The 144179-nt window shown below is 35.7% G+C and overlaps 3 protein-coding genes across 6 annotated transcripts in view; 1 reads left to right on the plus strand and 2 right to left on the minus strand.

Moving 5' to 3' along the window:
- Positions 1-15843, minus strand: part of LOC138702934 (RING finger protein 122-like) — a 17219-nt gene extending 1376 nt beyond the window's left edge. The window contains exons 1-4 of one of the 2 annotated variants that reach the window (XM_069830345.1): positions 15733-15843; positions 14884-15110; positions 7104-7227; positions 1-2929 (exon numbers count right to left, since the gene is read on the minus strand). The exon at positions 1-2929 is cut by the window's left edge and continues 1376 nt beyond it. In XM_069830345.1, coding sequence (XP_069686446.1) covers positions 2885-2929; positions 7104-7227; positions 14884-15056 — 342 coding nt within the window. In that variant the 5' untranslated portion in view covers positions 15057-15110; positions 15733-15843 and the 3' untranslated portion in view covers positions 1-2884. Of the gene's footprint in view, positions 2930-7103; positions 7228-14883; positions 15193-15732 lie in introns of those variants that run through there. The other variant, XM_069830344.1, reaches the window with a different exon arrangement.
- Positions 15844-30039: 14196 nt separating this feature from the next.
- LOC138702935 (prion-like-(Q/N-rich) domain-bearing protein 25) lies at positions 30040-89176 on the minus strand. The gene is made up of 7 exons (XM_069830346.1): positions 88988-89176; positions 57476-57649; positions 52323-52463; positions 42757-42882; positions 38869-39009; positions 35250-35366; positions 30040-30282 (listed from the first exon to the last, which is right to left on the minus strand). The coding sequence occupies exons 1-7, from the start codon at positions 89064-89066 to the stop codon at positions 30191-30193; spliced, it is 870 nt and encodes a 289-aa protein (XP_069686447.1). The 5' UTR covers positions 89067-89176; the 3' UTR covers positions 30040-30190.
- A 29552-nt stretch (positions 89177-118728) lies between these two features.
- On the plus strand, positions 118729-135818 carry LOC138702936 (uncharacterized). 3 transcript variants are annotated; one of them, XM_069830348.1, is made up of 6 exons: positions 118735-118985; positions 123649-123786; positions 128062-128202; positions 132595-132762; positions 135146-135255; positions 135335-135818. In XM_069830348.1, the coding sequence occupies exons 1-6, from the start codon at positions 118919-118921 to the stop codon at positions 135653-135655; spliced, it is 945 nt and encodes a 314-aa protein (XP_069686449.1). In that variant the 5' UTR covers positions 118735-118918; the 3' UTR covers positions 135656-135818. The 3 variants fall into 3 exon arrangements, with proteins under 3 accessions (XP_069686450.1, XP_069686449.1, XP_069686448.1); XM_069830347.1 differs by having other exon boundaries at positions 118739-118985; positions 135332-135818; XM_069830349.1 differs by lacking the exon at positions 128062-128202 and having other exon boundaries at positions 118729-118985; positions 135332-135818.
- Positions 135819-144179: the final 8361 nt, after the last annotated feature.

The raw sequence follows: 144179 nt of genomic DNA on the forward strand, positions 1-144179 counted from the left end.
GTCTCATGTTGTAGATTTACATACTTATTACACTTTATATTTGTTTTTAATTAAATCGTGCACAGTTGTAATGCGAGATAAACCACAGTTTCTCTTTTCTCACACCACTCTATCACTTACACTATATTTCATAGCACAACTCCTTTTCTTTGACACCTATGGAAGGCATTTTGCATAGAATTTAGACCCCTCGAAGAGTAGACCATACTGTATAAGAGTAAAACTTTATAAAAGACACTCAGTAGAAAAAATTCGTACTAATCAAATGCACAGTATTTCATAATTTTTCTGCAGAAAAAAAACAAGAAAAGAGTGCGAGAGAAAGACAGTCGGATAATCCACCAATCGGTTAATAGAGTGACGGAAAATCGGGGTTCTACTGTATATTGCATAAATCACATCTCATTAGCTGTTATCTTGCTTTCATACCTTCTTCTTATAGTCCATACTTTGCTACCATAGCTTAACACTGGCCTTACAAGAGTTTTATAGAAATGTATTCTTGTGTTCTTTTGTACTAATGATCGTTTCAAGATACTGTTAATTATTCCCATGGTTTTTGTAAATTTTGTTTGCTATATCTGCTTCTTCCTCAAATGTCGAAGTATAACCCAAATATGTGAACTCATTTACCCTTTTCAAAATTTCATTGTCCAAAACTATTTTGCTCGATCATGTAGTCCTAAGCCACAAAGACAAAATTTTACTGGAGAGTGTATTAAAGGTTTAGAGTCCAATGCTAATAGGTGCATTATCATAAGAGGCGTTCAGAAGTCAACATGATTAACTCCTTTTCCAAAGATTTTGAGATATTCAAGGTTAAAGTTAAATACACATAATTGATTCTGTGACGTAGTCAAGAAGAATATTGCATTTTGTGAGCTTTTTACTGAACTATGGAGCTAATCACATTCACAACTGAAAATATGGTCAATTTAATACATTGCCAACTTAGAATCTCTGAAATAACCAAAAATGGAGTTAATCATGTTGAAATCTAAACGCCTCATTAAATTCTTCGGCGAATACTTACATCATTTGTTGAGTAATTATTATAATAACTACAGTGGAACTTGGTTATAGTGACCTCGTTTTGTGCGACACCTCGCCTATAACGTCAAATATTCTGTGGTCCCAACAAATTCCCCATAAGACATATGCCTTTCTACCTTGCTTAATACGGCAAACGTATATGCGTCTACTTCGCATATAACGTCATTTTCAACCTCAGTTTGGAATACAATTTTCTAAGAACTAAAATATTTAGCTGAAATCTGGCAAATCCTTTACTGTTCCCTTCTATCATAGACCTCTGGAATGCAGGCAGATTCCTCATCCCATTGTAACCTGCTCGAATTCATGCGGTATTAATGGTACCTGCATGCGGTCAGTTTCGACAGGAAGATTTCACTAAGTGCACGCATTTTAACGCAGTGTGGTCGCTAAAAGAAGTGAGTGACACTTTAGAAGCCATTAGAATTGTGAACATTTCTATGAAGCTAGGAGAAGGAGCAGTGAAATTGCAACTGAAATAATGAACATAGAATGTAATTTAGAAAGTGTATATTGGGCAAGTAGGAGACAACAAAGTAAAATGATTATTTCACTCCTCAGTAAATAAGTTTGGTGAGTAATGAACAAACTGTTTTAATACAGAATACTGTATTTATAATTGTACTTGTATTTTATTGTGTTCATGTTCATGCTTAAAAGTGAATACATAAATCTAAAATAAGCCTAATTATGTTTATTATTTTCAATTTTCACCTCACTAGACTGATAATATGAATCTCGGTTACTACGACACTCGTTTATAACAACATTATTTTCAAGGTCCCTTGGATGTCGTTATAACCAAGTTCTACTGTAGTAGCTTCCTCTTAGTGTAAGAAATGAACTCGTAAAAAAAAATACGATTTTTCTTAAGTGTGACTTTAAACTATCTCATTCTCACCCCTTCAATTTATAAGACAGAAATACTACAAAAATACAAGTGATATCAAAATAAGATGATTGTTGTGTACCGTGTTCTGGAAAGAACATGTTTATTAAAATTTTAAATTTCTTCTACATTATTTGTAAATTAGCCTATAGAAAATTTTCAACGATTTGAATGTAAGTTCATGTTTTTTTTTTCTTTCTTGAAAAGTGTTAGGTAATAATCAGCATACGGACCCTATCTATAAAAATAATTTTATAGAGTGTCCATATTTTCGCATCATTTTCATACATCTAGCAGTTTCCAATTATAAACTCCTAACCACATTCATCCCTTTGATTATATTTTAATTTGGAACGTAACAAGAGATTGCATTCTTAAAGCAAATTTTTACTAAAATGGGGAAGCAGAAAAAGATGAAATGAACAACAGAGACAAAGAAATTCATACACACTTGAACAAAGACAGAGACGGAGAAATTTATACACAATCATTTTCTGAAGTTATTCCAATTCAGAACTTGATAATTTATTTCTTTTCATCTATTTCAATTTCTCTTTACTCAGTATATGACAAAGGTTTCCAAACTGGTTCACTGCAGCATCCCAGCAAACCCTCATTAATAGGCCTATTTTCCCTTTAAATGTCGTATGAGACATTTTTCTATAGCAGTAACATTATCACAACAAAAATATATTAAGTTGTTAGGGCTTAACTACATAATAAATAAAAACTGAAGTACTCCGGCCTATTTTTGAAAATATTGCTGAGGAATTAAGGGTACCATGAATCAAACAAAGTATGAGATTCTCTTGCTATATTCTACATTAATGTGTGGTATAATTAACAGTTATTTTGGACAGGCTTAACTATATCCCAATTCATCTTTCTGAAGACCATTACCAATATTACGCTGATATGGAAGCAGATGTTTAATATTACTTCTTAATCTTTGATGTTCTTACGGCATACTGGACATCTAGCACGTGCCTGAGAACAGAAACAAACATAGGTACATTACCCTATCACAAAGGATTATTTTTCAAACGTTCAGCACAATATTCAAAATGATAAGTTTCCAAAAAAAGGTTAGAGCAAAGCTTATTAATTGTGAAATAACAACCACTGTTATCAAGAAATGTTATCAAGCAGGGTTCTCTCAGCCTTTGTTTGATTTATGGAGGTTGACATTTGTGTTGGGATGTGAAAATATTCCAAGCGGGAATATTTCCACAAAAAGAATGTTCCCCAGACTGGAATTTTTTTTAAATTTTCTTTACTTTGACAAATGTTAACCCTCTGCGGTAGATGAATGGTCAGACCTTCAGACTGTCACGCAGGCGGCCCGAGTTCGATTCCCGGTCAGGTCTGGGATTTTTTCATAGGAAAAAATCCATAGTGACACTTGTGGTGGACAAGATCCCAGATAGAGTTTCTCCCATTTTTCCCCAAATTAGGCATTTACATCATTCCGTCACCATTTCTCCATTTCGTTATCATTCCGTAACATTCCCCAAACGCCACCTGGTGACTCACGGAGGGTGCTGGGCACAGAGAGAACCTTAGTATGGTCAGCCAGTGTGGGTTTGGGATTGCGTCACCAGAGTGTTAGCGCAATAGACCTTAACAGGTTGCAGTGCTGGACCATAGTGTCCCCTCCATTAAATTCAATTCAATTCAAAATTCAATTGGCAAATGTTACAAGTTACAACTCAAGAGAAACAAGAATGTGGCGAGAATTGACAATCACATTATTATTTCCGCAATCTAACAGGAGACTGTTGAATTAGGGCTGGGGACAGAGCGGTTCGGAGCAGTTGCTGTGATATCATTACTCGGTTGAACCTAGTACAGTACCGAGTACAAATTTGTGGCAGCAGATTTAAAATTTAGATAGATTGAGTCGATTTTAGAACGTACTTTGAAAGTGGAACCAAGCATGTTTTAAAAGCGTTTGTAGTAAAGCGCTTTCGCTTTGCCAATTGACGAGGAAAAAATGCTTCTCTTCATTGCAAAATGGCCGTTGCAAATTTCATTTGCGTGATTACAACTATTTGCAAAGTTATTTTGTATGAAAGGCCTATTTAACCTTCAGTGTTGTTATATATGACAGACGAAATAAAATTGATAAAATAATTTATAATACTAACAGCTAATAAATTAACATGTGAGGTAAACGTTAAACGCTGCAGCTAAGTAAAAAAGAAGATAGAAAGAAACTGGGTCCATGAAGCGCTGCTTAAAACACTTAAAAAATAACACACAGAATTATTTATTATTACGGAAAGTGGATAAAATAATCAATAAAACATGGAATCTTAAACTGAAGAACATAATGTTTATTTATTTTATAACATTACTAACCTTCAATACAACCATGTTCTCTTTGGTGAAGAGTAATATTATTGATAAATTAAAGTAATTAGGTAACATAATTCGTAGAAATAAATACAAATAAAATTATGACTGATGAAGTAACACAAATCCAATAAACACAAATAGAAGAAAAATATAATGCACTTATTTTTTTAACATATTTTAATATTAATCAAACACTCTAACATGATGATGATGATGATAATAATAATAATATTATTATTATATTATAATATATTATTATTATTGTTATTATTAGTAGTAGTATCTATAGTAATATGTTCAGACTGACAATGTTCATTAGGCCCACTTGACAGTCATATAATAGGATGAACTCCCCTTCAATACTAGAGGGCTTTCAGCCCGCCTTGGAGATAAGGAAATAATTTGTCCTGCAGCAGAAAATATTTAAATACAACAGTACCTACGCTGTTGTCTGGTAGAATTAAGTGAAACACGTGAACTCTGTTTGAATGTTTGAAGTGACCGGTAACGGCTACAGTTAACCGAGTAATTTTGGTGCTCCGCTGCCAAGCACATAAACCGATAGAACCGAGTAACTCAACAGTTCTACTCGCTCCGTCCCCAGCTCTATGTTGAATATTCAATGTTATATAAAAGCACATTTTTTTCGCTGTCAACTCCCTTCATTTATTAGAAATAACAAGCTGCATAAACAAATTTAAAGTTCAGCCTGTTCCTGAATGCATATTGTGGGCATATTGGAAAAAATTGGTAAGTTTAATTGTTTTCCTATGCAATTACGGACTTTTTCCAGTAAAAAAACTCTATAGATCTGTTCATAAAGTTCCTGCTGCCCAACATTATGATCTCCGTAAAAAAAATCTAGTTTTCTCCATCTTCGACAAACTACATCAAGATTTCCTTCTATAATGTAAACTATCCTCTACACCAGCATTTTTCAACATGTGGCACACTAAAGTTGTAATTTAAAATCCTGCAGCACACCCATATAATATAAACCAGTCATTCCTAACTGGAGGAGGAAATTTTTTTTCTCGTAAAAACAAGTACGACATTTTTTAAGGTTGGTCCATAGTGACACTTGTGGAGGAAAAGATCTTAGTTGGGTTTTTTCTCGGGGTTCTCCCATTTCCTTTTTACATTGTTTGAGTCCCTAAATGGTGCTAGTATTATTGTGCAGGTTCGGTGTAAATCTAAAGTAGTGTGTGTCCATCCAGCTAATAAAATGGTTCATTTAACACGAAAACTTTAGACGTAAATGTCCTGGCCGCTCAGTTCCATGCAGAAAAATATTAGAACTTGTGAATAGGTTTAATGAAACAGGTTCTGTAAATGATGTATCACACAAGATGGGCAATACTTCCAGCAACTACTGTGAAGAGGATGAATACCGAATGTTATTAATGTAACATAGTACGAAATAACGGATGTGGAGGAGAGCTGCCACTGGATTGCCAACAAAGAACATTTGCCGGGACTCAGTGTAGTATTCTGTCCTCCGTGTTATAGTAACAACTAAATAAATAGGCTAGTCTGTTGTCTGTGTAATTCTTCGTGGACTGCACGCATGTTATATTGGTAACAACGTTATTCTACAGGGTGCGTCAGAAACAACGGATGGATTTCAAACTATTGATACGCAGCGAGAGGAGGGATAGAGTGAGGGGGACCACGACTGTTGGGTCAGCAAGAGAATGCAATTTCAGTTGAGAACATGGTGTTGGTCTGGTATACAATGTGCTTTCATCGCAGAGACATTTTTGAAAAATGAAGAGTCTGTGATCGCCACTCAGGACTCATTTCGACATCGGACATCATGCTAGGATTCCAACTCGGAATACAATTTTGTGGTGGCTGGCTTCATTTCGTACCACAGGTTCAACATTAAAGAAGAAATCACCTAGACGAACACGGAGCGCATGTACACTTGCAAATGTGGAGACAGACAGTAGATTGTCTGGCCACCTGAACGATCAGCCCGCAAACATGCTATTGCACTCAAATTGTCCGAGGTTACGGTAAGATCTCGCGTCCTGTGAGTTCTTTCTTTAGGACCATTTGAAGGCGTAAGTAACCACATACACTGGACGAACTGAAGACGGTGATTCGTGAAGAAATCGTGGCAATCCCACCAAATATGACTGTTAAAGTGACGGCGAACTACAGAAAACGCCTCGATGCCTGTATCGAAAGCCAAGGACATCATATGGACGATGTTGTATACTGTAAATAAACTGCATGTATTGGTGAATCTGCTGATAACAATAAATTTTTTATTTGATGAATCCTTACAATTTTCTTGCACTGTGAAATCCATCCGTTCTTTCTGATACACCCTATATATGAGGAACATCTGGAATTTTATTCCACCAGAAGCACTGGTAACCAAGATGGCTAAAGCATCATCCACTCCACTACCTACAGATGTGATGAAGCATATTCAAATCCTCGTAAGATAAGTTCCAATTTCATTGCGATATATCATAAGTATGGCAACTAATGACCATGCAATAGTATGACAGTGAGATTTAAAGAAGAAAAAATAAAACGAACAAGTTTATGTGGATGAGATGTCGAGAAAAAGGAGCAAGCAAGAGTCAAAAGTCAACTAGTAGCTACAATGTTCAACATTCCACCGTCCCACCATCTACAATTATCTCTTCTTTTCTCCACACTTAAATCCCCTTTTTTTCCACAGCTCAATGCTTCTTGCGGTGTGTGCCTTCCACCAGTAGTTCTTAAGTTAATAAGTTACAGACTACAAATTCATTTCATTAAAAAGTAACCTTATACATCTACTTACATCCACATCTCTAAGTTGTTTTGTGCACGTAGCATGGTACTGATGGCCACAGGGGAGAACAGTCAGCTCATGCATTTCTTCCAAACAGATTGGGCACGATCCTTTGTTGTATACTTTGCCAGATCTAAAAAAGAACAGTAATTAATGTACCATACACTAAATCATGGTTGAGACATGAACCAATGCTATAGTCTTTCATGCAGTATTATTATTTTATACATTCACTAGCTACGGTAGGGTTCTTACAGTACCTTTGTGAAGTTTAAAATATATGTAAAATACTGTGCAATTATACAGACTATCCAAGAAAGGGTTACATACTTTGACGATAGACAGTATTCACCAAAAGTATGCATATGTATGGAAAGTATGTATGCAATATGTGTGTTTGTATGTATGTATGTATGTATGTGGGTCACTTGCAGAATTTGTATAACAAATGACGTCCATCAATTCTTACCCTTCCCATTATTGCATTTATAACGACAGAGTTAATTCATAACAGTGAGTAGTTTCAATACTAATGTAGTAAACGTCACAAAAATTCACGAGAATAAAATAAAATTCTGATAGTAACAGCTAAAATGCCGTGTCCATACTAGTTAAGTTTTTAAAATGGAGCATGATTATGTCCAGATAAAGGTTTGTTTAATAATGTAATTGAGAAAAAAATCAAAGAAACATTTGATATTATCAGTGGCGTCTTCTGGGGGTGTGCGGGTCGTGCGCCAACGCCCAAATAAAATTAGGAAATTATGGTATTATTCTTTTAATCCGTATAAAGTACATTACATGAGTGTTTTTCTTTAATAATGATTATTAACGCTTCAACTGAACTGCTACTGCTATCTATCGTCTAGCGGCCTAGCCTAGCAGTATGAAACGCGCTAAACTTTGCCATGGCGTTGCAACGAGTCACTGGCTAGTACCGGCATGAGCAGTTATCGCTGATGTTGCGTATCATTTTAAGATGGCTAGTGAAAGCGTACAAAAACTATTACATAGTCCTTTTTCATCGCTTCCTTACGCATACAAAAAAACAAGTTATTGACAGCGGCAGACCATGTCCTAATTTAATAATATCAACGTCTGTAAAGGGCAAATGTGGTGCTACTGAAACTGGAAGGGGGTTTGAGAGACATTTTCGGAAAGAGCTATATGAGATTTCAAGCTGGCTCTGCGGCTGTGATGTAGTGAACAGATTTTATTTTTGGACATGTTTGTTATTTTCAACAAAGAAAACTGTTTGGAATCAGCAAGGGTAAGGTGATTTAAATCACCTTAATACTGCTGTGAAGAAACATAGTGAGTCAGAAATTCATCTCTCTACTTTTTCAACGTTCAACAGATTTATTGCATCCCCTACTAGAATTGACGTTCTTCTGGATTCTCAACGAAAGGTTGAAATAGAACTGCATAACGAAAAAGTAAAAAAGAACAGGGAAATATTAAAGAGATTGATTAATGCTGTTTGCTATTTAGCGAATCAGGAACAGTCATTTCGAGGCCACGAGGAAAGTTCAGAATCTATAAACAAAGGAAATTACGTGGAATTTCTTCTTGCAAGTGCCGAGTTCGATTCACCATTGAAAGAACATTTACTAACGTCTACAGTTTTCCGCGGTACTTCTGCAAACATTCAAAATGATTTAATCAATTCAGTAGCCGATGTTCTGAGAGATGAAATCTACAACGAAATCCAGAATACAGATTTTGTGGCTATTATGCTTGATGAAACATCAGACGTAAGCAATAAGTCACAGTTATCAACTGTATATCGTTATTTTTCAGTTTCACAGAAGAAAATAGTAGAACGGTTTCTTGGGTTTCGTGACGTGAGCGCTGACAGAACTGCAGCAGCTCTTTTTGATCATGTGAATGAAGTAATGGAACAATATAACTGTGGAGATAAACTAGTCGCTCAAACATATGATGGTGCTGCCATGATGAGTAGTCACCTCAATGGACTTCAAAGCAAAGTTTTGGAAAAATATCCTAAAGCTCTCTTTATGCACTGCTATGCTCATGTTATGAACCTAGCACTTCAACAGTCATTAGAATGTAACAAGGACCTAAAAGTATTTTTTTCCGGTCTTAAATCACTGCCTACATTTTTTTCTCATTCTTCTAAGAGATTACATGAGCTTTCAGCATTCATGTCCCGAAAGTTACCATCATTGTCTAATACCCGATGGAATTTTACCTCTAGACTTATCCATACAGTCAGTGAGAATAGAGAAGCGTTGATAATGTTCTTTGAACATGTCAAGGAAAGTGGAAACTTTGATCATATAACTGCAATGACCGCAAATGGATTTTCTAGCTTCCTCAAGGATTTCCAGAACACATTTTTAATAAAGATTCTATCTAACCTACTTGCTTTTTCGGATGTTTTGTTCACTATACTCCAGTCTAAAAATGTTGATATTTTGTATACCAGTAGTAAAATAACATAATTTCAACAGCAGCCGCAAAAGGAAAGAGAGAATTTCGAAGCAGTGTGGTCTTCTATTCATGATACTGTGGAAGATGAAGAGGTGACTGAAGTAAAAACGAGGAGATTGAACACTGAGTCACAGCGAGATTATTTCAAGTGACTTTATTTCGAAATCATTGATAATGTTAGCAATCATTGATAATGTTAGCAACCAGTTAACAATTAGATTTGCATCATTTGAAAAGCTACAGTATTTTAATTTGATAAATCCAACAAAAATGGACCACTTCAATAAAAGAGAAAACTTCCCTAATGATTTATTAAATAGAGTGCAAAATATTTATGGCAGTGTTTTTAATGTAAGCAAACTCCAGAATGAACTTCACGTATGGTATGCTTCTAATGAAGGGACGGACAAAACGCCAATTCAAATTGTAAATTATCTATTGGACATGAATTTAATGAGTGGATTTACGGAAATATACAAATTAGCATTGCTGGTCTCAACAATTCCTTGCACTACGTCATCTGTGGAGAGGTCATTCTCATCATTGAAGAGGATCCACACCTACTGCCGCTCCACTCGAACACAGAACCGGATGTCTAACTTAAGCCTGATCTCTATCGAGAAGGAATTACTTGTCAGCATACGAGAGGACAAATCCAGGTTCTACGAAGCAGTAATCAAGAAATTCTTGCAGAAGGAAAGGAGAGTGGATTTCGAATTCAAATAACTGTGAGTAATGAGACAGCTTTAGTGTTTTTGGTTTTTAATTAATTATACTTATATGTTGTTTAGATTTATCTTAATCGATGTTTACTCTCTCAGCTTGATTCAATTTTACTGATGTTTCAAAATTAGACGAAAATTTACGCTAATTACCTTTATGAATGACTTTCCTATTATTTGTTCACAAAAAATGTGAGGGAATGTGTAAAGGTTAATAAAGTATGTTTTATTTAATTTTTTTCTTTGCCAACGCCTTAAGATCAAAGTCAGGAGACGCCACTGGATATTATCAAAACTTATTCATTTATGTCTGAGTTTATATTTCCTTAAATATTATTGCATAATTACTCTAGTCCAGTAAGTCAGTCAGGTCTGTTACACACCAATCTGTTCCTATGGAAAAAGAAATCCCACAGATGTCAGCACAAGCCAAGATGATGCACAAAGAGTCATTTTGATTGTACTACTATGTTCACCCATTTTGATTTGGCGAGATTGTGTGTCATACTCTTGCTTTATGTTTTAGTCTAAGCGTGCATTTTTACTCTGTCAGATCTGTTTGTGTTGTGTTTTCCACAAATAACAACATATAAAGTCAAGATCAAAAGGACATAATAGTGCACGTGTGCAGTAAGTTGCTATTTTGAAGATTTTTAAGCAAAAAAATTTTAGGTTAGCACATGCTTATGTTTGCTTTGTCATGTCTGTTACATAATTCGGTGAATGTAGAGTATCCAACGCCCACTGAACGAATATTTCACTTTTATCACTGCCAATGTTGCGCTATAATCGTATATGCAAGGTAGGCTATAACAAAAACCTAAACTAAGCAAACCTAACCTGTCAAAGAAGCAACAAGTTATACTAAATAATTATGTGTAAAATTGGCCTATGTTTCTATAGTGGGCGGGACATAAGTAACATTGACCCATAATTCAAAACAGTGCTGTAAAGCAAGGTGAGTGTACAGTGGCTGCACTACATTAATACATGCAGAATATGCACTAAATAGTACTTTAATTTTGACGTTCTCAATTGTCCAATCGTTATACAAATTTTGCAAATGACCCATGTATGTATGTACTTTGGGTCAAATAATTATGGCTGGTGGCAAACCACTTTGGCATTGCATTATTGGACCAGGTGAAAAACGCCAAAGTTATTTTCTAGTGGTCATAATTATTTATAGAAGCATTTGAAATGTGGATATGGAAAAAGGTGGAGCATGTGAAATGGAAAGAGTAAAAAATGAAGCTGTGTTGGAAAGAATGGATGAAGAAAGAATGATGCTGAAACTGATCAGAAAGAGGAAAAGGAATTAGCTGGGTCACTGGTTGGGAAAAAAGTGCCTACTGAAGGATGCACTGGAAGGAATGGTGAAGGGGAGAAGAGTTCGTGGCAGAAGATGACATCAGATGATAGACGACATTGTAAGATATATGGATCATATGCGGAGACAAAGAGGAAGGCAGAAAATAGGAAAGACTGGATAATGCTGCGTTTGCAGTGAAAGACCTGCCCTTGGGCAGAACACTATGAATGAATGAATAATTATTTGTTCTTAACCCAAAGTTTATCCAAATACATGGCATATCTGAAAGACTGGTCTACTCTCGTCACTTCTCCTCATCCTGCTGCTGCTACTGCTGCTGGTGTCCCACATCCCTCCAAAACGTAGTATAACATACAATCACTGGTCAAATACCACTGTTGTTCACTTACTAATATGCCTTATTCAACACCTCGCAAAATAATAACACTCACCTGGTAAAATGCTAACTTCACAAGAAAGTAGTAAATTTTCTTAAAATCTTTTGGCAGGCCTCCTGATATTTTGCAAAACGACAACATAACAACTTGACTGAACTAGCACATAGACTTCTTAATACCTACAAGCCTACTGGTTTCTTCCCAAAAAGCAAACATAATAGTTTTTATCACTTAAAAAATCTTGTAGGCTTACACACAGCGATCCGTATTTCGCATTAGGGAACACCACAATGTTACGGTTTCTTCAAAATTGAGTCGAAAATATTATCAACAATTTGGTACCATCAATTGCTCCAGGGAGCATTTCAATAATTAAAATATAACTTGTCTGTAGGAGAACATGCTATGAACTTGATGTGATCCAGTAGGCAATGACTTACAAGCAAGGAGAAATAAAATATATGTTAAGAACGAGGGATCAGAACCAGTGGCGATTTCTCTTAAGGAGCACAGGAGCAGTGCACCACCTCTTCAAATAACACACGTTTTTAAATTTATATCAATGAGCTGCAGTAGACTATGTGAGTGACATAATTCTTTATTATAATACGGTACTATGTAAAAATAACGCTGCACGTGTACTGTTCTTGTTGACGCCTGGGACTTAGGTTTACCACTCGACACTTGTGGCACACTGTTCCATTCGAGCATGCGCAGTAGTAGAGTTTCACTGGCAGGCTTTGGAGCATGGTAGGGAGCCAGTACAGTGTGCGTAAGAGGGGTTAGGAGCACTTTCAGATGTGTTCTGCAGTCGCTGTTGGCCCGTTCCATCATAAATATTGCAATGAATAGTGTGCAAAATCTTTTAAATATGTAATTTTCTGTAACAACTTTACCCGAAAAGATAAAAATAAAGAAGATGGGTAGACCTACACAGGAATTAAAATTATAAGTGACGAAGAACAGTAATAGAGAAGTGACAAGAAAATTCAACATTCGGACTTACAAAAAATACAATATGTGGCTGCAATATAAAAGACGCTGTAGTTTGTTTTCCTTGCCTATTGTTCGACGGCGAACATTCATTGACAAAAACAAGTAGGCTACGTGTTATGAATTGTATTTATTTTTCTGTTTGAATTTAGGGCTTGCGTAGTAACTAAATAATTTTGATTATCGTTCTGTAAGTATGATTGATTTGAAGCACATGAATGAAAGAAATAAAAACACGTTTCAGCTGCACATTCAACAATAATGTTAAATTAGCAGTGTTGGGACAAACAAACATACAGACAAAATTGGATTGTTGCACTTCACAATGATAAAGTTACAAAGAACAGATATGTGCGTGCGGTTTTGTTGCCTTTAAGAGGTCACGATGGCGGAAACTAATCTTTAAACGCTAGTATTTTTCTGGCGTTATCAATTTTAGTTCTGAATTAGACACACTCTTAAGGAACATTTGGAAAGAGCAACAGTGTTTAAGAGCACATCAGACACTATACAGAACAAAGTCCTTTAAGCCATTTTGATGTATGCCATGATGAGATTTCAAAGAAATAAAGAAAGCTGCTGACTTTTAGCAGTTAAGGCTGAGGAGATGACACACGTATCGAATGCTTGTGAACGTGTGAACTGTGTTATAAAACGCAATATAGCGAAAACAATATTATTTACGGTGTGCTGCAATAGAAATTGAACACTTTACTTTGCTATTACTGGACCTACATAGGAAACTGATTAACTGCAATTTCTTGACTGACAAAATTATGTAAATCTATATCTATATAACATATAATAGTATAGTTATGTCGTGGTTAGTACCTATAATAATAATAATAATAATAATAATAATAATAACATGATAATCATAATCATAATAAATATTTGTGCACCACCAGGATTATTTATCACCACACGCCACTGATCAGAACCCTTTACCATTATCCGAACCTGACTTGTCCCTCTATACTAATGAAACACGATTCGGTATTTCTTTACAATTGCGTTACCAAGAAAAGATAGAATGTATTTACTACTTGGCTTCTAGTCAAGTCATATGCACCGTAAACGAAAGACAAATTGAGCAGCAACGCCAATTTTACACCGAAATAAGAGTGGAAAGTCGCTGTGAGAGTGGTAGCTAGCGGAGCATGTAAGCTTTTTGGTATACACAAAAATAGACAGAAAGCGTGTTATCTATGGTAGAGTATCGGTGACAGGTTAAGTATAGTTAGTTCAGACTTTCAGTATGCCTTGCATATAGGCATTTTAATCGGTAGGTGGTGGGTATGCATAGATATCTGCTTTCCTTTGGTAACACAATTGTAAAGAATTCTGGTAATTAGCAAGGGAACCCCGATCTTTTATAAGGTATGTGACAAGATTAGTTAGACAAAGGAATATCTAAGTGACGTGAGGCCGAGGATCTTTAATCACTGAAATCTTTGCACATATTTCTCGGCTTCACGTCACTTAGGTATCACCTCAGCTAACCAAACTAACTCTGTCACATACTTTGTATAAGACCGGCGGTTCCTCGCTAATTACCAGAATTCTGAGATATTAATCTAAATCACTGCATACGAGTCAATAAAACTGGCAATAAATCATACACATACAAAGATATTATAAACTAAACATTCCAAACTTGATCAACATATGAAACATTTCCTACCTAAATCACAGACCAAGATTACTAGCGAAATTTACTCCACATAAGATTTCGGTAATTTCCGAGAAGACACCGGTCTTTTGCAAAGTATGTGACAACTGACAAGGTTAGTGGATTAGTTGAGGGGATGTGTAAGTGACATTAGGCCGAGGGATATGTGAAAAGATTTCAGTGATCTTAAATCACGCATGAAATATATACAGTAACTGTATACAAGAACCTAACCTACCCTGTATGGGAATGCATCTGCTTCTGCATTTCCTCTTCTTTCTTCCATAAATGATAACCAAATGCACCAAGAACTGCACCGACAACACCACACACAATTCCTGTTCCAACAATAACTGCTTTGGTAGTAGAGCTATCTGAACTCTGGCCTTCTTGATTTCTTTCTCTTTCCATAATTAATTATGAAAATTATTACACTATCACCTAATAGTATGCAAAGTAGGAACTCTGTAAAAAAAAAAAAATCGCGTTACAAATGAATCAGATGTATAGCACACAATTTCACGTCATGGTTATTTTCAGGTCACATCGAATCGAAATTGGCAGGGTTGCCAACATATCCAAACTAAACAATCCCTAGAATGTCTCCTACTTTTCTCTCCTAGATTCAAATAATAAATACCTCAGTGTTATCAAAATATAATTTCAGCTTAAGGTTCAACAGTAATCTTTATTAACATAACTTATAATTACAAATATAACACAATTAAGCAGTCAATATAAACATAATTTATTACATAATGTTTGCACTCATTAGCCCTCATAAAGAACTACGAACCAAGGGCGACTTGCAAGTTTTTATTTCACGAGTGCCCTCGATCTCCCTTCCCTCACCATACATTTTTTGAAATGATAAAAAATTAATATCTTCTCATACAAAGAAAACTTTTCACATGAAAGTTTATTTGCTTTAGGTTTAAAGAGAAGATTATAGTGTAATTGTTAGCAGATTCCCAGTAGGCTTACACACGCACGCACATGCACACATCCAACATTTTTCTTATTTGATCCGAAATATATTATTTGCTTGAGTCACAAGTCACTTCACCGTAATCTCAATCCGCCTTACCTGAATGTCTACGTAGTAGTGAACTCAAAAAATAATGTTTTTCCCCGAAGAAAGGCCAGCAGAGAAAATGGGAAGTCCCCACTTACAAATACATTCATCAGTGTCGCCAATGCTTGTTAATGAAATTACCCACTAATAAACCTGAAATTACCCATTTTTGCTCCAATATACCCACACATCATTCTGCAATTACCCGATTTTGCTCCAAAATACCACTCCGTTCCAAAAATAATTATAATTAAATATAAAAATCAGAAATATCAAATAGATGGGCACCGAATTACATATTAAATTAAAATTAAAAAACTATTAACTTACCTAAACACAAGTTCCTGGCATTGCACCGTAGCTATATATACAGCGTGTTGAGGGGGTTGCTTGCATCATGTGAATTCCGTTATCATCAAGCATTACTGCAAGGTATGCCGGGCTCAGCTGAGGATGCAGGGCTACTCAACCCATTCCCTGCGGCTTCTGTACGTAATTACAGCTTTTAACCCTTAAAATTCGCAAAGTATCCTATAGGATACAACAGGTTAATAGGAAATTTCACGATACTATAATATTGTACAACATATAAAATATGGACATTGTGATAGTTGTTTTCTTTACAGTCCGACACGGTTTAATAAACTAGTGTGAGAAATAAAGTTTTGCCAATCTAGATAGAGCATTTTTGAGCAATCCCAAAATGAGAAGTACTCAGAATAAAACGTCACAACACCATACGTTCTATGATCGCAGATGCACTTCGATCCAAAAAATCTAGACGTTCACGAGGAAGTTCATTGTATTCTGATGGTGGAAGCAATCGTAGGATCGATATCACAGCTATAAATAGGAATAAACAGACAGCCGAAATAATTGATCCTACCATCAGATTTGAAATCTCAGCCACTCAACCATCTGAAGTGAATGAAGAGAAAAAGAAAATCTACGAGCCCACGATTCAGTACCTATCGCCGAAATACAACAAAGAAAAAATCACAGTTACCGGTCTCTTCTTCGGAGCGAGAGGCACCATCCTGAAAGCCTTTGTAAAGTGGAGGGAAAAATACAAGCTGACGAGAGATCTTCAAGATGCCATCGTCACCACCATAATCAAATTTTCTGTAGCGATATTTCGTCAGCATCTTTATGGTGTACATTCAATTTAAATTACACTTGGTTGTTTTTTTTTTTCTTATGTCTTAGTCACTTTTGTCTGAAACCTGTTTATATAATTTTTCATTTTAAATTTTATTGTGAGCTATTCTGTGTCGCAGGGCAAACCCAAACTATTGGGTCAGACTACTAAATTAAAAATTAATTAATATTCTTACAGTTACTTTACAGCATACAATAATGAACATGTCCAATTCTTATGCTTAACATATAGAAATGTAAATATAACATAATATACAGAGTTACCATAATGTATTAAATATACACAGATTATTATATTAACATTCACAGAGTACTGTGAAATATTAAGAATTCATCTACAGAATAGGTGTGAGATTCATTCACAGTGTTCTACCCAAGGGCAGGTCTTTCACTGCAAAACCAGCTTTCTCCAGTCTTTCCTATTTTCTGCCTTCCTCTTAGTCTCCGCATATGATCCATATATCTTAATGTCGTCTATCATCTGATATCTTCTTCTGCTCCAAACTCTCCACATTCATCATTCCTTCCAGTGCATCCTTCAGAAGACAGTTTTTTCTCAGCCAGTGACGCAACCAATTTCTTTTTCTCTTCCTGATCAGTTTCAGCTCATTCTTTCTTCACACACTCTTTCCAACACTGGTTCATTTATTATTCTGTCTGTCCATTTCACACGCTCCATTCTTCTCTATATCCACATTTCAAATGCTTCTATTCGCTTCTCTTCAATTCGTCGTAATGTCCATTTTTATGCCTCATATGTCACACTCCACACAAAGCACTTCACTAGTCTCTTACTTAGTTCTTTTTCCAGAGGTCCGCAGAAGATGCTTCTTTTTCTATTACAAGCCTACTTTGCCATTGCTATCCTCCTTTTGACTTCGTGGTAGCAGCTCATGTTTTTTTTTTATTTTATTGGGTTATTTTACGACGCTGTATCAACATCTACGTTATTTAGCGTCTGAATGAAATAAAGGTGATAATGCCGGTGAAATGAGTCCGGGGTCCAGCACCGAAAGTTACCCAGCATTTACTCGTATTGGGTTGAGGGAAAACCCCTGAAAAAACCTCTACCAGGTAACTTGCCCCGGCCGAAATCGAACCTGGGCCACCTGGTTTCGTGGCCAGACGCGCTAACCGTTACTCCACAGGTGTGCACACTGACTCATTTAGAATTAACAAGTTTACCTTCTTTACTTTGCTTCCTATGACCATGGTCTTCGTCTTGTTTGAATTTATCTTCAACTCATACTGCTCACAGATGTCCTTTAGTTCCACTAGCATAACTTTTAGTACCATCTCCTCTTCTGCTAATAATGCCATATTAAATTTTTTTTAGTTTTACCTTAATAATGTAGGGTTTTGGCTATGATTCAAAATGTCATATTTTTAAATGTGAAATAATACCGAATTCAGGGTTTTTTTTTTTTTTTTTTGAGAAATAACACCAAATGTCTTATATCAAAATTTAAAATATTTCTTCACCGTAAAACAATATCCTTACTAGTAATGCCTTAAATATACTTATATGCTGAAAGAATGGTGTATTTTTTTTGTAGGTTATTTTACGACGCTTTGTGAACATCTTAGGGTCTTAGGTTATTTAGCGTCTGAATGATAAGAAGGTGATAATGCCGGTGAAATGAGTCCGGGGTCCAGCACCGAAAGTTACCCAGCATTTGCTCATATTGGGTTGAGGGAAAACTCCGGAAAAAACCTCAACTAGGTAACTTCCCTCGACCAGGAATCGAACTCGGGCCACCTGGTTTCGCGGCCAGATGCGCTAACCGTTACTCCACAGGTGTGGACAAATATGGGGAAGGAGTACATATATAGAAAATATGAATATGAAAGAAAGATTTGGACTAGCCTGGTTCAGACTGGGGATTTGGAAATTAAGAAGTAATAGAGGCAATATACCTCAAGGCACGTGCCCATTATGTGGATGGAGAGAAGATGATATTCACATTGTTCTTGAATGTGAAAATACAAAAGATATACGGATGAAATTTATAAATGAAAAGTTCCTACAAATAAATAAAGAAATAGCTATAAAAAACTGATGATTAATAATAGCATAAAATTGCAAAAGCAATTAGGTTTATATCTTTTTTTGACTAAAAAAAATTATAATGGAAAGAATAAATGAAATAGAATTGAATGAAAAAAAAGAAAATAAATAAATATATAAATAAATAAAGAAATAGGGAGGTGAACAAATACTGATTGTAACTGCATACTAGAATGAGTTGAGTCTTGCACAAAACTAAAAGCAAGTGCAAGATAAAACAAAAAAAAAATTGCTTATTAAATATGTAAATTGTAGAAATTGTATTTAAATAATACTATTTCTTTGTGTAAAAAATTATTATAAAGTGTGTAATGTAAGGGTTCAATTGATTACTTAATTGTATGTACTTTGTCTGTGATCTATAATAAATATCATATCAGGTGTGGACAAGAATGGTGTATATATTAAATTAATTCAATTTCTTTCTTTCTCTTTTGCTCTAAAAAAAACTGACGTTAGCTTGCATAACATAATGAAAAGGCGATAGTACATGTGTACTAGTTAAAGTGAAAAGGGGGCCCAAAAGTTGGCTTCAGATTGAGGAAAGGGGATGTACTAATTTTTCGATACAGTACTCGCTGCAAAGTTTTCTGTCTTTCTTTAAAAAATAATTTTTATGTAATCCTACTCAGCATTTATTTAACAATCCTATAAAATCCGGACACACACTTCTAGCTTTAAAAAATTCCGACTTCATTTCTATAAAGTCTACAAAGTGATTTAAGTGCTTAGGAGTGCCACAGACTGAATCCTGCAAATGGATTTTAGATGCAGAAAAAAAAAAAAGAGGTCGAAATTTAGATATGTCAGTGTGAAAATTTCGGATAAACATAACGTCATAACTTATGTAAATTTCGACCAGTGAACATCTGAAACATCAATAACTAGAACCACAACATTTTCGAAAAACTTAATTTAATTGATCTGGACTAGAATTACATTATAATTATACATCTCTAATGACAAAAGCTGATCCAAAAAGCAATATCAAAGATTATTTACAAAACACAAGATTCAAAGAAAACAAGAATGTAACAATAGACAAAAAAGAAATTCTGAAAATTATCCAACAAAACTAGAAAGAATAGTTAATGGTTGAATGGTAATATGTATTTTATTAATTCGTTATTAAATAGAATTTTAAGCCAACATGTTTAATTGTTGTATTAAAAAAGTAAGTGAGAATGCTTACCTATAGGAACAATACTACAGTGCTGGTGTGTCACACACACCATTAATTATTCGTATTCACTCATCTGAAAAACGCACCGTGTTCATAGAAAAATACATTGAAGTGGACTGAAACCATTTTCTGGAATGTAAAATTCGACCACAATCTATAAAAGGGCAAGGATTTTGATATATGATATCTATATTATAAAAGACTATTACACTCTACTCACAGTAACGTTTGAGAGGCGATAACCACAATCATCTTTAGAACTAAAACATAAATTCACATTGCTCCAAAATTAACACTCCGTATATGTGCTGAAATTCAAACAGACACATTATACATCTCGATTACACAACTTTTAACACTGTATCATTTCGGAATATGTATGATAAGAACTTTCTTGTGTTAAATATTAACGTACCTTGTTAACATGTTTCGACCTATTTTCGGTCATCTTCGGAACTGGTAGTTGTTGGTCTTGGCGCCTCTTGTTTCCTGTGTGGGTGTGCTCGTAAAGTAGAGTCAAAGAGTGTATGTGTTTTGAAATTGAGTTGTGTGTTGAGAATATCGTTGGGGTGTGTTTTTGTGTGTCTGTATATTTCATATTGTTCTAGTGTGTTGAGTTTCTGGCTTTTTGGTTGGAATGTGTAGTATTTCCATGTCTGTGTTGATGTCTCTGTAGGTGTGGTTGGCATTTGTGATGTGTTCTGCATATGTGGAGGTGTTTTGTAATTTTGTTATGGCTGTGATGTGTTCTTTGTAACGTTTTTGAAATGATCTGCCTGTCTGTCCTATGTAGAAGTTGTTGCAGGTGTTACATTTGAGTTTGTATACGCCTGTGAAATTAAACTACAACATGGCATACAGAACAAATAACACTCTACAAAGACATCTCAACACATAAACAACACAAACAAACAAATACAACCACAAAGGCGTATACAAACTCAAATGTAACACCTGCAACAACTTCTACATAGGACAGACAGGCAGATCATTTCAAACACGTTACAAAGAACACATCACAGCCATAACAAAATTACAAAACACCTCCACATATGCAGAACACATCACAAATGCCAACCACACCTACATAGACATCAACACAGACATGGAAATACTGCACATCCAACCAAAAAGCCAGAAACTAAACAAACACACTAGAACAATATGAAATATACAGACACACAAAAACACACCCCAACGGTATTCTCAACACACAACTCAATTTCAAAACACATACACTCTTTGACTCTACTTTACGAACGCACCCACACAGGAAACAAGAGGCGCCAAGACCAACAACGACCAGTTCTGAAGATGACCGAAAATAGGTCGAAACATGTTAACAAGGTACGTTAATATTTGACACACGAAAGTTCTTATACATATTCCGAAGACATGTTATGTGCCAAAACAAACAATACTGAAATTACTGCTCGACTACTGCGCATATTTGCCTAGCAACCATGTACTTATTTATTTGCCAGAATATTTAGATAATATATTGTAGATTCAGTGCTTGGCTTAGTGCTGCAATTATGGTTCTCACAACAGAGGAAAAAATCTTTATTCTGGAGTTCACATGGACTTTGACGTGCAGATGACCAAGTTTGTAACATATTTCAGATGACTTCGTGAAATCTTAGCATGTAGGCTTTCACGGCTGGGTGTCTAGTTGAAACGGAGCTTCTGGGCTAAGATGCCGTGGTCTACTGGTGTAGATATTCCCAGACGTTTCGTCTACTACTGCGGCAGACATCTTCAGTGGTTAGGTATCCTAGGTCGAAGTCTTCTGCTAGGGGTACCTGTGGCAACTGAACGTCTGGGAATATCTGCACCAGTAGACCTCGGCATCTTAGCCCGGAAGCTCCATTTTATCTTCGTGAAATGTTTCACAAGCTGCCAACAAGCAACAAGTTTTAGACACTTTGGGGAACACATAAATCCCCATGGAACACATTTTCCTTATCCGCATTCACCTGATTTTATGTCACCCGATGTCTATGAATGGAGTATGTTAAAGGAGTTCATCTTTATGAAAAATCTACCGACAACAATAATTGTGGAATTACGAGGAAATATAGTGGATCTCTTTGACCAACTGCAGCAACCTCTCTTTGCAAACAAGTTTGAAAATCTATCAGTATGATTGCTGTGTAAAAAATTATGGAAAGCAACAATATTAGAACAAATTATTCTTATTAAGGATTTGTGTATTTTAGATACCGGTAGTCATCTTTACTATGCCTAAATTACTGTAATACATTTAACACTTTTACGGAGTATGGTGTATGTTAAAGGAGTCCATCTTTATGAAAAATCTACCGACAACAATAATTGTGGAATTACGAGAAAATATAGTGGATCTCCTTGACCAACTGCAGCAACCTCTCTTTGCAAACAAGTTTGAAAATCTATCAGTATGATTGCTGTATAAAAAATGATGGAAAGCAACAATATTAGAACAAATTATTCTTATTAAGGATTTGTGGTATTTTAGATACCGGTAGTCATCTTTACTATGCCTAAATTATTGTTTAACACTTTTATGGGGTATAGTGTATGTTAAACGAGTCTATCTTTATGAAGAATCTACCGACAACAATAATTGTGGAATTACGGGCCATTGCTTTCTTTAAATTCGGTTAAGGGGTTAGGTACAGCTTACAGCAGTAAAATTTTGGAAATATTCAAATTTTTTTTTCCTCCATTTCTGTATCTTGTACAACAATGAAAATTAGTATGTATAAAACACTGCCCTTTTGCTATATGAATAAAATATTTTTACTTTAAAAAATTATTTGCAATTTTTTTTTTTTTTCAAAATTCAGTTCATTGTGCAGTGATGAAGCGTTTCCCACATAACTTAAACACTATCCAACATTCTGTGATTAAATTTTTTGTGTGTATTTATGCATGTCATATCTACAATATGATGCAAGATCACTTCTCTACCTTTGATAGATTGTCTGATGAAAAATAAATTCATTTTAAAAATGGTCAAATATCAGTATTTTCTTCTAACACAAAATAAAAATAATATTATTTATTAAGGATTGTAGTTGAAAGAGCATGATATTGTAAACATGAGTTTCAACAATAAAATAAAAGCGAGAGAATATGAAAAAGTTAACACGTTTATGAGTTATGAGAGGAACGCTTCATCACTGCACACTAAACTGCCACCAATTTCAATTTCGAGAGAAAAAAAAAATATATATATATATATATATATATATATATATATATATATATCTCTTTTTTTAAATCGTAAAAATATTTTTTTCATATAGCAGGAGGACAATGTTTTACACATACCAATTTTCATTATTGTAAAAGATGCAGTAATGGAGGAAAAAAATGTTGAATATTTCCAAAAATTTTACTGCTATAAGCTGTACCTAACCCCTTAAGTCAGACATGATTACTCCACTATCATGATCTAGCACGCTGCTACAATAGTGATGTAATTGAATGCTTCATTCTCTTCATTTACAATCAGAGTCAGCCCCTTGTACCGTGGATCCAATAAGTTTTCTGCAGCATGAATGGGCTTACATGTGAATTCCTTTCTGTTCTTAATTGCAGCCTTTATAATTAACCAATAGGATGGAGAGAACATTGAACTATCTCGTAGTACTAGATCAGTGTAATTTGAAATTTGAGTAAATCGCTCATGGATATCAGACAAAACAGCATTATCTGCCTTAACAGTGTTCATAGCTGCCGACATAGGTCCTCTGAGATAGGTTCTAGAGGCATCTTACTACGTGAAGCAAATGAGTACTTCTCAATCTGAGACAAGTCTCCTGATGTTTATGCACAAAGGAGAATATTGTGATAGTGAAGATTGCGTCGTTTTATACATAACTATTATACCATGATTAATGCAGTAGGCCTATTATACAATGCTTGTTGGTATTATACGGTATTTTTACATATATAGGTATGGATAGTCTTGGACAGAAAAGACTTTTCATATCATTTTAAAACAAAAAGAATCACTAAAATATTCAGAACTTTCTTGAGTTACTCACAGCTAATTTTTCTTTTTACTAGAATCGACGGCAATTCGGAAGGCAGTAGTCTGCTAGCGTTTGCGTCGAGAGAGACAGATAGAGAGAGCAAGGCAGCATACAACATTGCCACATCGTACTTCACGAGCACGTGCAATACAAATAGCGCAGGAGAGAATTTAAATTATCAAAAGATAATAATGACTTTAGCCGTTGATTACTCTAAGCATGACACCAAACAAACCCTCTTTCCTTCACTAACAATATTCTTTGCACGGTTCTCAATCCCACACCACACGCTTCTGCAGTCGTTTCTTGCACGTTGGCAACGTTGCAGCCAGCATCAGGATGCCCGGCAGCGTTCTGCTCGTCAACGTTTTTAAAATAATAATACACCTTAAAAACTATTTTCCGCGCCTACCTGTGCAATACTTGTCTTTTTACAGTCTCTTCTTCCATTTATTTATCTTACACACACACAGTAAATGTTAGTTTTACTTATTCAATGTATTGAAACAGTCACACGTGAACAAACGAACTAGGGAAGTACTTGTTATAGACTGATTCTGATTGGTTCTACTATACAAGCTTGTGACGTCACATACCAGAAATGCTACGGCGCATGTAGCAGCCGACTGCCTTCCGAACTGCCATCTAGTCTAGTCAAGAGATATTTTACTCAATTTTAAGATTATTACGGAAAAATATGAATTGTCGTCCACACCCACTTCTTTACCAGGTCTTTCTCTGTTTTTCGAGAAGTAATTAGTATTTACTTTTAATTTGCATTAGAGAGTTGTTTAATTAGCTTTACCTATTTCAATATCGAGTCTTTCATTATTTTTATTTTCAGTATTGTATTGGTAATTATTAATCTATTTATACACCACTGTATTCTTTTGTTTCTGGCTGGGTGGAAGAGAAGGCCTGATGATCTTAACTCTGCCAGAATAAATAAACAGATACTAAATACTGACACTCTGATTATTATGGAAAAATCTTAACTGTTGTCCACAAGCTCTTCTTTATCAAGTCTTTTTCTGTCAGTGTAACTAAACACTCAGATTATGAAATTGAAAAATCTGAATTGTTGTCCACAACCTCTTCTTATCAAATCTTTTTCTGTCAGTACAATACTTAGGTTATTATAATGAAAAATCTGAATTGTTGTCCACAGGAAAAATCTGATTTATTGTCCACAACCTTATTAAGTCTTCTTCTGTCAGTATAAAACTCAGGTTTGAAATATAGTGAACTATGGCAACGTAACTTTGGATTACAACAAATGGTTTAATTGATATGCTAAGATATTTTGAAGTGTGTTAAAAGGAGACTCCACAAAATCATGTACATTTTCCAAACAATTTTTATTGGCTATTTCACTTCTTTAGAATGTATATTTCCATACCCCAAATTGATTTAATTCAATTCTGATTATAAATATGTTTAATTTTTTTTTTAATTTTGGCTGTAAGGGGGCGTGGTATTTAAAGAGCTGCCAAAATTATTTTTTTCATCAAAATTCCTTTTCACAAATTTCTGATTACAAATCTAGTAACTTTTTGTTCTAAAGTTGGCTCACTGAAGTTACTAGATGAATGTAGCGTAGGAAAATTTTAATTTAGGGCCTACATAAATATTCATTTTATTTTCAAATCCATTTTTCCGTAAGTTTATTTTTCTTGATTCAAGACCAACTTTTTTATGCCAAATATTACCAGTAATCAATCTGGATGAAATTTTTACTGCAAATATTTGTGAGGTAGCTGCATGTTTCTATGCATTTATTTTGTAAAAAAATGCTGAGTTTATTTTATTAATTCTTTTCATGAATTATAGAAAAAACAACATTTTTAAAATTTCAAACAAACATTTTGAAGTGAGTAAATGACATATTTCATAAAATAAATACATATAAATATTTCTCTATGTCTTGTGAATGTAATCAAGGAAAAAAAAAAAAAAAAGCAGCTTAAAACTTGAGTTTGAAAATACTTCTAAAAAGAATAGAAAAAAAAAATCAAAAGCCCAAAACATTTGAGAGTTCAAAATTTGGACTTTGTTAGTTCTTTACATAGTGAACATGCTATCAAAATTTGGCTGAAAAAAAATGATTACAAAAAAAGTTCTGATTTTTAGTGGAATGTCCCCATGAAAGCTCTCAAACAGAATCTCATTAAAGGAAAAGGAAACAAAGCACAGCATTATAAGAGATAGGAGATAGCTTACAGTGTCTCTTTTCCTGTATAAATAATTTAAAATGCTTATTTTTAATTTTGCTTGCTAGTTGTATCCCAATTTTTTTTATTGGGTTATTTACGACGCTATATCAACATCTAGGTTATTTAGCGTCTGAATGAAATGAAGGTGATAATGCCGGTGAAATGAGTCCGGGGTCCAGCACCGAAAGTTACCCAGCATTTGCTCGTATTGGGTTGAGGGGAAAACCCCGGAGAAAACCTCAACCGAGTAACTTTGCCTCGACCAGGATTCGAACCCGGGTCACCTGATTTCGCGGCCAGACGTGCCGACCATTACTCCACAGGTGTGGACTTCTATCCCAAATAAGTAAAGCAAGTACATGTTTTCACTGTAATCATTTGTCATTCTGAAGTCAACATTTCTATTTTAAATTATAATTTTTCATACCTAAGCCCTTCCAAGACTGAACTCCATGAACATTAGGCCCTACCTCGAGATCTGCAGGGAAAATGAGTGTCTAAATCCTAAAAGAAAAAGGACAGAGAACAAGGACAAGATGAGGAGAAGAAGGATAAAGAAGATTATGGAGATGGGATGATTTAAAGAAATGAACAGTATTAAAAAATATATATATATAATAATGCAAACTACAGAGAATATTGAAAGAGAAACTTACGTATCTTCAATTTAAAGATGTAACCTAAGAAAAAAAGAATAAATAATTGGTGAACATAATATCTTGTACATCATATTCTGCTTTAGCTAGAGTTACCAGATGTCTCCGATATCCAGGGACAGTCACTGATATTTTTATAATATTCTTCAGGGACAGTCCCTGATATTTTTATGATGTTCCTAACTAAAGTTTGTCTCTAGATAGTCCCTGGTTTTAATTTTCTTCAATTCGTATATTTGTGAATTATCACTATGCCCAAGAATTCAAACTAACATGGAACTTATAGAAGGAAATTCCGTGTTGGATGTTGGCAATATAAGATGTCGATCAAATCGTTATTTGATATCGCCAATAGAAATGTTATTCATGGATACATCGAAACATATGTCTGGTTCCTGTTTAGGGATTTTGTTCTGATTATTTTGTACCAGACGGCACTGAAACATCGCACAGAGAGAATACAGAAATGGGACTTTAAGAAATATTCTAAATCGGAGAAGTGGACTGAAACATATTTCCATTTCTTAGAAAGTCGTTGTCCCTTTGTGGAGTTATAAAAACTATGAATTTGACTTTATGTATGTCTGGGAGTAATGCATCTGTGAAGCGAGTATTATCTTCTATGAATATGTTGTGGTCATCTCAAAGATCTAGTTTATCTACCAACAGAGTTGGTGAAGTCAATTGAGGGGTCAGAAGCAAAAGGGTACAACTGAAATTTCTAAAAAAAAAAAAATGAGTTAAGTGCATCTAGGGCAAGCTAAAGCATAAACCATTTTAGTGGCAAACGGATAGATCTTTTAACGACATCACACATTAAAATATAAAATCAAGACTTCACGGAATTTACAAGAGCTTAAGTATTTTCATTCACATTTTCTCAAGAGTAACTTAAGTGCACTTATACCCCTTTGCTTTTGACCCACTCAATTTTAAATGTGATTACGAACTTCGAAGAATTTTCAGGGAAATTTAAAAACAGAAATGATATCTTGTACAAGATTCATGGTGCAGAAATATTTATGTAAATACATCACGATATTGATAGGCCTATACTATGGTAATAAGTGCATATTATAATCAATCATGTAATGAAACAAAAATTCTTTTGAGTGTCCTCGGATTATGTCCAAAAAATCTGGTAATCTTAGCTAGCAAGTGCTTGGTGGTAACAATGCAATGGTGTAAATATTGTTACAGACATTATTTTATATTCGATAACCCTGTGAGATATAGGGAGGAACTATATTAAAATTCACCACAGAGAGAGTACTGAAGGGTACAGTTGACCCAAAATACTGATCATAAGTTTACTATACACATTGGTATCAATGTAGCAGTAACATCGTCTCTATATTAAGGTGAATATATGTCTTGAAATTCAATCACAGTTATAAATCCATTCTTCCCCATTTTTCCTTGTTACGTATGTTCTGAATTGAAGAGTCCACTGCAAGAATGATGGATGTCATTTGGAATACATTTTTCAGGAGAAGCAATTGAAAGTTTGAAATGCTTAGCGCTCAAAGCTTAACTGTGATTTTCCGATCATTACTGGACAATGACTATCAGCGTTAATGCCATATAACTCACTAAGTCAGTCTTGCGATGGTGACTAATATTTGCTGGCGAGAGCTATTTTCTGCCCGCAGCGCGTGCGCGGAGCTCTTTTACCTGTAAACATAGCTAAAGGATGTACAGATCTTAGAACACAGTGCATCATGACGGAACAAAAGCGCTCATACAATAAAGTTTCAAGGAAGAGTGGAAGATACAATATTTATGCTTCGAACATGGTGATGAAGTCCAGTGTTTGTTGCGTAAAAAAAAATATCATTTGCAAAAAAAAGCAACATAAAACGGCATTATGAGACCCAACATGAAAAGAAAAATCTAGGCATTATTCAGGAGAAGAGAGAAATAAATTGATTTCGGAATTGACGTCGAATATAAATTAATTTACATTTGGGTCAGTAGATTGTATCTAGATTCCTTTTATTTCTTTATTTTAAATATATTGTTGATGTTTTGTTTCTTGTTTGTGGATATTTACTTTTATTAGACTACGTGTTTCTTTAATTTAGAAATAATATTTTATCTTTGATTGCACTTTAACTTATACTATTACTAAGCTCAAAAAGCCAATTCACTTTTATTCCAATAACTATTTTCAAGATTTTGAGCAAATATGAACTAAACATTTTGAAAACTTTGATGCAAGAAGCTTTTTTTTAGTAACATCAATATAAAATATACTTAAAAATATAATTTCAAAACTATCAGACCTAATTGCACCAAATTTTGTACAGATATTATTATAGATCTGTTTATATAGTTTAAATTTCACAAATTTTGGGCTGAAAAGTGTGGAAGTTTTAAAAGTCATACATATCCCCTTAAACGATTGACCCCAAAAATTACGATGGCTCTCAATATCTTAATTTAATCAATTTGTTTTTTTGTGTTACGTGCATCTCACAAATCACTCTAAGAAAACTCATTACATAATCACGATTGGAGAGTAAGGACTACATTTTCACAATCAGTATACTCTATTTCAATCAATATTGCCATTATTATTTTTTCAACAAATACTCAAAAGTACTTAGAGATCACACACGTCGAGCAGGTAGACCCTATTAGTTTCTCCTAACCAATGAAGTGAAGTATTTACATAATAAATAATTGCTTTTAACAAGAAAATAGTTTACATACAATTAACTTTTCCTATTTCTCTTTTTGTTCCTAAAACACCCTTCCCATTGCGATTTGTTTATATATGTACATGTATATTAAATAACTGAATAATTAGCCCTATTACATAGCCAGAAATTTAGTAACGCAAGTTATTGTAATAATTGCTGCCTTTATTTGCTGCATGAGCATGTACATCCCTGTTGTCTATGTTACAGTGGATGCGCTATGCGCCCATGATCAAGGTCGAGCTCTTCTACCGTGATTGGGAGCTAATCTCGTCTCATCCCTGCTCTAAGTACATTCTATATGTCTTAAGCTATGCATTGACAGTCTTGGTTCACAAGAAAGTTACATCCATCATTCTTGCAGTGGACTCTTCAATTTCTTTCAGAGAGTACTGTAACAGATATCCAGCAATTCGCAGCAGGAGAAGGCACTTTTATTATCACTTAAAAAACTCTAAATGACGTCATCTACAAATACGTAGTATCAGGAACATATGCAGAGGTGACTATAGATGTTAGCACCACGATGACTAGTGGGAAATGCATTTTAGTTGCAACATCTGAAATAGAACAGAATGTAAGATAAATATGGTGGTTGTTTTTATTGTGCATTAAAGTTTAAATGTGCACGTCTTGGTATGTCTACAACCAATTTCTCACTTGCTTTCAATATTACCCTTTAACATCAGCTAAACAACACGTGTGATGCTGTAGTGTGCGCTAAAAATGTTGCGAGTTTGTGAATTTCCTTGTAATTGTTAATTTGTGCAATTATCCATCAATGAATGGAAGTGAAAATATATTTGGACAATTTAGGAAACTCAGTTTAACAAGAACAGATTATTGCTATACGAAAGAGAAGGCCAACCCTAACACTACCTGGTGTTACATGTATGCATGTAGGATAATTTGATGGTCTGCACAAGAGGGAAACAAATTACAAAATATAAAGAATACTGTTCGAGTTTGGGATTCGTCTACAAGAGCGTCGCGACACGAGGAGGTTTTACTCACCCGGTTGAGGATTGGCCATTGTCATCTGACACACGGCCATCTCCTACGTGGCGAACCTCAGTCGGAGTGTGATATGTGCCATGTTCCACTTACGGTGGAACACTTTTTATTGCGTTGCAGGAAATATGACCATGCACGGAGGCACTATGGAATTCGGCCGACATTACGTGACGCTCTTGGAAATGATTTTAATTGTACAAATGCAGTTCTGAGATTTTTATCAAATACAGGTTTGGATAAGGTGATTTAGTTTTTATTGATCCGTTTTACTTATCCTCCGGACCCTTTACATCCGGAGGTTACATTTGTTTTATATTTCATTTTACATTGTTGACATTTCGGACTTTATACATCCGAATATTTTATAAAATTTTATGGTTTTAAAATATGATTGACAAGTTATCTCTGGTGGCCTTAGTTTTATTGTTTTATTTGTTCGTCTCGAATACCACCTAGTGTGGTAGAATTGTTCACTTTTATGATTCTGTAGAAATCACCTTATGTATACTGCATTTGTGTGCCTCGTTTTATGGTGACAACGCTGTTTAGTTCTTTTAGCACTCTGATTATTATATTATTTATGTATTTGTTATATTAAGAATTTTAGATAAGGGCGCAAATAGCCATAGTAGTTGACGCGCCCTTCTTAAACCCTACTACTACTACTACTACTAGGTTAATTTGTAGCATGTTTCTCTCAAGGAGGTGTCATTTTGCGGTGTTAACTTCTTTCCTCCTCTTAAGAAATATGCAGGAGCCGCCACTGGTATTTCTCCCCAACTGTTAGACTTTGGACATAGGTATATCAAGTTAAATCGATATAGGTTAACTCAAACTACATTACTCTGAAGTATTTTACATTCCTCATAAGATACTTTGTATAAACGAGAGGGAAGTATCATCTTTGCTCAGATGCCTGGAGTAAAACCGCCAGACATAACGAGTCCAACAAAGTAGGCGACCCTCTGGTCTTGCCTATCTTCACTGATGATAGAACCTATATGTACCAGTATATCTAAAACATTGGAAATGTCAAGTTTGAGTACACGGTGCAATACCTGATTGTGTATTGTTTAGGAAATGTATAATCTGGGCTTCAACCTTTGTTAATGAATAAGAAATTCACAACATTTCGAAAATTAAATTCATCATCGTCTTCAGATGAAAAAAATGGGATTCTACACGTTGGGATCGTTACAACAGATAAATCTGCTTCACAGATCCTATTTTCCCAGACTGGGATGAGAAGTGAGGATGCTTAACTCGTAAATCCTTATAAATTATGTCATTGGATCTGTAAATAAGGTTTAACTTGTAAACCCTTATAAATTATTTCATTAGATCTGCAAATAATTAATTAGAAAGTTGATGTGGCAAGAAGTTTTTGTGAATGAAACACACAACTTTTTCAGCTTATGGAATTTGAGATAGATGTCAGATCTCCTCGTTTACAGCAATGGGAAAAAACCAATCTGAACAAAATTTTGTTTTCAGTGGAGGAAATTAAAGAGACAGGTTTCCTAAGAGCAACAGGACTACTACAACTATTACATAAAATAAGAAATTAACTTATTGGAAACCAGAAAATTCTTTCAATAATTTATTATCATAATACACTGCTCTCTTAAATTGACTGAGCATATTGGGAATTAAATCAATGGCTTTCCTAAAAGAACTATGAAATGTTTTATGTAAAACAATTTTTATCTCGAAAAGAAGTAAAAACGAGCAAAATTGTATTAAACTTGTTTTTGTTTGAAATATCTCAAATATAAGCCCTTGAAATTAATGATATTACTTATGGTTCACCCTGTATATGATGATGATGATGATGATAATTTTCTATACTATATATCAGTAGCGGCCCGCAGTTACAAAGGTTGGCAGTTCTGCATGAAAAATAGTGTATTTAGCAAACACATGCTGTTTATTGCATCTAAATCGGATAACACGTGTAATTACAGCCCCTTCTCGAAGTTGACTGTGCACCCAAAATTCTACTCCAACCATCCGTGCGCTACACCTCTCCCACCTGGAACAACTAGTCACGTAGTGGAGATGTGCCCCACATGCTTTTATAGTTTTTTTAAGTCAAATTAACTAAATCCTTCACTCTGGTATTTGTCATGCATTTTCTCCTCTAAACAGAATACACGGGTGATGGAGAAAGCGTTTCATGAGCACAGCAAAAAACCAATCGTTTCCATTACACATTTCGGTATTAAAATTACTAGTAGGCTACATGATTTCCTCGACTTTTTCCAGAAATTTCAATATTTAAATTTTGTGTAGGACGTCCTATTTTCTTAAGTTAACATGCAATTTCTCTTTTAATTTCGAAAAGGGTTGGTTGATTAGGTTTTCCTTTCATTCATTTTTAATATAAAATATTTCCTTAGAAACACTGACTAATCACACCACACCACCCACAGTACTATAACAATCTGAAACTGTAATGATATATAGTAGTCCAGAAGCCTGTGTGTTCTAACGCAGGTCATAAAGAGATGAGGGTGTTGGCGGTTCTTTTGTATATTCGGAGAGAGCTGCTTTGGTTGCAGCTCTAATGCAGTCTTATGGGACGGTGAAGAAAACCAATTTTCTGCTGCCGACTGCCCTACGTTGAGCATCAGTTACTGTCGATCACAGATCCGAAAAGTACACTACAGCTAAAATTTTCGAGCAGTTCAAGGCTCCTACAGACAGTAAAATCTAGAATCGAAGGAGAATGAATTGGAAAAATAAATGAAACAGTGAACTAGATCACATAAAAGCACGTTTTACATTTTTAATTTTTTCAGGTCCATTTAAATGGTGGTTCTGCAGCTCTGCAGTTCTTATTGTAGAGCCGCCCCTGCTACATATTACAGTAGTCTACTAGTAATTTATTTCAAATTTTACTAAATACTTAATTCTCGGTTCTTAGTGATTACAAGGAAGAGTGATTAAAATCTTCACAAAATGAAATGCACGTGGAAATAAGGATTTGAAGGTAAAGGAACACTGACAAACTCACAAAAATCTTATTTCTATAGTCGTGACGCTGTTATTCCTGGCGTGACTCCTCCTCTTTGCTTACGTCTTAGGAGGTGAAGGCTCTATAAAGTCTAGGTACGTAGTATCGTTCGCCATTTTTGTTCTTTCGTTGCCGAGCTACCAGACGAGGAATCTATTTGCTACACCATTAAACATTATCATGTTGTAGCCCCTATGATAATAAATCAAACGCACTGTAATTCAGCAAATAATTGAGTGGCAAATAACGTCAATGAAAGAGCCAAAATGGCGGGCGATTGTATTAAGTATTTATCCAGCCTTAGGAAATGCATAACGTCTTCATCAGCGAATCACAAGACGCACACATTTAAATGTATGTATATATGTATTTATTTACACTGCAAGTGGGCAAGCACCGGTGGCAGTGGTATATACAATATTAACAATACACAGTTAAAATGATAAGCTATACACAATAAAATTTACAATACATAATACAATTTACAACACATATACAATTTTATACACAATACAATAAGAATACACAATACAATTTAACACAATAATAATAAAACATAAAATAAAACACCTAATTTTACAACACAACCTACATAATTATGTATAGGTCCTACATAAGTTTCAATAGTCTTTCACTTTACTCTCATCTCATTCCCTGTAGTGGCACTATGACGCATTTCACTGACACTTTAGCACACATTTCACTGACACTCTGTAACACATTTCACTGACACTATAGAACACATTTCATTGACGCTATAAATTATCACTGATCGGAACTGTTCACTGCACTGTAAAACCATAACTTCACTGACTCACCTCGCTTCACTGATACAACAGTTCAAATAAGTCAAATAATTGCATTCTTATGCATACTTATAAAAAGAACTACATTTAAACTAAACATTTCTAGTCTAAGGCCCTCTTACACGCTATTTTTAAATAATTTACAATTCAAACCAAGGAAGTAAACTCGTCAGGCTAGATAAATACATGTCACCTTAAAAAATTAAATGTTGAATGTCACCTTAATTTTAATTTTCACTTTATACACAACTCTTTAAATTATTCTTGAATCTCCTTAAGGAAGGACAGCCCTCAAAGACCGCTGCAGGTAGGTCATTCCAATCATTTATAGTTCTATTTAAAAATGAGAATTTACCTACATCCGTTTTCTGTTTCCTACATTTGATTTTAAAATCATGATCGTTCCTACCATAGTACGTTGGCTTTTCTAACCGAGCCGTTATGTCTACCCATGCTTTCTGACCTACATGTGCTCTATACAATGATGTTATTCTAGTTTTCCTACGTCTGTTTTCCAAAGTTTCCCATTTAAGTTCTTTTATCGTATCGTTCCCATCTTCTCTTTTACCTTTAACAAATTTAGCTGCCCTATACTGGATTCTTTCTAAGGAATTTATCTGATATAGTCGACCTGCAACGTGATTGGCTGCCAGAAATTAGAGCGACGGGACTATAGTAATGCTGAACTTACTCGTTTTGGTGCCAGCATTAGGATCGACACAGCGGTCATTGATGCAGGACATCTTGATGATATTGACATCTGTGTCAACATAGCACTCCGAATCTTCAGAACATCGTTCACCTGCCGCTGCAAAAAAGTAACAAGTGAATTTAGTATGGGATACGCTTTACCTGTGCAATTCTTTACTAAAATGACCATAGTATAAGCCAGTGAGCATTGCCATTTTGACATGTTAAGTTCCTGAATCAGATAGTTGATGGCTTTCTTTCAAGAAAACTGTTTGAAAAGTCTCCTGCAACTTTTTACTCTTCAAATGATGAAGACGTTCCTGACATTATCTTGTATTCTAGACAACCAATGGCTTGTAGTTAAAGACTGCCACTAACCCTAAAAATATACTTTTTAATAATGAAATTTACAATTTATATTCAAAGATAAACCACACATGTTGGGCCAATTATACAGTGTTCATAGATTTGATAAGAAACGTAAAAAATATATATTACAGTTATATGAACACTAATAAATATAATATAATTATTAAAAAATTAGTAAAAGTCAGACATGTTTCGGAGATGCTTCTCCATCCTCAGTGACTTTACGACGATGGCTGGTTCAGGTGATCGAACCGCGTTGTTGCTTGGCTTAAAGGAGACTCACCTGAACCAGCTGGTGAGTCTTTCATCCAAATCGTAATTTTGTCCATTCTTCTTTCATTCATTTTTTGTATTTCCATTTTTTAAACATGATCTATGTAAACTATGCATGATTGTGACTATAATATTATTTAAATGCAGAAAATAAGGTATGGTAATTCTGTTTTTATCTTTCCGTGGTTATGAGACCGATTTTAACAGGGGAGAGCACTCACTTTGGCTGAGGTAGCAAGTGTTCACTAGTTGCTTTCTGACCTTACAGATTCAGTGTATAAAGGACTGCAGTTAGGTTTTCAAACATTTTAATTTTGAAAAATATCTTCCTGCTAAAGTTACAACAACAAGAATTGTTAATAAATTTGTAGACTGAATGTCATGTTATGGTACGTCGGCAATTTTTATCTATTATATATATTTGCGATTAATAAATATATGCATTTGGAAGTACTGGGTTTGTATCTACGTTGTTAACTTAGGTATATTAAGGTTATATAAAATGGTTACCATTCATACACATATAGAGTTCCAGTGTTGAGCTTGCTCTTACGTTAAGTTAGGTGAAGTTTTCTCACTTCAACCAGGGGCGGTTTTTCGGGTGAAGCTCGTGAAGCGGCGCTTCACCCGTTTACACCCGTTTACTAAGTGCAACTTCACTTATTTACAAATACTTTAATATTTTATTTAATTTCACTTAATTTTTGTCTTTTACGTTCTGCGTTGTGATATGTTCTGCACTATGGAACACTAGTCCTATTGTAGAGTAACTTGTCTCTACCTGTTGGCGTAGGGAGAGTGGGGAAGGGTAAAAATTGCAGCTATTTCCCTCTTTCCGAGGTAGAGCTTCACAATTTGCGGATTTGTTTACGGGTAACCATGGCAACGAACCCTTACAAGATTTCTATAGAGCCTGTCTTCGAAGGTACGTGAATCGCTGACAAAACATTTCCTTTGTAGCTGCAAGCACCATTATCGCTTCCTGGCTTCACTCCTTTGAAAGGAAAATAACGGCACCCGAATATAATGAGTGTCCACACTTCTTTGCACTTCTTCATTTCAGTTTGTGAGACGTGTGCATAGAGTGATTGTGTTATGTCTTGTTGCTAAAACGATATATTATAAGCTTAAGTTAACTAAGCGGTTATTTAGTTTTAGTGATAGTTTCATAATTATTTTTAAAAGTGGTGACTCAAATATTTTTATTCACAACGAGGAACGTATCCTATAAACGATATAGTGTGTAGCGTGTTACAGACACCATTTTCGCGATGGACTGAAGGTGATGAAAGAGATGTATTGTTAGCGGGGAAACCACCGGCGTGGCTCAGTCGATTAAGATGCTTGCCTGCCGGTCTGAAGTTGTGCTCGGGCGCGGGTTCGATCCCCGCTTGGGCTGATTACCTGGTTAGGTTTTTTCGAGGTTTTCCCCAACTGTAAGGTGAAAGTCAGGTAATCTGTGGCGAATCCTCGGCCTCATCTCGCCAAATACTACCTCGCTATCACCAATCTCATCGACGCTAAATAACCTCGCAGTTGATACAGCGTCGTTAAATAACCGACTAAAATAAAAAAAATTGTTAGCGGGGGAAACCAACACTTATTACTAATATATCGGCAAAGAAGTTGAAAAGGAAAGGTGCAAGATCTTACACCAAACATTTTAAAAGTGCGTGGTACAGTGAAGATCAGTGGCTGTGTGGTAGTTCTTATTTGGAAAAATTGTTTTGTTGGTCCTGTTTGTTAGTTGGAATAAAAAAATCGGGATGGAACTCGGATGGATTTTGTGAAAACAGATTAAGTTTTTGTCAGTTTTTTTTGAAAAGGCTAAAGAAAGGGCTGAATTTTCAGGGCGGAAATATGTTAAGCTGTTAGAAGGTGAACTTTTTCAGAAGTACAAACAATTATTTTTTAAATAAGTTACTTGTCATATTTATGCAAGTTAAACACTATATATCAAGATATTGAACAGCTTCAGTTTTGCTCTTTTGCCAATACTTCAAAATTTGTTCAGTATTCTAATATTTTTCCTTCTAATGCTCTTGCCGCTCTACAAAAGACTTTCCCAAATTTGTTGAAAGTAAGTCGTTTGAAAACAGAACTAGAGCTTCTCCATGCAGATCATGAGTACCAGAACATTTCCCCTGATACAAGCACTAAAACTTGTAAGAGAAAACAAAGGCGTATTGATGAAACCTATAGGCTCTTTTCCCTTATTGTGACATTACAGTCAACAAGCGTTGCAGTGGAGCGAAGTTTTTTTTTTTTTTGTGCACTCAACCGCATAAAGACAAATCTTCGCAATTCAATGGCACAAGGGAGATTAACATCATTGGCGTGCATCTCCATTCACAAGGACTTGCTACATGATCTGATTGAGAAGTAGCCATTTCATGACGATATCAGTGACAATTCTCCTTCCGTAGAGACAGACGAATCAACTTAATCTACAAAAAAATAGGTAAGTCGTACATCATGTCCCTTAATAAAAGAGCTTCACCAACTTTTGAGGTTGCGAGCCGCCACTGACTTCAACAGATGTGGAGTTTATGTTGAGGTTGTAATATGTTAAGTTACATTAAATTTTTTTTCGATTATTCACAGGGCATGTGACTGTCAAAATACTCTTAACAAAATTGGAATTTTTTCTTCACCACTTTGTCCCTTGTGCAGTCTTCAGGAAGAAATGCATCAGAATTATTTTCAATGATGTCCAGTCCTTTCCTCTAAACCCAATGTATGTGAGAAATATTGGACAGCAAGAGAGTTAGTGGCGTTATTACCAAACTCAGCATTAATTAACAACAGCAGCAGCAGCAGCAACAACAACAACAACAACAACAACACCAACACCAACACCAACAACAACAACAACAACAGTAAGTTTACATAAATATCTTCTGTTTAAAAATATGTCAAATTCCAATTTTGACTTGCTATTATGACTTTTCAGTAAAGGTTATATCAATGAAACTCACTTCTATCCTGGACGCACCGGCTGTTCTTGATTTCGTGATATCCAGATTTACACAGGCACCTCGATCTGCAGTAGCTACCTTCACCAAATGATTCTGTGCACTGAATATCATATTGGCAGGAGCTCCACATGTTCGTTAGCACTGCAATTATGTTAAAACAAACATATTAAAATGTACTGCTACAGAAGAAGATGGTGTCACTTTTGGGGAGGGAGATTTAAATGGAAGTGAAAGAGAGGAACAACTTCTCAACAAGGATGATGAACTAATTATAGTTAATTGAATATTGGGGTATTATTTAATTGATGGTTGAAATATATATTTATTACCGTATACATTTAAAATGCATGGAGAATATGCCCACTGGAATGACAGTGGCTTAGATACTGCTTCTGAACAAATTACCAGATGATGCTCAATTATGAACACCAACATCTTGTTTTAGCTACAAATAGTATAGTAGTATAGTATAGTATTTATTAGCTGTCGTTATAGCAAAAGCTAATGACATTGTCAAATTACAAGTATGAAATTATCGTACTAAAATGAAAAATATTCTATTACACCACTAAAGATAAAACAAAATGATCACAAATACTCCTTAGAGTTTACAATTGAGAGTCAAGATTATCAAAAATAGGTTAATATCGAGATGAAAAATGTAACACACTGATCACAAATATTATTTCATACGCTCTGTTTATATACTACAATAAAACAAAAAGGCGAGTGGTGATAAAAAGAGAAACCAAGAGTCAGGAAATAATAGGGAAGAAAGTAGCGAAAAGAATATGGGTGCAAGTGTAAGTGGAAATCTAGTATGTGAAAGTGAAACCGTGGGGGGGGGGGGATAAATAAAAGAGGAATAGAAGAAGAAATAAATACAAAGAAAGACAGAGATAGAAATAAGGCAGAGTCGAACATTAAAGAAAGGTCAGAACCTGCGACAGCTGATGATATAGCAGTGGTAATGATTAAAAAATGTGGGGATGTGATCAAAAGATGCAAGTAAAGTGAAATTGTAAAAGATCGAGAAGTATAGGGGAGAGAGAAAGTGTATAAGCAGATGTGTAGAATAAAATATAAGTATTTATAGGAAGGGAGAATAGTGACAAAGGATTAGGTGTAAGCGGAATAGTGAGAAAGTGAAAGTGAGCGCAAATAGGAACGAGTGAAATCAGTGAAAAAGGGGTGAGAGAAGTGGACAAGTGACAGCATAAAAAATAGTACTAACGTTTGAACGTTGGAACAGTAAATGAATATAAGAGAAAGATAGAAGAAAAGATGAAAGAACAAATAGAACAAATAATTCAATATGATAATTTATAGAGAATAATTGAAATTGAGATTTTAGTGAATAGTAGTTAGAAGAAAAAAGGGGCTTGAAAGGAATATATAATATTAGGTATATTAGGATTAATGAACAAACAGAGAATAGCAAAGGAAATGTAGGAGAAATAATGAAGGGGAGATTGACCAAGTAACAAAAAAGGTACATAGTGTAATTGGGAGTATTTGTGTAGACATGTACTGCAAATAATGTGTTGTTGTAATAATATGTAAGATGGTGGCACCGGATACAGAAATGTGAGGTAAACCATTACATGTAAAGAAGTGCTGTGACGAAATATATCATATCATATACAATAAAACAAGAATTAACTTAACAATTTATCAGAATTTCCTAATATATTACAAAATAATAATAAAACTCGGAGAAAGAAACCTACAAAATATCTACAGCTTTATTTTCTAACTCAAAATATTCTTGCACAGAATAGAATGGGTTTCTAAGAAGCAACGTTTTCACTTTGACTTTGAATATATCTAGTCACACTTCCTGTGCTTCCTGTGGTAACATGTTGAACATCCTACAGCCCAACATGTTAGGACTAATTTTAACTTTGGATAGTCTGCAAAATGGTATTTCCAGTTTTTCTTTATTACGAGTATTATACTCATGTTTATCCATCCTACTAGTGATATGTTAGCACTGTGGTGGTTACGGATGATTGTACTATCTGTGCCAAAAAAATTGCACAGAAATTAAATATAATTCAAAATTAATTGTGCTTTAACCTAACATAAATTACGATGTTATTTCATACTTCGGGTCCACACCTGTGGAGTAACGGTCAGCGCGTCTGGCTGCGAAACCAGGTGGCCCGGGTTCGAATCCCGGTCGGGGCAAGTTACCTGGTTGAGGTTTTTTCCGGGGTTTTCCCTCAACCCAATACGAGCAAATGCTGGGTAACTTTCGGTGCTGGACCCCGGACTCATTCCACCGGCATTATCACCTTCATATCATTCAGATGCTAAATAACCTAGATGTTGATACAGCGTCGTAAAATAACCCAATAAAAAAAAAAACAAAAAACAAATAAATTCATACTTCGGCATTACGGTTGACATATATATCCTGATCTTATGCATCAAGATTAAAATAAAAAAAATTACCTTATAATAAACTGTAGCTTAATTAAAATTTATTAAAGACATGGTATGAAATAATGAAAATTACGTAAAATTATCATATTCGTGAGGGAAGAAATTTTCTCATGAAATTTAGGCTACTGTATGGGACCGGTGCCCACCCAGCATCGTGCAGAGCTATGATAGGTAGCGAAATCCAGTTACGAAAGCCAGCTGTAATAGCTGGGAGGATAATCGTGCTAACCACTCCATACTTCCATTCTGGTTGGGTGATCGTCCAATTCTGCTTCGGCGTTTGGGCGTGAGGCCAGCAGCTGGCTGGTCAATCTGGGCCCTTAAAGGGCTGTAGTGCCACGGATTATATGGGTGGGCTTATAGGTTTCCATGTTGAATCTTTCGTAGCCTACACTACTTTTAACACTTGAATATAAATAATTTATTAAAAGGCGATCTTACTCGTGTTAATTACGTAAGCATGTGCAGCTTACAGCTGCAATACACAATACATCTACATATGCCGAACACATAATTTTTTTATTTAATTTTTTTATTGGGTTATTTTACGACGCTGTATCAACATCTAGGTTATTTAGCATCTGAATGATATGAAGGTGATAATGCCGGTGAAATGAGTCCGGGGTCCAGCACCGAAAGTTACCCAGCATTTGCTAGTATTGGGTTGAGGGAAAATCCCGGAAAAAACCTCAACCAGGTAACTTGCCCCGACCGGGATTCGAACCCGGGCCACCTGGTTTCGCGGCCAGACACGCTGACCGTTACTCCACAGGTGTGGACCCGAACACATAACTAATGCTAACCACACATACAATAACATAAATACAGACATGGAAATCCTACACATACAACCCAAAAACCAAAAAAACTCAACACACTAGAACAATATGAAATATACTGACACACTAAAACACACCCTAATCAAATTCTCAACAAACAGATCAATTTCAGAACACACACACTATTTGGCACAACTCTTTATCACACGAACGCACCCACACAACAGGCAGCGAAGTTGAGATAGCGCCAAGATCTAGTAGGCTCTGAGGATGGTTTCGAGTAGCACCGAAACAGCTGTAAGCCGCACATGCTTACGTAATTAACACAAATAAGATCGCTATTTAATCAATTATTTATAGGTTTCATTGTGATCACACTGTCTCTCTAAAGTGGTGTGCTAAAATTTTGAAGTTATTTTTAACGATTTAAGAATGCTTTTTCTCCCGTGATTGGTGTGTAACAGAGCTCGAAGTTTCACCAGTAACTTAAGTGTTAAAGCTAAACTAAATAAAATAATTCATTTTTTCCTTGCCTTTACCAGTACTAAAATTAAACTTGAACGTGCTCAGTTTAAGAATGACAGCCTTTTACCGGTACTAGAAAGTAATGATGTGTAACTAGTCAGGGTTAATTTCAGTCTCACACAAACTGTGAACTTACTAGGAATGCAGGCTTTATGGTCTGGAGTAGCAAGATGATTTTCTTCACAAGTGCAGTTTTTCTGCTTGCAGACTGCATTCTTCATGTGAGAACATTCTTCATCGTACTCACAACTCGAAAAGAGATCTGGAATTGAAAATAACATTATTACGGTATGGATTTCACAACTACAACTGTATGGAACACTGACTCTACAACTAGTTCATCCAATCTGATCCTGTAATTCCAACGGCTAAGAAAGGATTTACACCGATTTACATAAATACAGTTTTATGAGCCATTTTTGACAACTTTCGCACTTATTACATTATCCCACGTCTCTACATCCAGGTCTTCATACTGCTAATCACACCTAAGAGTACAGTTTTCATTTCCGATACCGAAAAACTGGAATTGACTACCTCGTCTTCGCATCTTTGAATGAAATTAGAAGAAAACTACCGATATGTTTTCCTCCGAATTTAATGTCTAAAAAACGGATGAGACTTATAACACGTGTATGGCTGATACACATCGAAATACTACAATATCTGAACATGTTTTCAGTTCTCCTTTATGCAACATGAACGTTTTTTTACATAATAAATAATGGTATGGTAATTTTATAATACAAACAGAGAAGTAAAGTAAACAACACATAGTGCATATTAGTGCACCCCCACACTTAGCACAACATGCTTCGCAATTAGATCGTTACAACAATTTCTAAACAGCAGTATCTTAAAGACAATATATTTTGCCTATTTTCATTCCATTATGTCCTACGGAATAATATTTTGGGGAAATTCTATAGATAGTAAAAATATATTCTTATTACAAAAAAGAGCCATTAGAATAATAGTTGGAGCAAAGGCTAGAGAATCATGTAGATTATTTAAAAAAAAATTAGAGATTCTAACCTTAACAAATCAATACATATACTCTACAATAAATTTCCTCTTATGTAATAAAGAAAATTTTCCAACTAACTCAGCCATACATACTATAAATATCCGCAGAAGGAATGATTTTCATATGCCATCATCAAATTTATCATGCTTTCAAAGGGGAGTACGTTACATGGCGATAAAATTGTTCAATAGTCTTCCTGAAGACATTAAGAATCATAGCCAAAACCCTGCATTATTTAAGGTAAAACTAAAAAATTACTTAATATCTCACACTTTCTATTCTGTAGATGAATTCTTGACATTTCACAGTACTGTGTAAATATTATAATACTGTTAAATGGTAAACATATTACATTGTATAAAATATTATTGTTATTAAGGTATTAATTCTGTACATATTTTATATTTGCATTTTATAATATGTATTGCATTTTATTGTTAAACGTAAGAATTGGACATGTTCTTTATTCTATGCTATAAAGCAAATATAAGAATATTATGGAACGAATAAACCTACCTACCTACCTACCTACCTACCTACCTACCTACCTACCTACCTACCTACCTATCTATCTATCTATCTATCTATCTATCTATCTATCTATCTATCTATCTATCTATCTATCTATCTATCTATCTATCTATCTATCTATCTATCTATCTATCTATCTATCTATCTATCTATCTATCTATTCTATTGATGACAATTTTATATTAATTCTTTGTTTAGTTACCGACAGTGGGTTTGTTTATTAATAAAATTTAATCTTCCTCAACTTGGTGAGGTTGTCAAAGACAAAGAATGTTAAACAGTAACATTTAAGATGACATTAAAAATGTCTTACAAGAAATTTGTTTACAAGAAACTAAAATTTGCATTAGATAATATTTCACATAGTTAAAAGTTATAAAAAATACAGATAAAAATATAATAAAAAAATTCAACTGTAATTTGAATTGAAATACAAGTGTCACCATAAAACCTCCAGAGAACCCTTCAAAGCTATCACAGAAATTTCCTTAATTGCTGTTGTTGGGACTCCAAATTTATGACAGAATGACACGAATTGTTTTGTTATGGTCCCTCTAATGCCCACCATTAATCCGATGACTTCTATATCCCTGAGTTTATATGATGTTTTGTAATAAGGGATAGTGGGTTCATAAATTGTCCTGTATGGGTGTCATCTTTTCTATAAAAATTACAAGTGCAAGGAATATCAAAATCAACCATAAAATGCTAACACTAAATGCAATTTATCACAAATTAAATCCGTTGTGTCAGAGCCCATGAAGGACAAGGGCCAATCAACCGGATGCCTCAGAAGAGGTGAAGATCATCAAACCACAACGGAGGTACTGGTACGGTATTGTGTGGTTCACAATGATCCTTCCGCCATCATAGCTGGTTTCCGCAACAGGATTTCACTACTTATCACAACTTTTCAAATTCATCACGATTAGAGTTGTCATGGTAATTTACTTGTTACGTTTTTTACGTAAATTAAATGTAATTTACCTACTAGTAATTTACTTAGCATAGAAAATCAGTTTTTGCGAGACGTAAGTAAACTAATTTCCTTTCGTGTTTTAATAATAAAAAAACTATTTATATTACATTTTAAATTTTAATCTTCTTATATATATCAGCATGAATTCATTATTTTCTGAAGATTATTTGTACAGCCACCTATTAACAGATAAAACAATTATTATACATACTTGTTCTTTCACGTTAATTGAGAAAACTGATGATATCTACTTTTGCACTAGTACTTATTTAATGACAATTTATTTGCACTGAATTTCAAAATGTTACTAACAGATTTAAATTCCTCGAATATAATTTCATATGTACAGTAGGCCTGCATAACTACAAAAGAAACAAGTGTGATTGTTATACGCAAAAGAAAGAATTGCTAACTGAGCAGAACAACGTAGTTGATTTTACTTTCGACACTGGAAATATCACTGGTTAACAGTTTGTCATTATTTTAATTCTCACTGAAAAAAAATGTTGTTACACACTTAAATGATTTACAATTGTCACTCTCACACACCATTAATCACATTAATATTACTGCTGTGTTATTTAACTTAAGTGTGTAATATATTTGAAGCAGATTCTTAGAACATTCGAAGCCGGGCTGGTTTCTTGTAACATTATGAAGAAAGGACCATTTAAAGAAAAGTTTCTCAAGTTGGGGTAAAGAAATTGAGATTTTAAGTACGTAACTTCATACTTTTATTTATTTACTAGCCACACCCGTGCACTCCGCTGCACCCATTAGAAATAAATATAAAGTAATTACATAATTAAAATAGGACATTTGATCCAGGGAACATTCGTGTTTGATAGAAGGATAAATCGTTTAATATGTTACTTAATTTAAATTGCATCCAAATGATTAAAATGCGATCATTTTGGTCCAGAGACACTCATTTGGTGCAAAGACAATTCCTTTAACATATTTCTTAATTTTTATTACATGCAACCATAGCTTAATGAAGATTGACATCATTTAGATTTAATGTGTATATTTTATTTTACTTGTTATAGGTTTCCATTGAATTATGGTAATAACTTAATTTTAACCCTCGTTTTCTACATATTCAGCAAATGGCGCTTGGCCCACTATGGTTCTGAACCCTTCAAATAACTTAAATTATATAATATAATATTACATATTATATTATATTATATTATATCAGAAGTTACTGTAATAACATTATAGCATTATGTCCATCTAGAGAAACTACACTTTCCAATGGTGAAATAATAATTAATTACACAAATCGGTTAATTTAGCTTCCGATATTACTTCATACAAACACAGAAACATTCTCTGTAGGCTATCTTTCATAGCTTTCGATTGTTGCTGTCCAAGGCCCCTTATAGACGAAGTCATTTGTTTTTTAATTCATTACACGGCCTTAGATGGCAGTTATTATAATTTTAAAACTCATTTATCTCATTAAATAGCAGTCCTATCAAAATGTTTCAAGGAATAAAACTTATCGAAAATTATTTTTAAAGAAACGTTTGTTATGTAACATTTTTCACAAAAATCAATAATAAGCGAGGTATTTCGATTTATTTAATTCAGGCCCCCTTATAACCCCCCTTTTAAATAATGTATTTTGAATGCCATATAGCCTAAAATATAGCCTAAAACGAACTTAATTTATATTACAATTTTCATCGAAATCCGTTCAGCCATTATCCCGTGAAAAGGTAACAAACATACAGACAGACAGACATACATACATACAAACAAAAATTTCAAAAAAGCGATTTTCGGTTTCAGGGTGGTTAATTATATATGTTAGGACCAATTATTTTTGGAAAATCGAAAATTACCAGAAAAATTTCGGCTACAGATTTATTATTAGTATAGATTTTTCTAGTTCTTCACTGTATTAACATTATAAATTTTGGTGTTACGTTATCTGATTGACTAATTTCAATGTTGTCTGCATCTTCCTAATAATCCTAGAATAATTCAGAGATTGATGCAAACACCATCGAAACTAGTCAATAAGGTACATAACACCTAAATTTATAATGTTAACACAGTGAAGTCGTTATTTATTTATTTATTGAAATAACTGAATCCTCTAGGATTCCTAAAAAGATGCAAACTACAACGAAACTAATCAATCAGGTAACATAACACCAAAATTTATAAAATGTTAATACAGTGAAGCCGCTATTTATTTATTTATTTACTTACAGTATTTATTGAAATAACTTTACAGTATATCAGTGACCAAAATAACAATAAAATACGACAATAAACATTAAATATTTAACATATGATAATAATTAAATCTTCCCTTAAATAAATATAACAAGACAGTAATTCTTTCAGATTCTAAAGCTGCAATTCAGGAAATATGTTCAAATGCTACAAAGAAGTCAACAAAAATAAGGGAATGCTACAAAATGTTGACACAACTCCAAAAAGTTAATAAGATTGTCCGTCTCCAATGGATTCCAGCACACTGTGGAGTCATGGGGAATGAAACCGCAGACACACTTGCAAAGAAAGGCACAACAATAAAACAAAAATCTAAATTTAATTTCTCATATTCCTCAATAAAACGCTTGATCACTACAAAATTTTCTCATTCATACCTACAAGAAATAGAATCAAATGCTAAAGACAAAAAATGGATTACACTACTTTCCAACCCAGATATAATCCCCCAGAGACCAAGGAAAACAGCAGTTGCAGCCTTCAGACTATTGACAAATCATGACTGTCTAGCAAGTCATCTCTACAGAATAGGTATCTCAGCTTCACCCATATGTGTCCTGTGTAACGATCCAGCAGAAATGAATGAAGACCACTTGAAGACCTGTGAAGCATTAAGATCAGAAGAAACTACAGTTCAAAAGTATTGGAAAGTACGACTGCTAATGGCTTCATTGCCAAATGCAAGGCACTAGACAACAACAACAACAACAACAACATACCGGTATGATAATAAATTATATATATATATATATATATATATAAATGATAGCTGTGAGTAGTATGGAATGAAGATAAATGGAAATAAGATGAAGAGCATGGTCATAGGAAGAAGAATATAGAAGATAAACTTGAGAATTCTAAATGAGGCAGAAGAGCAAGTGGACAGCTTCAAATACTTGGGGTGTACTATAAGCAATAACATGAGCTGCTGTTGCTAGAAGTCAAAAGGAGGATAGCAATGGCCAAGGAAGCTTTTAATAGAAAAAGGAGCATTTTCTGCGGATCTCTGGAAAAGAACTATGGAAGATTCTAGTGAAGTGTTTTGTATGGAGTGTGGCATTGTATGGGGCAGAAACATGGACATTACGACGAAGTGAAGAGAAGTGAATAGAAGCATTTGAAATGTGGATATGGAGAAGAATGGAACGTGTGAAGTGGACAGACAGAATAAGACATGAAGCTGTGGGTGAAGAAATAATGATGCTGAAACTGATCAGGAAGAGGAAAACGAATTGGTTGGGTCACTGACTGAGAAGAAACTGCCTACTGAAGGATATACTGGAAGGAATGGTGAATGGGTGAAAAGCAGTGGCGGTGCGTCAATAAGAGCACAAGAGCACGTGAACACCTTGTTTCCATTAATGAACTACTAGTTTTATTATTTGATACCGTATTGACGTAGTGGGGATGTATAATATCAGAATCGAGTATTTTAAACTTCCCGCATCTTGCATAAACTTCTTATGTAAACTTGGCAACATCCGTTCACGTACAAGCCGTGCTCTTTTCGAGATGGTTACAGGAATTTCACGCATGCACAGGAGAAAATTATTTTTAGCTGGCCGCTTATGACTCGTCAAGAGCACAAAGCGTTAAGTGAACATGATGAGTACCTATCCTACAGATGTCAGGTGCATCGGTGCCTATCGTTCACGTGCTATATCTCGAGGAGGAAATTTAAAAGCCTGTAGATGTCAGCATCTGACTGTAGGAACGTTTACTTTACGTAGATGTGTGTGTACAGTGCTGCTACGAGAGTGTAGTTTGTGAATTACTATACTTCAGTGTCGGCATAATAGCATAGTTTGGCCATGGATAAATTATATATTTATCCATGGTTTGGCTTTCAAACACGTGCTGGCTGACTGTGGTGGTGGTGGTATGAATTTAAGTATCTGTATGGTAGTGTATAATATTTAAGAATAATATTTACTGGCATATATTTATAGTAATCAATCTATGCGAATGGGATTACAGTACTGGTATAGGCTATAGTGTATCAGTGTGTTGTGAATCAAAATATATCACTGAACACACGCGTTTGTAAATAACGGGACTGTGGTATGTATTCATTATTAACAAACGTAAACAATGAACTCTGTTCAGTGAAATTTGGAACAGTAAAGAACTGGGTAAACTGGCTTACCAGGAAAAATTGGAAATAGAAAGACCGAGTTTCACTATTATTATTATTATTATTATTATTATTATTATTATTATCATTATTATTATTATATGTCGTTTTGAATTTATATACGGTTTTTTCGATAGTGAAACATTGGAATCATGACATTTCATATTAGACTAAACGTACAATTTCAAATTATTTTCGATTTTTGAACCACAAAATTGTGAACACACATAATATTTTATCACGAGCCGCCACTGGTGAAAAGTTCGGGGTAGAAGAAGATATCAGATGATAGGCGACATTAAGATATATGGATCATATGAGAAAACGAAGAGGAAGGTAGAAAATAGGAAAGATTGGAGAAAGCTGGGTTTGCAGTGAAAGACCATATATATATATATATATATATATAATCGGGTAATAGAATTTTGGATAACTCAAACGGGTTTAGACTGTACTTAATTCGGATTAGCTAGGTTCTACTGTATTTCTGATTAAATTTTGATTTAGTGAACATGTAGCCAATATGCTAATAAAAATTACTAGAAAGGTTTCGTTTTACTTCTTCAAATAACTCTTTCATTTAAGTTGATTTATTAACTGTGCACTGGATGGTACCTTTACTCTACACCGCAATTCTTGCATGGGAAGTTAAATATTTATTTTATGTCAATAGAAAACTTATTTCGTCTTTTCCTGATAGGATCATTCAAGAGATTTTGTTTTAAGCTGCAGCCTCGCCCAGAAATTGTGAACTTGAACATTTAATCGACATTTGTACCATTATCTCTTTTCCGATAATATAAATATGTATAAGGAGCAGAAGCCGAAAGTGTGTACATTGTGAGATAGAGCAGCTGAATTTCCAAGGAAATCTGTCGTCATACCTTATAACGCAATCAGCTGAATTTCCAAGGAAGTCTTTCGTCATACCTTATAAGGCAATCAGAGAATGATTTTTCGAACTTATTTTTCATTTTATTCATAAAAACACATTCCAAATATTTTCACACTTTCAAGATTAACTCTTCAGCACACGTAAAACGTCAAATAAAATTGACAGCAAATAAATGATAACTTATTTCATGAAAATGACACATACTTTTTTACTAATCGAACAGAACTTAGCAACAGAATCAATACAATTTATTAAAAAGCATGAGTATTACGAAGATTACACATGCTTTCCTATTAAACTTTTTATTACACCAGTACTCATAAAATAAAATGCTATTTTTAACACTTGTAACATAAGTAACTTTTCGGTATTAGGAAAATTAAAATGTACTGCTAACTATATACTTAAGTGCAAATAACTGCATGATTTTTTTAATGTTACAACACTTTCTCCTTATATTTTGCATAATTAGAAAGCAGTGATAGCCGGTAAGACATTCTGGTGGTGGTGGTGCCAAAAATGAAAAAAAAGATTGTACGCAAATTACCCTAGTGAAATTGATAATCACAGCTCATGTTTACATTATGTTAAATAAAACATTAATTAAACCAGGTATTTTACCAGTTGTACAGTTAATAATGCATCTAGTAACAGTTACAATAACATTTCCGAAACTAATAACGAAATTTACAGATACAGATAAGGCAAAACTTTCACAGTATTGCTAGTCAAATACAAATAACTTTCATAACTAGTAAAATTACTGGCAAAAACACACGAGATAAACAGTGATATAGATAATAAATGAACACGTTTGGACTTTATTTAACAGGCAGATGAATCCAAGGCAGCGGCCTGAATAACACATGTTCATGTCCTGCACAGATCTCATGTATCGTTAACAGAAGCATCAATACTATAGCAACAGTATAGCGATATTTAGTTGCCGCAAAATAAAGCAAATATTACACAACATTAACAAACAGTTTTACATAATATTAAAAAATATTTATCTTTCTAAAAAGAACCATCATTATCTCTGCTTTCAATATAGTTGAACGGATAATACTTTACACATTCAAATCCAAAGTTATGTGCATTAGTTTTGAATTGGCAACATTACATTAACATTTGGCGCGGAACTTTAACTTGTGTTTTCGCGCAAGTCTGCAGTTGATGGTTCCCTTCCTAACGTCTCCAACAATCCTGCCATCTAGAGAAATTTCTGCATTATTGTGCTCTAGTGGGCAGAATATTAGCTACTGAGTCAAACTGAATTCGGCTCAAAGTCTGCCATAAGAAACGTATATAAACTAGAATCAGTAGCCTTTTGTACAATGTTATATGGAAGCAGGCGGTGCCACACCGAAGTGGCTCCAACGCTCGGAGAAACGCTGCAAGAGTGCATCCCAATCTGTGTGCGCACTCGTTCAGATGAAATACGAATAAAATGTGTAGAAATAAACTATTACAACTGCTTTCTAGGATATTATTTTTTGTTTCTTTCATTGTTGGTGCCATGGCACACTGGCACTACCCCAAAAGCCGCCCCTGTTAGAAAGTAAAACAGAAGCGGACATGGCTCTATGGGTAAGGCAGTCAACATTACTCCCTCTTTGTTGCAGTGTATCCAGATTAGAGTAACAACTGACTGCACAGACATAACTTCAATATTGCAGAAGAACCAATGGAATGAATACTGAAAGCGTCATCAACTAATATGAAACAGACATCTACTGTTATATGTTTTTTTTTTTTTTTTGCGTTATAGGTCAATAGTTTAACAAACTTACAAGCCTAATTAAATATTTTCTTCTTCTGTATTATTTTCGCATATGGCCAGGTAAAATTTAAGGTCACCTATGATAGCAAATACTAGTACTCACATTTTTTCTTCTTACAGACACCGTTGACCGGCACTGCTCCAGAAACGCAGATGCATTCTTCCGAGACGCAGGTCGCTAGTTCTCCCAAATCCCTGACGCACTCATCTTGTGTCTTACAACTTGATCTGAGTTTTTTCAACTCTGTAACAAAATAAGATTGAAAAAATGACAAGAGAAAGAAAGCAGTAGCAAGTTTTAGGCTAAAGATCGGCTATACTTCGGAATTATTTGTAGAATTCTACAAATACTAAGAGTAAGTAATTGATTAACTAGCGGACTTACTCGTGTTAATTATGTAAGTTTGTGCGGCTTACAGCTGTTTCGGTGCTTCATCACACCATCTTCAGAGCCTACTAGATCTCGGCATCATATCGAACTTCTCTGCCTGTTATGTGGGTGCGTTTGATTGTTGAAAGATGTTGAAAAGTGGAGTCAAATAGTGTGTGTGTGTGTGTACTGAAATTAAACTGTGTGTTGAGAATTTGATCGGGGTTCGAGATGACGCCGAGATCTAGTAGGCTCTGAGGATGGTGTGATGAAGCACCGAAACAGCTGTAAGCCGCACAAACTTACATAATTAACACGAGTAAGTCCGCTAGGCTTACTGTTAGGTTTCGTAACAAGCTGCTTTTTACGGTGATGGGTTGTTAGTCCTTCGCCCAACCCCCAAGCTGGAGGACCACCCCTTATCGGCTGTCCACGACTGCTTATTCAATATATTCGCAGCTATCCTCCATATGATTATGTCTCGTGACCAGAATATTGTACGAAATGGAACTATAAAAATTGGAGATTTATCTTTCGAAGAGGTGGAAAAATTCAAATATCTTGGAGCAACAGTAACAAATATAAATGACACTCGGGAGGAAATTAAACGCAGAATAAATATGGGAAATGCGTGTTTTTATTCGGTTGAGAAGCTTTTGTCATCTAGTCTTCTGTCAAAAAATCTGAAAGTTAGAATTTATAAAACAGTTATATTACCGGTTGTTCTGTATGGTTGTGAAACTTGGACTCTCACTTTGAGAGAGGAACAGAGATTAAGGGTGTTTGAGAATAAGGTTCTTAGGAAAATATTTGGGGCTAAGAGGGATGAAGTTACAGGAGAACGGAGAAAGTTACACAACAGCAGAGCTGCACGCATTGTATTCTTCACCTGACATAATTAGGAACATAAAATCCAGAAGTTTGAAATGGGCAGGACATGTAGCACGTATGGGCGAATCCAGAAATGCATATAGTGTGTTAGTTGGGAGGCCGGAGGGAAAAAGACCTTTGGGGAGGCCGAGACGTAGGTGGGAAGATAATATTAAAATGGATTTGAGGGAGGTGGAATATGATGGTAGAGACTGGATTAATCTTGCTCAGGATAGGGACCAATGGCGGCCTCATGTGAGGGCGGCAATGAACATCCGGGTTTCTTAAAAGCCAGTAAGTAAGTAAGTCCGCTAGTTAATCAATTACTTATATTCAAGTGTTAAAAGTTGTATACGCAAGATTCAAAATGGAATACCAAGAGTGTTACAGCAAACGTTCCTTGTTAGTCCCGCCTGGCTAGGGCTCAGTTGCGAACATTTACAGAGAGAAGTAAATGGCCAGTCATCTCCATTTGGTACCACCGAAACTCGTACACTTACTCCGAAATAAAAGAGTAGAGTGAAATGGAGAGTGTTGGTGTAATAAAATTTGTACTGTCAAGGAAAATGGGAGAACCCCGAGAAAAACTCATCCTTTGGTCTAGTTCATCACAAGTATAACTCCAATCTGTGCAGGGATCGAACTCATGCTCTGAGAATTATATACTTGTACTGAGCTATCGAAGAGCCTAGAATATCTGAAGTGCAAGTGGTTTATATTGACATAGAATTTTTAGAAAGACAAGGAAATAATATTCATTAATTCATTTGCACGTCTTGTTGCTGTTACCTTTCACTAAGTATCTTTGGATGTTGGGGGAAGGAAGAAAACCCCTGGCACTGGTATGCAGCCATTGGATGAAGCAGTGGCAAAGCCGTCTCTACCTTCTGATTGTAAAACTTTGTACATTTTTTAACACGAGCTTGAAAAATCACAAATACAAGTCAAACCACCAATACAGTGCACGTTGTTTTATTGGCTTTTCTATCAAAATGTTTTGTGACACAGACCCTACAAGACGATGATCACTCATTTTCACTTCCAAACAGAATATAAGTAAAACAATATAACTTGTCTCTGAGCACTCTGTTAGCCAAGGATATTTCTTATAGCATGAAAACTGAAAATTTCTATTTCGTCTTCCTCCATCCACTAATATGTAGTCCACACCTGTGGAGTAACGGTCAGCGCGTCTGGCCGCGAAACCAGGTGGCCCGGGTTCGAATCCCGGTCGGGAAAAGTTACCTGGTTGAGGTTTTTTCCGGGGTTTTCCCTCAACCCAATATGAGCAAATGTTGGGTAACTTTCGGTGCTGGACCCCGGACTCATTTCACCGGCATTATCACCTTCATTTCATTCAGACGCTAAATAACCTAGATGTTGATACAGCGTCGTAAAACAACCCAATAAAATAAAATAAAAACTAATATGTAAATGTGGTGTCGACCTCCTATCTTTGTAAGCACATTTTGTTTCATACGTCCAACTTGAAAACGTTTCTCTTTTAATTGCCATTTTACACAAATTTAATATGTAACACATGCATGCACTTTTAATTAAACTAAACTAAACAACGCTTCTGAGAACATCAATATAGCGTGACGTAATATTGTGATAGAAGGCTAGCTTCGTTCTGTAGTAAATCGATACCTCCTCCCTGGTCTCCCCCTCAAGCTTGCGAGTCAAGGTAGTCGTCATGCCTATAGAGGCTTTTTGCCTTAAGCCTCGCTGCACGCACTGCTCTCTCCATACTGGAATAACTGCCAACAGTGAACCTAATACATGGAAGGATCGGAGTGCAACCAAGTGTTACAATACATCGTTATTACGAACTTATAGGTCTACTGTTACTAGAAATAATAACTCAAATGTTTTGGGTAGCCAACCCTCAAAAGCCTCTTAAGAGTTTCGCCACTAAACAAAACTTTTCTGGATGTGGGATCCTATATGAAGTTACTCATAATGAACTCCTCTATCATCCCTAAAAGTTTGTAATAAAGTCACAAAATCGTCCTATATATGCGATTCCGGATTATGATGCATCTACTGTTCTCCAACCAGGAGATAAACCGTGAAAGGAATGTGCTTACTATTGCGTCATCTATTGGAGCGAAGTAGATAGATAATATTGGAGTTATAACGTCAGTTTCAAAATCATGCGCTCTCCTGCATATGTTATTTCCTGTATGGAGGGATTAAAAGACCAAGAGATTAACAGTGATCTAATTTTGTAACTAGGGTAGTATAAAAATGTGTTATGGTTTGTGCTTTGAGAGATAGCCAATAGAGATATGAGTAACCACGTGCGTGACCTTATGATATCTTATGACAACATTCATTCACAGCATCACCCCGCTTCCCTTCATTCCCCGGAGACATTCTCGTGGTTGGAGTACAGTATTTCAACTCAAAAACTAAAATAACTTACAATGTGAATACCATCCAGTGGCGGTTCCTCGGGGGAGGGAAGGGAGGAACGTCCTCCTCACATTTTTCTTCTTTTGAAAATAAATACCAAATAAAATATGTGCCTTGAAATTCGAGGAAGATTCGATCATTTTTAAGTTCACAGCTATAAGAAAAACTCGGTTGATCGAGTTATAAACGACGCGCGCTCATGTGCTGTAGAAAACTGTGAGAAAGATGCGAGATTGTTTGTGTGGAGGAACGGCACTCCATTCCTCCTCTACTGCAGTTAACACACATAGACAACAGCACACTAGCGGCCAGAGAAAGAAGCAGAGTTTTAAAGCAAGTAAATGAACGGAGAAGGAGGAGATCCTCCTCTGAATTAGTCATGGGCGGGAAATAGAAACCGACTGGTCGTGCAGCAAGCTCGCTACCGCTGCCACCTAACGATGCTGCATTCAACCAGACTATAACACAACTAGGAGGAGACACAACAAAATCAGTTTTAACGCAACGCTATGAAAGACACCATATAAACTTTTTTTAAAATTATAAATCAAAAATATTATTCATTGCACTTTATATAGGCTACTATTCATGGTTTGAAACTTTCGTGGATATTTGAAAGTTAAAGTCGGGTTTATGTAAAACAAAGATGAAGTAGTTCTACGTAGTTGGCCCCTGAAATTCACTTCTATTCATTGTTTACTAGACAGGGCAACAGCCAAGTTGTCAGTTTTGTACAAATATATTTGAAACTGAAAGTAGGTACTGAAAACTACATCATTTTTAACATAAAAAATGAATCGGCCACCGGCAGCTTTGAACAATAATGATAGTATGACTTTACAAGAACTGACATTCTTCAAAAGCATTTGATACTGAACTTGTAAAATGTACATGTGGCAACACAGACCACGTGGGTGGGTGCAGTGTTCTCGCTGTCCTCAGATTATTTCCCATTCCCATTTCCGTAAAACGGTTCTGGTTACGAGTTAGTAGCTAGTCTCTTCCAACACGTGTGATGCTGTAGTGTGCTCGAAAAATGCTACGAGGTTGTGAATTTCCTTGTAATTGTTAATTTGCGCAATTATTCAACAATGAATGGAAGTGAAAATATAATATATTTTGGACAATTTAGGAAACTCAGTTTACAAGAACAGATTATTGCTATACAGAAGGGAAGGCCAATCCCAACACTACCTGGTCTTACATGTATGCATGTAGGCTAATTTGTAGCATGTTTCATTCAAGAAGGTGTCATTTCGTGCTGTTAACTTCTTTCCTCCTCTTAAGAAATATGCACGAGCCGCCACTGATACCATCACTGCGATAACCACCAGTTGACTAACTGAAGCAACACGGCAGCTAAGAAGGAGATAAGACAACAGTGTTTACTTGTTATGGAAAATTCTAAACCTTAATGAGGGTTTTGCACTGTGCTTCAATAGAGGTGGAAGCAAGTCGTTGTCCGTTGGTAAGAAAAACTATCTCTTACGAAATGCCTATTCCAACACAAACTAAAAGAAATACAGTAGTGTACATACACGTTGCAACCTTCAATCAGTCGCACATGCGCAAAAGTGAATTTGTTCTTATGAAGTTACCTGGTACGCATCCCGTGGACCCAACTCCGAATCCTTGAGGACATTTGCAGGTCTGTTTCTCTTCGATGAACTTTGAGCCTCCTGTGCAGTTGCAGAGTCCATCTTCACATTTGCTGATGTATGGTGCTGCCCAGAGGTCATCACAATCCTGTTTCGTCTTGCAAGATGGGTTTTCTGCAGTCACACAGTCAACAGTTGCATTAGTTTCAGAGTTATACTTGTTTTTTTGAAAGATGGGACATGACAGGAGCGTTGCGATCGGAAAAAAAACAACTGAATATCACATAGCGTGGTAGGCCTGTTGCTATGGTAACAACGGTTAAGTTGCCAAACTTACAGGTCCCACATGGCGAGTGTTTTAATAGCTCTCTTGGGAACATTTATTGTGCACACAATGTTAGCATTGGTACATTTCGCCTTTGATTCTCTGTCGATTTTTGTATTGTTTTCTTACTTTCGCGTCAATTGTCAATGAATATTTTAACGTCAGCCATCTTAACGAAAATTGCTAGCTTCCATCAGCTGGCAGCGTGGTAGTCCATTTTGGCAACATGGTACTGTAGTTCCAAGCTCGGCAGCTTAACTGCCATGTCCCATCTTTCAAAAAAACAAGTATAGCATGTTTTTACTTTTAGGTGGTTTCAGTCTGCAAGAAAAGTTATATCCCATTCTTGTAACCGTGACCAGATCAATAAAATATATTTGGTAAGAAAAAGGAAGAATAGGGCAGGTGGCACAAAGAATGACTGTAAAGTCTGTAAGTGAACAATTGGAGCCGTCTTCAAGTAACATCCATTTAACAGCAAGGGTCTGACAAACAAATATATATTTTTTATTTTAGTAGGTTATTTTACGACGCTTTATCAACATCTCAGGTTATTTAGCGTCTGAATGAGATGAAGGTGATAATGCCAGTGAAATGAGTCCGGGGTCCAACACCGAAAGTTACCCAGCATTTGCTCATATTGGGTTGAGTGAAAACCCTGGAAAAAACCTCAACTAGGTAACTTGCCCCGACCGGGAATCGAACCCGAGCCACTTGGTTTCGCGGCCAGACACGTTAACTGTTACTCCACAGGTGTGGACACAAACAAATATTAACACAATAGAATAAAAGAAATAAATTTTCTTCGATACATATATAATATGTTTAACAACATCTTCCTCTGCCTAGAGTTTTTATACTTTTATTTGTGTTCGCCACATAACCTTGTCATTGCAGTCCAATTCTTTAAATCTCTTCTCTTACGTGGCATGTGTGATTGTATCGTATTGTAGTTATTAACATTCCATGGTATTCATACATTGCTTTACAGCTAGAATATGGAACTTAATATTATTATAAAGTCTTAATTTATAGTCAGTCTAGATGAAATATATATACATACGAGATTTACAATATAGTCTACTAGTACAACACAAAGTTTTAGTATCAATTTCATAAAGTGTTATTGAATGTCATGAATTCACCTACAGAATAGAAGGCGTGAGAAATTAGGTACTTCTTTAATTTGGCCCTAAATAATTTTATGTTTTGAGTTTCATTTTTTTATATCGATAGGGAGGCTATTAAAAATTTTTACTGCCATATAACGCACTCCTTTTTGATAGCACGATAGACTTGACGATGGAGTATGAAAGTCATTTTTTTGACGTGTATTTATGCTATGAACTGTTGAATTAGTTACAAAGTTTTCACGATCACATACGAGGAAGATTATTAATGAAAAGATATAATGACAAGCCATGGGCATTATTTGTAGTTTTTTGAAAATAGTCCTACAAGATTCCCTAGATTTGGCACCTACTATTATTCTAATTACTCTTTTTTGTAATAGAAATATACTGTTACTATCTGTGGAATTTCCCCAGAATATTATTCCAAAACTCATTACAGAGTGATAAAATCTTAACTTTAAAACTGAGCATTCCTTCTTTCTCTGATTGTTTCATTTCTGACTATATCCAATTTAAACACCTTGCCGAACGTTTCAAGAAACCCATTTCCAAATAAAATAATTTTGACTCAATATTTTTGATTTCATACTTACTTACAAAGGGCTTTTAGAAAACCCAGCAGTTCATTGCCCCCTCACATAAGAACGCCATCAGTCCCTATCCTGAGCAAGATTAATCCAGTCCCTACTATCATATCCCACCTCCCTCAAATCCGTTTCAATATTATCCTCCCATCTAGATCTCAGCATCCCCAAAGGTCTTTTATCCTCAGGTCTCTCAACTAACACTCTATACGCATTTCTGGATTCACCCAAACGTGCTACATGCCCTGCCCATCTCAAACGTCTGGATTTAATGTTCCTAATTATGTCAGGTGAAGAATACAATGTGTGAAGTTCTGCGTTGCGTAACTTTATCCATTCTCCCTCTTACTTGTAAGCTCCAAATATTTTGCTAAGCACCTTGTTCTCGAACACCCTTATCCTCTGTTCCTCTCTCAAAATGAGGATTCAAGTTTCACAACCATACAGAACAACGGTAATAGTATAACTGTTTTATAAATTCTAACTTTCACTTTCTTCGAAAACACACTGCATGATAAAAGTTTCTCAACCGAATAATAACAGGCATGTCCCATATTTAATCTGCGTTTAATTTCCTCTGGAGTGTTATTTTTATTTTTTACAGCTGCTCCAAGTTTTTGAATTTTTCTATTTCTTCAAAGGATAATTTTTTTTTCGTACTATGTTCTGGTTACAAAAATAATCATATACCTTGTCTTTTCGGGATTTACTTCCAAACTTATATCATTATTTGCTTCAAGTAAAATTCCCGTGTTTTCCCTAATACTTTATAGAATTTCTCCTAACATATTCATGTCATCCGCATATACAAGCAGCTGATGTAACCCATTCAATTCCAAACTCTCTCTGTTTTCCTGGACTTTCCTAATGGCATATTCTAGAGCGAAGTTAAAAAGTAAAGGTGATAGTGCATCTCCCTGCTTTAGCCCGCAGTAAATTGAAAAACTGTCAAGATAGAATCTGGCCTATACGGAGTCTGCTGTATGTTTCACATTTTAATTAATCGAACTAGCTTTTTGAAAAACCAAATTCAATGAGAATATTATATATAACTTCTCTCTTAACCAAATCATATGCCTTTTTGAAATCTATGAATGACTGATGTGCTGTGTCCTAATACTCCAATTTTTCTCCAATATCTGTCGAATACAAAAAACCTGATCAATGGTCGATCTATTACGCCTAAAACCACATTGATGATCCCCAATAATTTCATCTACGTATGGAGTTATTCTTCTCAAAAGAATATTGGACAAAATTTTGCACGACGTCAACAAAAGTGATATTCCTCGAAAGTTACTACAGTTAGTCTTGTACCCCTTCTTAAAGATAGTACGATTATGGACTCCTTCCATTGTTCTGGTACAATTTCCTTTCGCAAATTCAAGCTCATAATTTCGCTAGATAATGCACTTTCATCCTCTTGTATCAATTCTGCTGGAATTTGATCAATACCTTGAGACTTGTACTTTTTCAGCTTTTCTATCGCAATTTAGACTTCAGAAGCATATGTTCGGCCTTTAAAAGGCAGCAGTTTGTATTTGAATTTCGTCTCGATCATTTCTATTTGCCCTATGTACATTTAATAGTTGCCCAAAATAGTTTTTCATCGGTTCAGGATGGAATGAGAGTCTGCAAGCAAGTCACCATTCTCATCCTTGATCGCGTTTTCCTTTGCCTGACATCCGTTCTTAAATTCCTTTATGCCCTTAAACAAATCTCTAATGTTTTTATTTTAACTATCTATTTCTACCTCATTCAGTTTTTCCTTCACGTAATCTATCTTTTTGTTCTAAGTGTACCACTTGTCTCTCGCCTTTCATTGAAATAATTATCTCTATTCGCTTCGGCTGGACCCTGTAAGATTTCAGTTTTGCCTGTTTTCTTCTTTCTACTACCCTGGAGCAATCTTCATTAAACCACGATTTCTTTTTCTTGGTTTCATAATAACCTATGCTCTTTTATATTTCATAATGCTTACAAACTATATGCTTTTATCAACAGGTCTTTTTCTGATGAACAGGAAGTTGGCATGATGCATCAACCTCCAACTTGGAGGACCAGAGTTGTAATTTTGGGATTTCCTTCCCCTAGAACACTAGCTTTCATCACAGCTAACGAGCTTTTTCTGCCCAGCTTGATAGGTCCGCGAATGGTATTTTATTTCCTACCCATCCACCCACCAGACATTGACTGCTTAGAGAATTCCCCTATCTCCCACCTGGGGATGCGTCCTTTAGGGATTACAGGTTTCCGCGAGTGCTTTGACATAATAACAAAAGGACATATAAATCTAATGAAGATAGCAAACACTGAACATATTAATATAAAAGAAAATTTTCATAATGAATCATGAAAGAACGATTAATTTTGAAATGTATGTATGTATGTATGTATGTATGTATGTATGTATGTATGTATGTATGTATGTATGTATGTATGTATGTATGTATGTATGTATGTATGTATGTATGTATGTATGTATGTATGTATGTATGTATGTATGTATGTATGTATGTATGTATGTATGTATGTATTTAATGCTCAACCAGATTGATTCAACATCATTTGTTTCCTGGCAGACAAGTACAAAGTCCCCATAGAGGATTTAAAATTTACAAGTTTTTTACAAACATTTAAATATTCCCAATTCATAATAGAATTTTCCTCATTACAAATGACACACTGAGGTGATGGTAAAATACCCAGTTTATATAAATATTCTGCCAGGCAGCTACAGTCTCTTTACGGGTGTGATCAGGAAGTATCTCTTATATATATATATATATATATATATATATATATATATATATATATATATATATATATATACTGTGAGACAAGAAAGAATTTGTATCTTATCATGTAAGAACTTTTGAATTTTGAAATGAGAAACAAACAAGAAATTAAAATAATATTTTTAACATACAATGCATCACCACTTACGAGTCAGAAAGACAGACCAGATTCATAACTCTGAAGGCTGCAAACAAGAAACAGAATGAAGTCGTCTAAGCCACTCCAGTGATCTCCTGTTTCCCCAGTATAGACATCGACATTTCTATTCGTTCAATTCGTGGTTTATAATATTTTATTATTTATGTAGTATTTAGAACCTATGGAGTACTTTGAAGATACCTATATGAGATATATAAAATTTTTCTTAACAGTTTTCCTCAACACTAGTTCTTTCATAAGTGTCCAATACCGTAATAAAAATGTGTGTACTGTATGCATTCATATTGCACTGCTAATTAGTTAAATAAAAAAATATGTCACGAAAATATCCATTTTCAGAATTAAACAATGGAAATGTGAAACAAAAATATGCTTAGAATGGTCTAAAATAAAAAAAAAAGTTATGGGAAACCAATTTTAAGGACGCTAGTGCATTAACACTTTTATATTACTTCCATTTTGCAATCATTTATTTCTTTCCATACAGAGGAAAAATTAAGATGTAATATCTTCCATTTACACCATAGGTGTAAGCATTATAACCTCAACATTTTCCTTAAAATGATCGTATGGTGGTTTAATACGGGTACTCAGCCAGGCAAGAGACAGCAGATGACGTATTTGACATACCAGTAACCTGCTCTTGACCTGATTAAAGTGAATGTTGGAGAATCGATCATAGAATTGCGATAAATAGAGATATCTGACGTTGTGTCAACATCCGAAGTTGATAAGTAACCAGTGACATTGGGATTGCTTAAAAAAAAACCTCTTTTCATTATCGTATAGTATTTTGGGGAAGAGTTTTAACATAGACTGTCGAATTCCAACTGAAACATTGCCACAATGTCACAAGGGAATGCCAATTCATGAACACTCTCCGACAATTCATCCTCGAATTCTAAAGCACTTTCAGATTCAGAGACCTGAAGCGATTTTTTTAGTGGCAGTTCTGTCAAAGAAGACTGCAATATTGCGTTTCCCGCCCAGGCCCAACATTTCAAACACACTTAAATATTATTTTTCATTTTCGGAAAGCAGTTCTAAAGAATCAGCCTATATAATCAAAAATTTAGTTCATTTTATCACACTAATATTTTATTCCATTAGACTTATTGTATGCTTGGGCACAAGGAACTGAACGAAAATTATCACTTGAATTGGTGAGTATTAAAAGGCACTAAGTGACTTTTTTTTTTTTTTTTTTTGTAAACTGAGATATACGTTGTTTCTTATATTTTCAAGACAACCCTATCGATTAGTAATGAAATGAACTACCTAAAGAAACTGTAGGACAGTAGATTGCAACCCCTTCTTTAGAGTTGGTGAAGAAAGGAACAGTTTAAATAAAGACATGCGTCCTGTGACCACATGATCACGCACGGCGGTAATGGGTTAATTTGTGTAATTTTATTACAAAACGAACATTTTTCCTACTTAAGCGATAAGGTTGGAAGTAAATCCCGAAAAGACTAAGTATATGATTATGTCTCGTGACCAGAATATTATACGAAATGGAAATATAAAAATTGGAGATTTATCCTTCGAAGAGGTGGAAAAATTCAAATATCTTGGAGCAACAGTAACAAATATAAATGACACTTGCGAGGAAATTAAACGCAGAATAAATATGGGAAATGCCTGTTATTATTCGGTTGAGAAGCTTTTGTCATCCAGTCTTCTGTCAAAAGATCTGAAAGTTAGAATTTATAAAACAGTTATATTACCGGTTGTTCTGTATGGTTGTGAAACTTGGACTCTCAATGTGAGAGAGGAACAGAGATTAAGAGTGTTTGAGAATAAGGTTCTTAGGAAAATATTTGGGGCTAAGAGGGATGAAGTTACAGGAGAATGGAGAAAGTTACACAACGCAGAGCTGCACGCATTGTATACTTCACCTGACATAATTAGGAACATAAAATCCACACATGTAGCACGTATGGGCGAATCCAGAAATGCATGTAGTGTTAGTTGGGATGCCGGAGGGAAAAAGACCTTTGGGGAGGCCGAGACGTAGATAGGAAGATAATATTAAAATGGATTTGAGGGAAGTGGGATATGATGGTAGAGACTGGATTAATCTTGCTCAGGATAGGGACCAATGGCGGACTTATGTGAGGGCGGCAATGAACCTTCGGGTTCCTTAAAAGCCAGTAAGTAAGTAAGTAAGTAAGTAAGTAAGTAAGTAAGTAAGTAAGTAAGTAAGTAAGTAAGTAAGTAAGTAAGTAAGCATTTTCTGGATAATTGATTCCTTTAAATCACTTATATGTAATAAATTGCTTAATATGCAAGTTACGACAAAAGACATTAAGTTAATAGTGCAATGCCTTCAGTATTGTCTCTCAATACAACAAACAATACCCGACAAAGCAATATGTTTGAAACCACTGATAAAAATGTCAATTTATCAGTCAACCTTAAGAAATTGTTAGTCACATCTATTGTCTCTTAAAATATACAAAACAAAAACCAGATAAGACTGGCATTGTACGAGATAAAAGTACTGTCGATTTGTATTCTTTCCTTAAGTAATAAAAAAAGAGTCCGAAAATGCATGCCAGAAAAGGGAAATGGGTGTATCTATAAAATATGTTAATGTGTAATTAGTTACTAGAGCCCGGTTTCCATGCACTATCAAATCTTAAAACATGCATGCATTCGTGCACTATCATATGATAAAACATTCACAATGAAGCAAAAAACAGTAAAATTATGCACTATCAAAATTGAGTTTTACATTATGTTACATTTTAATTTTATTTTGAAGCAATGTACTACAACTAATTCCTAAAAAAAAAAAAAATGTCTCCAGTTAAGCTCATGTGTATCTGAAGGACGTCCTTGAACACAGAAAATGATGTTCCTACGTCACAAGATGTGACAGATGCATACTTAAACCAAGAAATTTCGGACAAAATGAGGTCGAATTGCAAGTCTTGTGCATTTCCGCATGACTATGACCTCATCGGGAATCGAATCCGCGGTCTTCAGACTTTGGAGCGTTACGCCTTAACTACAACACTATCGCGCGCCCCATAATACGCAAGTACTTAGGTATTTATTACAACAATCACAATAAACTACTTCATCCATCTTTAAAAATTCATTTCCCTCAATCCATTTTGACACGAGATATCTTCTTGCAGTTCTAACGGGAGCTATAGCAACACTTCACAATTCGACACAAAAGTATACTAAACTGCAGGCTGTAGGCATGCTGCTTCTGACTTCCTTTGTTTCAATATTTTGATCTTGGCTTGTAACGAGCAAGAGTTGGGGGTTGGAAATTCCAGCGTAACAAAGGGAAGATATATTGAGAAGTCCAAAGACTAGTTGTAAGGCAGGATACCAAGAAACCATATTACCTGTAGCTTTCTTTATTTTTTTCTCAATATACACATAATTCGCCTCTGGAATTCGTTACCTAATGACGTCAGAGACTGCCGGACTTTATCACAATTCAAAATTAAATTGGAAATTTTTTTTAGTAGGTAATTTTACGACTTTTATCAACATCTAAGGTTATTTAGCGTCTGAATGAGATGAAGGTGATAATGCCGGTGAAATGAATCCGGGGTCCAGCACCGAAAGTTACCCAGCATTTGCTCATATTGGGTTGAGGGAAAACCCCGGAAAAAACCTCAACCAGGTAACTTGCCCCAACCAGGAATCGAACTCGGGCCACCTGGTTTCGCGGCCAGACGTGCTAACCGTTACTCCACAGAGGTGGACTGGAAAATTTTGTCTTATTTAATGCTTTTTAGGTACTTTGCCACGTCTGTTCTTTGTTTTCTACATTTGAACTTCATGATATGATCAGCCCTGTCACTAGTCTAGTATTGATGTCGGTCCATGCTTTGTGTCCCGTTTATGTCTGAAACAATGCGCTAAGTATACTTTTCGTCGATTTGATTCGAGCGCCAATGATCGTATTATAAAAGTGCCAACAACAGTATACACAAGGTACCACAGTAAAACACGTGGGATATACATAAAAATGTAAATTTGGCAACATAGCTGCGGAAATAGACTATACTTGTTTTTTTGAAAGATAGGACATGACAGTTAAGCGGCCGAGCTTGGAACTACAGTGCCATGTTGCCAATATGGATTATCATGCTGCCAGCTGATGGAAGCTAGCAAGTGACGTTAAGATGGCTGACGTTAAAACATTCATTGACAATTGACCCAAAGGTAAGAAAACAAAACAAACATCGACAGAGAATCAAACACAAAACGTACCAATGCTAACACTGTGTGCACAATAAATGTCGCCAAGAGAGCTATAAGCACTCGCCATGTGGAAACGGTAAGTTTGGCAACTCAACCGTTGTTACCATAGCAACAGGCCTACCACGCTATGTGACATTCAGTTGTTTTTCCGATCGCAACGCTCCTGTCATGTCCCATCTTCAAAAAAAAAAAAATAAATAAAAAAAAAAAACAAGTATAGTAAGATAAATATGATACAAAATAAAAGATTGTACTTACACAATATACAGTTGAGAAAACATTTTTGGACTGCATAGATGTTTTATCTGCTAAAATATCAACTTGCTTGACGCATAAAAATTGTTGAGTAGTTTGAGTTTTTAGAATAACGATTTCACAATCAATATCAACATACAGAAATTGTTCGCGTTATTAGTCAGAACTTGTGTATGTATGTATGTATGTATGTATGTATGTATGTATGTATGTATGTATGTATGTATGTATGTATGTATGTATGTATGTATGTATGTATGTATGTATGTATGTATGTATGTATGTATGTATGTATGTATGTATGTATGTATGTATATTGTCATAATACAGCTTCTTTAAATTTTTTAGGTATTGAGTATTGGCTTCCTTCTTTTCCTATGTGTACACATCCATTCGAACATTCAAAATGGGTATCGAATTCAACAAAGTAGGTGTGCTTGATGCGCAAGAGTTCACGACACACTTAAAATATGTGTGATTTTTTCGTTAGTTACAATAATTGTATTTGAACATGCTTTATAAACACACCTGCATGGTATTTCACCACCGTTCATTGTACGTACATATTTTTCGATACTTGTAACTTTCTCAAACTATGCACGGCACAACTTTATAGCGAGGTTGCCAACTATTTTTTGGGGACTTTTAGTTTATCGCCATTGTTTTGTTTACATTGGCGCTTTAGTTGTGTCGTAATTGGCACTTATGATAGCCTTTATCAGTAGACGGCACTTCATGCGGTAAGCGGCATCTTACAGACAGATTATTTAGTCCTGACAGCTCGGCGACGCGAAAGAGGGGAAGTACTGTCTGCGCGCCAGCTCTTAGGCCCAATTGTATAAAACTCCCTGACTAAAGATCAACTTTGATCGAAGATCGAAAAGTGAACCGAGTTCAGACACTTCTTCTATTGTATAAAACTTTTCTGCGATCAAATTACCTTGCTTCAAATGCAATCTAAGCTCACGTGAAAATGATTTGGCAACATCGCATAAACAGGTGAAATACGTGATGCGCGGACAGGTTTGTTCAGTGTTGCCAATCTAGCGACTTTGACTCCTCTTCAACAACAATTTCTTTTAACTTTTATATTGCTTAAATATGGATTTAGTGACCTTTTTAGCACCCCATAGTGACAAAATTGAATCTTTCTTTGTTGATAATGAGAAATCTAGCGACTTTATAACTACTTTTTGGCGACTTTCCGTACACTCTGTTGGAGACACTGGTTTTTTGTGCAATGTAAATAATGGCGGACAATAAGAAGAAGGTTGACTGTTCTCAGAGTTGTTATGTTATGGTGTTTGATACTGCTAAACATAATAAAGCTTTATAAAACGCCAATTTTCGTTTAGTAATACGGTTAATTGAAAATTTATGAATGTACCTATCATATCCATTAACAATTAATGGTTGTTATAAACATAATATAATTATAGGTTATGTTATTTGATACTGCTGAACACGATAGATCCTTATAAAATATAAAATTGTTTGTGTATTAAGGCAAGAAATTGAAAGAAATATATGTAAATGTACCTACCATATCTATTAATATTAATAAAAATGGATATTTTATTAACACAATCTGTCACTCGTATATTTCAAACAGAAAAGAAATAACTGAACTTGGATCATCTAACTTAATCGGAGAAATTTCTTCAGTCAAAGTTGACTTTAGTTTGAGACAAATTAACCTCAGATTAGACTTTATACAACACAAAATTCCAAGTTCAGCTGAAACAAGGATCAATTTAACCTCTGATCTAAGATTAAATGGTTTATACAATCGGGCCTTAAACTGTGGCAGGAATGCAGCGTGGAACCGATAAGCGGGTGATGACGTAAGACTGTACTATACTAAGCTAAATATATATAACGCGGCAGGAATGCGGCGCGGCGCGAAACCGATAAGCGAGAGAGTTAATGTTTGTACTACGGAGCGAACATTCATGCACACTCCCTAGCTGGCCTGGCTGAGTCATATGTCCCCTTTCCCCACTTCCTCATACCTCACGGTTTAAGAGCTGGCGCGCACACAGTAATACTCGTAGTAGTAGTGGAGAGAGCTCCGGAGTAGAGATATGAGCGAGCGGTCAATAAAGGAATGCAGTACGGCTTAACTGTACTGGAATCATGCCGCTCTAACGCACGCGTGACATCCGATCGCTCTGAATGCAAGCGACTGTCTAACTCGAACACCCCTTGACGTAACTTACTGGACTCGCCTGACCCAGGCGCACATTGTAGGCGACTATCAGGACTAAATAATCGTACTGTACGTTATAATTATGCAGGGGCAGTTCACTAACCCCTCTACACGCACTCACTCCACGTAGAACGGGTAGAGTACATACGTAACTGACGATCAGTGAGTCTGTTTCCAAGACATCAAACGTAAAGAGTGCAGCAAAAGGAATATTTGTAGAAAAATGGGAAGAGAAATTCTTTTGTTGTACACAGGAAGAAAGTGTAATATGTTTGTTATGTTCTGAACTACTTAAAGGGTTTCATATTATCACCGTAAAGATACATTATACAAAATTCCATTGTCACGTGTACTTTGCCATAATATTAATACTGATTAAGGAAAAAGTGTTGCCGAATGTCATTTTTTGATATTATTAAAGATAGGAATTTACCCACAGAGACTACAAGGTTAAGTATGCATAGAGTGTTCGTTGTTGATAGAGTGGACGTAGCTAGCAATGGAGGTGCATGGGTACCTGTTAGGGAACTCTGCCGTGGTATAGGCAGAGTGAGGTTGTAGCTTTATGTGGTTAACCAATCAACGAATCGCAGTACAATGTAAACAAACCAATTGCCGGGGAACAACACTGAACCCTACGCACGAGAAGCATATCCATTGCTGCGATACAGAACACATTTCAGTTGTTGGCCGTACCTCAGGAATCACGTCATTCATGTCGTAACGACAGTCTATGCACAAGTAACCTAATATTCGCATGTTGTGGTATAAATTCCTACCTTTACATATTATACAATTTTGAAACTTTGCAAAGAAGCGTAAATAAGGGAAAATTTCTCAGATTTAAAAATTTCCCGAAAATTCACTACAATTCAAAATATACACTCCTTAGGTCGTTTTGCGCTAGGTTTATTTGAATGCTCGGCTCAACATATATGTGAGCAATTTCTTTCAAAAACGAAACACGTTAAATGTAAAGCGCGCTCCCGATTGACGGACCAACATTCATTTCAGCAATTACAAATTGCAACTTATGATGGAGAACCAGATTTCACTTCACTAATTAAAACATCGGGTTAGGCTGATGAGTAATTTCAAATTCACCAGAAGGAAGACATCATATATACTCCATTTTATTTCAAGAAGTGCAGTTCGGTGGCTCCTTTCAACATCCACTTACAGATTTATGACTTCCTACACAATCATCTCTGACAATTCCACCTGTCCCCTCGTCCCAACATTGCACAGTTGCCACAATCCTGGTGACCCTCGAAATGAGACAGTGAGACTGACGGGATTCTTGGAATTCGGAAAAGATGCGGCAACTCTGCCTCCACGTGGATTTGACGGGAGCCTGTCAATTCTTCTGAACGAGGGTTGTGATTGGTTACTGACAGGAGAAGACAAGATTTCCGTCACAGTAAGGAAGACATTTATTTATGACAACCAATTAGTAGGGGGCAGTAGAAGGTCTGTCGGCAAAGTACTTTCTATGAAACTGCACTCCATGAAAAAAAAAAAGAAAATACAGTATATCTAGTTCGGTTACTTATTTCCAGACTATACGGGCAAGGTTCAGTCATCTCCTCCCCTCAGTCTACTGTTTTCTACCACCCCTCGTCTTGTAAGGCGGGTTGCGTTTCATATGACGTCACCTACATTGACGTTCTGCAGACCCCTGGCCTTTATAAACAAACGTAGTTCACCGAGCAGTGCATTACAAGTGGAGATCACCTGAAAGATGTGTTTTTTTTTTTAAATGACCAGTTGTGTAAATAAAAAATTCCGAAAGTATAAATAATTAAGCTATGGTTTTGTTTAAATACACATTTGATTCACTCCGTAAACTTTTATCATAGTTAAAAACATGCCACACCTTGACAAACAGCTGCCGGATAAGAGACAGAGTAAATAGCATCCACTTTAGTTTTATAAGACGTGGGAAAAAAGTGTTCCGCCTTCTGATAACTTTGTTTGACAGTTGTTCAGGGAAACATTGTTACTGTGTCGAGCATGTAGAATAAAGTGCATTAAGTAAATACAATTTTGGAAATAATGGGGCGATACTATTCCTGCCTATTTAATTGTAAATTTTTTCGGTGAAATATTCAAAGTGATGATTTTGAAGAAATAATGTGTAAAATGAATTTTATTAAAGTTTTTCCATTAATACTGAGGATATTCTGACTGCTGTATTGTATAGTAGATATAAGTCGGATAAAATATGTTTAGCATGCGTATACATACAGCCAAAATAAGGTTAGCCAAGTCCAGATAATCTATAAAATGAATTTTATTAAAGTTTTTCCATTAATACTGAGGATATTCTGACTGCTGTATTGTATAGTAGATATAAGTCGGATAAAATATGTTTAGCATGCGTATACATACAACCAAAATAAGGTTAGCCAAGTCCAGATAATCTATAAAATGAATTTTATTAAAGTTTTTCCATTAATACTGAGGATATTCTGACTGCTGTATTGTATAGTAGATATAAGTCGGATAAAATATGTTTAGCATGCGTATACATACAGCCAAAATAAGGTTAGCCAAGTCCAGATAATCTATAAAATGAATTTTATTAAAGTTTTTCAATTAATACTGAGGATATTCTGACTGCTGTATTGTATAGTAGATATGAGTCGGATAAAATATGTTTAGCATGCGTATACATACAGCCAAAATAAGGTTAGCCAAGTCCAGATAATCTATAAAATGAATTTTATTAAAGTTTTTCAATTAATACTGAGGATATTCTGACTGCTGTATTGTATAGTAGATATGAGTCGGATAAAATATGTTTAGCATGCGTATACATACAGCCAAAATAAGGTTAGCCAAGTCCAGATAATCTATAAAATGAATTTTATTAAAGTTTTTCAATTAATACTGAGGATATTCTGACTGCTGTATTGTATAGTAGATATGAGTCGGATAAAATATGTTTAGCATGCGTATACATACAGCCAAAATAAGGTTAGCCAAGTCCAGATAATCTATAAAATGAATTTTATTAAAGTTTTTCAATTAATACTGAGGATATTCTGACTGCTGTATTGTATAGTAGATATGAGTCGGATAAAATATGTTTAGCATGCGTATACATACAGCCAAAATAAGGTTAGCCAAGTCCAGATAATCTATAAAATGAATTTTATTAAAGTTTTTCAATTAATACTGAGGATATTCTGACTGCTGTATTGTATAGTAGATATGAGTCGGATAAAATATGTTTAGCATGCGTATACATACAGCCAAAATAAGGTTAGCCAAGTCGAGATCAAAACCTCTTGCACCTGTATTACCCTTTAGGTTTGTTCCGATCGTACGTCGCACTTATGTATAATAAACACAGGAACAAATTATCTGTGTATCTATGCAATACCACTCAGGGATAATCGCTAAAAGTAGCGACAAGCGCAATAAATGCAGTGTCTGCAGTTTGCAGAACGAAGCGAACATATTTTAGGCTCCTATTGCACACTTTTGATGACATTGCTTGCTCTTGTAACAACGCGACTCTTCACGAAGTGCAGACACATTGCGTTCAATTAAGTAAGTTATAAAGTTAAAATATTATCATATCTGTAACGAACACAGGTTCTCAGGGACAGATTTTCTTAAAAAAAGTATGGTTTGCCCGATACTTTGGTCCCGCCATTCATATTTATTATCTCGGTATTGTCAAATAAAAAGTTATCTTTCTTTTTATATTTTTTCTTATGACGTAGAATTAAGTCTCTTTCGTCAATAGGTATGGGACGGTAACTTGGGAATTGGCAGTGACATAAAAATGCAACCACTTTTCCTGTTTTCCTTGTATTCCCCTTGTCTTCTTCGTTTTCACCTTGCTCTCCTTGTATTCTCCCTTGTTCTCCTTGTATTCCCCTTGTCTTCTTCATATTCACTTTATTCTATTTGTATTCCCCTTGTCTTCTTCATATGCACTTGTTCTATTTGTATTCCCCTTATCTTCTTCATTTTCACTTTGATCTCCTTGTATTCCCCTTGTCTTCTTCATATTCACTTTGTTCTATTTGCATTCCCCTTGTCTTCTTCATTTTCACTTTGTTCTCCTTGTATTTCCCTTGTCTTCTTCATTTTCACTTTGTTCTCCTTGTATTCCCCTTGTCTTCTTAATTTGACTTTGTTCTCCTTGTATTCCCCTTGTTTTCTTCATTTTCACTTTGTTCTCTTCTATTCCGCTTGTCTTCATCATTTTCACTTTGTTCTCCTTGTATTTCCCTTGTCTTCTTCATTTTCACTTTGTTCTCCTTGTATTCCCCTTGTCTTCTTAATTTGACTTTGTTCTCCTTGTATTCCCCTTGTTTTCTTCATTTTCACTTTGTTCTCTTCTATTCCGCTTGTCTTCTTCATTTTCACTTTGTTCTCCTTGTATTTCCCTTGTCTTCTTCATTTTCACTTTGTTCTCCTTGTATTTCCCTTGTCTTCTTCATTTTCACTTTGTTCTCCTTGTATTACCCTTGTCTTCTTCATTTTCACTTTGTTCTCCTTGTATTTCCCTTGTCTTCTTCATTTTCACTTTGTTCTCGTTGTATTCCCCTTGTCTTCTTCATTTTCACTTTGTTCTCCTTGTATTCCCCTTGTCTTCTTCATTTTCACTTTGTTCTCCTTGTATTCCCCTTGTCTTCATCATTTTCACTTTGTTCTCCTTGTATTCCCCTTGTCTTCTTCATTTTCACTTTGTTCTCCTTGTATTCCCCTTGTCTTCTTCATTTTCACTTTGTTCTCCTTGTATTCCCCCTGTCTTCTTCATTTTCACTTTGTTCTCCTTGTATTCCCCTTGTCTTCTTCATTTTCCCTTTGTTCTCCTTGTATTCCGCTTGTCTTCTTCATTTTCACTTTGTTCTCTTCTATTACCCTTGTCTTCTTCATTTTCACTTTGTTCTCCTTGTATTCCCCTTGTCTTCTTCATTTTCCCTTTGTTCTCCTTGTATTCCGCTTGTCTTCTTCATTTTCACTTTGTTCTCCGTGTATTCCCCTTGTCTTCTTCATTTTCACTTTGTTCTCCTTGTATTCCCCTTGTCTTCTTCATTTTCACTTTGTTCTCCTTGTATTCCCCTTGTCTTCTTCATTTTCACTTTGTTCTCCTTGTATTCCCCTTGTCTTCTTCATTTTCACTTTGTTCTCCTTGTATTCCCCTTGTCTTCTTCATTTTCACTTTGTTCTCCTTGTATTCCCCTTGTCTTCTTCATTTTCACTTTGTTCTCCTTGTATTCCCCTTGTCTTCTTCATTTTCACTTTGTTCTCCTTGTATTCCCCTTGTCTTCTTCATTTTCACTTTGTTCTCTTTGTATTCCCCTTGTCTTCTTCATTTTCACTTTGTTCTCCTTGTATTCCCCTTGTCTTCTTCATTTTCACTTTGTTCTCTTTGTATTCCCCTTGTCTTCTTCATTTTCACTTTGTTCTCCTTGTATTCCCCTTGTCTTCTTCATTTTCACTTTGTTCTCCTTGTATTCCGCTTGTCTTCTTCATTTTCACTTTGTTCTCCTTGTATTCCCCTTGTCTTCTTGATTTTCACTTTGTTCTCCTTGTATTCCCCTTGTCTTCTTCATTTTCACTTTGTTCTCTTTGTATTCCCCTTGTCTTCTTCATTTTCACTTTGTTCTCCTTGTATTCCCCTTGTCTTCTTCATTTTCACTTTGTTCTCTTTGTATTCCCCTTGTCTTCTTCATTTTCACTTTGTTCTCCTTGTATTCCCCTTGTCATCTTCGTTTTCACTTTGTTCTCCTTGCATTCCCCTTGTCTTCTTCGTTTTTACCTTGCTCTCCTTGTACTCTCCCTCGTCCTCTTTGTATTTCCCTTGTCTTCTTCATTTTCACTTTGTTCTCCTTGTATTCCCCTTGTCTTCTTAATTTGACTTTGTTCTCCTTGTATTCCCCTTGTTTTCTTCATTTTCACTTTGTTCTCTTCTATTCCGCTTGTCTTCATCATTTTCACTTTGTTCTCCTTGTATTTCCCTTGTCTTCTTCATTTTCACTTTGTTCTCCTTGTATTCCCCTTGTCTTCTTAATTTGACTTTGTTCTCCTTGTATTCCCCTTGTTTTCTTCATTTTCACTTTGTTCTCTTCTATTCCGCTTGTCTTCTTCATTTTCACTTTGTTCTCCTTGTATTTCCCTTGTCTTCTTCATTTTCACTTTGTTCTCCTTGTATTTCCCTTGTCTTCTTCATTTTCACTTTGTTCTCCTTGTATTACCCTTGTCTTCTTCATTTTCACTTTGTTCTCCTTGTATTTCCCTTGTCTTCTTCATTTTCACTTTGTTCTCGTTGTATTCCCCTTGTCTTCTTCATTTTCACTTTGTTCTCCTTGTATTCCCCTTGTCTTCTTCATTTTCACTTTGTTCTCCTTGTATTCCCCTTGTCTTCATCATTTTCACTTTGTTCTCCTTGTATTCCCCTTGTCTTCTTCATTTTCACTTTGTTCTCCTTGTATTCCCCTTGTCTTCTTCATTTTCACTTTGTTCTCCTTGTATTCCCCCTGTCTTCTTCATTTTCACTTTGTTCTCTTTGTATTCCCCTTGTCTTCTTCATTTTCCCTTTGTTCTCCTTGTATTCCGCTTGTCTTCTTCATTTTCACTTTGTTCTCTTCTATTACCCTTGTCTTCTTCATTTTCACTTTGTTCTCCTTGTATTCCCCTTGTCTTCTTCATTTTCCCTTTGTTCTCCTTGTATTCCGCTTGTCTTCTTCATTTTCACTTTGTTCTCCGTGTATTCCCCTTGTCTTCTTCATTTTCACTTTGTTCTCCTTGTATTCCCCTTGTCTTCTTCATTTTCACTTTGTTCTCCTTGTATTCCCCTTGTCTTCTTCATTTTCACTTTGTTCTCCTTGTATTCCCCTTGTCTTCTTCATTTTCACTTTGTTCTCCTTGTATTCCCCTTGTCTTCTTCATTTTCACTTTGTTCTCCTTGTATTCCCCTTGTCTTCTTCATTTTCACTTTGTTCTCCTTGTATTCCCCTTGTCTTCTTCATTTTCACTTTGTTCTCCTTGTATTCCCCTTGTCTTCTTCATTTTCACTTTGTTCTCTTTGTATTCCCCTTGTCTTCTTCATTTTCACTTTGTTCTCCTTGTATTCCCCTTGTCTTCTTCATTTTCACTTTGTTCTCTTTGTATTCCCCTTGTCTTCTTCATTTTCACTTTGTTCTCCTTGTATTCCCCTTGTCTTCTTCATTTTCACTTTGTTCTCCTTGTATTCCGCTTGTCTTCTTCATTTTCACTTTGTTCTCCTTGTATTCCCCTTGTCTTCTTGATTTTCACTTTGTTCTCCTTGTATTCCCCTTGTCTTCTTCATTTTCACTTTGTTCTCTTTGTATTCCCCTTGTCTTCTTCATTTTCACTTTGTTCTCCTTGTATTCCCCTTGTCTTCTTCATTTTCACTTTGTTCTCTTTGTATTCCCCTTGTCTTCTTCATTTTCACTTTGTTCTCCTTGTATTCCCCTTGTCATCTTCGTTTTCACTTTGTTCTCCTTGCATTCCCCTTGTCTTCTTCGTTTTTACCTTGCTCTCCTTGTACTCTCCCTCGTCCTCTTTGTATTTCCCTTGTCTTCTTCATTTTCACTTTGTTCTCCTTGTATTCCCCTTATCTTCTTCGTCTTCACTTTGTTCTCCTTGTATTCCCCTTGTATTCTTCGTCTTCACTTTGTTCTCCTTGTATTCCCCTTGTATTCTTCGTTTTCACCTTGGTCCCCTTGTACTCTCCCTCGTCCTCTTTGTATTACCCTTGTCTTCTTCATTTTCACTTTGTTCTCCTTCTATTCCCCTTTTCTTCTTAATTTTCACTTTGTTCTCCTTGTATTCCGCTTGTCTTCTTCATTTCCATGTTGTTCTCCGCATTCCCACGTGTTCTCCATGTGTTTCCATTGATCTCCTTGTCTTGCCCTTGTTCTCCTTGTATTCCTTTTGTTCTCAATGTGTTCCCATTTTTCTCCTTGTATTCACGATTGTTCTTCTTCAATTCCCCTTGGCCTCTTTATGTTCCCATCCTTCTCGTTTTCCTTGTGTTCCCACTGTTATCCTTTTATTTACCTTGCTCTTCTTGTGTCCACCTTGTTAACCTTGTATTCCCTTTGCGTTCCCGTTGTTCTCCTTGTCTTCTTATTATTGATCTCCCCTACGGCCCCAGGGAGATTCCTCATGTTAAAGAAATAATTAATTTGTTTTAAAGATGAAGTACGAAGTAAGCGAAAAATGGTTATTTCAAACTCATAGAGAAGGTCAGCTGTCGCAATGAACAAGTTAGTGATGCAACACACAATGCCCCCGGACGGTCGGTCGCTATAGCGATCGACCGTCCACGGAACTTGCCCCTTCCCTTCTTTCCTTCTGCATTTGAGATCGATGAATTTATTTTATTTTTGTAGGTTATTTTACGACGCTTTATCAACAGCTTAGGTTATTTAGCGTCTGAATGAGATGAAGGCGATAATGCCGGTGAAATGTGTCCGGGGTCCAACACCGAAAGTTACCCAGCATTTGCTCATATTGGGTTGAGGGAAAACCCCGGAAAAACCTCAACCAGGTAACTTGCCCTAACCAGGAATCGAACCCGGGCCACCTGCTTTCGCGGCTAGACGCGCTAACCGTTAAGGCCGGTTCACAATAAACTGGGAACAAAAACGACAATGACAACGAGAACGAAAATATTGTTAAAATAGATGCATTTAGATGTGAGTATTCACAATTGACTATTGTGAATGCTCACATTTAAATACATTCATTTTAACATTATTTCCGTTCTCGTTTTTGTTGTCGTTTCCGTTTCCGGTTTATTCTGAACCAGTCTTTACTCCACAGGTGTGGACGAGATCGATGAATCCCCCACACATGATGCAACGGTAATTCCCACTTCTTTGCCTATGAACCACATTTTTTCCTTTTATTTCAATTCCGATCGAACAGTAACGGTCATAAATAAATAATATTAAACAGAAATAATACGTAATTAACAGTGTATTCGATTGCATTCTTGCCCAGTGGCGGCCCGTCCTTATGTGCTACAATGCTACAGCACAATGATAATTTTTGCTCAAATAAAGTGTTTGCAATACCATAGTATTTGATCTGTCATTTGACAATTTCCCGTGGTTATGTTCATGACGCGTTATAGAGTGTTTAGTCTTCGCTCTTCGGTGCATCAGGGTGTTCGTTGTGCTACTCAAAACTTACATGAGAATGTAGACAGTTAATGCGCATGTGCGAAGCTGAAATAACTGCTCTGATTGGCTATTTTTACGCGGGGAAGTGCTGTAGTCAGCTTCAGCACAACACAGCTTGGAGATCACAAAAGTAAAGCGTAAGGAAAGAATGCTTGTTTGTGGAGGAACTCGGAACTATGTACGATGTATTTGGTAATTCAAATGCTCGACTGCTGCTGCCATCTACCAGTTTTTTGAGGTTCCTCCTGAATCAATCAGCAAGCGACGGAAAATTGAATCCCAGAAAATTGATACCAAGGAGGTATGTAACCGTATAATTCAGGAAACTACTCATCGTTTCCAATCTTTAAGCTACCTAGACGCAACAAAATTGTTAAACGGCGAATTTTTTGACAATTTTTTGCATAATTTTCCTGAACGCAAACTTGAAGTTGCTGTCAACAGCTATACTGTACTGAACAAAAGAATGTTAAAGACACAACTTGGAGTTCTATACGGAAGATCCGACTTCCGAAATAAAGATGGCTGTTCAATTGTTACAAAACATAGTCTCCAACAATTCACGGGATCCATTTTGTGAAGTAACGAAGTTGTTAAATATTTTGGTTACAACACCAATGACCACTGCTGGGCCAGAAAGATGTTTTTCTTGCTTGAAACGCATAAAAACGTTTTTAAGGAACACTATGTCCCAGGATCGCCTCACTGCTCTTGCAATACTGTCAATAGAAGAGAGTATGATGTCCAGGATGGAGGGATTTAACGTTTAACACCAGGGTAATTGACAAGTTCTACAGTAGGAAGGAACTCCATATTTCGTCACTAGGCGAGTCTCAAATTAAGATAAATGCATATAAGTGTATGCAGTAGGCCGATATAGAGATTGTAGCACACTCATTATTTTGACCACCAGCCGCTACTGTTCTTGCCTAATATCATTTAACAAAACTTATTATTAATGTTCAACATTTTTCATAAACAATTAAATTTGTTAAAAAATTAAAAATAACCATCATCAACAGGGTTGCCAATGTCAGTGTTTTCCTCCTAAATCTGGCGATTTTCGATTCCTCACTGTCGTAAAAATGAACGGACAGCGGTGGGCGGGGAATATGGATGTTTTTATACAAAAATGTAGAAGGTTTTGAGCAGAAAGTAGCGGTTTTTAAACTGAGATTCAAATGAAAAAGTAATTAGTTAAACAATTCAGTTCATTCATAGCGTTCTGCCCAAGGCCAGGTCTTTCACTGCAAACCCAGCATTTTCCAATCCTTTCTATTTTATGCCTTCCTCTTTGTCTCTTCATATGAGCCATATATCTAAATGTCGTCTATCATCTGATATCTTCTTCTGCCCCGAACTCTTCTCCCGTTCACCATTCCTTCCAGTGCATCCTTCAGACGGCAGTTTCTTCTCTACCAGTGACCCAGCCAATTCCTTTTTCTCCTTCTGTTCAGTTTCAGCATCATTCTTTCTTCATCCACTCTTTCCAACACAGCTTCGTTTCTTATTCTGTCTGTCCATTTCACACGCTCCAGCCTTCTCCAATTCAGTATGCTAATTTATATTCCACAGTTAAGATTTGTGTATGATATACATTCTTAAGGCTGGTTCACAATAAACCGACAATGGAAACGGTAACGAGAACGAAAACGAAAATCTGTTAAAATAAATGTAGTCCAATTAAATGTGAGCATTCACAATTAACGGTCCCGCGCCGTGGCGTCGTGGTCTAAGGCATCCTGCCTAGGACACGCGTTACGGAATGCGCGCTGGTTTGAGTCCTCATGGGGGAAGAAATTTTCTCATGAAATTTCGGCCAGTGCATGGGACCGATGCCCACCCAGCATCGTGATGCACTTGTGGAGCTACGATAGGTAGCGAAATCCGGATACGCAAACCAGTTATAAAGGCTGGAGGTCTCATCGTGCTAACCACACGATACCTCCATTCTGGTTGGATGATCGTCCACCTCTGCTTCGGCATGTGGCCGCGAGGCCAGCAGCCGGCTGTTCGGTCTTGGCCCTTCGTGGGCTGTAGCACCACAAATTATTATTATTCACAATTAACGAGAAGCTTGCCAGAGCTCGGGAACGGGAACGTGAAGGTTGGTCAAGTTTGAACTTTGCCGTTCTTTTTTCAGATCACAGCCTTCTAGATTCATTATGTTGTCATCAAAAAGCTTTTGGTTGTTGTATATTTTGTAGCAAGGAGATCATTACATAATTTCTTTTTCATCCATTGCTTGTAACTAACCAAGAAATCACTTTCAATATACTGTGCTCCAACCACGAGAAAGTCTCCAGGGAATGAAGGGAAGGGGGATGATGGTGTGACTGTGAATGAATGTTGATGTCATAAGATGTCATAAGGTCACACACGTGGATACTCTTATCTCTATTGGTTAGCTCTCACAGCACAAACCATAACATTGATACAGACATATTGATACTACCCTAGTTACAAAATTAGATCACAGTTAATCTCCTGGTCTTTTAATCTCTTCATACAGGAAATAACATATGCAGGAGAGCGCGTGGTTTTTAAACTGGCGTTATAACGGTAATATTATTTATCTACTTCGTTCCAATAGATGACGCAATAGTAAGCACATCCCTTTCACGGTTGATCTCCTGGTTGGAGAACAGTATGCTACGTGTAGACCTATATGTGACCAGACTACCACGTAAATTGAATTCTTAAATATTCCGTGTCATAAAGTTTGAAGTTGGTTGGTTAACCTGTGTTCATATTGGCTCGCTTGTACTCATGAGAGAACACCATTGATAAATTATACACAAATAACATCAGAATGCGTAATATCGACTTTACATATCGTTAGCGATCTCGGTTTATTGTGAATAAAAAATATTCACGTACATGTTCTCCGCTTCTCGTTCTCGTTCTCATTCCCGGTTTATTGCGGACCAGCCTTTACGATACGGTGATGTCACAGCTTTGAAAATCCCTGAACTAATTAATTACTGCTACCGACAATGCGTCTGGAGAAAGGGGAGTTGGCTCGGGTTCTGTGGAGCAAAATAATATGGGATAGGCCTGCATGTTATATTCAATTCAAACAGTTCGGGCTGGACTTAGAAAACTGTTGCCATGGCTACTATCAACTTCCGGATGGGGATCTTAAAAAAAATTGAAGCTAAGGCAACATATCAACAAATCTCTTCTTCCAATACTACTGAATGTAACTATGGCCAAGAAACGAATTTCCACGAGGAGGATGGTATTCCATTCTCACAGTATGGTATGTTTATAGAGAGATCTATTTACTGTACTGATGTGTGTGTGCTTATGTGCTTTTGTGAGTTGTGATATTCTCCAGTAATTTATTACGAAGCATGTTTATATCTAACTTAATTTAACCTGATCGAATGTAATATAATTATACTGTCCTAAGAAAATTGATATATTTGCAGCAAGAAACAGGCACAAATCTGGATATTTTACAATGTAGAGTGAATACCATAAAGGCACCGGTAATAATTGTAAAAGTACGCAAAAACGATATTACGTTTAGGTCTTACATTAACTACTTTTCAAATAGCTGTGTAGTGACAATAGGAATATGGTCATTCTTCGGCCTAGTTCATAAATTAGTCAAAATTCTTTGGGGAAAAGGGAACTGGAACCAAATACCTTACTATAATAATACCGGACAGCTGTATACAAGCACCACTGACGTCAGTGCAAAATATCACGGACTTGACATCTAGCGGAGCGGCGTGGAATTACGTTCACAAATACAAATATTAATTGAATAGTAGGACCATATTTAATGTAACATTAATTTATATCAAAGCTGCATATTATGAGAAATATTGCGTGTTTTTTCTTTGCTTTAGTGAGACAAAATTAATTCTGACATTAAGAATGAATTTACAATAACGCTTTATTATAGCCATTGCTGACAACTGCAAAGATAAAAATGGTAGTAATCTGATGCTTGTAATAATTAGTAAAGGCATGTGGAAAACTATAAAACTTAATTTGCTAAAACCTTAAAATTTCCAATATATTTTAACTTCTATTCATTTATAAGGCTTAAATAAAAAAGCTAATTTTTATTGTTCTATGAACAAAGAGACAAAGGTATTAGGCCTAATAAAGAATTTTGTTGACTCACGTTTTATGAACTCTCGGAAACGAAAGTACGATTTGGAGCAATTGTAATTGTAGCAATTATAAACAGCACATATACACACTGACATTTTAACACAGCACTAATTAATAAAACTATTAACTAGCCCAACAACAATATACATTGCAGTTGATTACAGCTGTTTCGCGAGTATTTCCACACCGGCCGCCTAGGTAGCAGCACCAGCGTCGTTCGCACGCAAAACTGCTAGCTGTCCGGTATTATTATAGTAAGGTATTTGCTGGAACCTCGGTTATAAGTGAAATTCAATTAGTTCTTACAAAATTCTCATACTTTAGTGAAGTTGAAGACATCGGCACCCGCACATGAAAAACTAACAAGTCATATTCAACGTCTACCGTAAACCATAAATTTGGCATATCGCTTTCTTACGTCATACGCATTGTTATCTGAAACCGACCCATTTTTCATGCATACTGAATGAAAATTACAGTACAGCATGGAATGAAGTCGCTATAAAAGACGAATAACAAAAGAAAGTTCGAACAGTTTACAACAGCATAAATAGAGCAAAAAATATCTCTTTGTACTCTATATATTTCGGGTAAGTAGTAGTAGTAGTAGTAGTAGTAGTAGTAGTAGTAGTAGTAGTAGTAGTAGTAGTAGTATGACAGCAGTAGTAGTTAATATTAGAGTCGACGGCAATTCGGAAGGCAGTAGCCTGCTAGCATTTGCGTCGAGAGAGACAGATAGAGAGAGCAAGGCAGCGTACAACATTGCCACATCGTCCTTCAGGCGCACGTGCAATACAAATAGCGCAGGAGAGAATTTAAATTATCAAAATACAATAATGACTTAGCCGTTGATTACTGTAAGCATGCCACCAAATAAACCCTCTTTCCTTTACTAACAATATTCTTTGCACGGTTCTCAATCCCACATCACATGCTTCTGCAGTCGTTTCTTGCGCGTTGGCAACGTTGCAGTCAGCATCAAGATGGCCGGCAGCGTTCTGCTCGTCAACGTTTTTAAAATAATTATACACCTTAAACACTATTTTCCGCGCCTGCCTGTGCAATACTTGTCTTTTTATGCTCGACCATGCCGAAATGTAGTAATTATACACCTGGTAGCAGTCCTTTAATGCATGTCATTAAAGTACACCTACTCATTAAAGTACAGGTGTTCAGCCAATGATGAGTCAGCTTTGTACCGTTATAAAACCTCAGCCAATGACAAGTCAGCTTTGTACCGTTATAAAACCGCAAGTATCGATTATTCTCGGATATGCAATCGAAAGAGAATTAGCGAAAAGTCAAGGAGGCTGGAAATCCAACACTGTCGCAGAAGGTTATGTTCTGTTACTATAATAATTAGCGTTAATTGTAAATAATATTCAAATAGTAATTAGAATAATAGTAGGTGCGAAATCTAGGGAATCGTGTAGGACTATTTTCAAAAAACTACAAATAATGCCCATGGGTTGTCAGTATATCTGTTCATTAATAGTCTTCCTCGTATGTAATCGTGAAAACTTTGTAACTAATTCAACAGTTCATAGCATAAATACACGTCAAAAAATGACTTTCATACTCCATCGGCAAGTCTATCGTGCTATCAAAAAGGAGTGCGTTATATGGCAGTAAAAATTTTTAATAGCCTCCCTATCGATATAAAAAATGAAACTCAAAACATAAAATTATTTAGGGCCAAATTAAAGAAGTACCTAATTTCTCACGCCTTCTATTCTGTAGGTGAATTCATGACATTCAATAACACTTCATGAAATTGATACTAAAACTATGTGTTGTACTAGTAGACTATATTGTAAATCTCATCTGTATATATTTCATCTAGACTGTGACTATAAATTAAGATTTTATAATAGTATTAAGTTTTTTGACTTGTTCCATATTCTAGCTGTAAGCATGTATGAATACCATGGAATGTTAATAAATACAATACAATATAATAAATTCAATTTGTCATCTCGTTATTAAATGTCTAATTTAATTTCAATGTTATATCAAAGTTAATATTTAGTTTACTCTGTAGGTTCTTATAATCTGTCAAGGTCAATGTGGACATCTGTTCCTCGGAAAAAATCAATACTTTCGCGTCTGCGCACATCTCACAATTTACGAGGTATTGCTCAAGGTCAGTTAGATACAAATAAAATGAATAATTTCAATTTAGAAATATGGTCGAGCATAAAAAGTCGTATGAAACTCGCCTATAATGGTAATTAAGAAGCTCGTATGAAAATTATGAAACTCGCTTGTGCTCATTTCATAAACATCCATACTCGCTTCTTAATTACTATCATTATAGGCTCGTTGCATAATGTACTATTACAGTCTCTTCTTCCATTTATTTATCTTACACATACACAGTAAATGTTAGTTTTACTTATTCAATGTATTGAAACAGTCACACGTGAACAAACGAACTCTAGAAGTACTTGTTATAGACTGATTCCGATTGGTTCTACTATACAAGTTTATGACGTCACATACTAGAAATGCTACGGCGCATGTAGCAGCTGACCGCCTTCCGAAATGCCGTCTAGTTCTTCTAATAATATAGTACAAGCAGTAGTAATAGTATAGTAGCGGCAGTACCCCGTGCAAAGACGTTGTAGTTATATATCTAGACACACAATTGGCGCTGGTGTCGTGTACAAATTTGAAACCTCTCGCGCAGGTTCGCGCGACGCCATGTTTGGGGAGCACGAATGATTGTTTCTATAAAGCATTCGGAGTTTAGAAAATACCATTGAGTATATAGGCGTTTTCTTAGTGGATTTTCTCCTTCACTGTAATATAGCTAAACTTATTTACGTATTTTCCAACGTATAATATAAAATAACAGAAGTAAATCTAAATATTGTAACTAAGCATTGTTTTAAATACAAACGCCTTATATTGCTCATAAATAGACATTAGTTTATTTCTATTTCCTATGACCGAATACATGGAATATTTTTACTTATGTTATTTTATATACGTTAGAAAATACGTAAATAATTTATTTAAATTATGTTACAAAGAGAGGGATGTCCGCTAAAAATGTCTATAATTATACCCAATGGTATTTTCCAAACACCTAACGCACTGTAATAATAATCCTCAGTGTTTTGAGAATCAGAGGCGCTATGACTCTTCTACTGCAGACATCGATTGCAATTCCCTCATTCTTACATCATTCTCAATGACACAATATTGTCAAAATGTGATTGTGTTCATTGCTGGCTTAGTTGTTAAATCATTAAGAAAAATATGGTGTAATAAACCTAAAGACTCAATTTATGGTACGTAGCCTACCAGCAGTAAACAAAATCTCTTTTATTTTTTTAACGAAAGAATAATGGGAGTCTTGTCATCCCATCATCTGAGATTATAGAAATATGCCGCTTAAGTGAAAGAGCGATTATACAGATGTTGACAGTGCAATGGCATATTACCACCCACTCTTACATCGTGTGAAAACAATGTGCTCCAGAAGTAGAACACTTGTACAATATTTCTACACTTATAGGAACATATTTTAGAAAATGGATCCCAGATTCCTCCCGAGAATCATATTTTAAACATTAAATTGACCATAAAAGTACATCAAGATCTACTGACGTAGCTCAGTGGGCTAAGGACTGTCGGTCTGGAATCGCGCTCGGTCACGGGTTCGATACCCGCTGATTTCCTGGTTGGGTTTTTTCTTATATCCCCAACCGTAAGGTGAATATCAGGTAATCTGTGGCGGATCCTTGGCCTCGTCTCGCCAAATATCATCTCGCTATCATCAATTCCATCGATGCTAAATAATCTAGTAGTTGGTACAGCATCATTAAATAACCAAATAAAAGAAAGTACTACATAAAGAGCAGATGTTAGCACACAGCTTAAGGTTACCAGTACAACACGACTTTACATAAAAATGTTGTAAGACAATATTTAACGGAGTCAATAATAATAACAATAATAATAATAATAATAATAATAATAATAACAATAAATCAATAGGCAAGATGTTCTGTACACTAGGCATGAGTTCTATTACCGTATATGACTAATTGACTAATTCATGCATGTGACGTTTATTTCATACTACAGCTGTGATAATGAGGTATTGCACGGTAGACCTACTTAAATTTCAAACTAAAACATTAGGTACATGTTTCTATTTTACAGGTGTAGGTCTATATTATGTGATATGGAAGCGAAATTGTTCATTTCTCGTCCACATCAAAGTAACGTCTTATGCAGGCAGTGTTTTGTTAATAATAGTTAATATTAATAATTTTCTTTTCATCTGAACTATTACTACAATATGCATTTGTATTTCTGTTGTCAAATAACTATACCACATCTTTGGTTACGGTATCAAATTGTTACAGTTTTCTTTCGTTTCATGTCAAACTAAGGTAACTAAGCTTGATTATGTCTTTAACGTGGTCGCTTTAAATGTTAATAAGATTTTTTTTTCATTTATCCATTCAGATTGATTTATAAGAGACACCAAACATACATATTAAACATTCAGCATTGTATAGTGCAGCCGTCTCCTAGCCGGTGCTTCTCCCAAAGCATGGCGGCGGACGCAAGCTTCAATTTGTCCCTACTCTAAACTTCTGCGCAGTCTCGGCTGTAGGGGCTCTTCCCCGTGCTACCGTAGCAGTAGTAGTAGCAGTAGAGGTGTGTCCGCGGGCACGTGACAAGCATATGGGCGCGGTTCGACTTGGAATCACTACAGTCTTCTCGGGGTCGGGCAGAACAAACATTAGGACGTACTAAATATTTTTAGGGTGATAAAGTTCTTTTTTTTAATGAACCAAGTGTTAACAACTTTAGCTACAAAACTAAAGAAACGGGAAATCTTTGTTATACGTCTGCAATCAAGATTTACAGCAAACGCATGTCTTCCACTTCAACATGGCGACTATACGATCAGCATATTTTGAATTAAATTAAAGTTAGCAATAGTAGTTTACGTCACACTAAATCCTAATTTGATTACACAACAAGTGGCAACATAGAAAAACAGTAAGCATTATTCGTTTTTACGTTACACAAACGTATCTGGTACTTTTTTCATCCCAAATGAACTGTTATAACAAGAATATTTAAATTGGGTACACTTTATTAATCTAGAAATTTTCCTTTGATGCTCTGAAGTTTCGGAAGCCACCGGCGTAGCTCAGGTGGTAGCACGTTTGCCTGCTGATCCGCGCGTGACAAGAACGGTAATAATATGACGACGAATGTTAACTGCTTAGCCAACTAATTTTGTCATAGCCTACAAGTCTTTTTCTGTAATGGGTCTAGTCTAGGCTATAGTAGAAATCTAAGAGGAAAGGTCTATTGCACGCAGCCGGTTTGATCCCAGGAACATTACGTCGTTGTTCCTGCAATAACTCCATGTGCAAAATATAATATTTTTCAGTAGGAAGAAAAAACACATTTATTAATTCTATGGGAGTGGTACATAGGAGATTATGAATTCTTACGTTTTGGAAAGAAATATAATTACATATAGGAGATTTTATTATTTGCTGTATCACTAGGTCTACTTAAGTTATTTAAGGGGTTAGGTACAGCTTACAGCAGTAAAATGTTTGGAAACAATCAACACTTTTTTTCTTTCATTACTGGATCTTGTACAATAATGAAAATTGGTATGTGTAAAACACTGTCCTTCTGCTATATGAAAAAAATATTTTTACGATATAAAAAATTATTTATGATATATATATATATATAATGGCAGTTTACTGTGCAGTGATGAAGCGTTTCCCTCATAACTCATAAACTTACTAACTTTTTCATGTTCTCTCTCTTTTATTTTAATGCTGAAACTCATGTTTACAATATCATGCTCTTTCAACTGCATTCCTTAATAAATCATATATATATATATATATATATATATATATATATTTTATTATTTTGTGTTAGAAGAAAATACTGATATTTGACCATTTTTTAAAATGAACTTATTTTTTATCAGACAATCTATCAAAGGTAGAGAAGTGATCTTGCATCATATTGTAGATATGACATGTATAAATATACACAAAAAATTTCATCACAGAATGTTGGATAGTTTTTGAGTTATGTGGGAAACGCTTCATCACTGTACAGTGAACTGAAGTTTGAAAAAAAAAAAATGTAAATAATTTTTTTAATCGCAAAATATATATATATTTTTTTCATATAGCAGGACACTGTTTTACACATACTAATTTTCATTATTGTACAAGATAAGTAATGAAGGAAAAAAATGTTGAATATTTCCAAAATTTTACTGCTGTAAGCTGTACCTAACCCCTTAATAGAGAAAAACTCAGACAATCGATAAATATGTCACTTGGGAATTATTGCAGGAACGACGATTAGTGGATCCAACGTGGATATATATAGCCACTTAATTAATTTTTATTCAATTATTTCTACTGGATTTTGTATAAAACCGAAATAAAGTTTTGTGCAAGTTAGAACATGTGAACATGCACTTTGTACTTACCGACAGACATTGCTGAAACTTGGAAAGAAAAAAACAGTAGGAGGTACCTCACGTACCACAGCAGAATGGCCGCTCTCATTCTTCAGTTTCTTGGCACTGCCTCACATTCACATTGCAATGCTCGACCGTCTCATACGATTCCGCGATCGCACTGGCCAACTCCACGATACTGTCTGTCGTGAGTCACTGTCATGCTCTACCAAACCTTCTCGTAGCCAGTGTTGCCAACACATAAATTATATCCCCGTCAGTTTAACACCTGGAAATCCGTCAGAATCCGTCAAAATAAAAAAAAAAGTAAATAAACCCACCCAGTATATAAATACAAAGAAAATTTTAACACGACTTACTTACCAGTCTTGATTAAAATAACAATTCTTCAACCTCTGACTTGATTACGAGGAAATCTGAAACAAGGGTTTCCTTAATATGGTACGGCACGGCAGGGCTGTTCAAAGAAAAAGTAAAATCCCTAAAAAAAATTAACAATTTAAAACGACAGCAGCTAAAACAGTAAAAACGCTATGTAAATCGTAATTTCCGCCACAAAATCCGTCACCCGTCGAAGCCCTTCTTTTCCCGTCCGCTACGTTGAGTAGTTTATTTTATTTTTATTTTATTGGGTTATTTTACGACGCTGTATCAACATCTATACTTGGGAAGGTCTATGTTGGCAGAGCTACCTGATGTCTTGGGAAGGGTCAGGGAGGGTGAGTTGAACTAATCCTATGACATAGACACTTGTATAGAACAGCATTTCCTGTTTTTTTCCTCCCCTTCCCTCACCAGGACATCTGGAAAGGTTGTCAGTGGTGGATGTTATTACAACTATGTGTTAACAACATTTTTCAGTGTAGTTTGAGAAGGCCCTTATAATAATTTATAATTAAAATGTTAGAAGTATCGTGCTTTATATTAGGCCTGCTTGTCCTACTGTTTGTGATTCTTGGTGTAGGAACAAGAGGAAAGCCACTGCAGTCTGACGCCATGGAAATAGTGTGCAATGTACATAAGTTTTTCGTGGAGGAGTATGGTGCTTTGAAAGTCGGAAACCCTACAATAAACACAGTCGAAGTAGCAAAGCGAACTCCTGCTGCGTATGGAGTATCTGAACGCACTGTTTACCGTATCCTAAATGAAAAGAGAGAAGCAGATGAATCAGGAAAAAAAGTGTCAACTCCGGGCAAAAAGCGGCCGAAAAGAACTCCCACGAAAACCAATATAGACTCATTCACTGCGGCCGCCATCAAGAGACAGATTTACTCCTTGTACAAGACTGATTTTAGTCCCAGTGTGGAAGATATTCGTGATGCTCTCGATAAGTCTGGGTTATTTTATGGCAGCAAATGGTTGGTGCGGTAAAGACTAAAAAAACTTAATTTCCGTTACGCTAAGAATAACTTCGGACGGAAGCTTCTGATAGAGAAACCCGACATAATTGCTAAGCGATTCCATTTCTTAAGGAGGATGCGCGACTTAAGAATAACCGGGCCGCCCTATCGTTTACCTAGACGAAACATGGATAAACATTAATCACACGAAGAGCAAAATTTGGATTTGTGACGATGGTGACATTTCTCTGAACGTGCCCTTAGGAAAAGGGGGACGATTTATTATTGTGCATGCTGGATCATCCTGTGGATTTATACCAGGAGCCTATCATAGTTTTAAGTCAAGAAATGAACGCCGTTAATTTCAAACATTGGTTCGAAAAGAAACTCCTTCCGAACATTCCACAAAACAGCATCATTGTAATGGACAACGCCTCTTACATTCTGTACAGCTCCCACTTTTGCATCTTCTAAATCAGACATGCAGTCTTGGTTACGTCAGAACAACATAGAGTACGACCCAAAGGCGACAAAAATCGTATTGTACGACATAATAAAATTTTAAAAAGGAGAAAATGGTAAGGTACGAACTGGATACCTCAGCTCAAAGTGAACCACACCGGCGTACCGTAGTGTGACTGCCACCATGCCACTGCAATTTTAGTGTCATTGAGTTCATCTGGGCACAAGTGACAAATGATGTCGCTAAACATAATGTATCTTTCAAATCCAGTGAAGTCATAAAATTATTTGAAGAAGCGTTGTCCAAGTTCACGCCAGAGAATTGGAAAAATGCGTGTGAACATGTTAAAAAGGAAGAGGATTTTTTATTGGGAAAGGGATGGAATGATTGACAAAGCGGTGGATCGTTTCGTAATAAGTTTGGACTCTGATAGTGATGACGATGACGGTGATGACAACATGGAAGTAGAAGTAGAAGAATCCGCCACTGCACATACAAATAGTTTTATGGAGTGTGTCTGTCTCTTGCCACCATCCCCCCCGCAGATGTCCGGTCAGCCACTGAGTGAGTGAGAGGTAAGAAATATATCTTTCTCTGTCTAAATTTCTCTGCCAACTAAAGAATTCTATACTATAGGTTATTTAGCGTCTGAATGAAATGAAGGTGATAATGCCGGTGGTATGAGTCCGGGGTCCAGCACCGAAAGTTACCCAGCATTTGCTCGTATTGGGTTGAGGGAAAACCCCGGAAAAAAACCTCAACCAGGTAACTTGCCCCGACCGGGATTCGAACCCGGGCCACCTGGTTTCGCGGCCAGACGGGCTGACCGTTACTCCACAGGTGTGGACACGTTGAGTAATAGTAGTAGGGTTTAAGAAGGGCGCGTCAGCTACTATGGCTATTTGCGCCCTTATCTAAAATTGTTAATATAACAAATACATAAATAATATAATAATCAGAGTGCTAAAAGGACTAAAAAGCGTTGTCACGATGAAACGAGGCACTCTACGTTGAAATTCCGTCACTTTTGACGGAACTTCCGTTCTGTTGGCAACACTGCTCGTAGCACATTATCTAGTGGCAGTGATTGCGTAACACCGCACGACGATATCGACCATCCCTGCATGGCGCCTTTTACAAATTAAAAAGCCATTAATCCATGTGTTCCATTTTGTTACTGTCGCTAATAGGGCTACACGCAGACACACACACACACACACACACACACACACACACACACACACACACACACACGCACGAACACACACACACTTAGGATACTTACAAATGGCTTTCAGAGAAGGTTCGTTGCCGCCCTCACATAAGCCAGCCAATGATCCCTATCCTGAGCAACATTAATCCACTCCCTATCATATCCCAACTCCCTCAAATTCATTTTAATATTATCCTCCCATCTACGTCTTGGCCTCTCCAAAGGTCTTCTCCCCTCAGGTGTCCCAACTAAGGCCCGCAACACACTTGCAGAGTTTTCGCCAGCGAGAAATGTGTTGCGAGAAAATAAAAAAAATTGATAACATGTATTCAAATGGACGTCCACACACTGGAAGAGATTTCTCGCTCGAGGCAAAAACCTCGCGCGAGTTTCTCGCTGGAATCGGTAGCTCAGCGAATTTTCTTGACACATTTATCAAAGATGTTTGACATTTATACTCTTTATGACGATTGAATGTAGAAAAAGATATCACAGGTGGCGATGAATTGTATTGTTTTTATTTGAAAATGAGGAAAGATAGCTGATAATTGCAGTCAGAAACTTACTGAACTTGTACGATGTCACCCGCAGACCTATTTATATGATACAAGGATGAAAACTATAAAAACACGAAACTTAAAGAAGTAATCTGGAAACAAATATCAGATTATCTGAAAATAAATAGGGCTATATTTTATGTTGATGAGATTTAATAGTATTGATTAAATATTTGAAATAATGTATCTATATGTCTTAACAATTTACGTAATTTTAATCAGAATATAGCAAAGAATTCTCTATCATATCATGAATGGCAAAAAAAAAAAAAAAAAAAAAAAAAACTGTGGTCCATTGAACCTGAAACAACCCTTAAATGTATCATCATTCAAAACGAAACCAGTGTCCAAAACTCGCCCTTATTTTCGTAAGATACAATGTGATTTTCAGATATTTCTGGCTTTAATTTTAGGCCTACTTCTTCTTTTCATGAACAAAATATATTCATGTAACTCCTTTCCTCATCATCTGAATACTCAGATTCAACAAAGCGTTCGTACGTAATTTGTAAAGTACGACAATATACTTACAGGTTATATATTTAAGTAGAGTACGACAATATACGTAAATACATAACCTATAATATTTCCCCCAACGAGTGATTACTATAATCAAAAAAATGCTTTCTGCATGAAGGCAGTGCATAGATGATCATAGCGAGGTGTGATCTGTGATAGCGAGAACTCGCCAAGTGTGTGGAGGAAGTCTCTTCGCTTCTTTCTCGCAACACATTTCTCGCTGGTGAAAACTCTGCAAGCGTGTTACGGGCCTAAGGCGCAATTCACACAGAGAAGACGTAGACAGGACGTGGCTCGGACGTCGGGCGGAGATACGGCGCGGACATGACGGAGCAAAGCGTACTGAAGAGCCAAAAACCTTTGCGACACTTGGGCGTCGCACAGCTTTCGTAATGTCTTCTTTAGACGCTGAGGATGCCCTGGCTCTCATACAACTGGATAATATTAAAACAACAGAAAATATTTTGTGTCCATCCTTAGTGATTAAAAAAAGGAAGAATGTATGCCATATCTTATTTAGTTCATTTATTTTATTTGGCCCGGGTTCGAATCCCGGTCGGGGCGCATTACCTAGTTGAGTTTTTTTCCGGGGTTTTCCCTCAACCCAATATCAGCAAATGTTGGGTAACTTTCGGTGGTGGACCCGGGACTCATTTCACCGGCATTATCATCTTCATATCATTCAGACGCTAAATAACCTGAAATGTTGATACAGCGTCGTAAAACAACCCAACAATTATTTTTATTTGTTATATTTATTTATTTATGCATGTTTATTTGTTTATTAATGTATGCATGTATTTATATATTCATGCATTCATTTATGCATTTATTTATGCACTTATGCACTTATTTATGCATGCATTTATTTATTTTTTAATTGTGGTAGAGTTAAGGCCATGAGACCTTCTCTTTCACACTACCAGAAGTGAAATACAGTATACATTGAAACAGTGCAACGTAGTAATATTTAAATATAAAATCGTTATCATGAACATTAATTATCTTACATACTGTATAATGAAATATCGACTAAACACGATACATAATTATTTACAATTTATATCCTATTGCCACTTTATAATAGGCCTAAATGGCAATTTATACAAATACATAGAATAACCTATTAAATTCGGCTAACACTCACAAATCAATTCCATGTAAAAGTATGTAATTTTAAATTGATTAACTGTTCGGCAATCCCTGATATGACGAGGTAAGGAGTTCCACAGTGACACGATGAAAGAGGATGAATGGAAAGAGGTACGGTGACTAAGAATAGATAAAAAGTCTGATGCTGATTCCGCAAAGTTGTAAGATATTCAAAGTGAGTTCTCAGATATTTTGGAGTAGAAGCTGTGATGAAAGAATTGAAAATGTATCCCGACCATTTCCAGAATTTTTATATAATGTCCCACCAATGTTTCTATACCATATTAACGGTTAGCGCGTCTGGCCGCGAAATCAGGTAGCCCGGGTTCGATTCCCGGACGGGGAAGTTACCTGGCTGAGGTTTTTTTCCGGGGTTTTCCCTCAACCCAATATGAGCAAATGCTGGGTAACTTTCGGTGCTGGACCCCGGACTCAATTCACCGGTATTATCACCTTCATCTCATTCGGACACCAAATGAACAGTTCAGAGCACAAGTGGTGTAAGTCAAAAATGGGTAATGAGGATTAAAGTAAACATTCTGTAAAATACAGCGCAAAGTAGCAATTAATATTTAATTTATTTAAACTATTAGTAGTCAGTGGATAGCAAGAAGCACATATTAATTACTACTTTGAGCTGTATTTTACAGAATTTTTATTTTAAACCTCATTACCCAATTTTAACTTACACCACTTTTGCTCTGAACAGCTCAAATAACCTAAGATGATGATAAAGCGTCGTAAAATAACCACCTAAAATAAAAAAAATAAAATATACCATATTAAACCATCTCTTCACAAATTGAATATCAAATTCAAAATCGTCGCTTTGAAGGACCACTCGTGACTCGAAAGAGGCGAAACGCAGACTTCGAAGTGGCGTGCCCCCATCCTGTCCTCTCTGTGTGCACTGATACATTTGTTTACATGGGACAGATTCGAAAAGTCATCATATCTCCGCCCCATGCCTGAGCCACTCCTTCTCTGTGTGAATTGCGCCTAACACTCAAAGTGCATTTCTTGATTCACCCATACGTGCTACATGTCCTTCCGATCTCAAACGTCTAGATTTAATGTTCATAATTATCTTAGGTGAAGAATATAATGTGTGCATGTCCACGTCGTGTGACTTTCTCCGTACTCCTGTAAATTCATTCCACTTAATATTTTTCTAACCACCTTATTCCTGTCTCTAAGTGAGAGTCCAAGTTTCACAACCATACTGAACAACTTGTAATATAACTGAACTAGTGGCTTGTGCAGCAAATGCTGCTGCAAACCAAGTTCGTTAGATGTTCAAATAAAGATTTTTCAGATTTATTTTCAATGAAGAATACTTGTCTTTTTGATAGTTATTTGCTTCCATAATAATGAACATACTCCCTCTGAATGGATTTTTTAGGACAAATACTTTTTCTTGAACCTATCCAACTTCAGTTTTTGAGTTTCAACGCGAAAACGCAAGTATCAATGTCAGGACGATAGCAGTAGTGGTGTCAGTATTTCAGGTCATTGTGGATTGTAGGCAAAAGTTAAAAAAACGTCAGGTTTGCTAAGCTTTCGAACAATAGCATTTTCGTATAGCTGCTGCATGTAGAACTTGAAATGTAGAGCGTAAAATCATTTTATCCTACTAAGAGATCTTGCTGAAATGATCTGGAGACTACAACATTTTCTAGGCCTCTTATTTTATCAGTAAGTAATACCTCTTTATCTTTCCTTAGGAACTGTAATTTTTGCGGTCTCTCGAGCCAATACTGAAGGCAATGACACATATCAATATCTACTCTACACCGCCAATACTTACTTACTTACTGGCTTTTAAGGAACCCGGAGGTTCATTGGCGCCCTCACATAAGCCCGCCATTGGTCCCTATCCTGAGCTACATCGCCATTAAATATATGTAAAAGACCCAACCCCACTGGTTTAATAAGTATAAAAATATTTGATTTTTAATAACAGTATTATTATCTTACTTAAGTTTTGTAGTTATATATAGCAGTCACTCAGTAAATTATAGAAATGAAGATCTAAATTAAGATATTCTCTACATTTACTTACATAACCTCAAAACGTTTCACTTTCATGTCATCAATATAACATCAATATTATGTACAACTAATGAAGAATAGACGCATCATGATATTAACTATAATAATATTTAATTTCTAATGGTAATAATGTCATCAAACCACCTCAAGTTTCGTAGATTTGAATATCCAATACACAGCTGTACTCAGAAAATTATACACTGCAGAATCATTTTTTAATAACAAATTGAATTGAGCTCTAAATATGTCGGCAATCCTGCAGGTCATGGCCTTCGTGTAATAGCCTATTTATTGTAGTGTGTGTTTTGTTCTGAAATTCAATCAAGTCGGCCGTGATTCAATAAAATTAGTTCTCAAAACTGACAACAGATGGATTTTACCAGCGCTCTACCAACTGAGCTACCCGGGAACTCCACCCGACACCGTCTCAACTTTTCCCTTTATATCCACACAACTCGCGTGGGCTGACGAAACGTCAGAGACCCACATCGAGTGCACACAATCTCTGTGTGACTTGGAATTGTGGTTTTCTGTTAACGTACACAGTGACGTATATATTATGCAAATCTAGTCTTTCAGGTAAAGCTCCCTGTGAAGCAGATTTGCATTGTAATATAACTGTTTTATAAATTCTAACTTTCAGTTTTTTGAAAGCAGACTCGATGACAAAAACTTTTTAACCGAATAATAGCAAGCATTTCCTATATTTATGTTGCGTTTACTTTCCTCCCGAGTGTCATTTAGGCCTATATCTATTACTGTTGCTCCAAGATATTTGAATTTTTCCAATTCTTCAAGGGATACATTTCCAATTTTTATATTTCCGTTTCGTGCTATGTTCTGGTCCCTAATAGTTTGTGGATTTTCCCCTAACATATTCACTTCATCAGCAAAGACAAGCAGCTGGTTAACACATTCAATTCCAAACCCTCCCTGTTTTTCTGGACTTTCCTATTGGCGAAGGTGATAGTGCATCTTCTTGCTTTAGCCCGCAGTGAATTAGGAAAGCATCAGACTGAAACTGACTTATACAGACTCTGCTGTGTTTCACTGAGACATATTTTAATTAATCAAACTAGTTTTTTGAGAATAACAAATTCAATAAGAATATTATATAATACACATACACTGATGTCCTGTAATGTTCAAACATGAGAGGGGCAACCAAGGCATAAAAAATGTAATCTTATTTCATATGAAAAACTAATTGCAACTAATGTACAGTAGTGACAAAAAAACCGGACCGATCCTTGTAGCTGATTTCAGAGCTTTGTTCATAGTGACAGCACGATAGACTGGTAACTAATACTTTCGTGGTTCGAATCCTGCCTGGGAAGGAAACTTTTTTTGTTTCTTATTCAAATTTATTCCCAATACTTTTCGATTGCATCGATATTTTACTACTTAATTAACTTATTATTCCCAGAACATGAATTTTACCAGCTTATTTTCCGATGGCTTTCGAAATGGGCTACGTCAGCAGTCGAAACTACAACAATTTCAATAGATTACTCGCTATCTTGTGAATGCGAACGTGGCATGCGCAGTGGCTCATTTCGGAGACTTTGATTATTCCGTCGGTCCGGTTTTTTTTGCCACTACTGTACATTCTTAAGCGGTTAAAACATGAGTGAAGGAGAGCGAATATTTTATAACAAGGTGGAACAAATACGACAAGCCTCCTCTGTTACATATTGATTTTGTGTAAATCGGCGCATACCGAGAGAACATTGAGGTCATTATTTGTGGAATTAAAACAGAAACCGTTATGAAACAAAATGTGCTTACTAAGATAGGAGATCGATACGACGTTTATATATTAAAATAGCGGATGGAGGAAGACAAAATAGAAATTTTCAATTGTCATTTTTACACAACACAGAACTGCACGTATTGTATTCTTCACCTGACATAATTAGGACCATTAAATCCAGACGTTTGAGATGGGCAGGGCATGTAGCACGCATGGGCGAATCCAGAAATGCATATAGAGCATACATGGGCACAATTTTCGGTTACGTGAGTCACTCGATTTGAAATAGTTTGTTTAGTAGGAGAGGAGACTGCAGAGTAGGATGGGAAATATAAACTGCTGTGACCTGCGTCACCTTATCGTAATCGCTAAGGCGGTCAGTGGCGAATTATTAGGAAAGCGCTTGGTTAACTTGAGAGACTCGAAAACTTTTATTCAATTTGGCAAATTAATTCGGCAGCTTTAATCATAAACCTCTTTACTATTTCTCAATCATAGAATTGATTTAAATCACAGGCGAGAAATTGCGTAACTAGCCAATAATATTCCATCACGTTGTCTACGTTTATTTTCTTGAATATTCTGGCGTTTCGCAAGATTACTTAATAGATTTGCACGTTCTCGACCTACAGTAAAATAATTTCAGAAAATCATATTTCATTTTCTACTCACGTTTGATATTTTTTTTTATAAATTTCTTTTGGAAACAATACGTACAAACAGCATTTAATTCCTCGTACCTTTTAATGCAGCGTGTTTAAGGTATAATATCGTATTTAGTATACTATGCAAATGTTAAGATAATAAATTTTCTTCGGAATAGTACGAAAAATAACATTTAATTTATCTTACCTTCTAATTCAGCATGTTCTTTATGACATAAGGAGAATGTCGTTGTATATTAAATTTATTAATGCCTAATAGGATTTTCAAGCATAACATACATCGTATGTTCTCCCCTTCTAAACAGCAAAAAAACTCTTCCTCCCATTTCTCATGAAATAATCGTTTTCTAACGCGTACACACTGCTTTGATAATGCCATTATGCCACCAATGATATTTCTTATGAAACTGATATAGAACCTACCCACGCCTAGGAGCTACGTGAGGGAGGAACGGGGACTGTGAAGATGATGTCACTCAGAGCGATAAGCTCTGTGAAGGTCAGTGAGGCACTAATTCTCAAGTGAGGCACGATGCCCGTTTATGATATAGAGTGTTAGTTGGGAGGCCGGAAGGAAAAGGACCTTTAGGGAGGCCGAGACGTAGGTGGGAAGATAATATTAAAATGGATTTGAGGGAGGTGGGATATGATGATAGAGAATGGATTAATCTTGCACAGGATAGGGACCAATGGTGGCTTATGTGAGGACGGCAATGAACCTCCGGGTTCCTTAAAAGCCATTAAGTAAGTAAGTAAGTAAGTAAGTAAGTACGTAAGTAAGTCATAGTATAAGAAATATCCTTGGCTAACAGGGTGCTCTGACACAAATAAGTTATATTGTTAGTATTCTGTTTGGGGGTGAACATTAGTGGTCATCATCTTCCTCTGGAGTCTGTGTCACAAAAAAGTTTTAATTTTTCTTTTGACATTCGTGGAAGATATTTTGTATACAAGTAATAGAGTACGGCCACTCGACAATATTGAATGGTGCACGGGTTTGCAGTTGTGTGTAAGTTCTTGGGGATATTTTTCTGAAAGCAAATTGTGACAATTTTACAAGTTGGGAAAACACACCTTCCCATAAGTAACTGTTTATGGTTGTAGAAGCATTCCTGATACATACTGTGTAATGCTAGTGGTAAAAGATTGCAATAACTCTACATACAGTATAAAAAAACGTACAGTACTAACATAATGTACAGAACTTCGTATTTTCTCTGCAGCAAAAAAAAAAAAAAAAAAAAAAAAAAAGCCGAGAAACAAAGAAAAAAAAATCCGAATACATGTGTCTGAAATTTTTGTATTAATTGATGTGTATAGAGCCTATAAATATTTCAATGTTAATTACAAAGAGTGTAGACATTCTGTCTTTATACGCAGCTGCAGGATAACACTTGGAGTTATCTCATGGTCATTAATGCCGTCGTTGTCATTAATCAACACCCGTGTCCACGAGGATAACAGAACATTCCGGTTTCCGGTTCATAAAAATATCTATTTCGAGTCCTGCTTCCAGTGCAATCTTCAGTAGGCAATTTCTTCTTAGCGATCCAGTCAATTTCTTTTTCTCTTCCTTATCAGTTTCAACATTATTCTTTCTTCACCCACTCTTTCTAGTACAGCTTCATTTATTTTATACTAGCCGTACCCGTGCACTCCGCTGCACCCGTTAGAAATAAATATAAAGTAATTACATAATTAAAATAGGACGTTTGATCCAGGGAACATTCGTGTTTGATAGAAGGATAAATCGTCTATTATGTTACTTAATTTAAATTGTATTTGCATAATTAAAATGCGATCATTTTGATCCAGAGACCACTCATTTGGTCATAAAAATTATTTTAGGAAAAACAGGAAACGAATGTACAGAATAGCCTATCAAGTTTTCTGTGCATAAGAAGCTATTTTAATCTTACCTGACCACGATTCACTCAGAAGTTACTGTAATAACATTATAGCATTATGTCCATCTAGAGAAACTACACTTTCCAATGGTGAATTAATAATTAATTATACAAATCGGTTAATTTAGCTTCTGATATTACTTCATACAAACACAGAAACATTATCTGTAGGCTATCTTTCATAGCTTTCGATTGTTGCTGTCCAAGACCCCTTATAGACGAAGTCATTTGTTTTTTAATTCATTACACGGCCTTAGATGGCAGTTATTTTAATTTTAAAAGTCATTTATCTCATTAAATATCAGTCCTATCAAAATTTTTAAAGGAATAAAACTTATCGGAAATTATTTTTAAAGAAACTTTTGTTATGTAACATTTTTCACAAAAATCAATAATAAGCGAGATATTTCGATTTATTTATTTCAGGCCCCCTTATAACCCCCCTTTTAAATAATGTATTTTGAATGTCATATAGCCTAAAATCTAAGTTACAACGAACTTAATTTATATTCCAATTTTCATCGAAATCCGTTCAGCCATTATCGCGTGAAAAGGTAACAAACATACATACAGACAGACAGACAGACAAACAAAAATTTCAAAAAAGCGATTTTCGGTTTCAGGGTGGTTAATTGTATATGTTAGGACCAATTATTTTTGGAAAATCGAAAATTACCAGAAAAAGTTCGGCTACAGATTTATTATTAGTATAGATTTATGTATTTATTTAATAATAGACTATATGATATGCGAATAATAATCACTTTGTAATTTAAGACGGCGCTTATTCCGTCGGATCCCGGCCACTTAGTCACTCATAACGAGTGCATCTCTGCACATGTGTGGACATTGTGCCACTGTCATACATCTATGACGCAGTGCATAGGGTAGGCCACTAGAGGGAACCCAAGAGGTGGAACTTAAACTGAAAGGATTCGATCCGACATCGGGATGGGAATCTGGTGTCGCTTAATGGATAGAGCGTCAGCACTTAGAGCTGAAAAGCCGGGTTCAAATCCCGGTGCCGCATGCCGGAGAGAATTTTTTTCTGTTCCACTCTTCCTTCTTCATATATCTTGTCTTTCCATTTCACAGGCTCTGTTCTTCACTATATCCATTATTATTATTATTATTATTATTATTATTATTATTATTATTATTATTATTATTATTATTATTATTACTAATGCTTACTATTATCTCACTAACATTACTTATCCAACTTTCATTATTCAGTTTCATGTTTTTTACGATCTAGATATTAATGTAACAACTACTGTAAGCAATTGTATTCAATTAGAATTAGAGTCTGGCTGGGTGGAAGAGAAGGTCTACTGGCCTTACCTCTGCCAGATTAAATAAATAAATTATTATTATTATTATTATTATTATTATTATTATTATTATTATTATTATTTCAAATTAATGTTCCCAATCAGTTCTCTTTACTTCGTCGTAATGTCATGTTTCTGCCACATACAATGCCACACTCCACATGAAGCACTTCACTCGTCTCTTCCTTAGTCCTTCTTCCAAAGGTCCGCAGAAAATCCTTCTTTTTTAAAGCTTCCTTTGCTTTGTCATTGCTATCCTCCTTTTGATTTCTGACAGCAACTCATGTTACTACTTGTAGTACACGCCAAGTATTTCAAGCTGTCCACTTGCTCCTCAGCCTCATTCAGAATTCGCACATTTACCTTCTTTACTTTTCTTCTGACAACCATGGCCTTCGTCTTGTTTGCATATATCTTCATCCTCTACTGCTCCCAGCTGTCATTTAGCTCCAGTAGTATATCCCTTCGTATTATATCGTCTGCTAACAACGCCATATCAGAAAACCTTATGCACTTTATTCTTCTTCCTCCTACTATCACTCCGCCCATGTTCTATATCCTAAAATCTAAGTTGCTCATGACTTTCAGAATGAACCTGGCACGATTGAATTGTCGTCTGCTTCACGTCACCTGCCCCGAGTTTGGTGCCGTGCTCTGTGTAGGTTCATGGTGATATTGAGGTTGACTTCACTGATGTATTGTATGTGACAATGTATCCCTGATACAGCGCAGACATTTTTTCATCATAAATCTTTCTTTCCTTTCTTCTCTCTATAGGATAATTTCTTCCTTCTTTGTATTTGTCGTTTTCATTTTGTTTTTTACATCCTTCTTTATTTGTTTGTTGATTAATTTTACTTCCTTTGTGTTTTTTCCTGTGTTATTTATTACTGTTTCTATTTTCTTTCATTTTATTTCTTACCTTATTATTTACTTTTATTAACTCTTCCTTATTTTACATTTCTTCTTTATTTCGGTTTCATATCTTTCATTCTCTAGTTTCAAAGGCATGTTCAGTCCGGTAAGTATTATTAATACAAGTTTAAATTGTATATATATGCATGTATATACATATATGTTTGTATTGGTTACCATTTTAACTTTGTTTATCCCGATAATAATATAATAGTAAATTGCCCCCCATTGAGGGTAGCCCTTACGGACTCAGTATATTCTCAAAAAAAAAAATTATTATACATATGTAAACATAGTATTATATTTTAAAGAAGGGAAACAAAGAAAAGGGCGTGAAAAATTACAATTGCTATTAATGTGGCACCATGTGATTAATTAGGATTTGGCAGGATTTTTTAAACATAATTATCACAATGTCATCCCTCAGAGATGTTGGCAGAGCAAACTGCCGTCGAAATTCTTCGAAAAAAGCTGGTATAGTCCCTCGAGCACCTATGGGCAAGCCGAATACCTCAACGTGAATTAAGGCATATTTCAGTTTGAAATAGTTGACTGTAGGCTCATAGATGGAGCTCGGCTGACTGATGACGTTCTACTTCAAAACGTATCGTGGGGTCCACAATGATGCCCTGTTTAGTGTCAGCATTGTACGCTAAAATATCTACTCGTCTCGTTGACCCATTTTCAGCTAGACAGGAGATTTCTTCTTCTACTATCCAGCCCTTATTTCTTAATGCGGCAGCAATTTTGGATCTTACAAGATGATGTCTAGAGTTCCTCAAGAGCAATTCCTGTTCATAGAATCCCAAGACGTGTGCTAAAGTTTCAATCTCCGGGCAGCCATGTCTGCACCGGGTACCGTCGAGAGATCTGCCGGGAACGGAACGAACAGCTGCTAAATTTGCTGTCCAATGATTGTATACATACCAGAGATATAAGTGTTCATCTAGTGTTTCCGTCGCTATGAGACCTGAAGATACCACACTTTTGGCGAAAACGTTCCTCTTTCACTATGTATTACTTCATGTCATAATTTGATGACTTGAATGATTGTTCTTGATAAGTAACTTTGACGGTAATAAACCCACATATATATATATATATATATATATATATATATATATATATATAATTGTATTTCATTCTCTACTTTCACTGTCCCTTTTCAATTGTTGTTCATTGTACCCTTCTCAGTTTCTTTTTACTTTCTCTCTTTCCCTTTATTTTTCATTTTCCATCCTCTGTTCCTGCTATACTTCACTTCATGTTTTCTTCATTTTCTTGTTCCTTTTACTATCTATTTCTACCTCTTCTTTACTTGTACATCTGACGGGGTACAGAGCTTCTAGTTGCGTGTTTGTTCTCAACAGTTAATTTGAAGCGGAACGACACAGGATACGCATTTCACCGTTTACTGACGTTGCAAAGTTAGCTGTACAAGTTCGCACGTGTCTCTATATGTAGTAACCTGTTATAGTGGAATGTTTTCGTTATGACTCAAACATTATTTGATAGAGAATCAATTAGTTCGATGTTAAGATTTGTACTGCTTTCCACAGGCTTCTAATGGATACTTTACTGACGCCTGACTACAGTCGGAACTGTCAATTCATGAATGCATTCAAATTCTTGAAATTCGCCAATGATGATAATTTGTATAAACAAAAGCCGCCCTAAATAAGGGTTCGATAGATCGGCCTACTAATCAATTCATAAAGAATAATAAGTAAACAAAACAATTTTTTGACACTTGGAAAGAAAAAAAAAACATTAAGATAAGAAAACGTAGGAAATCATTTACAATAAAAATTTTGTTGGGTACAAATGATTACTAATTATAGCTAAGGATGATTTTAACACATGAGATCCTATGGCATCAATCGTTGCATCAGAAATTTTATATTGTTTAAGTTGATTTAAAGTTTCACGTGGGATCGTGCCACGGGCACCGAACATGAGCCCAAAAACTGTCCAATGTGTAATGTGCTCCAAGATGCTGACAACAAGGCTCATAGATGACTTGTTTTTCACGACACACCTCTTGTGATGTTGCTCATGCATCTCAAAACGGATTGTGGGATCAAGAATGACACCCTTATCCTTCTGCCGATCAATTATGATGATATCAGCACGTCTAGTAGAGCCATCAGAAGAGACACAACCAACCTCCTCATAAACCTCATAGGAAGCATTCTGACGCATTGAAGCTGCGATGAGAGAACGAACCGTATTATGTCTGAAAGTATACAGAGAGTTTCATATACGGAGTCTTACATACATACATACATACATACATACATACATACATACATACATACATACATATATACATACATACTCTAACCCTAGCTACTTAGCTTCTCGTTTTCAGCATTTGTCCTCATATCACGAAATAGATACTCGCTCACAACACAGAACATCCTTCTACTCTTCATCTTTCACGGTCTCTGCAGCTCATCTCTGGAACTCTCTACCACAACATGTCAGAGACTGTCGGACATTGTCTAGTTTCAAAAATAAATTAAAATTGCACTTTTTCAATTCAGATTCCTTTCAGTTATAAGCCTTTTTCTTTGCGATAGTTTTGTAAAAATATAGGCTATATACTTCTTTTCCTTCCTTTCCCCTTTTTGTTCTCTTTATCAGCTGATGAATTTATTATCACAGCTTTTATTGTGAATTTTATTTAATTTTCTTATTTTTTTCTTTTATTATTATTTTATTACTTTCCATTTTGTTATATTCTTCCTTACTTTTCCATATTAACCATTTGTACTAAATGAGTTGCTTTCACTATATTCCAATGTATTTTACTTTCTTTTTTCTATTATGGTATTATCTTCATGTTGTTTAGTGTCGATTTTATTATGCTATTATTATTATTATTTTTGTAATTGTTAGTATTCTGTTCCTTAACTTTTTGTTAAATTTTAACTGCTTGTATACTTTGTGACCTGGTGGAGTGTAAGAGAAGGCCCTATGGCCTTAACTCTGCCAGTATAAATAAAGAATTATTATTATTATACATACATACATTACATACATACATACATACATACATACATACATACATACATACATACATACATACATACATACATACATACATACATACATACATAGGGGAAAGTAGCCTAAATCGTACCGGCGCCGAAATCGTACCACTATTAATATTGAGGAAAGTATTGCATGCAGGAACCATCTGGGGAATTTTCTATGAAATACAAATAGAAACTGATACTCGTTCAGTTTCACGCCTTTCACCCAAGACAACAGCTGTATTAAATAGCGCTTAATAGTAAGTTCTGATTTCTCATATAAGATTTTGTTACTCTTTCGTAAGCTTTTATTGAAACATTGAGTTAGTTTAATGAATGTGTTTTATTGCACCTAGTATATTAGATTGTTTGCATTATTTAAACGGTAAAAATGGTCACTGTAACAGCTTTGTTTAGGTTATAAAATGAATAGTTTGCTTTGAGCGCTGTTTCCTAAATCGTACCTTTAAAAGGTTGCTCATATCGTACCAGTACGATTTTGGCAACGTGAACAAATAACGTTAGGTGCATAATATTTTCAAATTCCAGAATAGGTAATGACCAAACGAGAATACGGAAAATCGAAACCAAGTGCTTTACTTAAGGCAGTGGATGAATTTCGATCCCGAGCAGTAGGATTGAATGAATGTTGCCGTAAGTACAAAATCCCAAAATCGATTTTCAAGCGATATTATTTGATGGACAAAATAAAGAGAGGTCTGGATCGTCCTGCAAATGGATCCGTCAACGGGAGGAATACAGCTATTAAATATGACTTAATCTTGAGTGATCCTTCGTGTTTTCGTTTTATTAGATCTTGATAATAGCCTATTTAAGATTTAAATATTACAAACATCCTTGTATCTTAAAACATCTTTGTTTCTCATTTGTATTAATAAAATCTCATAGTAAATGACAATAATATAATGAAATAAATTATTTTTATGTAGTTCTTATTTTCAAAATTGTGAATTTTACAAATGGGTACGATTTAAGCAACCTCTAGGTACGATTTAGGAAACTAGGCGCACAAATCGTACCACTTGCAGAGTTTTAAATAATGTCTTTTAAAACAATTGATAATTATTTAAAAATTCTGAAAAAAAAAATATATTTTTTGTGTCCCAAGGTCCTGTCTCAATGTTTAACAGTATATGCAATTAAAATTCCTTCCAATTTAGAAATAACTAAAGAAAAACTGAAAAGTGGTACGATATAGGCAACCTTCCCCTACATACGTCAAATCTAAGTACTGATTTATTAATGACAGCTTTCAATGCGAGAAAATCTACTGCGCTAGTTTATAAACTGAAGGTCGTATATTTTAATGCAACACAGAGCCGCGTGTTTGTGTACAGAATTTCCTAGTCTCACAAGATGACAGTTGTTTAAATATCGGTGGATTACTCATCCACTCATCCACATTGCGCAATGATCGCTTAGCCACTATCTATTATACAGTATTCAGTGTTGCCAGATGTCCCTACCTGTAGGTACATTTACTCAATATAATCACGTAGCGAATTTTCATCGAAAATACCTCCATTCGTAGGTAGATTCTTGAAAAATACTTACTTCTAAAATTGCTTCATGCATACTTTTTTTTAACATTGAAAATTAGTAAATAGAGTATAACACTGTTGGATTTGAGAGAGGTGGGATATGATGACAGAGACTGGATTAACCTTGCACAGGATAGGGACCGATGGCGGGCTTATGTGAGGGCGGCAATGAACCTGCAGTTTCTTAAAAGCCATGAAAACAATAATAGTACATTATGCAACGAGCCTATAATGAAGGTAATTAAGAAACGAGTATGGATATTTATGAAACGAGCGCAAGCGAGTTTCATAATTTTCATACGAGCTTCTTAATTACCATTATAGGCGAGTTTCATACGACTTTTTATGCTCGACCATATTTCTAACTTGATATTATTAATTTTCTTTGTATCTGACCTTGGCCAATGTCCCGTATGTTGTGAGATGTGTGCAGACGCGAAAGTATTGATTTTTTCCGAGGAACAGATGTTCACATTGACCTTGGTAGGCCATAAGAACCGACAGAGATAACATTAAAATTAAATTAGACATTGAAAAACGAGATGACAAATTGAATTTATTTGAATATTATTTACAATTAACGCTAATTATTATAGTAACAGAACATAACCTTCTGCGACAGTATTGGATTTCCAGCCTCCGTGACTTTTCGCTAATTCTCTTTCGATTGCATATCCGAGAATAATCGATACTTGCGGTTTTATAACGGTAGAAAGCTGACCTGTCATTGGCTGAACAGTTGTAACCTGAGTCGTCATTGGCTGAAAGACCTGACCTTTAATGAGTAGGTGTATTTTAATGACATACATTAAAGGTCTGCTACCAGGTGTATAATTACTAAGTACATTTCGGCATGGTCGAGCATAAAAATATATTTCAAATTTATGTAAACGTTTCGCTTCAGAGCCTTCGGATTACAAGCTGCGGCTGTTCTTGACCAAATCCACGTTTGTAGCTCAAGCGCTAATATGCTGATTTTCATGTTTTAGAAGAGATTTTCTCGGGATACTTCCGTTTCCCTCTACTATTCCGCCAATACTCTCCACTTCCCCTCATTCCATCTATCATCTCCGATAGTTGGGGCTCCGGGTCCTAAGGCTTATCGAGTGTTCGTCTGAGGATGGGACCTGGCTCTGTAATGGCTGAGGCAGGATGGCACACCTGTCATTGTCGGATTCACGAATGCCACCTCGGCCACCTGTCGACTCGGACAATCATCGCCTATAACAGGGTGAACCGTAAGTAATGCCATTAATTTCAAGGGGTTATTCTTTGAGATATTTCAAACAAAGAAGTTTAATACAATTTTGGTCGTTTTCGCTTCTCTTCCGAGAAAAAAAAATAGTTTGTTTGAAACATTCCATAGCGTGTTCTGGGAAAGCCATTGATTTATTTCCCAATATACGCAGTCAATTTAAGAGAGCGGTGTATTATGATAAATGATTGAAAAAAATTCAGTTTTGTTCTTTAAATGTACAGAAATTTGAACTGAACAAATGTAACTTTTCTTTCTGAAAGGGAATTTTAAAGTGTTACATTGTTCGAATAAAATATCTGCACATTTAACGAACAAACTAAAATTCTTTCAATAATCAATTACCATAATACTCTGATCTTTTAAATTGATTGAGCATATTGGAAATTAAATCAATGTTTTTCCCAAAACACGTTGTGAAATCTATACTAAATAATAAATCTGTAGCCAAAATTTTTCTGGTAATTTTCGATTCTCCAAAAATAATTGGTGTTAACATGTATAATTAACCATCCTGAAACCGAAAATCGCTTTTTTGAAATTTTTGTTTGTATGTCTGTCTGTCTGGATGTTTGTTACCTTTTCACGCGATAATGGCTGAACCGATTTATATGAACATTGGAATATAAATTAAGTTCGTCGTAACTTAGATTTTAGGCTATCCTATGGCATTCAAAATACTTTATTTAAAAGGAAGGTTATAAGGGGGCCTGAATTAAATAAATCGAAACATCTCGCTTATTATTGATTTTCATGAAAAATATTACATAACAAAAGTTTCTTTAAAAATAATTTCCGATACGTTTTATTCTATACAAAATTTTGATAGAACTGATATTTAATGAGATAAATGAGTTTTAAAATTAAAATAACAACGCCATCTAAGGCGCTGTACTGAAATAAAAACAAATGACTTCGTCTATAAGGGGCCTTGGACAACAACAATCGAAAGCTATTAAACATAGCCTAAGAGAATATTTCTGTGCTTGTATGAAGTAATATCGGAAGCTAATTAATTGTTTAATTATTATTTCACCATTGGAAAGTGTAGTTTCTCTAGATGGACATAATTCTACAATGTTATTACAGTAACTTCTGAAACATATAGCAAGTAATATAAAGTATACACATTAAAAGTAAATGATATGTCAATCTTCATTAAACTATGGTTGCCTGTAATAAGAATTAAGAAACTTGTTAAAGGAATTGTCATTGCACCAAATGATTGTCCTCTGGACCAAAATGACCACATTTTAATTATTTGGAGGCAATTTAAATTAAGTAACATATTAAACGATTTATCCTTCTATCAAACACGAATGTTCCCTGGATCAAACGTCCTATTTTAATTATTTAATTACTTTATATTTATTTCTAACAGGTGCAGCGGAGCGCACGGGTACGGCTAGTGCTTAATATAAGACAATGTTCATCTCGAAGAGGAACCAAAAACGAATAAAACTGTATTCAATTTTTTGTTATATATTTCAAAGAATAATCTCCTGAAATTTATATTACTTACGGTTGCACAATGGCCATAGTAAACCAAAGTGCAAGGATCCGTTCCAGGTCTAGCCCTCGAAAAACCAAGCAAAGTGTCTGACTAAGCAATCTGGACAATGACGAGTACACCAAGTTACGCCTACGTAGACGGTAAACTATCCACACCTTTATTTTATTTACATGACGACTCCTACTGATAACACAAATCATGGAAGAAACTGTCTAACGTTCCCTATCTGCAACTGTTTGCCACCGGAAATTAGAAATGTGGGCGAAAGCAAAACGACTGAATGGAAATAGTTAAATGTCACGCAAGACAAATACATGGTCATCATAATCATCATCTTCATGATTATTTAAAAACAACCTTTCTTTACTCTTACTTACTTACTTACTGGCTTTTAAGGAACCAGGAGGTTAATTGCCGCCCTCACATAAGTCCGCCATTGGTCTCTATCCTGAGCAAGATTAATCCAGTCTCTACCATCATATCCCACCTCCCTCAAATCCATTTTAATATTATCTTCCCATCTACGTCTCGGCCTCCCCAAAGGCCTTTTCCTCTCTGGCCTCCCCACTAACACTCTATATGCATTTCTGGATTCGCCCATACGTGCCACATGCCCTGCCCATCTCAAACGTCTGGATTTAATGTTCCTAATTATGTCAGGTGAAGGATACGTGCAGTTCTGCGTTGTGTAACTTTCTCCATTCTCCTGTAATTTCATCCCTCTTAGCCCCAAATATTTTCCTAAGAACCTTATTTTCATAAACCCTCAAACTCTGTTCCTCTCTCAAAGTGAGAGTCCAAGTTTCACAATCATACAGAACAACCGGTAATATAACTGTTTTATAAATTCTAACTTTCAGATTTTTTGACAGCAGACTAGTTGACAAAAGCTTCTCAACCGAATAATAACAGGCATTTCCCATATTTATTCTGCGTTTAATTTCCTCCCGAGTGTCATTTATATTTGTTACTGTTGCTCCAAGATATTTGAATTTTTCCACCTCTTTGAAGGATAAATCTCCAACTTTTATAGTTCCATTTCGTATAATATTCTGATCAGGAGACATAATCATATACTTAGTCTTTTCGGGATTTACTTCCAACCCTATCTCTTTATTTGCTTCAAGTAGAATTCCCGTGTTTTCCCTAATAGTTTGTGGATTTTCTCCTAACATATTCACGTCATCCGCATAGACAAGAAGCTGATGTAACCCGTTAAATTCCAAACCCTATGACAGATGTTCTGTATTTGTGTAACTTTTTTAAAATTAAAATGAGTACATTAACTTCCTTTTAAGAATGTTATACAAAGTGAGCCAATGAAACGGGCGATTTTCAGATTCGTGTTTTTTCAGCTGTTGTCGGGTATTTTATTTGTGACATGCAACAATCTATTCTTCATTCGATAGTATTTATTTACTTCATATGAATTGTATAGCTTAACGAAAATAAGTTTGTAAATTGAACTAATTTGATTGTATATGTTTGTATAGTTTGGCTGATGAATTGTTTATGTTCTTAAAATGATTACTAGTCTGTGTAGCTCTACTGATGAATTGTATATAGACCTACTGTAAATTGAATGGTAATATGTATAGCTCAACTGATGAATTGTTTATGATTATAAATTGAATTAATCTACTTGATATTAATTGCACAAATTTGTATAGCTTAATGAAAGTATGCTACTTTGTATTGTATATATTTGTATATTTTTGGCCGATGAATTGTATATGCTTTAAATTGAATAGTAATCTATATAGCTCTACTGATAAATTGTTTGTGTTTGTAATTGGAAGTAGTTTGCATGATATGTATTATCAATTTCTGTATATCACAACTGGTTGAATTGTTTATGCCTTAGATTTAATTAACTTGTTTTGTATTATATATATAGCTCAACTGATGAATGATCGTTTGCGTTTGTAAATTTAATAATCTGATTGGCTATGTATTGAATACTTTTAGTAGAGCCATCGATGTAGCTCAGTCGGCAGACTCTCTGGGCTGCTGATCCGGAGCTGCGTTAGGGCTTGGGTTGGATCCCCCTTTGGTCTTTGGTTTCTTCCGAGGTTTTCCCCAGCCGTGGGACTGAAGCCGGATGGTCTATGGCGAGTCCTTGGCATCAACCCCTTTGATTTGATTGCCCCCCTTTGATTTGATTACCTGGTTAGGTTTTTCCGAGGTTTCCCCCACCAAAAGGCAAATGCCGGGTAATATTTTGGCGAATCCTCGGACCTCACCTCATCTCACTACACCTCGCAAAAAAAAAAAAAAAAAAAAAAAAAAAAAAAAAAAAAAAGTAAAAAATTGCACAAAATTGTAGAAAATTACTAAATTGTAAAACTATAAAAATTTGTAAAAATTGTAATTGTAATATTGTAAAATGTTGACTTGTTCCACATCTTAAAGCTTCATTGCTCATGTAAGATCTATGGAATAAAATGAATGAATGAATGAATGAATGAATGAATGAAATGGATCATTGGACGGATGAATAACGTGCTTTTGCTATTAAGGTATATCACAAAAATAATGATAGCTTCATTGCTATATAACGGCTACTTCGATATCATTACGATGGATATCGCAATGATCCGATACCATCACCCCATGCAATACAAATCTGGATTAAGAACTTTGAAGTGATTGATTCTGCGTTAAAAAGGAAGTCTCCAGATAAGCAAAGATCTGTACGAACCCCGGAAAACATCAACGTCGCAAGAGTGAAACGTCATCAACTGTAATTTTAGGTAAGGATAAGAAGTCAGTAGAATTAGAATCCAACAAACAGAAATTAGATTTAGGTGTTTTTGAGGCGATTTAAATTGATTAGCAGATGCATTACCAATTTCTTTCTGATCAGTAATGTGAACCCCATTTATTAATGATTCAGTGGGATAATTATTGGATTTTCGAAAAGATTCTACATCTTTCCAAAATTTCTTGGGTCCATTCTTCCAATTTTCATCAATGGATTGTAATCATTTAAATTTATCAGATTTAATCATAACTTTAACTTGTTTTCTGTAATTGGAAAAAATTTGATATTGGTGATCAGTTTTGAATTTCTTTAAATTCCTATGTGCTTTGTTCTTTTTCTTAATGAGTATACTCAAGTTATTTGAAAACCATTTTGGATAGTGCGATTTTTTACGAAGATGAAAGGAACAGCAAGAGATATAGCATTGTTTATAATGTGAGATAATGAATTAGTAGCAACGTTAACATCAGTAGTCTGGTATATGGAATCCCAACCGTGATTGTATAGAGTGGAATAGAGTTTCAAGTAATCACCTTGAGAATAATTTTATTTAAGAAGGTACTAGTTGGGCAGTGTTCAGGTAGTAACAAATACAGTTCAATATAATAATAGTAATAATAATAATAATAATAATAATAATAATAATAATACTTATGGCTTTTAAGGAACTCGCAGGTTCATTCCCGCCCTCACATAAGCTCGCCATCCGTTCCTATTCTGTGCAAGATTAATCCAGTCTCTATCATCATATCCCACCTCCCTCAAATCCATTTTAATATTATCCTCCCATCTACGTCTCGGCCTCCCCAAAGGTCTTTTTCCCTCCGGCCTCCCAACTAACACTCTATATTCATTAATAATAATAACAATAATAATAATAATAATAATAATAATTTAAATTGTTCTATGAAAATTTAAACATCCGACTATTTGGCTTTAAATAAAAACATAATTACATTGTTTTATTCTTAAATTGATACCCAATTTCACATTAATATGTTCTCCATTTTAATCTAAACCTTATATCTGGGGTTCGTACTAAAGTAATGTGAGGAAAAGGGGGTTCCATTACGTACTGAGGTAATGTGAGGAAAAGCGGAATTTCATTATCAAAAATGTTGAGAAACATTGGCGCTATAACATTTTTGACTAAACTTTTAACAAATAAGTTTCTATAATGAGCTGCAACAAACAATACACAATAAAGAAACATAAACAATTTGAACTGTGACTGGCCAGGAGGGAGCAAGCGTGAATAAGTATGTACACACAATTTCGATAATCGAGATCAGAACTAATTGCGATTACCACTCGCTATTAGAGGTTGTACTCTGTCAGTATAGCGGTTGCTTATTCAATATAGTGCCACTGTCGCACTGATAGATGGCACTGTTTGTCTCCTTTCGCCTCACATAATATTATTTGCACTCTTATCTCTGCTGGCCAAACTTTAGACTCTATGATAAATACGTTCTTCAGTAAAGGAATTTGTTTGAACGGACGTTGTGATAATAGTTTTATTAGTAAATCGTTGTTTACTCGGTAATGAGTGTTTTAACACTAAAATGTAACTTATATCTGTTTCATACTGATTGATCATTAAAAGTCACCTTGAATCAAACGTATCATTTTGTGGAAAATAATGCAAAAAAAAAAAAAGAGGGATCCGAAATACTTTATTTGGTGTTAAACGTAACGCATTCGAAAGTTACACATATACATTCTGCTCTGTATCAGGGATATACCGGCACGTAGAATACGTCACCCAGTTTCGGTTTGAATGAATTATTTTTGTATCGGTTTACATATGAAGAGTAATATGAGTACATCATAAGTAATTAATGAAGGGCATGCAATATATTTTCTCTGCGCATGAAACGACATTCCGAAATTAGTCCCAGCTCACAACGAATTTTTCACTATGGTTCACTCAAAGTGTATCGTACGTGTCTATTGTAACTTCGATATTGCAGAACTCACGACTACAGATCAAACAAGTGATAGCACAGCTGTTGTCGATGCCGAGATATTACTGAGGGAGACTGCGTATGATTTTAATACGAAACTTCGGATCCCACATGCCTGTAGCGAGGGTGCCTATGTGGTAGTATTAAAAGTGGTCACACAAGTTTCATTGGTTCATGGCCTAACTACTAATAATATTAGCATTCGGGTGTGGCTGTGTTGTTACAGTAAGCATTTGAAATTTTACCACCCGAAACGGGTGCCATACTCGGTGCGAGGTAAGACAAAGATTATTTATTTGATTAGCAGTCAATTAAGATAAATTAACAGAGATTATCAGTATTAGGAATGTATATTATCTTATATTATCTTTGACAAATGGACGAAACTATAAAACAACTCTACAAGCCCCGTATTTCGCAGGTCACCAAGAAACAGTAAAGCGATCAGAAAATGACATTCAGTATGCAGTGTATAAAATCAATGATAATGAAATACTGTACTACAGCAATAAGATAAGGATTTACACAGAAAAAATGAGCGTAACAAGGATGACGCATACTTTCTCATATATTTTTATGTATAGCGAAACGATTTAGTTTCTCATGTTATCAGTTATATTTCTGTCTATTTTATATAACCACGTTCCCACAGTATACTTTATATTCGATCGCATAGCTCACATGCCACGTCACGCCTCCTCATTTGTAAATGCATATATACATAGGCGGAGTTATGGGGGGGGGGACCACTGCTCCCCCCAAATTTGTCTGAACTCTTTATTTTTCTATTCATTCATTCATAATGTTCTGTCCAAGGGCAGGTCTTTCACTGCAAACCCAGCAATCTTCAGTCTTTCCTATTTTCTGCCTTTCTCTTAGTCTCCGCATATGATCCATATATCTTAATGTCGTCTATTATCTGATATCTTCTTCTGCCCCGAGCTCTTCTCCCGTTCACCGTTCCTACAGTAGGCAGTTTCTTCTCAGCCAGTGACCCAGCCAATTCATTTTCCTCTTCCTGATCAGTTTCAGCATCATTCTTTCTTCACCCACTCTTTTCAACACAGCTTCGTTTCTTACTCTGTCCATTTCACACGCTCCATCCTTCTCCATATCCACATTTCAAATGTTTCTATTCGCTGCTCTTCAATTCGTCGTAATATCCATGTTTCTGCACCATACAATGCTACACTCCACACAAAGCACTTCACTAATCTCTTCCTTAGTTCTTTCTTCAGAGGTCAGCAGAAGATGCTCCTTTTAATATTAAAAGCTTCCTTTGCCATTGCTGTCCTCCTTTTGACTTCCTGGCAGCAGCTCATGTTACTGCTTATAGTATAACACAAGTGTTTGAAGCTGTCCACTTGCTCCACTGCCTCATTTAGAATTCGCAAGTTTTCTATTAACGTTAGAAAATATTGAATTCAAAAGATTTTTTTTGCTTTTGTTTATGATTGTTTATGCGCTTAAATTGATGAATTAATGACTTCAGATCATATGTCTGGACTATAATATTTATTTTAAATTTATGAATGCACGGCGTAGTACAGTAGTGATCGGAGTAGTACAGTAGTGCACGGCATGGCACAGTAGTGCACGGCGTTGAACAACATCGCACGGCGCAGTCCGCGCAGTACATTATCGCACGGCTTGATACAGTAGCTCACGGCGTAGTACAGTAGTGAACGGCGTAGTAGCCTACAGTAGTGCACGGCATGGCACAGTAGTGCACGGCGTTGAACAACATCGCACGGCGCAGTCCGCGCAGTACATTATCGCACGGCTTGATACAGTAGCTCACGGCGTAGTACAGTAGTGAACGGCGTAGTAGCCTACAGTAGTGCACGGCATGGCACAGTAGTGCACGGCGTTGAACAACATCGCACGGCGCAGTCCGCGCAGTACATTATCGCACGGCTTGATACAGTAGCTCACGGCGTAGTACAGTAGTGAACGGCGTAGTAGCCTACAGTAGTGCACGGCATGGCACAGTAGTGCACGGCGTTGAACAACATCGCACGGCGCAGTCCGCGCAGTACATTATCGCACGGCTTGATACAGTAGCTCACGGCGTAGTACAGTAGTGAACGGCGTAGTAGCCTACAGTAGTGCACGGCATGGCACAGTAGTGCACGGCGTTGAACAACATCGCACGGCGCAGTCCGCGCAGTACATTATCGCACGGCTTGATACAGTAGCTCACGGCGTAGTACAGTAGTGAACGGCGTAGTAGCCTACAGTAGTGCACGGCATGGCACAGTAGTGCACGGCGTTGAACAACATCGCACGGCGCAGTCCGCGCAGTACATTATCGCACGGCTTGATACAGTAGCTCACGGCGTAGTACAGTAGTGAACGGCGTAGTAGCCTACAGTAGTGCACGGCATGGCACAGTAGTGCACGGCGTTGAACAACATCGCACGGCGCAGTACAGTAGCTCACGGCGTAGTACAGTAGTGATCGGCGTAGTACTTCCCTGGTGAGGCCAGAAGTGATGAAAAGTGTGCGGCAAGGAGTTTTGCAGAGATCTTCCTTTAGGGTATAGTTTTGGTAAATCTAGATTTCCGAATACCCTTGGCCTTCCTCGGTGCTTTTTAGTCAAATCCACAACCATGAAAGGGGCTTCCTCAGAATAGCTGTGTTTCATTTTCAGATCTCTTGGATGTTCTTTCCAACCGTATCCAAGTGGTTTTAACTTTGTTTTTATCCACAGTGGTTTTGCGATTGGTGATATCTTTATCTAAACATGTGGTACTGAAAAATTTGCAGCCTCCATTATAATGACATCGAAGTAAGAAGCTTTCTTTCTCGCAGTTCCGTCAATCTCCATCTATTGTTCTAGTACATGGAAGTTCGGATTGTATCGTTTTGATTTTTCAATCACTGAAAAATCATGGTCATCTGGAAAAACTATGACCTGATATGAAGAATTTTTTATCAATATTCTGAAGACTGGGCGAGTTCTGTAGAATGTGAGATAAAAATGTACATTTATATTTCTATTATGTCCACCGCATGCATCACTGTAGAGTATCAAATGTGTTACCGTATATTATTAGAAAGTTTCTCTTCGATGTGTTTTATAAGGCATGATCCTTTTTTCCTGTGGACCACATATGTACATAAAACCTTTACTGGAGAGGTGATCATGAATGCCCAAATTATAGATCCACATCTGTCGTTTGTGGCTTACAGATTATGATGTGGCTTAGTCAGGTATGGCAATCACAAAACCGGCTTTTCAAGAAGTTCCAAATGCAACTTACGATATCATTAGCATTCCGTAACAGATGTTGGTTGGTCATTTGTATCACATACAGTATTGCAAAATCTCTTTCCCTAGGAATGATTATCCCAATTCTTTCTAATATTGTGGGTCAGTCACCTTTGGCGCTGAGTCCTTCAATTTATGAGTTGTTATTTAGTGAATTGTCCGAAGACAGGTCTAGACCCCACAAGTAACACAAACAAGGCGTCACTCATGATATAACTAGGTTAGGAGATAATGGGGTAAAGTGGCCAGTTCCTTTCCATCTCCATTGCATACATCGCTAACTAGATATATATTACACTAACCAGATTTCAGATGTAGCTATACAAACTGTTTATTGTTCTTCTTCTGACACATATCGTCAAGTGAAATGTACTAGTATAGGACAAAATTCCAGAATACCCGGAAAACCCCTTCTTTTCTGTCTCACATTACGCATACTGATTCTTTATACGCTTATATATTTTTAAGTTCCTATAATGATTCTCTATTTACGGATCGAGTAGGATGGCGAAATATTGTCTGCGTATCGCTCGACGTTTCATCATATTATCAACTGAACAAGAATAGATAAGGTTTATAACAGCTAGCCGATTTATCCACGTGATAAGCACAGATACATAACTATTATTCAAAGTGGACACAAATCCCCACAACGGTGATTTTAATTAGGCATATATAAAAAAAGAAAACTGGAACAATGTTTAACGTTGAAGTATCGCTTTCCTTCGTTTTCTTCTTGCTTCTGACGACGTCAAAAACAAAAGGTACGTCAATAACAATATAATAAAAATTAATTTATTGTTTTACAGTAATAATTGAAATATGACCTATAAGAACTATAATATTGGTATTGAAAGTACAATTTTTCTATCTTAAATGCATGGATTTTGCTTGTTTTTAAGCGAGATGTGACAGACTTCGCAGATATTTCGAAACTTACGCCGGAAATGTTTATCGATCATGTGAAACCTCTTAACTCTTGACTATATAATTATCGTCATCGTCGTCGTCGTCATCGTCATCATCATCATCATCATCATCATCATCATCATCATCATCATCAAGCTTTGTATTTTTAGGACATAAGCAATTCAAATTAGGTTCTTCAAAGTTTTAAAACGCTAAAATGTTACTAGCAGGGCTGTATAACCTATATTCACGATTTTCGTGTGTAACGTTGGGTTATTTTGGCACAGGAAAGGTGTTTATGTTGGTCTGTTGGAGCTGGGACTTCTTCAAGTAGGCATAGGTGTCTTACCTGTAGCATAATGAACTATAACTTGAAAAAAGTGGATTTGAAGAGTTTTCATACTGCATGATTGAATTTATTATAGTTATGTTGCTCGATCTCGGGAACAATCGACTTCGAGTGTACACAGGAGAGGAAGTTTAGGATTTTAGAAATCTATTTTTAGAAATTAAGGAAAGCATGAATCATATCATTCTTTTCAAAGCATTAGCAGTATATTATTATCTGCAGTGTACACTGAGGGTCATAAAATTAATCATGGGATTTCCATTCATCCGAACGATACTGACTTTCAAGGAAGCAATGATCAATATTTCCTATTGCTGGGGTCTGCATATTGAGAATAATTTAATCCAAAAATTACGACTAAAATAAATAATTCATTAACGTTAGGTCGCTAATGGACTATGAAAACACCGGAATTCACAAGGGTCTTATTTTAAACTAGCCGTACCCGTGCGCTCAGCTGCACCCGTTAGAAATAAATATAAAGTAATTACATAATTAAAATAGGACGTTTGATCCAGGGAACATTCGTGTTTGATAGAAGGATAAATCGTTTAATATGTTACTTAATTTAAATTGTATTTAAATAATTAAAATGCGGTCATTTTGGTCCAGAGAGCAATCATTTGGTGCAATGACAATTCCATTAACATGTTTCTTAATTTTTATTACATGCAACCATAGTTTAATGAAGATTGACACATCATTTACTTTTAATGTGTATATTTTATATTACTTGCTATATGTTTCAGAAGTTACTGTGATAACATTGTAGAATTATGTCCATCTAGAGAAACTACACTTTCCAATGGTGAAATAATAATTAAACAAGTAATTAGCTTCCGATATTACTTCATACAAACACAGAAATATTCTCTTAGCCTATGTTCAATAGCTTTCGATTGTTGTTGTCCAAGGCCCCTTATAGACGAAGTCATTTGTTTTTATTTCAGTACAGCGCCTTAGATGGCGTTGTTATTGTAATTTTAAAACTCATTTATCTGATTAAATATCAGTCCTATCAAAATTTTGTATAGAATACAACTTATCGGAAATTATTTTTAAAGAAACTTTTGTTATGTAATATTTTTCATGAAAATCAATAATAAGCGAGATATTTCGATTTATTTAATTCAGGCCCCCTTATAACCCCCCTTTTAAATAAAGTATTTTGAATGCCATAGGATAGCCTAAAATCTAAGTCACAACGAACTTAATTTATATTCCAATTTTCATATAAATCGGTTCAGCCATTATCGCGTGAAAAGGTAACAAACATCCAGACAGACAGACATACATACAAACAAAAATTAAAAAAAAAAGCGATTTTCGGTTTCAGAATGGTTAGTTATACATGTCAACAGCAATTATTTTTGGAAAATCGAAAATTATCAGAAAAATTTTGGCTACAGATTTATTATTAGTATAGATTAAATAAATAAATAAATAAATAAATAAATAAATAAATAAATAAATAAATAAATAAACGAATAAATAAATACATAAATAAATGGATAAACAAATAAATAAATAAACAGGCAATCAGACGGACAAACAAAGACACAAACAAATTAAATAAATAAATAAATAAATAAATAAATAAATATTAATTTTTTCTGTGCCTAGGTACTGCCCATCTTTTGTTTCCACACGAATCCCCATAAATCAGTCAGAAATGCTATGCGTGCTTTAAATGATCCTCTGTGTACGGCAGTGGTTTACAATGTGCTAAGGACTGCAGACTCAAAAAGCAAGCTATGGACCCCTGTGTTTGGAAATGTTGATTTTTGTATGGTAGTTATCTATGCGAAGAAATTACAAAAATATATAGTGTGATTTAGTTACAAAAAATAGACAAATTCAATTGCACTAACTTCTATTAACTTATAAGTGATTAAAATATGACATGTTCAACGCTACGGTACTCAACCTGAATGTGATGAGAGAAATCTTGCCTGTTTTTTGCCCTGAAAAATGCGTTCTATATCCGATTCAATATTACATACATTTAGTCTTAATTGTGATAAAGAATGAATCGATTTCTTTGTCTGTTTTTCGTTTTATTTCGTCCATGAAGAATGAAGATATCTGAAAAAAAGTAAATATTTCAGATTTCTTATGTATTGTATTATAATCAGGAAAATTGTCACTTAGAATTGGCCCAGTGTAATTATTAAAAGTGTTTTCAATGAACTATCATAACTGATTCATAAGTATAATCCCTATCATAATATACAGTAGAATTCCTCGTATCCGGCAACTGTGGGACAAAGCCAGTGCCGGATAACTGACTTTGCCGGATAATTGGGAAATATGTTTTAGGTTATGAAAAGACATACTGTACTGCACAAACATTTTTTTCCATGTTGAAATTTAGTAAGTTAATTTTCGTGTAGATATTTAAAAATAAAGTTTTGTAATACGTACAATGTTTATTTTTTGTACTGAATACGGTAATGTAGATTAATCAGTTCATAATTACAGTAATACATAATAGCGTAAAAATACTAAAAGTGTTCGTAACCTTACTATAATTTTAAATGGCTGCCATGTGACATGTTTCCTGGCAAATACTCTGTAGTAATATCTTCTCACTCTCCCAATTCTTTGCTTTTCTCGACCGCTGTTTCCTAAACATGTCCGCTAGTGCTGCTTATGACTAGGTTTTCTCCGGAGCGGTTGTTTGCGCGCTTTCAATCGGAGACCTCCGGTTACCTCCGATTGATGCCGCGCAGGTTGTATATGTGCTGTGGCGCAGACATACACTTTCCGCTGAGCATTCCTTTAGTCGGATCAGGTAGTAATTCGAGTCTGCTGACGTCCGCGTATCTTTTAAAATAAGTTCTAATTTGTTGTTGTTTAATCTCTCTTTTATGTTAATCTCTCTCTCTTTCTTCGGCTCTTTTTTTTTTGTGTTGCTTAAAGTGCTACGTTAGCTGACAGATTTTTTTTTTTTCTAGTTTTGAAATTCATAGTATATGTGAAAAGCCGTATTAGTTTTATGTCATTGATCAAATTAATAACATTCAATCTAACTGCAAAACTAACGCAAGAGTAAAGCTTTTCGGTAGCTAATGTAAACATTTATATTTTAATTCTCCTAGAAACTCTCGTTTAATCGCAAACAGGGTTTGTCAATTATTATTCTAATCGGTTTAGTTAACGTAAAATATATTAAGGGAGTTTCAGAATGAAACAAAAGAAACGTGGGCTATCAATGGGATAAAGTTTACTGTCCAACATAATTTATTCAGATTCTTCACCGGACAGGATTGTGATTATTGTGTTAAAGGGTGTCAGTATTTGAACTGCCTCTTCTAAAACGCGCCACTCTTGCTCTGTAATAAAAATATAAATGGATATAAATTTAAGGATAATTGTAATAATATTATTACCAGATGTTTCTTTAGTTTCATTCAGAAATATTTTAATCCATACAGTAAAATATAACTCAAGTTGTCTAAACAATAAAATATAACTCAAGTCGTCTTGTAAATATATCATATGTTTTTTATTGCCTTGAAAGTTACGTTTTAGAGAAATTTCGAGACTTTTTCATAGACTGTGAGCCTTTGGGAACAACAGCACTAAAACAATTTAAAAAGAAATCGTATCAAATGTTTTGCGTAATTGTTTTCATCAAGTTCGCGATTGTGTGATCGCTTCAAATGGTCTAACAAATTCGAAGTTCCACCACCCTTAGAGTAAATTCGACCACAAAGTTTACAGTGTCCGAATTATTATTACTACCTACTAAATTAAAGGATTTCCATGCGACGGATATCTGATTTGGTGCCATTTCATTCCACTCACAACTACCGTCAGTCCGTACGCGCCGGTCGTCCTTGAGCTAACTGTCGCTTCGTTCCGAACCCCCGCAACCCTCCGTATGTCCCCTGTTCCACCTACGGTAGTACCGGAGATCACCGGTGGAGAGCTTTATTCGTAATCTCCGATTCCTCCGTAGCACTGATGTCCGCCCATCTCAATCCAATAGCATCCTGTACAATTTATGAAAACAAATAGGCTTTGCTGCAAAATTTCCCTAAATAATTCAGTTTCCCACATCATCATTACGCTGTATATTACTCCATTATTTTCATATATCATCTCAACGTCTCTACATGGTCTCTGCAGCTGAAAAGCATTAAATTTACTAATTGGTTACGCAGGTAACAATGCGGCGATTGGGGATTACTGCGAGGTGGACAAGAACTGCCTCACCAGGCAAATGGTGTGCGGACCTGGACAGGTCTGCGAATGTCTCCAGGGCCATTACGCCTCAGAGGACAACAGAAACTGCATTGCAAGTAAGTACCACTTTCTACTGTCATCCTCTGAGGAGTTTAGTGCTGAGAGGAATGCGATTCCGACTAGTCTAGCGCGGTACTGGAGTGGGAGGGAACAGTGACAGTGGCAGTCTGGAAGGAAGTACAGTCATACTGAAAACATTCGCCCAATTTACGAGAGCAGTATGCCTATTAGTTTTCTAACGTATTTTTGGCGAGATAGAGATACACCATTCCTACTTACGTGTTCAGAGGAGGAAAGTATTGTAGAAAATTTTATTAATTAATTGATTTTTCTATTGATTTATCTATTTAATTATCTATTTATCTATTTACAGTATCTATTTATCTATTTATTTACTTATTTATTTATTTATTTATTTATTTATTTATTTATTTATTTATTCTAGTGAAGTTAAGGCCATCACACCACCAGAAATACAAATACAATAAAAAAAATAAAAATCATAATACAACTACAATAATATAAATGAATAGAAGAATCATACTATAAAGTTTAGTGATTAGTAGAATTGAATTAAATTTGTAAAGTAATCAATTTAAATAGACTGTACTGCTAAACTCACTTGAGAAGTAAAACTACTTGATTTGTATTTTAAGATATCACCAACAAATGATTTTCGCATGACATTATAGGAATCTGTTTTTCACGATACCAATCACACATATTCTAAAATTCCAATAGAATAAAACCAAAAACTTTTTTACAGCATGTTTCCTTAAAAATGACTTGTAACGGTGAAATATTTAATATGAGTAATTCATATAATATTAACATAGCTGACATCAGGGAGATGTTTGTGCAAAAATTGCAACAATATATTTAATATATTAATAACAAAACCATATAGGCCTAGGTAAACAATATGTATATGATATGACATATTCACACACTACTACAAACTGAAGACTGCATATTTTTGGACGATTAATACTTCCCACTCCGCTCGGCTCGGCTTCGTTGTAGCAACAAAAGAATCTACCTGCAACCCCCCCCCACCTCACCGATGGCAAGAATACCTCAGGTCCCAGCGCTAAACTCGTCGGAGGAAGACAGTGGATGACTGATTCAGCCTTGGCCACTTGTGGGCACGATGACCACAAAACACAATTATTTGGTATCCTACTAATGTCAAAAAGAAAAAGGTACCTACTAGAATATTCTTTCTTTCTGTTTTCATTCTTATTTTATGATATCAATACCTAATTATACATAGTAATTATTTTTATGAAATTAAATAAAGCTACCAAATTAATAAAATTAACATACTTACATATGCAATTTTCATATGGAAATATAACAGACTAAAAGTCAACATAGTGTAGCAGTCCATCCAAGCAGATAAATATGCATTTAACAATTTATTTTGTTTTATAACGTAGTTACAAAAACAAAACAGAAGTCACTATTGTAGATATGGGTAATTCAAATAATTGAAAGGACTTAGAATTAGAAAACATTATTTTCGGTTCAAGTTGTTTTCAATCATGCCATGGAGAAGGAGGGAAAGATAGAGAGGTTAGAGGTTAGGAGAGGAGAGGAAGGAGAAAGTGAGAGGGAGAGAGAGGGAGAAATTTCAACATGTTGTAGTTTAGATTTGAAATTAATATTGGTTAAGAGAACAAAGTTCAGAATGTGCTAGATTTTTCAATGGAAAAGCATCTGACAGATGGTATTCCCTCAGAGGTATTAAAAGTGGACACTGAAATAACGATCAATATAATCCACCACCTTGATGAAAAAATTTTGAAAGGAAGGACAATACCAACTTACTTACAAATGGATTTTATAGAACTCGGAGGTTCATTGCCGCCCTCACAAAAAGTCCGCAATTGGTGCCTATCCTGAGCGAGATAAATCCAGTCTCTACCATCATATCCCACCTCCCTCAAATGCATTTTAATATTATCCTCTCATCTACGACTCGGCCTCCCCAAAGGTCTTTTTTCCTCCGATCTCCCAACTAACACTCTACAGTACAGCATCGATTATCCGAATATCGATCAACGGAAACATCGGTTAACCGAAAGTGTTCCAGTCGGAAAATTCAAATTTGCGGGCGCGCCATGTAGAAGTTTCGCTAGCGCTGTTTGCCAGTTTTAGCGGCAAAAAAACGAGTTTCAGCTCTGAAGCATAATGAAAAAAATTTTGGTCTTCTTTTCCTAAACTGCAGGCCTACTTTAATAACCATTTTGAACTTGTCAAACTAGACTAGTCAGTTCTCTGTGTTATTTGTAAGAGGTGTGATACAAAATATTTAGGCCTATTGTATGTATAGTTTTGTGTTTAATATCAGTGTTTCGGTACAATTTGTTTTCGTAAATGATCTGATATCCGAAAAATCGGTTATCCGAACACCTCCCCCCGATTCCAATTATTGTTTCGGATAATCGATGCTCTACTGTATATACATTTCTGGATTCACCCATACGTGCTACATGTCCTGCCCATCTCAAACGTCTGTTCCAAGTCACCACACTGTATAACTCATAACTGTTTTTAACAGCCGTGATATTGAAAAAAACGTTTGTGCGAGATCGTGCGTATTTGCTTGGTTTCCGCACAAAACCAATCCGCGGAAAGTGTGAAATTCCACATTCATATTCCCAACCTAACACACATAACAAATTCCCTCTTCTTACCGCTTAAGTGACATATTGATTTTACTGCTTTAGGCTTTTAACATATTATTTTTAGAGACGTTCAATATAGTAATAATTATAAATTGGAAACTTACCACTGCAATTTCACCTAAATTATTGCACTGTTATTATTGTTTTTAAATATTTGCAAAAATTAAGTAAACTCTACAACTCCACTAAAGTTACTGGATTTGTGATGCAAGTAACATTAAGGAAGCCGTGAAAAAATCAACAAGATTCCAGATGCCGATGTTATTACTGCAATATGTTTTATAAATAATATTGTTAAAATATTAAAATGAAAAATAAATCATTACATAACCTTACCGTTTGTTTTAAGTTCGCATTTATAATAATAATAATAATAATAATAATAATAATAATAATAATAATAACAATAATAATAATAATAATAATGTTTTATTTTCGCTGGCAGAGTTAAGGCCATAAGGCCTTCTCTTCCACTCAACCAGCCTTAATCAATACAATACATATTTAAATTACAAACTAAACTTAAAAGGTTCTCCTGCAATATTCTTCAATTTTAACGACTAGTAGACTACATATTTATTTAAATTTAGATAAACCTATAAGGTAAAGTAGTAACTTAATTAATGAGCTAATTTAATTCAATCAATTATAAATAATTTAATATTTGGGATAGCTAGTAAAATGATGAAAATTAATTTAATATAAGCTTACTAGACCTATGTTACAGGGAGAAAAAAAATATATATATATATATAAATCTAAAATATATTTTTATAATGAGAATATTAATGTAATTGCCATTAGAGGTTTTGTAAATCTATTTAGAGAAATTAATGATGATAATAAGAATGGACAGATGTTAGTTTCATTATAAGTAACAAATATTAATCAGCAATTAATCTGTTAAGTAAGAATTTATACAATTTTGACCTAAATGAAGTAAGTTATTGTCCAACAACCCCTTACATCACTCGGAAGCGAGTTCCAATTTCTAGCAACTGAAACTGTATAAGACTGGGGGGGGGGGGGGAAACAGACGTATATCACGGCCTGCTGGAGTATAGTAAACACAGAAAACATTTTAAAGCAACAATGTTGAAGATAGATATTTTTGTTTCCCAAATTTGCCTTCATTGAACAGAAACCAAGATGGAGATTTCATTGCAAATATTTAGAAATTCATCTTTCAGGTATGTAATAAACGATCTTCGCACAAAATAATGTACGATACACGAGCGGTATGTTTTCTTTCAATTCTCGGAAATTAAAAAAGCTCAACTACGTTTCGCTTTTTCAAACTTTTCCTCGAAGATGAAAACTTCAACATACCGCTCTTGTAACGCAGATTACTATTTTGACATGTCTGTCTCCATAGATAATTTTTTTTATACCATTAGTTTGATTTTTAATTCTTGTCTCACGATTAATTTATTTTCTCTATTTTCGAGCATACTTATAATTCTAATATTCCCAAATATTTCATTTTGTATGATTTACACAGATCGTCCACCTCTGCTTCGGCATGTGGGCGTGAGGCCAGCAGCCGGCTGGTCGGTCTAGGCCCTTCACGGGCTGTAGCGCCACAGATTATTATTATTATTATTATTATTATTATTATTATTATTATTATGATTTACACAGCTACGAGTGGGATTTGCTTCGAACCTGCAGACTGTGCGAGCTTGTCTTATTCCACCTGTGTGTACATGAATGAGATAAGTGGCGAATGCATGTGCAAGGAAGGATACGCACCCAGTGAGGACGAAAAGGAATGTCTCGCAGGTAGATATAGAAAGCAAACATTGTGATACTGATTCTTTAAACCCTTCATATGCAATGTCTGTAAACGGTACTGTTTACGAGTATATACGACGTTTCTCCGTTTCATAAAACATATTACTCTGCCAAATTGCATCCGGAGCTCTTCATTTTTGAATGAGTAACTATTTAGCCAGGCAGCGAAATTTGTTGCCCGATGAAACAGGTTTGCTATTCCTTTACTATATACTGTTTTCGCTGTAAGAAAAATCCTAATGTAAACATAAGCACGTTGCTCTCATAGCTACTCGTGATTGGTTCCCAGTCGAAACACTCGCACGACGCAGGGAAATATAGTTCGTATTTGGAAACCATAATCTTGTGGTATTTGAAAATAAAAAATTAAATTCTAGTTGTTAAATACGATGTAACATATAAACTTCACTCATATGTAAAACGCTATGTAAAAGAAAAGCTACTTTTATATTTTATTATGTACTATGAACGCGGATGAATACCAACAGTAATACCGAGGTATAATCTTTTCGCTGTAAGAAAAATCCTAATGTAAACATAAGCACGTTGCTCTCATAGCTACTCGTGATTGGTTCCCAGTCGAAACACTCGCACGACGCAGGGAAATATAGTTCGTATTTGGAAACCATAATCTTGTGGTATTTGAAAATAAAAAATTAAATTCTAGTTGTTAAATACGATGTAACATATAAACTTCACTCATATGTAAAACGCTATGTAAAAGAAAAGCTACTTTTATATTTTATTATGTACTATGAACGCGGATGAATACCAACAGTAATACCGAGGTATAATCTTTTCGCTGTAAGAAAAATCCTAATGTAAACATAAGCACGTTGCTCTCATAGCTACTCGTGATTGGTTCCCAGTCGAAACACTCGCACGACGCAGGGAAATATAGTTCGTATTTGGAAACCATAATCTTGTGGTATTTGAAAATAAAAAATTAAATTCTAGTTGTTAAATACGATGTAACATATAAACTTCACTCATATGTAAAACGCTATGTAAAAGAAAAGCTACTTTTATATTTTATTATGTACTATGAACGCGGATGAATACCAACAGTAATACCGAGGTATAATCTTTTCGCTGTAAGAAAAATCCTAATGTAAACATAAGCACGTTGCTCTCATAGCTACTCGTGATTGGTTCCCAGTCGAAACACTTGCACGACGCAGGAAAATATAGTTCGTATTAGGAAACCATAATCTTGTATTATTTGAAAATAAAAAATTGAATTCTAGTTGCTAAATATGATGAAACATATAACTTCACTCATATGTAAAACGCTATGTAAAAGAAAAGCTACTTTTATATTTTGTTATGTACTATGAACGCGGATGAATACCAACAGTAATACCGAGGTATAATCTTTTCGCTGTACGAAAAATCCTAATGTAAACAATAGCACGTGACTGAAGTGAGGCTTCATTGGCCACTGTTTGGCGCCATAGATTCTCTGTACGTGTTCCCGCCTATTGTTGTACATTCTGTTCCATGTTAAACATTTCCCTTACTCATCATGTAGGCCTAACCTCAATACTATGCATTCGTTTGCTTAGAAAATATTTACTTTATAATTAAATTATTTTTAAACTTAGGCATAAAGTCAATCGCTGCCAGACAACGGAGTTATTCCTTCCAATCGGAGTCGTCAGAACTATCGTCGGCAGGATTTATGACAGCGTCAGTTATCCCTTCCAGCTGGAACGTTGGATTCAACTCACTTAACTTATTATAGACATTTAAGACTATTTGTTATTCTCCGCATTTTAAAGGGTTTCCACTCTTATGTTTAATAACCACACACACCGAGGATGCAGAAGCAATACTTCAGTACCACGTGCTTAAGTGAACAACTACGAGCTCAAGTGACACCATCTTGTTACAAGAACAGACTATCTCGGTATTACTGTTGGTATTCATCCGCGTTCATAGTACATAACAAAATATAAAAGTAGCTTTTCTTTTACATAGCGTTTTACATATGAGTGAAGTTATATGTTTCGTCATATTTAGCAACTAGAATTCAATTTTTTATTTTCAAATAATACAAGATTATGGTTTCCTAATACGAACTATATTTTCCTGCGTTATGTGAGTGTTTCGACTGGGAGCCAATCACGGGTATGACAGCAACGTGCTTATGTTTACATTAGGATTTTTCTTACAGCGAAAACAATATAGTCTGTTCTTGTAACAAGCTGGCGTCACTTGAGTCCGTAGTTGTTCACGTAAGCACGTGGTACTCAAGTATGGCTTCTGCATCCTCGGTGTGTGTTGTGGAAACCCTCTCAAAAGCGGAGAAAAACAAATAGTCTTAAATGTATGTAATAAGTTAAGTGAGTTGAATCCAACATTATCTGTTCAGAGCAAGTCAATCAGACCGCATGTTCCATCTGGAAGGATAACAGCTGACGCTGTTGTGGACCTTCTCGTCATAAATCCTGCCGACGATAGTTCTGACGACTCCGATATGGAAGGAATAACTCCTCTGTCCGGCAGCGATTGACCTTACATCTAAGTTTAAAATAATTTAATTACAGTAATTGTAACGTAAATGTTTCCTAAGCAAACGAATGCATAGTAGTGAGGTTAGGCCTACTTAAATGTTTAGATGATAATAACATGAAACAGAATGTACAACAGTAGGCGGGAACATGTACTGAGAATCTAGGGCGCCAAACAGCGGCCAATGAAGCCTCACTTCAGTCACGTGCTATTGTTTACATTAGGATTTTTCTTACAGCGAAAAGATTATAGGTACAGGTTTGTTTACTTGCGCGTGAGTAGAGTCATGGTCGCAATAGAGAAGGATATGTAGACACCACAGATTTTGGCATAATGACCTGAAGTGTAGAATGAAAATAGAAATTTCTGACTAGGGTGCAGTCGTGTCAGGACGGACCAGGGCGCCACCTCGGTACTTTTTTCTGCAATTTCGGAGTGCCCTGCTTCTTTACTTCTACTTTTAAAATAACAATTGTCTTACTTGCTTCTTATTCAACTTTGTATTAGGCCTATACAAGTATGGATTAGTAGTAAATAGCAGCGGACTACTACTGCTACTATTACTACTAGAGTCGAAGGCAATTCGGAGGGCGGTAGTCTGCTAGCATTTGCGTCGAGAGAGACAGATGGAGAGAGCAAGGCAGCATACAACATTGCCACATCGTACTTCACTAGAGTAAGATCGTCATAGGCCAAGAAGAAGCTTTGCTTTTTCATAATACGTTTTGATAAATTGTTTGTTACTGTATTACAAAAAATAGCTAATCAATTATTATTTTCCAAAATAGCTTTAGGCCTATATCATTATCAACATTAGCAATGCTTCAATTTTCTTTTTTCTGTCTAACTTTCTTCCATGCCTTGTTTAATTTTTCTGTCTTGTGATGCCATTATCATTTTTCCATTTAAGTCTACCTATTTAAAGTATTTATTTTTGGAAACCATATCTGCTTTCTTATATACCGGTACCGTAATTACAGACTTCATTTCTTTTCATTGTCAGATGCAATGCTTTCTGGTAGGTCTATTAAGTATTACTCTCAAACCTCTTTCTTTAAAATGTTATTAATTTCATTTTTAGTTTTTGTGTATTCTTTTTGGCTAAATTTCATGTCCCCTTTCGTGTAAACAAGAGTGTGCAGAATAATTTTATTTATTTATAAATATGACATTTTTATTTTCTAGCACTAACTGTACTTTGTAATGTAGGACTATTGAGCAGGACGAAAAATTATGTTCTACTGTCTTCCTCCGACGAATTTAGTGCTGGGACCTGAGGTATTCTTGCCATCGGTGCGGGGGGTTGCAGGTAGATTATTTTGTTGCTACAGCCAAGCCGAGCCGAGCGGAGTGGGAAGTATTAATCGTCCAAAAATATGCAGTCTTCAGTTTGTAGTAGTGTGTGACTGTGTGCACGAGTTAGGTACTCTATATACGAGTGAAATGTTTTCAGTATGATTGCACTTCCTTCCAGACTGCCGCTGTCACTGTTCCCTCCCAACCCAGTACCGCGTTAGACTAGTCGGAACTGCATTCCTCTCAGCACTAAACTCCTCAGGGGATGACAGTACCTGAATAGTGTATTGTAACTTCATTTTCAGTAGTCCAGAAAGGTCAAAATTGACCATGCTGGAGACATAGGCCTACTTCTTATCTTAGCTTTGGGATAGTTCATACCCTTAATTTAATAATTAACTTGGTTCCGAATATCCTCTAAAAATGTCTAAAAATAATAAAACTCACAGAAGCCAAAATTTTATATACAGTACCTTACACTGTTGAAGGTTCCTTCATAACTAGGTATGCTTGAAATGTCCTTGAAGTACAAAATGTACCTAACAGAAGTCTTGCGTATCGAATTAACAGATGTTGGATACCAGGGCTTTTGCAAACAAACCAGCCAGTGCACAACCATGCTCGGGGACTACGCCAGCTGCGTGCAAGATACGAGTGCGGGTACAGGTACAGGCACATGTGGATGTCAGACAGATTTTCACTACTCTAATGTAGATGAAATATGTATTGCAGATGTCAGTAAGTATATTGTTACTTAATATTTAATATCGATAAAATTCAATGTTTAAGACAAGATGCTCATTTTTACCTGCAATTTTTAATTTGTTTGTCAATAACATTACTAGTAGTCACTATCTTCATCAAAACAGTAGTAGAAAAATAAAATTTACCACCGCTAACATTGTCGCCACTACCACCACCATCACCACCACTACTATAATCTATACTAATAATAAATCTGTAGCCGAAATTTTTCTGGTAATTTTCGATTTTCCAAAAATAATTGGTCCTAACATATACAATTAACCACCCTGAAACCGAAAATCGCTTTTTTGAAATTTTTGCTTGTATGTCTTTCTGTCTGTCTGTCTGTCTGTATGTTTGTTACCTTTTCACGCGATAATGGCTGAACGGATTTCGATGAAAATTGGAATATAAATTAAGTTCGTTGTAACTTAGACTTTAGGCTATATGGTATTCAAAATACATTATTTAAAGGGGGGGTTATAAGGGGAACTGAAATAAATAAATCGAAATATCTCACTTATTATTGATTTTTGTGAAAAATGTTACATAACAAAAGTTTCTTTAAAACTAATTTGCGATAAGTTTTATTCCTTGAAAAATTTTGATAGGACTGATATTTAATGAGATAAATGGGTTTTAAAATTAAAATAACTGCCATCTAAGGCCGTGTAATGAATTAAAAAACAAATGACTTCGACTATAAGGGGCCTTGGACAGCAACAATCGAAAGCTATGAAAGATAGCCTACAGATAATGTTTCTGTGTTTGTATGAAGTAATATCAGAGCTAAATTAACTGATTTGTATAATTAATTATTAATTCACCATTGGAAAGTGTAGTTTCTCTAGATGGACATAATGTTATAATGTTATTAGAGTAACTTGTGAGTGAATCGAGGACAGGTAAGATTAAAATAGCTTTTTATGCACAGAAAACTTGATAGGCTATTCTATACATTCGTTTCCTTTATTTCCTAAAATAATTTTTATGAGTGGTCTCTTTTAATTATGCAAATACAATTTAAATTAAGTAACATAATAAACGATTTATCCTTATATCAAACACGAATGTTCCCTGGATCAAATGTCCTATTTTAATTATGTAATTACTTTATATTTATTTCTAACGGGTGCAGCGGAGCGCATGGGTACGCCTAGTAATAATAATAATAATAATAATAATAATAATAATAATAATAATAATAGGACGTACAAACCAAAAGATTACAGATGGCAAGGAGAATCTTTATAAAGAATACCAGATGAGGACTAAAGAAGCCGCTGTGGAACATAATTAATTACTGATAATGATAATTGATATATCCCACTACAAATCAACAGAAAGAAGGCCACGAAATTATGACAAGACCTACTGTGAAAATGGAACAGACTTGGGTCTAGGCCATGAAGCATGAAATAATAATAAAATATGGGAAACGATTTTTAACGACATGGAATTTTATTTTCTTTTCTTTTTCGTGATTCAAACAGCTGTTCTCGAGAGCAGCAACGGCAATGTATGTACGACATAATAAAATTGAACTTAGATAAAAATAATTATAGCAAAGTCTAGCGGGTTTCACCAACACATGTTAAAAAGTACTTAACTATAAGTTAAGTAACGAATGATTAGAACTTTAACAATTTGTTAAAAATGTTACTTTTCATGAAAACCTGTTAAAGAATTGTTATCCTTGTTTATTTTAATGATTGGAAAGATGAGACATGACAGTTAGGCGGCCGAGCTTGGAACTACAGTGCCATGTCGCCAATATGGACTACCACGCTGCCAACTGATGGAAGCTAGCAATTGTTAAGATGGCTGACATTAAAACATTCATTGACAATTGACGCGAAGGTAAGAAAACAATACAAAAATCGACAGAGAATCAAAGACGAAACGTACCAATGCTAACATTGTGTGCACAATAAATATCGCCAAGAGAGCTATGAAGCACTCGCCACTTGCGAACTGTAAGTTTGGCAACTCAACCGTTGTTACCATAGCAACGAGTCTACCACACTATGTGACATTCAGTTGTTTTTCCGATCGCAACGCTCCTGTCATGTCCCATCTTTAAAAAAAGAACAAGTATAGTTAACGCGTAGATAAGTAAGAATCTGTCTGAATCTAGAAAGCGGTGATCATCTATCAAATTTCTGAACGTTGCCTATTTCAGGCTTCAGGTTTTCCTCTTCCGGTTTCATCTAAGGAAATTCAAAATACATCTGCTTTCATAAATTTGTTACTTGAAGATAATTTAATTTATATAGGTACCATAACAACTTCAGTGAGAAATAATTTGTGTATAAATAGGGCAATGTTTGACGAAGATAATGTTTAAATATTTAATTTCATTTTACTTTCATTGTAGGCGAAATTGCTAACAACATTATTAATTTTGGATGTGAGACATACATGGAGGCAGATCTGGCAGGAGAAGATATGAGCGAAACAGTGGGTACCAGTGAATTAATGACTGAGGTATGTACCTGTTATTTATTAATAATTTTTAAGGTAGTTATTGTTGAAACACATTAAAATGTAATTTCTGTTTTAGAAGACATCATCATCTTCCACTCCTTGTACTCAATCCTCCACGAAGATGAAACTTCCTTCACAGACGCACAGGTCCCGAAACAATATTGCAGATTTGGCAGCTCAGAGTTCGGCAATGAATGAAGTAGAGAAAGATCTGCTGATTAAAAAATATAAGAAAGAAGAGGAACTGTTGGATCTAAAAATTCATAATGAATTAGTGAAAAAAGACACATTTGAAATACAAAAACTATTCACAGCAACTTTGTTCAAGGTTTTTCAGTCAATATATGTATGGATCACAGATACATTGGTCTCCGACAAATGGATCATGTTTTTTCGCTGAAAGTTGTATTTCGGTCACTGTATATTGATCAGAAATTTTAGGTCACTCAGCAAATTTGGGTCACGAATTTTCGGTCAATCATTTGAGTCACTAAAATCAGTAACTCGTTTCTCTGGTCAGATTGAAATAAGACAAAATAAAAGTTATTCCTGATCGTCTTCGCTATCAGTTTCTGTTTCTTCATAGTTCTCGCTTGGATTGAATTTCAGTGTGTGCGCTACAGTTATTAGATAAATATCCATCTGTCCGCCATCTTTATATTTTTCATATCTTTGCACTACAGCTAGTAGTTGCTCCTGGTTGTTAATATACTTATTGTTCAGGACAGGTTTCACATTCCTCTGTCCCTGTAATAGGCCTACCTTGTTCATGTCATGTTATTCTGCTTTGAGCTTATCTACGAGGCGCATCCAGAAAGTAAGTTTTCCTATTAAAAAAAAAAAAGAACACACACTTTCAGGAAAACATTTATTGGCAACAGGTACAGTTATGTTTCAGCTATTTTTCAACATAGCCATCATCAGAATTGAGACACTTGTCGTATCGCGGGATCAACTTTTGTATCCCTCTGTCGTAGAACTCTGCCGCCTGTGAATGGAACCAGCGTGTGACAGACGTTTTCAGCTCTTCGTCGTTGCCAAAACGCTCACCGGACGACAGGAATTTCTTGAGGTGCAAGAAAACGTGAAAATCGCTGGGAGCAAGATCAGGACTGTAGGGTGGATGATCAAACAACTCCCAACCAAATTCCGTCAAAATAGCTGCTGTGCGCCGAGCCGTATGTGGACGAGCATTGTCATGGAGGAGCACAACACCTGCAGTAAGCATTCCACGCCTCTTGTTTTGAATGGCACGTCGCAATTTTCGCAGTGTTTCACAGTAACAGTCTCTGTTTCACCTCTTGGAAGGAAGTCAATGAGCAGACTGCCCTTCCTCTCCCAGAACACCGTGCACATCACTTTCCGTACCGACAGCGTCTGTTTGAATTTCGTCCTGACCGGAGATCCACTATGCCGCCAATGCATTGACTGCTGCTTGGTTTCCAGGGTGAAGTGCGAAATCCAAGTCTCATCGCCCGTGACGATCCTGCCGAGGAACTCGTCGCCGTCATCGTGATACCGTTGCAGAAATGTGAGTGCTGCTCCTAAACGTTGCATTTTGTGTTCGGGTGTCAGGTTTTTCGGCACCCACCTGGCACACACTTTTTTGAACAGCAGGTGCTTAGAGACAATCTCATGCAACAAGGATCGCGATATCTGCGGAAAATAACTGCTCAGCTCCGTAATCGTGAAGTGACGGTTCTCCATGATACACTGTCGCACCAGCTCAACACGATCATCATTGATGAGGGACGGTCGCCCACTGCGCTCATCATGGACATTTTGACGACCTTCGGAAAACTGCCTACACCAGCGACGCACCATCTGCTTACTCATGATGTTCGGCCCATAGACCTGACAGAGCTGCCGATGAATTTCAATTGGCGCAATGCTTTGTGCATTAAAGAACTTTATCACCGACCGAACCTCGCAGGCGGCGGGAGAAGGAATAAGAGCTACCATTTCGGACCACTACTGCCAAGCTACTGGCACCAGGCGGGACCTGTCCGGCTGGCATATGATTGATACGTCATAGATCTGTTACGCATGCGCAATTGACACGGCTAATTACGTTTACTTTCAAGGGGAAAAAATCGGGAAACTTACTTTCTGGATGCGCCTCGTATAAATTTTCAGAGTGAAGGTTGAAGTGTAGAAACTTCTTTCTTTCAGCCTTCGACAGCATTGTTGGACTGAATTAGTTTTGCCATTTCCACTATAGGAATTCAGTTATAAATCAGAATTTTGCAAAAGTAGTGACGAAACGAAAATTAAAGTGATTCTAAACCGAATACGAATGATGTATACATTGCTAGTATATAGAACAATACAATCGAATGATGGATAGACTACTGCTATGATACAGCCAACACAATCGGATGACCATTATGTGCGTGATACCGAAACGTGGCATTACCCGGGTATCGTTCTATCGTAATGCCGTATTGACCGAAATGTCGTATGACCGACAAGATTCGGATCTAAAAAGAGAGACCAAAACCGCCTGAAACGAATCGAACAGCAGCTATAGTCCCGTCGCTCCTATTTCCGGCAGCCAATCACGTTGCAGGTCGACTACATTTAAATGTGTGAGTCTTGTGATTCGCTGATTATGACGTTATGTATTTCCTAAGGCTCCATAAATACTTAATATAATCGCCCGCCCTTTCAGCTCTTTCGTTGGCGATCGCAGAAAGCACACGAGGACGTTATTTGCCGCTCAATTATTTCCTGAATTACAGTGTGTTTGATTTATTATCATAGGAGCTACGACATGATAATGTTTAACGATGCGGCAAATAGATTCCTCATCTGGTAGCTCGGCAACGAAATAACAAAAATGGCGAACGATACTAACTACCTAGACTTTATAGAGCCTTCCCTTCCTAAGATGTAAGCAAAGAGGAGGAGTCACGCCGGGAATAACAGCGTCGTGACTATAATTCAAAAACAATTGTTGAGTTTACGTGAGATCTAAAAGTGCAAATATTTTCAATGTGTTTTTTTTTTCTTTTATTTTGTCATCAGTAACTTGATAATATATTGCTTTAATTTCTTTCAAACAAGTCTGCGTCTTTTCAAATGTTTCATGTTGTAATGTTTATTGCGTATAGATTACATGTAGTCATTTCCGATTAATATAGGGACATGTGATTGTGTGTGAGAAATCATTAAAATAAGAAGTTTTTAATTAGCGTTTATTCACCAAGCGAAGTGTTGTTCTGCTATAGCATTCCTCATGACTACTGCTGTTCTCTCTTCGTTCTGTTGCACAATATGTAGAACATGTTCCATATCCTGTGACTCCATATTTCTCATTTCAGCGAAGTATTGGTGAAGTACCCAATCATCTGAAGGTACAGTATCCTTCGTTAACACTGCAATGTTATGTAGAACTGCTGTTGGTACTATAATAGTGAGGCTATTGTTTATCTTCGTACGAAGATCCATACTTAAAACTGGAAATCGCCTCTTCCAAATCCCATACATCCTCTGAACACAATTCCTTGTTTGTATGTGTGCTGTGTTATAATTCTCCCGACTTCTCGTCTCTGGGTGCAAAAATGGGGTAAGTACCAATAAGTAATTTCTTAAAGGATAATCACTGTCTCCTATAAGGACACCTTCTGGAATTCTTTCAGTTTCAAATTCTGCTCGAATTCTAGAATTATTCAAGATTTGCTGTCATGAACAGATCCTGACCACCAAGCAACAATGTCTCTAATCAAAAGTCTCGTGTCACATATTGTCCGGATATTAAGTGAAAAGTAACCTTTTCTATTGCGTTACAGTTCACTTCTGTTTCCTCAAGGGAACTGAATTTCAACATGTGTGCAAACAATGGCACCCAAGACTCCTGGAAATTTAGCTTACTTACTGGCTTTTAAGGAACCCGGAGGTTCATTGCCGCCCTCACATAAGCCCGCCATTGGTCCCTATCCTGTGCAAGATTAATCCAGTCTCTATCATCATACCCCACCTCCCTCAAATCCATTTTAATATTATCCTCCCATCTACGTCTCGGCCTCCCCAAAGGTCTTTTTCCCTCCGGTCTCCCAACTAACACTCTATATGCATTTCTGGATTCGCCCATACGTGTTACATGCCCTGCCCATCTCAAACGTCTGGATTTAATGTTCCTAATTATGTCAGATGAATACAATGCGTGCAGTTCTGTGTTGTGTAACCGTCTCCATTCTCCTGTAACTTCATCCCTCTTAGCCCCAAATATTTTCCTAAGCACCTTATTCTCAAACACCCTTAACCTATGTTCCTCTCGCAAAGTGAGAGTCCAACTTTCACAATCATAAAGAACAACCGGTAATATAAATGTTTTATAAATTCTAACTTTCAGCTTTTTTGAGAGTAGACTGTATGACAAAACTTCTCAACCGAATAATAACAGGCATTTCCTATATTTATTCTGCGTTTAATGTCCTCCCGAGTGTCATTTACATTTGTTACTGTTGCTACAAAAGACATGTTCAGAACTAATAAAAATAATACAATTATTTATTTTTATTAACAATTAATTTTTTATCCAAGCGGATAAAATGTCGTAGGATAACTTCATATTACAATAATCGAATGGTTATCAAACTCGGCCTGCGGTCTCCTTTGACAACTTTCCAATCTCGTATTATAATGTGAAACCTTCCGATACTCATATCGTAAATTAGTATTGCCTATGTAAAATGTCCTTTGTATTACATTACGTGATACTGCCACCTGGCATAAGCCAATTCGAAGTTAATAATAAATATAAAATACATTAAATAAAACATGAGAACGGTTGCTATTTATTTTTCAGTAGGCCTAATCTGTAAATACATTCTAGAAGAATGGGAGTTTTCGCCATATTATACCTCAGCGTGCCACTATTGCGTACAGAACACAATTTCATATCGTGAGGTTAATTCCTTCCATGTGTGATCTTACTACATCTCAGAGTAATTTTTTTCAAAAGCTGACAGAATTTTTGTTTTGTGATCACCAATATCCCTGGGTTGCTATGCTTAGACATCTTTCTTTACAAAACCTCAAACAAAGAAACAGGGTAGTGTCAAAGTCTCACAGAATTTGGAGGCCATGTAATTGGCCCATTTTTCCTCACTGAGATGGTGGCCATCCTGCTGGAACACCATGTCCAAGTGGTTTTCCTGATGTAAGCAAAATGGAATCCATTTCTGCAGATCGCGTAATGCTTAAACACGTTTCATGCGATAGGATAGAATTTTAGATAATGTTAACAAGTTAGCACATTTAGGGTCGTATTCATAGACATTCTTAGCGCGGGCTTCCGGTGGATGATCAGCGAACTAACGTTTTTCGTATTCATAAACCAGTGTTAGCGATATGATATGATATGAATCCTGTACAAGTAACCAGTCGATAGCCGGGGCTAGTTTAGCACGCTCGTAGCGCGGGCTAGCGAAATGTCTATGAATAGCACCCTTAAAGACCAAAACTAAAATTATTTCAATCGTTTATTATCATAATACACTGTTCTCCTAAACTGACTGAGAATATTGGGAATTCAATCAATGCCTTTCCAAAACATGCTATGAAAAGTTTGATATACAACAATTTTTATCTCAAAAAGAAAGCAACAACGAACAAAACTGTATTGAACTTTTTTGTTAGAAATATATCAAAGAATAACCCCTGAAATTAATGACATTACTTACAGTTCACTCTGCACGTATAACATTGAGATGTTTATACAGACATCAGTTAATATAAAAATCTCGAAAACATGTCTTCGGAAAATTTCATCCCTTTGTCATGTTTACACAGACGGAAACCACGAAAAGTAGTCACTTCATTCTGCCAAAAAAAGTTACTGAATAAAATGCACACATCCTTAATAATTTGTTTCAACGCGTATGTTATTAGATATTACTACCGAAAGAGAATGATTTTTAAACCCTACACTTATAACTGGAACCTTTGTTTCGCAAAGTATTTAAAATGGATACTCAGGTCGCTGTTTATAATTACAATAAAAAATTCGACTCGCTGCCTAGCAGTGGCCTATAACGAGCATTAGCTCGATATGGAGTGATAAAGTGTTGCTCAGTCCCGGTCCTTATAATATGTTATATTAATGCTGTTCTATTATTCAGAACTTCAACGATATACATTAGTCAGAGCTCACACGAATGCTGTAATACGATAAAGCAGTAGGCCTACCGACAGTATCGTCAGTATTTTTAACAATTTAATTCATACCAGTCGCAGACTATATTGAAATATCATATCTAATTAATAGCAAATTAAAACGAACCGGAACGGACAACAGGCATTTCTTACGAGACGGAATGGAAAGGTTTCTGGAATTCACAAAGCGGGATGCCGTTCTGGTCCCGTCCGGTGTAGTTATGTAAAACAAAACACGCATTTAGCTCGTTCCTTTGAAATAAACGGTATTTTGTTTATTCAGCCAGTGCTAAGAGATGAACTTATTTCTTATGTTCGTTAGCAGAATGACATAAAAGTCTCATGTTTTAACATCACACTGAAACTTAAATAACTTTTATCCATTTTGATTATGTAATCTGGACTTTACATCACTAATAAAATGCTGTAAACAAGTTCATTACGCAACTAGTTAAGTAATGATACTTCTATTACGCAACTAATAGGTAATTATACTTTTATTACGCAACTAGTTAGGTAATGACACTTATTACCTAACTGGTTGCGTAATGTGAACCAGACATAAAATAAAATAAAATGGAATTGATTTCATTAATTATAAACATTAACAACAATATGTTCACCATTTGTTATAAACATTCAATTGCAGAATTTGCAGCATTTTCAATATCTGAATCCTCTTTCCAACTCATTCGAACAACGTTTGTTTATTTCTCCTAGTGTTGCTGTTCTTCTGTTATAAACAAAACCCTATCGAGTTCAAAGCTAATAAAACAAACACAAACGAATCGCTTCTCGCAGGAAGAAACTAATAATAACACAATCGCCTCTCCACAAAAGACATGTTCAAAACTAATAAAAATGATACAATTACTTTTATTAAAAGAATATTTTTTTATCAAAGTGGATAAACCGTTGTACGATATACTTATCATAACTTCATATTACAATACTCGACTGGTTATCAAACTCGGCTTGCGGCCTCGTTTGACAACTTTCCGATCTGATTACCTGGTTGTTTCCTCCCCTCCCCGAGATTTTTCCCCTACGGCGAATGTCAGGTATTCTATGGCGAATCCTCGGCCTCATCTCGCCATCACCAATCCTATCGACGCTAAATTAACCTAATAGCTGAAATTTACTTACTTATGGCTTTTAGAGAACCCGGAGGTTCATTTTCGGCCTCACATAAGCCCCTCATTGGTCCCTATCATGAGCAAGATTAATCCAGTCTCAACCACCATATCCCACCTCCCTTAAATAAATTTTAATATTATCCTCCCATCTACGTCTCGGCCTCCCCAAAGGTCTTTTTTCCTCCGACTTCCCAACTAACACTCTATATGCATTTCTGGATTCACCCATACGTGCTCCATGCCCTGCCCATCTCAAACGTCTGGATTTAATATTCCTAATTATGTCAGGTGAAGAATACAATGTATACAGTTCTGTTTTATGTAACTTTCTCCATTCTTCTGTAACTTCAACCCTCTTAGTCCCAAATATTTTCCTAAGCACCTTATTCTCAAACCCCTTAACCTCTGTTCCTCTCTCAAAGAAAGAGTCCAAGTTTCACAACCATACGGAACAACCGGTAGGCTAATATAACTGTTTTATAAATTCTAACTTTCAGCTTTTTTGAGAGTAGACTACATTACAAAACTTCTCAACCGAATAATAACAGGCATTTCCCATATTTATTCTGCGTTTAATGTCCTCCCGAGTGTCATTTATATTTGTTACTGTAGCTCCCAGGTATTTGAATTTTTCCACCTCTTCGGAAGATAAATTTCTAATTTTTATATTTCCATTTCGTACTATGTTCTCGTCACGAGACATAATTACATACTTTGTGTTTTCGGGATTTATTTCCAAATCTATCTCCTTACTAGCTTCAAGTAAAATTCCCTTGTTTTTCCAAATCATTTGTGGATTTTCTCCTAACATCCAGTTGGTAGAGCGTCGTTAAATAACCAAGCGAGAAAAACATATTGTGTATTTATTTTTATTCTTTTTTAACTTCAAATTAACTCTGGAGCTCTTTTATTACAATAAGGTTAAGCGTGTATCATTTTCATAACATTCGCCATTTTCTGGCTGCCTTATCTCGTTTCCAGTTCTCAGTTGTCGGCAAAGAGTTTGTAATACTTACTAGAGACACATACCCGTGAGTGGCAGGCAAGAAAAATGTCACAAATTGAATCGGCTAGCATCCGCCATTAAAGGGAGTGTTTGCGGCGCAAAATTCGAAAACAGTACCACAATACATTGATGTAGCCTGCTGATAGACACTGTTTTAAACATCTTTTACAAGGGATGAGTCGTGATGAAATAAACATGAATGCAGAGGAGCGCTATATTTATTAAAGTATTATAATGATTCATCTTTGGCGATATTCTAAAAAATAAATTAAATCACCCATATACACTTGGGATAAGTATGTGAAATAGTGGATAATGGCAATGTCAGCATTAATTTTCAGTATTGCTAGTATTGTTTTAAGGACATAATAATGGATATTTACTGTAATATTTCAAGTGATCTATATTTCAGTCCTTTCATGCAAAGGAAGAGGAAGGTATATGGTGCTTTGAAAATATTTAGTGGTGAAATATGAGATCATCAAAATTCTGGAAACAGATTTAAAATATAATGAGAATAAATTTGATCATAAAACAATCTATTCATTGTGTAGTTGATGACCACCAAGTTAGAGGTCAGTACAGACTTTTTAATACAATTAGTAGCGATAATAGTAGGCCTA

This window comes from Periplaneta americana, chromosome 7 (genome assembly GCF_040183065.1).
Source record: "Periplaneta americana isolate PAMFEO1 chromosome 7, P.americana_PAMFEO1_priV1, whole genome shotgun sequence".
Taxonomy (NCBI): Eukaryota; Metazoa; Arthropoda; class Insecta; order Blattodea; family Blattidae; genus Periplaneta; species Periplaneta americana.

Coding starts and splice junctions, on each gene's coding strand:
- LOC138702935 (XM_069830346.1), bottom strand. CDS start 89,066: ATGAGAGCGGCCATTCTGCTGTGGTACGTGAGGTACCTCCTACTGTTT. Junction 35,367..38,868: donor CCGGTGCGTCCAGGATAGAA/GTGAGTTTCATT, acceptor ACTTTTTTGCAG/CGGCAGGTGAACGATGTTCT. Junction 30,283..35,249: donor TAATGCTGGCACCAAAACGA/GTAAGTTCAGCA, acceptor GTTCTATTTCAG/ATGTTGCAACTAAAATGCAT.
- LOC138702936 (XM_069830347.1), top strand. CDS start 118,919: ATGTTTAACGTTGAAGTATCGCTTTCCTTCGTTTTCTTCTTGCTTCTG. Junction 123,787..128,061: donor CAACAGAAACTGCATTGCAA/GTAAGTACCACT, acceptor TGATTTACACAG/CTACGAGTGGGATTTGCTTC. Junction 135,256..135,331: donor CCAGTGAATTAATGACTGAG/GTATGTACCTGT, acceptor TTTCTGTTTTAG/AAGACATCATCATCTTCCAC.